We start from the raw sequence: 121,896 nt of genomic DNA, 5'->3' as shown, positions 1-121,896 counted from the left end.
CGGCAACTGCAGAACCAGAACAGGACAGGGGAAACGCAGAGCCACAGAAACCCGAAGGGAACTCACGCACAGAAGCCCCCCTTCTTCCCCGCCTCCCCCCGCCCCAATGAACAGAAATTAAACAAGGCACAGAATCTTCTGCAAATGACTTCACTAAACTAAATCCAAGCTGGACTTGGCCAAAAAAAGAAAACCCAAACAAACCGAGGTGTCGAACAGCAGAGTGTACTTTACGAGGAATATTTTTACACAGCAGATCCGGACCCTCCCAGCCTTACGACTCTCCACCCACTCGCTTTTTTTTTTTCTTTAAAAAAAAAAAAAAAAGAAGACACAAGCTGGTTGCAACTTCCAATCTCGCTGTCTCTGTAGCGTTTAAATAGGGCCAGTAGTAACCGTCCGCGGTCGGACACCTCACAGGAACCAAGGCTGCTCTAGATGAAGTACTCCTTCTTCTCCTCGGAGTTGTTCTGTCCTCCCTCTGCGTTGATGATGGCTGTGTCCGCGTCGGCCGCATCATCGGCTCCTTTGGCTTCGTGGGTGAAGTATGTACCTGCAAGGGAAGCGGGGGCTGCCGTCACTCGTCGGAGGCCTCCCCCCGGCCTTCAGAGAGCCAGCGCCGCTGCCGCGAGCAGAAAGGGAAAAAAACCCACGTAAAACAAGAAAATAGCGGGCTGGGCCACGAAGGAATACCGGCAGCGCCAAGGCAGGCTGGCCTCCCTGCTCGCCCATCCCTTCGGGAGACACCCTTCCAGCGCAACACGGCGGGCAAGGGGAAACGCGCGCCAGGCCCCCGCGCTGTCCAGCCGCGGTCGTCGTCTTACCTTTATGTCTGGCGAAATATCGCCCTAGAATGATGAGCAGGCAAAGCATCGCGAACACGACCACGGCCACCACACCGCCGACCACCGCGTGGTCCACGCTCCGTATCGCCCCTTCCTCACCTGCGCGAGAATCTGTTGAGATCAGAAGAGGAATGAGAATTCGGGAGTGATTAGGACGCGCTCAGGGGTGCGGCTGCAGCTGCGCTCAGGACTGGGAAAGCCCCCCTTGCGCTCCCAAAAGGAAAGGGGGGAAGCTCGGAGCTATCTACGCAGATGAGTTCGGCCAGAGGAACCCCGCCCGAAGCCGAACTGATCTGGCGGCTGGACTTGCGAGGCGGTTTCCGCTATAAGCAGCAGCACTACCACTACGCACACGGAGGACAGCTGGGAGAGGGGGAGGAGAGATGGAGTGGGTGGTGGGCATGGATTTTGGGACATTTCCCTAGAACGCTCCCCAAACGTCAGCCTCCCCGGGGGATGCGGGCACGGGGACCGGCAGCGCAACACGGGAACGGTAACCGCCAGCTCTGGAGAAACGTCATTAACAAGCGCTCCGCTGCAAACGTGTCAGCTGCGCCCCAAAGCCTTGACCAAAGCCAACCAAGCCGGGGTGGTAAACGCGTTTACAACCATCCTCCCCCCCGCTCGACAAGATCTCGTCACGAGACACCGCCTCGGCCACGCGACGCAGGCCGCGGGGTGCGACCACGCGAAAGCCCCACCCCAAGCTAGAAAACCCTCTTCCCAAGCCGCGAGCAGTAATGGTGCAGTGCCTCCAACCCCTTCCTTTCATTTATTTAACTCCTCGCCACGCAATTAGTTTTCTTTTAGAAGCGTCTCTCCCTCCGGACGCCGTCACCCCAGAGAGGAATGACTTATGTGGTGGAGGAACGGCTCCGAGATGAACCCAGAATGAGCTATGGCCATGTAAAACGGATGTATAGCAGTGTAAACAATTTTAATTTAAGAACGCGGCTACATCAACCCTCGCCGCAATCCTAATGGCAAGCCAGATTTATAACGCAGTAAGAAACAATTATTCTCCCGTTGATTAATACATTAACATTTTGGAATAGAAGCTAAACCATTGTGTCTCTTTTTTTTATTGAGTCAAGTGCGACACCTCCATTACGATGATTTACTGGCCATACCTCACAATTTAAGCACAGCAGCAACAGAAACGGTGAAAATCTTTTAACTTTACATGATTTGTGAAGTCATATGTGAAGGATTTACCATTTAAGTCTCTCACTACAAGCAGCACGCGGCCTATAAATCTGTCCGGCGTGCTGCTGCCCCGGCACCTAGGAGAAATGCGTTTTGCCAGGAAGACTGAGAGCGCAAACGCAAGTCAATTTTTAAGAAAGATTTATCTCCGTCTCCCTCCAAAGGCCAGAGCAAACCTCCGAAGCCTCCACCTCTGATAATATTTGAAGTTTATCGATCAAGCGTACAGCTCCGTGACAGCTACAGGTAACGGCGCTCTGCGGAGCTGAGACCCTACAAAAGCCCTCGGGCGGCAGCCCGGGATTTACGCTGGCTATCGGTATCTCCAATTCCGCTCCCAGGGTAAGGACTGAGGGGCCTAAGTAAATAACTAGCGACCGGGAGCACCAGAAAGCGCCTTTTAGTTAAAACAATTCCAGAAAAAAAGCCCCTTTGAGTGTTTCTTCCAGTCACTTCTACTAGGAGCGCTGGGGATTCCTGGGCTGTACTGGGACAGGGCGAGGCGGGCTTAAGGGAAGCTACTGCTCCGCTAATCCGGGCCTTCAAAGACTTAACTCTCCGCCAAGCAACCGAGCCCGGCCGGGGCTACTCGAAGCCGAAGCCTCGCGCCCAACCTCCGTCAGGGCTGCTCTTCAGTCCGCAGTCACGGCGAGAGCGGGCAGACCGCGCTTCCCCGAGAAGGGGCTTCCGTGCAAAATGCGGCGATGGCTCTGGCCAGAGCGGTTTACGAAGCGTGATTTCATCTCCTGAGACACGCAGGGCCATTTCTCTTAATTATTTCTGTTAAAAAAGACCTCTGCGAAGCGCCGGCTGCCAGTTTATTTTATTACGTGCGTGGCTAACCAGTTCATCTTCAAGCTCGCACGCTTTGTAAATATCAAATGTCTTCCGAGGCTGCCTAGGGGCTGCGAAGCGCCTACGGCCGAGCCTGCGCGGCAGCTGCCGGCGCGCTCCTACCTCCCACGGGGCCGCCGCTCTCTTTTGGCTAGGTGAGCCCGGGCAGGGCACGGCTCTCGTGCCTCCCTGCTCCTGGGACTCACGGCGACGGCCCGAACCGGTCTCCGCTGGCGAAACAGGCGGAAGGGCTCTCTAAAGAAAACAGCCCGCGTTCAGAGGCACTAAAACACCCACGCTTGCCAAAATCCACCTCGGATCTTTTCCACGTTGCATCGATTTGCTCTCTCAAGATAAACCACCTGCAGCTTTTAGGAGCCTGTCTCCCGGCACTCGGGACATCCCACCAGCCGGGATCTGCACGCCACCAGCGTGAGAGCGGCCACTTCGCTCTCTGTCGCTCCTTATTGCTCTGGTCGTTAAAAAAAATGGAGCAAGGAGCAATTCCCCAAATTTGTGCCAAGAAAGACTCGACCTCAAGAAGCGGAATCTGTTCTAAGAGGCCGTCTCCGATTCACAGGAGCTCTTCCCGCTTCCGATGAAAAAAGGAATCACCGCTGCGTTACTGAGGAGGGGACAGAGGGGATGGCAGGACCTGACAAAACGCCACGCTCTTTGCTAGTCCCGATACGTTATTCTTCCTGCAGATTTGCCTTTCTCAGTTCAATTACAGACGCTACAAATCCTTCTGACGTTTAATTCCCTCTCGTCAGGGAGCAGCGAACGTACGCAGGCGGAGCGCTCCGGTTAGGATGTTAACGTACACCGGAGCGCGCTGGCCTTCACCTCGCACCCTCGGAATTTTGCTATTTGGGTTTCCGGTGGGGTTTTCTGTGGGTGGGAGCGGAAGGAGGGAGGGAAGGACAAGGAGGGGGGTGCAGACATGGCCGCATGTTGTGAACAACATGCGTGACGCGGCTGCTCCGCTCGGGCAGGGCGGTGCTTTGCGCCCTCCCAAAGCACCTTAAAGGAAAACTGCGGCACCGCCGGTACAATCCCCTTGCCGTGACTGCACGTACGCAGGAAAAAAAAAGAATCAATTTTTCTCTTCAGCCGCTGCAATGCCTCTCCCGAGAGCAGCGCGGCCGTGCCCCGCGTTAGAGGGACGCCATGATTTTATCTGACGTGGCACTGAACTCGCTGCAGCTCAACGCACAGCAGCGGAGAGCGCTGCGGACCCACTTCAGCCGCTGGCCAGAAGGAGAATTTGGGAGCTCTGCCCGAGGTTTGGCGTATTACCGTCGCCAGCGGCTCACGTCCCACCAACAGAGATTGTACCAGCCGGCCGCCGGCCCCGAAGTTTTCCTTTAACAGAGACCAGCGCTTGCTGGGACGGCAGGCAGAGCGGAAAGGCACCGTGGCCGGCCCCTCCGCGTCCAACGCCGCGCTAACGGGCGCATCCCGAGTCGGGAGCGACACGCGGCAGGCGCCAGCCGCTTACCTTCCGGGGACGCGCCGTCAGCTAACGGCCGTGCTGCGAACCAGCCGGCTCCCGGGCACGGGGCTTTTTACGCAACGGGGGGCGCTTTTTAAAATACAAACCTAGCCACCACCTCAAGCTTTCCAGCACTTTTGCAGATGTACCGGTTTAAAGACAGCTGTCTGTGGCCCGTCTCATGGAAAAATGTGGGCAGCTGTTAACAGCAGTACCCGAACAACGTCGGTCAGGCGCCCACGGCAAGGTCTAGCAGATGGGAGACTTTCCTCCCAACTACTCTATAAAAAGGTTCGATTCTCTTTTTAATGAGGCTTTAAAAAAAAAAAGTTACATATCTCTGCATATTCTAGCTTCCAGTCCTTTAGTAAGCGGCAGTCACTGATGCGGGACAGCGCAGGCGGAATTTGCGTGTGGGCATGTGTAAGTGCACACACACGCTCGCGCGATGGCTACCGCGCTTCCCAGGCGTCAGCGTAACGTCTGCATCGCGGCCAGGAAAAGAAAACCTAAAGCAATTTTTTTAAGCATTCCTAACTTTAACTCTTGTTAAAGTTTAGTTCATTAAGCAATTAGCACGCCAACGTGACTTAAACCCTCACTTTTCGCTGCTGGCCATGATTTAGGTGCCCAAGGCCTGAAGTCACTTGCGTGCTTCTGAAAAACCGGGAAGCCAAGCGCTCCTGTGCACTAAGAGACAGGAATCGCAAAGCTAGCGCTAACTTTTCAAAGTTTTTAACTTTTTTTCCCCACCGAACTCCCGCTCATCCTTTTCTGGAGCTGAGTTTTTGAAGCGGTGGAGCTGGGGCTGCGGTTAGCTCCGAGCCGCCGCGCGACAGCTGTCCGTCTGTATTTGACGGGAGGAGCGATAACGCTATCCGTTACGGCAGCGCGGCACTGGGCGCGCACCCACGCCAATTTATCGATGGGCTGTTAGAGAGCGGCGGTAACCTGCTTGTCGTGTCGTAATTGAATTGGGCCTAATTAAAGCCAGAGGAACTCGGGGAGTTCATCCTTCTCCGATCAATAAGCTCCCCTTCCGTGACCCATTTCAGGATCGCTTCGTGAAAAATAACGCGCCTTGTTTTAATAAACCCAGTCACGGTGACAGGCGCTCAATGGTTATGGGCTGCTTCTTCGGACTCCTCGCTGCTGCAAAACGGAGCCCCGCTCCCGATCGATGGCAACCGATCCATCAGCATCCCCGCCAACAAAGGCGCTCAATCAGGTTTTGATTAGTTCATCAAACCCGCTGCGTCCCTCGGGACGGTTCCCTGTTTGACAACGCTCCCCAGCAAAGCGGGGGGGATGGGGATACGGGAGCGCTGAACCGGGATAACCGGGCCAGCACAGAGCACGGAGCAGGAACCCCACCTGCGAGACAGGGCTGAACGAACGCTGCGGTCGACCGAGACACCCCGGGCTGCGGGAGCACAGGGCCGACCCCTCCGCGTCGGCCCGACCGCCTTCCCGCGCTAGGCACGCGAGGTTTGCGGAGTACGGACACGCAGCTCGACCAGGAAAAGCGCGCGCGGCTCTGGAAACTAGCTACCTGGCGGGAAGGCAAGGGACACATTACTTAATTGCACAGTTGGCAGAGCCTCCGTTGAAGCGTTTGGCGAGCCAGGAGCACCTGGAAGGAACAGCACACTGAGCAAACACCGCAGCAACGCGCTCGGCACACCGCGAGCCGCCCGGGCCGAGCCGAGGCACCAGCCGCTCCCCGGGGCTCCCGGCGCCCGCTCCCGCCGGAGCGCTCGGCTCCAGCGCTCACCCGGAGCGCCCGTCCGACAGCCCCAACCTGCCGAGCCCGGTCCGCAAACGGGATCTTATTTCAGTTTCCCGGGAGCCTGGGCAGGGGAGATGGGATGGGGCAGGGCTCTGTTCTGCTCCTCTAGTGACACTGGCGTGTTTGCCGTGGTACGATTCCCCTTTGGGCGTACGTAAACAACCGCGATCAAAACAAGCAGCATTTTGAAATGCTTAGGGAAAAAACCCAACCAGCAGCCAAAGCGGATGCTCCAAAATGGGTGTACGTCAGCGCACGATGGGCGCTCGCGCTGCTCTCTGGCAAGTTCTGGGGGAATCTGGACTCAGGTTTAAGATTCAGAAAACTGGAAGTGCCGAGCTACGCCATGAGGAAAACGCGCCAGCCGTTCAACGCGGCCACGGCTTCTCCGCGGCGAGCTGCACGCGCCACGCGGAGACAGCGGCACTCAAGGGAAAGGCAGGGCCGCTAGCAGACACCCATTTTGAGGAATTCCGTTCTGGAACTGGGTCCTGTTCTTCTCTTCAGTTCACCAAAAGGTGTTGTTTTTCTTTAAGACATACAAATCAACAAGATAATGAAGCTTATCAGAGCAAAACAGTTCACAGCGATATTTAACAGACACCTAGTGCTCCTTACCTACGAGCCCGGGCCCAGGCCTGCAATAACAATTATTAGCATCGCTCAGGTGTTAGCAAACAAACTGCATCAATCATTTCTAGCCTCTTGGCCAAAGCGCACCTATAGTGGCTTTCAGGGAGAGATGCCTCCGATCCCACTGGATAAAAACAACGCATTTTATGGGACGAGCCGAGGGCTCGGGGATCTGCTGTTTTGGCGTTAGCGTTTGCTCCACGCTCAGACCCCGAAGGGGAAGAGCGTTGGGGTACAACCCTCTGGGCAGGGCTCTTCCCCGGAGGAGCAGGGGGCCGGGGCCCCGTTCCCCCGCGATCCGGCCGGCACTCGGCCTCGCAGCCCGCCGCAGAGCGCAGCGGGTGAAAGGCGCCTGCAGAGATGCTCGGAGAAGCAGGAGCCAAAAAATGGGGGGAATTTCAAAAAACGCTTGGGAAGACTGGCAAAACATGGAGAGCAGGGGTTCGTCCCCCTGTTCTGAACGTACCAGCTGCATCTGGTGGAGAGGCTTTGATTTATCTGGATCAGTGCTAACTGGCAAGGACCGACGACAAGGCTGTATTTATGTAACTGTCAGTCCAGCGCGGATAGCGGGCTTCAAACCGTTTCCTCGGTTTTGCCTCCGCTGACAAAGCAATCACCTGCTTTTTAGCCCCACTCTGATCCTCATGTGTTACGAGAAATCACCGAGCAGCTGAGCTTTAGTGCTGGCTGCATTTTTCAAAGATGGTTTCACACAACACGGCCGAGTTGAGTGTTTTACAAACATAAAGTTTCAACCCGACTAGTCTCCAGGTTAGCGTTCCAAAAATCACGGCCGGCCGCCGAAGGCGCGGCAGCCGGGAGGCAACCCGAAACATTCCGTCTCCCTTGCCCGTTTCCAAGGGTGCTGCATGGAAATGGGAGCCAATATAAAAAAAAAAAAAGGGAAACCCCAACAGCGCACAGGTAGGCTGCCAGACGTGCGCGGGAGGAAGGGCTACACCACAGCAACTATACCGTGCGACGTGGCCAAGAGGCAGAAACGGGAGTGGAACCGGTATCTAGCGCAGAAACGCCGCGGTTGACCTACGGGCTAGCCCTTACCTGAGAGGTCCCCAGAGTCCAGCTCCTCTGCGGAATTGGGCAACTGAGTAAAGCCTTACAAGTAAAAACAAACTCATTTTTCTCTGCGTTTCTCCAGCGACAAAAAAACAACACACTTAAGAACTGAGGGTGAATTTCTTGGGAGGGGGGAAATAAGGCGTCAGTCACTTGCCCTCTTCTGCGGTTTGGGCACAGTGACTTTTGTGGCAGAACTGCGACAATTCCCTTTATTACGGACAGAAACACTCCCCAGCCTACACCGCTGGCACACGAAACACGGACTCAGCATCACTCATTCACAACAGCATGCAAAGACCCCCCGGCTCCATCTTTTGGTCATCAGCGGGGGGCAACTTCCCGATTTGGTCCAGTTCGATTTTGGTTCTGCATTCGCAGAGCAACGGCAATTTTTCTTCCCATTGCCCACAAAATCCAATCTTTTTTTGGTAATATTGACAAGCCCAGCAATTTAGCAGTTAGTGAAGATTGTGGATCCCGTTTCGAAACCGTAAGGCATCTGTACGTGCAGACTGCAGCCTGTATCTTCTGCAAAAAAAATTCTGATAAAACCCATTTCTTTTAATTTCCCAAATTTGATGCGTTTACGGAAAAAGCCTCTATCCTCAAAGCTGATAAAGCAGCTAGGCAGGCCACGCTCTCGTGCCCACAGAAGGCAGCTAACGCTGTCCGTAAAGCTCTTATTTTCTAACTTGTTTGGGCAAATGTTGGGGGTCTGGGGGAGGACAGAGCATCCGATGGAGTGAACTTCTCAGGGCAAAGCGGTGCCTGGAGGTCTCAGAGACCTCGTCCAAGGCGGGCCGGTACGGCGTTACTATGGGAGGCAGAAGAAAAAAAGAAATAAAAATCCTTCCCATGAAGAGACACCGCCATCACGGGTCGTTTCCCGGGTTCCGGGAGCCCTCCTGTTCTGCTCGAACACAACGCGCAAACACGAGCCCAGCTGGCTCGCGGGAGCGCCGGACACGCAAACCCGGGCTCAGAACAGGAGCCGTTCAGCTTTTACCTCGCCAAAACCGCTCCCCTAGAGCCTTCCCTCGCACGCAGAAGGAACCACATTTTCTCCATAATGAAAAAGGGCAACGCTGCATTTTTTATGAGGCAAAAAAAGCCTTTCTCAAAAGAAAACGTAACAATTCAACAATTGGGTTCCTACCTGCACCTGGCACGCTTAGAAATGCCACCGAACGGTATCGGAGCCCGTTGTGAGGCATTGTAAATGGGCGGTAAATTACTTCTTGATTTTTCTCTTTAAACTTTCATATCAGCCGATAAAGCCCCTTCTTTTCACTCCTGATCGGAGGAATGCCAGGCCTGCCGCGGCTCCCGTTAAATAAAGGGAGGCCAACTTTCCCCTCGGCTGCCGAGCGCGAGCCCACGGGACGGCACGCCCGGCCGCGACCCCTCCAGCCCCCGCCGGCTCTTTGGAGCGGGACACGGGCGCAGCGGGCGCTCAGAGCTGGCGGCCGGCAGAGCCAGGCGCCGCTGCTTCCTCCGCTACCTCCCGTTTTCCAGGAGAAGACAATTCCTCTTTTGTTTCAAGCTGTAAATAACCAATTAGGGATTCCGTTTTATGCTGCGATTTCGGCAGCACTGCACACAAATCCTGAGCCCTGTGATGTTTTATTCAGCCACCCCAAGGACCGGATCGGTAAAATATATTTAGGGATGTATTTACAATTAGTTGCACTTTTAAGTAGGGCGTTTCCAAACGGGAAAAAGGCGCTTGGACGGGCAGAACCGCTTGATAACGGTAATGCAGAAAGCACCGAGGCTCTTTCCTCGTGCGCCGCCGCGTTTGGTGAGGTTTGTGAGCCGGCGAGCGCTCTGGCAGGGCTGAGCTTTTGCCTTCAGACAAGAAAAACTCATTTTCGGAGAGCGAGCGCTATTTGGGAAAAGCAACGAGAGCTTAGCACGGTAGCGGTGAATGTTCTCGTATAAAACCCTGCTTTGGCTGTAATTAAAAATTCATACGGCCCTTTGGGGAAGAATTTGCGGCTTATAAAGCAATTTACCTGCTGCATTACGGGCAAGGTATTTTCTTGTCGCTCTTCGTTCCCGACTGGGATGCTTTCATTATTTTAACCTTGGCTCCAGGCTTCCTGCTTTGCCAGCTTCGGAAGAGATTTTTTTCACCCTACCTTGCCATCAGGAGGAGCAGAAGTTCTGCCCGGGCTGGGGCCGCAGCGCCGAGCAGACGCATGCGCGTACGGGGCCGCCCGAAGACAGCGGCCCGGCAAGCGCGACTCGCTGCGACGGGCGCAGAGAAATCCATCGGGAGCTGGCAGAGCTCTTTGCTTACAGCGGGGCGGGGTGACAATTTGGGGAAAAAAGCGGCGAAATTAAGTCGTCGCTGTTGCAAAAGACTGCCTTGTGTAAGGCCGCGGCTGCTCGTGCGCCTCCTGCTTGTGCAAAACGTGGGGTGGGCGTCTCAACAGGCCGCAGCCCCGCAAAGGCCGGGCTGCCCGGCCGGCCGAGGAGCCGCGGCGGCTGCCAAACGGAACTCTCACGTTCATTTTGAGGCAGAACGAGCGCTTTCGTTCCGGATTCAGCGGTGGCGGGCTCCCAGAGACGCTACTCTCCCGGCTCCACCGCGGCCTGCCCGCGTTTCGGCTGCGAACGGGCGGGGAGCTGCGCGCCCTGACACCACGGAGGGCAAAGGGAGAGGGAAGGAGAGCGGGCGCAAGCCGGGCAAGCCCGGCTCCGCGCGGTGCAGGGAGCACGGGCCTTCCTGCCGGCCGTGACCATGCTGTTACTGGAGTTCTGGCAATGAACAGTGCAGAGAAAGGAGAGAGGGCATCAGAAAATTCACAGTTAAGCTCTCATTTTTCAACAAAAGAGTTAACAACGTTCGTGCGTTAGGTCACTCATGCATCGCTGCCGTCGGCTCCGTTCCGGAGGGCAAGGGAACGGCAGGGGCTGCGCTACCGCTTTGACATGCACACACATACAGGACTCCTTCCCCCCAGTCCTCTAGGATACACTCCAAAAAATTAAATTACTCAAAAATCCTTTCCCAGATTGACGTATTGTGCTGGTTCCACACTAGCCTCTCGTTAATTTTCTGTGCTAGCAATCTCTTTTTTGGGTTTTTTTTTTTTTGTATTTTTTCCCCTTTGTTTAATTTTTTTCTTCCCCCAATTCATTTAAAACGCTTTTTGGAGAAAATCCATTTGGCTGCAGTTCATGCCCATGCATTTTCTAGTCATTCCCAGACATGCTCACTCCCACCGGACACCGGTAAGAACAAACGGCCAACATACAGAAACACCTGCTGTACTCCATACACGCTCCAGCAACACAAGCTTGGAAAGAAACCCCCCAGTCTCCACGGGAAAAGCATCCCCCCCAACCCGGGCGAGCGCGGGGGGCTCAGCGCAAAGCGGCTGGGGTTAAGGCAGGAAAGTCTGCGGCAGCTCATTCACCGGCATCGCTCGTCGTTTCAGCGTCGGCACCCTGGCAGCAGCGGTCTGCCCCACCGAGGGGGAAATATTCCCAGGGCCTCCCTGAGCTAAAATCCTGCTTTTTGGGCTCTCCTGAGCCAAAGGAAAAGGCAAACGCCATCAGGAACCAGGGACCAGCATCCGTACCTCCGCACTTCTAGGGCTGCCAGAGAAAAACAGCAAAAAGGGTACGTTCTCCGAGATGGCAGGCCACTTTGCTCTTTGACTGAGGGCATCTACCTTCTCTCAGCAAATTCCAGCACGGAAGGGCGAGCGTCTCGTCTCAGCCAAGCTGGAGCAGCGCTGCGGCCCCTGTTCCTCTGAGCAGGCTGCCCTGCAACCACGCTGCGTGGCACCACGCGCTTGCTCCGACCAGAGGACGAGGGGGACGGAGCCTTCCTCGTCTCCCAGACACTTCTAAGGCAGCGACGCGCCAGGCTGGGACTTCAAAGGAGCAGCCGCACCCCGACCACCTGAGCGAGCGCGACTCGGCGGACGCGCAGGGAATTAAACTGCGCCGCCATCTTCAGAGTCAGCTCTTACAGGCCTTATCCGTCGCTTAACGGTTGGGACATTAACGTTTTGCCTTCACCTGACTTCCACGAGTGGTAGCACAGGGCGGGACAAGATGTCACCGGGACTTTCATTGCCTTGCCATGCCTTGCCGATTTATCGGGGTTAAAAGAAACTAAAATAGCAAACTGAAATGTGGATTAGCCTCCATTAAAACTGTCAGAGGTTTCGGCTCTGTAGCTGAAAAGCGAGCTGGTGCCAAAACACGGTCTGCTCCGCGTCCAGGCAGGAGGGAGCGTTGAGGGTCCCTGAAAAACATCGGGAGTGAGGAGGCTGCCAAGCTGTTCGCCAGGCTGCCTCGAGCAGACGAGGAGGGTCGTTTTGCTAGCCTGCTAGGCTGATAGGGAAGTGTTGCCCTCTGTTTTCCAAATCTCCTTCTGCAGCGTAACGCAAACTGCACTGCTGACCCGCGAGGCGAGCGCTCCGCTGTGGAGCAACCCCCGAACACCACCCCGTGCCGGCGGACCCGCCGGACGCGCTGCCTGCCGAACTCAAAATGCAGGAAAACCCCTCAAGCACCTCTGACTTGGATTCCTATTCTCAAAAGCTGGGTTCCTTTTTCACGCGTGAAGCGATGACCCCAGTAATCAAGATGAGCGGAGAATCGCTCGCGCCCTCGGCGCGGCTCCTGCGCCGACGCCGTTTCCGCGGGGCTGGGGGGAACCGCTGCTTGCCTGGCGCTGGGACAACCAACCGGCTGCGAAGCTCACAACAGAAAATGACAAGAGCAGACAGACTTTCCAGCCCTAAAAACCATGTTAAGTTTATGAGATCGGTCCACCTGAAAGACGGTTTTCCCTTGAAGACTGCGTTTCCCCTTTTTGCCTCCCCTTCCCAGGCTTGTCTTGCCACTCAGCAGCGCTGAGAAATAAGAGAAACAGGAATGTGATACCAACCGTGAACTGCCGGTTCTGTCGTCGCCGTTGTGTCTACACACGGGAACAGAGGATTGGAGGAAGGGAAGAAACAGGAGGAACGGCATGCAAAAAAAGGGAAAATGGAAAAAATGGAACAGATAATATATGAGCAAGCTTTCAAAGAACATTGCGTGACAAGCAATAATAAAATGAAAGGCAAAAAGCATTTGAAGTGAGTTGCACTGTTTAGAAGACATGCCTCCAGTTCAAAAGCTATGAGCCTGAGGAAAACAGTAAATTTTTCTTTTTCCAGGACCTTGCCAGAACATGTACTGCTGGTTGCAAAGTCAGGGGAACAGGGACGGGGGAGCACACCGACACCAACGCTTTAGTTGGCAAGGACCAAAACGGAAGCTCAAGACCGGGACAAAGCGCCGAGACTCCGAAAACGGCTTTTACGCACTCAAACATTGCCTTCACCAAAGCGCGCGGGGCCGGGGGCTGATCCGCTCCCAGTGCTCTCCTCCATCGTCCCGTGCAGGGCACCTGCAAGCCCGTCAGTCCAGGGCACAGCCTCGGAACCCGGACCCTTTCGGGGGTGGCAAGCAAACGCTAAAAATGAGGGGGCTCCCAGAAACCAGGCATCGAGTTCTGAAGGTGCGAGCGGCCCTCTGCCTCGGCCACGCCGAACCACGCCCTGTCAGATGCTGGATTTTCTCAGTGTGAAAACCTGACCCAGTTAACTGGTTACCAGTTATCGGTAATTGAAATATACTGGAGTTTTTTGGTCTGAAGCTGACTCCACCGCTGGAAACTCCCGGGGGCTGCTGCCCTGCTGACTGAGGGATGCTTGGTCTCTTCACAGCCATGTGCAACAGCCAATTTTAAAGACTGACCCAAATCTGAAGGCTTTTGCTGACCGCCCTACGTTATTTCTTCTATGCTAACAGGTCCAACTGATACCTACGCACGTTACCCAAGGTACCGGCCTACGCAGCTATGGAAACTCCCTTGGTTTTCATCTGGTCCTGCGTACCCTGTGGTGCTGGTTGCTCGCTGTAGCGGGCTGGCCTCTCACCACACGACCACACCTCTGTGAACCCCTGCCCACGCGCTGACGGCAGAGCCCAGGCTCCGCACGGCTCTCCCCGCTTCGGCGCAGGCAATGTTTGAATGAATAAAATCCTCGGAGTAAGCGTAGAGAAGCGCTCTACCGCGCGTCTCTGCCACGCAGCCCGGAGCTGGCGTTTTGCGGCCACAGCAGACAATTCAGGGCGGCGGTTCCCCCCGCTCATGTGCCGGCCGGAGCACCCTGCGACGGGCAGGCCTCCGCACGTCCCGGGGCAGCAGCGGAAAAAGGAGGACCTGCTCCTGTGCAATTTAGCGGAGGGCAGCCCAGGCCTGAATTTCTGCAGCACCAGCGAAGACAGGAGTCATACGAGGAGTACACAATACTTACAGGTACGAGGTCTACATGCTTTAATTACGGAAGCAAAACAAATAAACCCTGCACAATCGAACAAACTGCAGCGAGATTTGCATCACAGATGACCGAGCCGTCATCAGCCTGCTTCCACTGCCAGCATCTCCTGCGCTCGTCCTGGCAATCGAGTCTAACGCAGCGTAAGTACGCCAGCGCTCGCTCCGCTGCCGGAGCTCTGGCAGGGCTGCACGGGACGCCTTCCAGAGCGAAAGGGAGAACACGAGAGGGGCTTCTCCTTGCTTTCGGGGGGCAATCCCCAAACGCTGCCTCCTTCTAACCCAGCAAATGGCCAAGGGGACAACGGTGGTGAAGGCGGGGGGGCGTTGGTGTTTAGGAGGGGCTGTAAAACTGAGGATTAACTCCTGAGATAGCATCCTGGCACCTACCAACAGGCTCAATTTACTGTCTTCCTGAAAGAAAAAGGTTACGTCAGCTTTTACGCTAAATAGAGGATCTGCGGAAGGCAAACTTGGCTTCGCGGGCTGGAAGAGATATTAGTCAAGGAACAGTGCAAACTGGACAGTGCATCTCGCTTCCCCGCCCGGGGACGGAGACCGACAGGTTACAGAAAACAAAGTTCTCAAGCGGTTTTAAGTGCGAACAAAGATCCGAGTCACACAACACGCTGGCTGCGGCTGGAATGACAAAGTTATGATTAGCAAATGGCTTGGATGGGTGCAGTAGGGAACACAGACCAGTTAAAGCTCAGCATGAGTTTCTGGAAGGCCGGTTCAATCCCAGAGTCGTCTTTGAGCAGAAGGACTGCACGCACACGGTGCTCCGAAGAGGAACGGTCTCACGTTGAAGGAAAGCAAAGAACCCGCCCCGACACGGGCACGCTGCTGCAGCGCTCGCACGGCAGAGGAGAGAAAAGTTGTCACCGCTGCTTTGGTACGAAATTCGTCAACACAGGTGAAACCGTGCCTGCAGCAAACCCCACCGCTGCTCTGCCATAGGCAGGAAGGAACGGCCCCGGCCCAGCAATGCTGCTGCTAAGCCAACCCAGAATTTTAGGAAGGACTGGCTAACTTTAAACGCGCTTTCCCAAATTCCAGGTACGCACTGTTGACTTCTACGCCACGTTTCTATGCCCGACCAGACTCACAGCTCCCCAGAGATGAGGCTTCTGCCCCACGTCCTAAAAGAAAAACCATCTCTTCCCCTTAAACCTGGACCAAGAAGCAAGTCCTGGATATGTTTCTCACCCAGCTTAGGTTGAACGAAGCCAACGCAAGGCTTTGCCGTCGCCAGAAAGCACCGTTCTGGCCCTGAGCCAGGGGTGTGGAGAGCGGCCACGCAATCGCGCAGAGCTGGCGCTCATCGTGAGAGGTCAGCTGGTGCTGAACAAAGGGCTGCTCTACACCGGGCGGCAAAGCAGGGGGCGCGGGGAGCGCGTAAACACAGCTCGACGTGCTCCTGTCCATCCTAGGGCAACGGCTTCTCTTCCCGATTCTGATCGGTACGACAACAAAACTGGCCGTGTGGGGAGACGTAAAACAACGCAACGGTCTGTCAAAACCCACGTGCACGTAAATTCAGCAGAGGACTGGTTCATAATTAAAGAAAGGAACCACTGGCCTCTAGAAAGCCGCACGTTTCACTTAACCGCGATTTCCTTTTAGCCTTGGCCGTAAGAACGGAGTTCAGCGCGGCCAGCTCTGAATGAAGAGGCTAACGCCTCGTCTCGCGGTACAGACGGCGTTACGCGCCAGCTAAGCAAACCCGCACGACGCCCAGGTCGTAGGCGCTCGCCGCCTCATTAGGGAGCTACCCGAGCGTGCACGCAGACACCGACAGACGCACATATTTACACAATTGCTGCAGGGAGGCATCTGGGCAGCACGGAATTGAGTTACGAGCTCCGTCACGATGCCTCCGCGTCTTTTCAAATGGATCCTCTCCAACTTCAAACTGTCTGCGGAGCGTGGCAGACTGGGCCCTTTAAACTCGCCCGTAATTAGTCCGCAGCCTCCAAGGGAAGGCGTACGATGGAGGAATATTAAAACCCCAGCAGCAACGTTAAATTTGCCGGCTGAACACTGGAGCTGCGGTGCTGCAGCCTCGGAGAGGCAGCCGGCACGCCGCTATTGTGAAGGGAATGACAACAGCACAGCGCCAAAACTACGGCAAAACCCACTTCTGCTTCTGTAACTGAAAGAGCTATCAATAACTACAGACACCCATTCCATACATCGCTTCTTAAATGGCTTTCTGAACGGAAAAGAACAGCCAGTCCGGTCAGTGACTCGACCGGGGTGAGCACGGATTCCCTCATGGCAGCCTCAGGGACCGGCGCGCGGTATCACAAAGAGGGTTTCCGTTCCGCTCCAATCCTTAAGCCGGTAAAAAGCCCTACAGCATCCCCCTCGTTCCCAGGGAACCCGCTGGACGTCAGCAGGGACGTCACACTTCAGTGACGTTGCGAGAGCGCGGTCCGAGGGGCACAGGAGGCTGAGGACCCCTCAGGTGCTACAGCCCTTGCTCCCGGAAGGACGAAACGCGCGCTGCGTGACGATACCCTGCCCGATCCTCCGCAAACCGCTCCCAGCCCGCGCGGGAAGCTGCGTGCGCCGGCATGCTGCAACGCACCGCAGGGATGCTTTGATTTGCAGAGCAGGTGTTTCACAGAAATGATCACAATCTGCACGGCAGTTGCGTGTGACAAGAAGAAAAATATCCCAAAATCACTGCTGAGTTTTATTTGACTCTCTTTCCTGTAACAGGCCTGTCAGCTATTCTCTCTCCCTTTTTTCCCTGTAACGCAGTCACATCCTGGATGAAAATGTCAGAAGAGCGCAATATCGTCTTTAAATTAACTTGACATTTTACCAGGGACGTTGAGAAGCTCCAACGGAAAGCAGAAGTTAAATAAGAAATAATTTGGGGGAACAAATCACAAGGTCGAGCCCCTGCACGCTGACATCAAGCACCTGGGCGGGCCCTGCTCCGGACGCGGTATCCAGCCTCAGCATCCATCAACAGCTCCCGCTTTGGAGCTCGCTGACTTCTGAACGCCTTCAAGTCACACAGCTTGCTGGCTCCTCCTTATCAAAAAAAAACCCCACAAAACCAAAAAAAACAGCCACAGCACAGGCTTGGTGCTACCCAACCAAACTTCTGGGCGAGGCTCGAGCACCCTTGGGAATTCTCAAGCCAAAACCGGCATCCTGCTGCTAGGACGAACGTTCCTCTCCCAGGAAACCACCGCTGTCCAAAGCCGGTATTCCAAGAGCGACTCCGGGGTGATTCAAACGGTGCAGCTCGCTCCGCTCTATCCGTCGTACGTCTTAACGAACCAAGCCACAAGGACGAGCTGAGCTGACAAAGGGAGCTTGCCAGCGATAAGAGCTGAACGCCCAAGGACGGTCAGCACACCAGTGCGGGCGGAGGACACACGGAAAAGACCAGGCTCCGGCGCAGGAAAGCTTTCCAAGCACCTGCCCCGCGGCAGAGCAACGACGACAGAGGAAAGGCTGTAAAGGCCGTGCAGTTTGGGAAACTCAGCTCAGCTTCTTCTCCTCCTCCTGGAAAAAGCAGCAGGTTAGCTTTTCGGAGACCGTCGCCCAGACCTTCCTGCTGTAAATCCACTTCATCGGCTCAGCGGGCCGCTGGAGGCCAAGCCGACAGGCGCAGCCGTACAGGACCTGGATGCCAAGCGAGGGGGGCCGATGGAGGGACCCTTCGCTCTAGGCGTGCGCTCGGTGGGTCTGCGGAGGGAGCGTGGGCACGTGGGGAGCACCCGACACAACACAAGCCTTGGACAGAGAAACTCTTCAGTGCAGGGGTCTCTTCCCTCTTTTTTCTTTTTTCAATTAAAACCAGACAGTTGTTTTTCAGAACTACCCTGTGGTTTCAGGGGACGTGAACCAGGCCAGTATTATACAAGAAATGTGGGGGAAGGCAAAATAAACCAGATTCCGATCCCCCTCACCCCAAGGAACGGCTTGGCCGGCCGACGCCTGGCACCCAGCCTGCCAGCGCCGACAAGAACGCCTCGCCTGCGACCAAAGTGCTTCTGTCACGCCAGGAGACCATTCCAGCGTCTGGTGACGATGGGAATTAAGGTACCAACTGTCTCTGGAGGCTTTAAAAACTATTTCAACGTGACGATGCTATGTAATTCTAGAGATTATGTTAATCTGACCTGATTTTTTCCAGCCACAAAGTCTCCTAGCTATGGAAGAGGAGAAGCTTCTGCAGCTTCCCGCTGCCGCGTCGCTGGCTGGAAAACACACACGCGCACGTTCCTGCGCTGAGACGGGAGGTGAAGCTGTAGCTCTTTGTGGGAAAAGCACGCTGACCTTGTGAGCAGGAGACGTGAAGACACACGTCAAGAAGATGCAGCCTTGGATCAGTATCAGGGAAGAACACCAAAATTTCTCCTATCAGCATTAACCAATCTTCTTCCTGCACATCGTGAGCGGTAACTGCTGCAGTCTGTGAACAACATGACATTTTCGCTACGCTTCCAGCCTCCTCAGCAGGTCAAAGCCAACAGAAAGGCACCAAGGAGCCGAGGGAGACCCGCTCGGGTGTTGCCAACGGGACGTCAGCAAGCCTGAAGTTTGTGATCCTCCATCGTTGGGAAAAAAAGTGTGTGAAAAACGTAGGGCACCCCACGCTCCTGACCCCAAGAGACCTCTGCTAGGCTGACAGAAGAGCAACCCACGATTCTGCTGTAAAGGAAATAAAGAGCTGCCAGCCAACGCACCTTTGCGTGCCTAACCGATTTCCAACGCAGTCGTACCTCCCCATGGAGCAGCGTCCTCACAAAGGGCAGCGTGGATCCTCAGGGCCGCGGTGTGCTCCGATGGGAAGCTACTGAGGAGAAATGGCTGGGAAAATGTCGCGCCGGAAGGTCCTCCCTCCTGGAAGACCATCATCCCCTCGCCTCCGCGCTCAAAGCAAAGCTGTAGGACTTCAAGAGTGGTTTCTTACCCCTGGAGACAGGGACTGGAGGAGCACCACCCGGCTGCACCGCGAGGGTGCTGAGCACCTTCCGGGTATCACGCAAACCCTGCCAGGGCTGCCGCCAAACCTGGACCACCCAACAGCAGCAGCAGCCAGACCACAGCCACACCTGAAACCAGCTCGGACGGGGGTCCTGGTGACGGCCGCCTTCGGCCTCAAGAACCGCCCACCTCCCTTCTGGTTTTTAACACGAAAAAGCTCGGAAAGTAGCGTGGAGGAGAGCTGGGAAGCCTAGAGGCCACCGAAAATTCACAAACAGCTTGCAACGCTTGCAGCGGAAGAGCAAACAACAAAACCGCTCTTTATTAGGAACAACCTCCACCGGGGAGCCCGAAACGGCTTCGGAAGCCGGTCCTGGGGTGATCCCTAAACCCACAGGCTGGTGACAGCCCAGCTCCCGGGAAAAGGACGGTCATCAGCGTCTGCAGGCACCGACAGAAACATCACGGGGTCAACCAAGCAGCCAGGCAAATTCCTTCCAGCCTTCCAAAAATCCCTGCAAGCATTAACAGATTGCCGCGAAACACAACAAAACCGTACGCACGATCATTTGCGCGGAGAGACACGGGCCCGAGCTTCTCTGCAAGCAGCTCTTAAGGAGACCTGAGCGAAGTCCGAAACCTCCTCTGAAATGAAAGCTGGTTAGGGTAGGAAACGAGGAGCAGAACTGAAACAAAGGCACCAAATCGCAGAACGGGGAAGCGGTCGCCGCAGCGTCGCAAGCATCCGACCTGGGTGCCCGCGGTTCGGCGTTACTGACAGCCACCTGCAAAGAGGAGGACAGAGAGCGGCACGGTGGGGACGGCACGGTGGCGGGCCGTGCGCCGTAAGGCACGCTGGAAGGAAGGCTTCGACCGCTTGTCCGTGCCAGCGGAGTCTGACTGGGTTGCAAAAACCTCAGGAGGAAAGAAGCTACAGAACGCCCGCAGCGGGCCAGTTAGAGTCAGCGCAGCAACGTCGTCACAGCAAATAAAACGTGAAGGCGTTTACACAGGGGGTGGTCTACAGCAACCACAAACGTCACGCCATCAGCTATTCAATGGCCCATCCTCACCTGCACTTTGTCACCTCCACCTCAAAAAAAAAAAAAAAAAAAGGCAAAAAAAAAAAAAGCAAGCAAAAGCAAAAACAGCAGTTGAAAAGAAAGGATCAGAAAAATGACAATGCAAGTGATTACAAATAAATCGGGAAGGCCTTCCTCATGAGCGAGAGAGTCGGTCTAGCCAGCAAACGCGACGGACGCGTGGCAGAGGTGTCTCGCCATCAGCTGGCTGGTTTTACTCCTCTGTTCTCGCAAGACAGGGAAAAACCAGGGAAAACCCTCAAAAAGGGCCCTACAGACGGCGTTTGACCCAAAAACCGACTGGTGGCACTCGAGAGGGCTTATCAGAGCCAGACCAGCACCCCGGCGTGAGAACAAGCATCCCGATTCCCGTGAGGTGAGGTAAATGGTGACAGACCCAACTTGCTGCTTCCAAGTACGCGTGGCTCAGACACGGCTACTGACGGGGCGGAGGCTGCAACAACCGCCCGTGCCGAGCGAGCTCGCGGGCCGCGTGCCTCCTTCCTTCGAAGGAGCCCGGCACCGGCCACCAGTAACGGCGTTAACAGCCGTCCCTGCCCCGGCAATTCCCGCCTTTCCCGAACACCCGCAGCGAGGACGGCCCGACCTGTCGAACCCCCGGGACTAGAGCTCGCGCGGTGCGGTGGGTGTATTTCAGGGGAGAAAGAAAGAAAAAGAAGTGATTTGTTTGCTGTTTTTCCCCAGGCTTCATGCTCGGCTAGTACACAGAAAAGACAATAAACATTCATTCAGGACATTCCCAATGGTTATGAAGGTACCGTACCTGCGATGGTGGTAGGGATGGTGGTGGTGGTGGTGGTGGTTGTTGTGGGAGGAGGGATAGTTGTGGGGGGATCTGGATAAAATATAAAAAGGAAAATAACAAAAAAAGCAAATTAAGAAAAAAACAAGCAGAACACAACAGCGATCAATTGCGATCAGAGAAAAACAAGGAGGCTAAGAAGCAGCACGGCTGTGGGCGCCTTCCCTCCTCTAAAACCAGGCGGCGAGGGCCCCGCTGGCTTTAGGGGCAGCGGCCAGATCCCCGCGGCCGGACGCGGCCTCGCGCTCAGCCCGCATCTTGCCAGCCGCGCGCGGGCCGCGCCAGCTGGGGAATCTGGCCCTGGAACTCCCCCCCCCGCCCTCTACCATGCTAAAAAACTAAAAAAAACCAAAACAAAACAAATAAAACCCAGCATAAATTAGTCAATGAGAGATGGAATGGGAGAGGCATAAGAAAAATAAACCGCAGGCTTTCCACGACAAAAGGAACAGCGCACACGCACAGAGACACAGTGGGGCTTTGCGGGCGCTCCACGCGGACTTCGGAAACCCAGCGGGGGTTTGTGCGGGGCGCGCTGCGCGGTACGGGCCACGTGTCGACCGCGCCAGCGCCGGGACGCGGCTCACCTCCTTCCCGCGGCCGGCAGCGTCACCGTGCTTCCTCTACGAACACGCGCCAGCGGGGTGTTAAAACTACGTCAGAGGCGGCCACAACACAGAGCCATGAGAGCGTCACCGCTAAATATCCACTTCCAGGTTTGAGGAATTTCACCAGGATTGTGCAATAAGAAAAATCAGCGTTTTCCTGCCAATTTCAGCTGAAGGCCCCTGGTTTTGCGACTAGCCCTGCGGGGCCGCTGCTCCCTGCGGCCGATGACCGCTTCCCAGACCCGCGGTGACCCAAACGCGGCCGCCCTTCGCAGCGCTGCCGCCTCGTACGGGGGCGCGTCCGCGTCCAAACCGTCGGGCAGGAGAAGGGAGACGTGAGGATGGAGAAGGAAAAGTCCCCGTGCCCAGATGATCAAACTGCATGCGCTAAGCAGCCGGGAAGACTTTGAACTACGGATTCACTCGGCAGTCGTGGAGCATGAAACGCTTCATGGGCTTTTGATTTCAGGTTTCCTCTCTAGCACGTCAACGTCTCATCCCTAACACATCTGCTGCTCTTTTTATCTCCGAGCGAGCTTCCTCAGATTGCCTAATTAATGCATCTGAACTTTAATTATATGCTGCACCTTTCTAATATTCCATACAACTTCTTGAGGGCTGAGGAACGTTGCCTCGGAGCCCGCTTTGCCGGGGAGCGCGTACCTGCGGGCGTGCTCTGAGCGGTGAGCGTCCTTTCCCCACGCGGGGAGCACCCCAGCCCCTGCGCTCGCGATGGGGAACCTCCCACTTGCCCCTAAATACCTGTGGCTCCCTGGGAGCACGCTGGGAGACCCAAATGGCTGGTAGCGCAGCAGAACCAGGGGAAGAAAACCCCGGCCTCTCGCCAGGACCAGCAAGGGCCGACAGACCCCGCTCGTCTCGCCAGCGGCACGGGGATGATGCTCCGCAGCAGACTCTTCCTCCACAACAGCAAAAAAACCCGATTCTGTGCTAATTGCGCTGGAAGTTTCTAGCAAATGCGTCTGCCCGCTCCCACGGGGAGGAAAAGAGTGAAACAAGTGTCTGCACCACGTCCGCAATTCCCCGCTTCCCAGGCGAACGCGGGTTGGGGGAGCCCTGCAGCGACACGCGGCGAGAGCCGGCCCCGGTAGAGGGGCAGAGGGCAAGCAGCGCGGCACGTCCTCCCGCCAGCTTCCACACCGGAGATGTGTCTGCAGGGGCAGGGATTCCAGGGCTGATGCAATATTTACTGGCTTTCACGGGAGCAAGCTGCCCAGGGCTGGTGAAGGCCTTCCACCGACGAGTGGGGCACGACTGGCACGCTCCATGCAAGCAGCAGAAGTTTCCTTCGGTGACAACCTGAGCTCAGCTCCATACCAGAAGGCTTCAGATGATGGCTGCAACCCAACTGCTTCCTCTGCACCAGCGCCTCCGGATCCCTCCCTTTTAAACTCAGGGTTAAAAGGATTCTTTATGCTGCCCAGAGCGCCGGATTCTAGCGGAACACTCCCAAATGTGCGGAAACTGGACGTGGTGGGATGCCAAACTGTTACCTGACCACGAGCTCCTGACAAGCCACAGAAAGCCCTCCCTCACATGGCCGAAACACCTGCCAGGTGCCCGGACTCCACAGGTTTACGTCCCCTGGGAACCCGCATCTCCTTTAAACAACGCCGTCTGGGGTCTCCTGCGGATTTAACCCCAAGGGAAGCTGCACTGAGGAGTCCAGCGCGGTCCGGTTCTCACCCACACCCAGGACCAGAAGAGTTACCGAGTGCGAGAGCCACTACGAGCCCTGAATCCCAGCTCAGTAAAGCTGCTGAGGGCTGATCTACCCAAGGAGGAACACGAACTCTGCGAGGAATGACACCACCGCGTCTGCAGCCGCTGTATGGCAGCAGCTTTCCCTGGCTTTAATGTCCTGGGGAACTGCCCGTGTCCCATTTCAACTCCTTCACTGCTTCTCCACAACAGCAGCTGTTGCTTTCAACGCCAGTCTAAACAAGGTAGGCTTTTTTATCCCAGCACACAAATTACTCCATCATAAAAGCGTCTCTGACTTCGTTCTGTACACCGGAGTCTTTTGGGGCTCCAGGCACCAGGAAACTCCCCATACGACGTGGCAGATGAGCTCAGTTTCAGCTCAAAGCTGTAGCTCTGCTATTCTCTTCAGCCTCTGGGCAAGTCTCTAGGACCGGGCTTAAAATGGCTCCTGGGCAAGCGGCACTGGACGGGCGATGCCGCTGTTTATCTGGGTCAGAGAATTTGTGCAGCCGAGCTCCATGGCTGGTGCGTGGAATGAACCTCAAACCAAGGCGGGGAACGGCCCACCCGAGGCACGGGCCGTACCCGCCACGAGCCGAGCCCAGCCGCACCAGAACCGCTCGCGATGGTTCAACACGCAGCCCAGGGGAATTGCTCGCGGTTAAACCGGGGGATCGCTCCTCAAGCGCCTGCTGAATCTCGATTACATGGGGCGCCTCGTGACAGGAGCACAGGGCTGGCAGCAACGGCAAAGTAACGCAGAGGAGGGGAAGAATTAAAGCAGGGACTTCACAGCGCTTTGAAAAGATGCTGAGCCGTGTTCTTAGTGTGTGCTCAGCAGCCACGGACAGGCTGAAGACATCTCATTCCTCCAGTTTATTTACTGGTTTGTAATTATCTGGGGATGCTGGCTGACTCTCTGGTAATTTAACCTGCTAACGAAAGACCTGGAAATCCCCCCGGACCACGGCTGAGGACACTGGAGGAGGCATGACAGAAAGGAAAAGGCATTATCAGCGAAGTCCCGGGAGAACTCAGGCCAGAGAACTTTGCGGCTCTCCCCGCGCCCCTGCTCTGGCTTTGCCTTGCGCCGCGCCCGGCAGCGGAGGGGTGCCGCGGCCCCGAGCACGGCTCCGGACACGGCTCTGCACCCCGTGCACCGCTCCGGGGCGTGCAGAAGCACAAGAAAGGGTTTTCCAGCCCCTGCTCCCGCCCAGCAGAAGGCAGACGTGTCGGGAGCTCCCTGTAAATCTTGCACCAAGCCAAACGTTAAGTTCTGTCACAGCTTTCAGAGCGCGGCATGTCGCAATTAGGCGTAAAGGAGTCTAGAAGAACGGTGGGTTTTCTCACGTACCGTATACAAAGAGCATGTAATCCGCATGTGATTTCCCCACCGCGTTGGAAGCCTCACAGCGGTATGTACCATTATCTGTTTTGTTTAGGTTACTAATGAGAAGGTTTGAACCAGACACTACAACGTGTTGAGGCATCTCATCATCTACTCTTAACCACCTCATGTCCGTAGGCCTACAGAGGAGGGAGAAAAAGAAACAAGCACATTACTATTTTCCTACGGTAACGATGGCATCTTCAACAGTTCATCCACAGACAGAAAGCCCAAACCAAGAAAAACTGCAAAGAAACAACAGACACACTTTTTTGCGCTACTGCAGCCCAGATGCTGTTGGGCTTACCCAATTTACATTTACTTTAACCCCACAGGAAACTGTATCCAGACCTTAAATTTTCTGAAAGCACTGATGCAAGCAGGAAGAAAGTTCATTAGTGGTTAATCATTCGCTTATCAGCAACCTGCAGCCTCTGGGGCTAGGGACTGAGCACGCATAGGGACTGAGCGAGCGTCCGCAGGGTGCTCTGTGTGCAGGCCTGGAGCGCGCGTGGCAGAACGAGCACGTTTCTGTCAGGTTTGAGCCCTTCCAGGAGGCGATGCGATGGGCCCCTGGGCTCGGCGCTGGCCGTGCCGCTCACCAGCAGCGTTTCGGCTGCTGGAGGAGAGGAACGCCCTTCTCCTCTCCCCTCCCGCCTGGCCAGCCCGCAGCCTCTCCTGCACCCCCTGGCTAAGGGACCCACCCTGAGCATCGCGTCTGCAGCATTCAGGGAACAAAATCAGTGTCTTTTGCTAGAGCTAGTTGAGAAAGCGGGTGCTGGGGGGCTTGGGATGGGGTCATTTTTTTTTAAAAAAGATCTCTATTATTATAGTCCTTCGGCAGCAGGCAGGACAGATCAGCTACGCCTGAGACAGCCTCCCCAGCAAGAAAAACAAGGGTCGTTCACCAGCGAGCTCTTAAAAGGGGACGTTTCCACTTTTCCTAGCGTCCGAATGGCAGCCACTGTCATGACGCAGAAGCTCCCGAAGCTTCAGCATCCCAGTCAGATGGCTGGGACAGACATAATGCCGAGCAAAACCAGTTGGGTATCGGCCGCCTGCTACACAGCTGACATCTGGTTTGGGACGAGGGCTTGGCGCTCTCCCCTCGCATCCACGCCGTCGGCACGCGAGCCGCAGCGCGGGCAGCAGAACCGCTCGCGAGAGCAGAACTGCACTTCGACCTCAATACGGGTGGAAAGGGTTTCGATGCTCCTGGGGACGGTTTTAAACGGCTACCTGTGATTTTGGCGTCCCAGGCTTCACAGGCTGTGTGCAGCCTGTTTCTCAGAGACGCGTCTCACCCCGGATGCCCTCAGAGTGACTGCAGCAGCATCTTCCCGCTTCTGTCACAGTCCCGGGGTTTGGGGTCTAGTCTAACAAACAGCTGTGGTAACACCAAACCAGAAATTTCTGCTCTCTGGTCTTCGGTGTTCCGCCGAGTTCCCTCCTCCATGTTTGCGCTGACAAATGATTTTGTTTAACTGGAAAAACATCCCTGCTCACCTTAAAGGATTTTCTGAAATCTGTCTGCCGTAAAAACACAGAGCTGAACGCAGCCCGTGATTTCAGTGTCCATTTGCCTGGGCTTGGGGAGAGACAGGTGGAGCAACCTACGTGAGTGAATTCCTAGCGCACTACTGCATCACCGTAACGTTAAGCGGCATGCTGCCGGGGAGATGCGTCTCTCTTATTTAACATCTGTTTGTGTTATTCGTAGCCTGCAAGGAAAAAACGTAAAGCAGCCTATTCAGGCTGGGAGCGGCGGCAGGCTGCCGCGGAGGAGGGCAGCACCCGTGCCTCGGCAGCGCTGAGCGCCTGCGGCCGGCCCGCCGCTGCCCGTGGCAGCAGAACTGTCAAACCAGACGGCTTCCAGTTCCACCACAGCCGCAGGAGCTCCGCAGCTCTGGGCACGCTACCAGGGAGACGCTGGCACACCTCAGGGATGTTTGCAGAAATCTTACGAACGTGACAAAAATAAAACAGGTAGTCAATATTTGACAGCCATAAATCTGAGTGGAAGAGGAAGTATTTCAAAAAACAAAAGTCGACACAACTTAAATTAGAACAATGAAAGCGTGGAAGAAAATCTACCCTCCCTCGCCAGGATTCTCCTGATCCATAAATTCCTTCAACTACACAGGAAAGCCTCAAGGGCATGGCAAGAAGGGGAGAAAGAATAAAACCTGCATTGCATAAAAACCACACAGGGCACCGAATGGGAGGAGAATCACCACACAGTCACCACGAGCAGGACAGGCTGCCTTACCTTGGGGACCCAACTCCATTTGAACAAGCGCTCAGCGCTTTGGTGCCACTCGTACACCCGCGTACTGGGCCTCACTGGGACTCGGTACGCAGGGCCCCGGCCTGGCTTTTGCAGATTAACTGCCAGCGACTGCCGCCCCGGCCATTCCCTGCGGGAAGAGGCGTGCCGTTGCGGGGCAGCCACGCCGCCGTGCTTCCCCTCTGCGCCCGAGGCCTTGCTGCGCGGTGGCCGTGACGCGCTCTCCTCGGAGCTCGTCGAGGGGAAACCCCCCAGCCACGAGCTACGCAGGAATAAATGCAAATCAAAATAGATATCTTAAATGCGCAGCAGGCGCTCAGGCGCGGAAAGCATCTCTCTCTCACACTGCTACGGCATCTTCGCAGCAGAGAATGGCACGCTGAGCGTCTGCAACAGCAACAGAGGCCCAACAACGTCTGCGCGCCTCTCCAGCGTGACCCCGTCGCTGCCGGACAGCCTGGGCCATCCCGGGGAAGTGTCCAACTTACTGTGGTTTTCCGAAAGCCGTGCAGGTCAGTTCAAGCGGCTCCCCTTCTCTCGTCAGGCCTTGCACCGGGTAGTTCTGAGAAACCCGCACTTGAGGCTTATCTGCGGGAGAAAAGCGGCGTTCGGTGAGCTGTGGTGTCAAAGCGGCTCCGCCGCGCGTGCCTGAGCAAGGGGCAGCCCCCACCGCGCTGTCCCCTCGGCCCGCTCCGTGCCGCTCGCCATGGGGAGCTCAGCACGGCAGCAAGAAAGCGTGGACGAACACCGCGCCTCCTCGGGAAACACACTTGCTGCGCCGGGGTTTCTCGCTGAAGCTAAAAGGAACTCGTTTGCCTTCACGCCAAGGTGAAACCAGAGATGTTTGCGGAGCTCAGAACGGATGGGTTTTGTTGCGGATCATATATCACTGCGCGACAACGCCTGGCATCCACGCGCGTTAACACACCAGGCATTACAAGAGAGGCTTGCTGGGAACACAAAAAGAAGTCACAGCCGCCGCTGCCTTTGTTTAAAGAGCAGAAGGTTCTGTTTTGTCCAAACGAAGCTCTTCCAAATCCTAAAGTAAACACGGGGAATTAAAGCGTTCGTAGTTAGGGCGCCAGCTCGCAAACAGCTCGTAAGACCCTGCAGGGAAAGAAAAAGCCAAAGCACAAACCCAGAGTCCGCAATTAAGAAATTCATTACCTCCTACACCCGAAACACAGATTACAAACGCAACCTAAGCTGCAGCTGAAACGTCAGCGGCGCAAGAAATCAGTTCAAGGCTACCAACGCCATTAAGCCGTATATATTCTTCAGGAATTAACTGGAGTGTAAGGAACAAAGGCAGGCAGAAATATCAGCATGCACGAAGGCTGAAACCATTTACACGTTGCTGTTTCCTTTGGGAGTAGCTGCGACCAAAAATATTGGCTGGCTGCATTTTATTAACTGTGTTTAACTCATTAACGTGCCTCCTATGGAATACTGGAGATTAGAAAAAAAAAAACCCGTGTCAGGATTTAACCAATTTAAACTCTCATAATTTTCAGTAATGAAATAAGCTACACGAGTAAATCCTCTCCTGAGATGACTACACCGCAAACATTTTATAAACTAATCCCCAGCACAGATGCTTCTCGCAGCGATGAAACGGGGACGTCTCCGCAGGCCGGAACCGCGGCAGCCGCGCAGGGGCCGTCGCGCGCCCGGGCTGCGGGGTCCCAACACCCCGGGAAACGCGGGCGACTGGAAACGGGAGCTGGCCCCCTCCCAGCGACGGCGCTGAGCGCTTTCAGCCTGCGATGTAACGACGTGGAAGCGGCTGGTGGGGAAAAGAGGGAAAAGAGGTCTGTCACGGGCAGGCAAAAAGCAGCGTGGAAATACCGCTCCAAGCTCCGTCCGCGACGCTTGGGCCCGCGCCGCGAGCACTTACACAGCGCGTAAACACGGGAAGAGCGGTGAAACCAAGTATTGTGCAGAGAGTAAATCACAGGCAGCATCTTAAACGCTGCGCGTGGGCTCCTCGCTCCCAGTCACAATTCCCACCCCCCAGCCATCTGCTCACTGCTTATCATTTGCTTTGCGGCAGCACCTCGCAGCCCGTGCCAGAAACACGGATGCTATCATACCCCGCGCTGTAGCAAGAGCAGAAAACCTTTTCAGCCCCATTTCCACAGGAACGCGACGACGACGGCACCCTGTGCTGAGAAAGCTCTGCGCAACGTCTTCCTTTCCTGTTGCTCCCATCTTGTTTTCATCAATAAATAAAACCATAGTAAATGAATGACAAATAAATAATAAATTTAGTATTTCTAATGAGCTCCTTACCAGCTGGCAATTACTCACGGAAATCAAGAGGAAGGCACTGAAGGCTCACCGCACTGAGGACAAAGCGCGAGCGGAGCGAGCTCTCCCGGAATTCCAGGAGACGAGCCCTTCCCTCCCAGTTTTCCAGCCCCACAGCCCCCACTCAACGAACGGAAGCAGCAAGGGGAACCCGGACCATTTCCATCCGGACACCGCAGAGACGTCACCTGCGATGTAAATCCGGGCTTTATGAGCACAGGTGCACATGCTCGTGATGACAAGAGCATTCCCAACGGGAATCACCGTGGAGGTCTCTCCTACGCAGGACTCGCCAGCACACCAGTAACTTCAGTGGGCACTTAGGAAAACAGGAACGGCTCCACAGGGCTGAAGGATTCAGGAGGATGGCTGGCACTGAGGAGAACCGATGTTTGAATTAGGCTCACGGTATTTGAAAAAAAATTCCACTTGCTTAAACAAAGAATTTGGAGGTGGTGTCTTTTTCTTCCTTTTTTTAAGGACGCGCTGAAGTCCCACTTCTGTTGCCAAGCGTCCCGGCTCAGACAAAGCCAACATCATTTTCTTCAGATCACGGACTCTCGGTGAAGCTTTGCGAAGCGCCGAGCTCAGCTCCCGCACAGCACCGCGACGCGGCGCAGCCCGCGCTGCAAAGCCGTGACGGCTCTCAGGGCCCGGACTTTGTCACCCATTCACCATCTTTTGGAAAAGACCGCGTTCGAGAGGCGACGTCTGTGCTGTACGACCTGGGCCATGACAACCTCGAGCACGGGGCGAGGAGCAGCAGGGGTTTCACCACCAAGGGCACTCCAGCAGCCCGAAATCCCCGCCTCGGAGCTCCCCACCCTACTGCCGGACCACTACGGAACCCTCACCGCCACTACATGCTCCGCTGGCAGCCAATTAGATCCAACAACCCCAAGCTATTTCCTACCGCGCCTCTTTCCAGCGGCTTAAAAAAACAGCCTGGTAATTTAATAAGGCGCTTTTATTAAGCGAAATTCATTCAAAAGCTACGAGTGATACACAAGGTTAAATACCAGCAGTCGAAAGGTTACGCCGCAGCAGCAACCAATTTGAAAAACTTATTACAAACCCGTTCGGCGTTTGATGAGATTTCTTTTACGACAGGCGCTCCGTGTGCCTGCGAGCGCGCGAACCGCGGCCTTCGCGGCGAGGCCGGCACGCTCTGCTCCTCGCCCCGCCGGGCGTCGTGGCGCGCGCCAGCCCAAAGTTACCAGAACACTCCAGTTATTCTGCGTTTGTCCCAGTTCTTCCTCCTGTCAGCTGCTCGCCCAGTTTGGCTCCGAGGCCAGCACATCCACTCCAGAAACACCCTTGTTTGCCGATTGCTCCCTAATGACCGTCCAGTTAATGATTTCTGAATCCATTTAAACGCGCGCTCCGCCGCCGATGCTCAGACCTCAGGACCTGATCCTGCTCCGACGCAGGACCACCTCCCCAACCGAAAGGCCGGTTTTCTTGGGAAAGGCAAGAAGGCAGGTGGAAGGCGGTTACCTTCTCGCCCTGAAGCTTCTCCCCCGGAAAACAACCACAATATGCACAACGAGGAAACTACGCGCATGCCGTAGTTCAGCCTGCACTGCTGCTTTTCAGCCAAAACACCGAAATCTATTAAATGAACGGACCTTGTGTTCAAAATAACGATTAGGCGTACGGCTGGCAGCTCACACTTTGTCGCGAAGAGCCTTCCGACCCCAAACGCGACTGCAAAATTTGCCCTCGACCGAAGGAATGCAAACCCGCGGCAGGAAAAGGGAAGCCGGTGCCAGGCAGGTGGGCTGGGTGCGAACGCTTGCCTTCCGGCGTTCGAGCTGCTCCACGCCGGCGAAACGCGGTGTCGGGCTGCACCCTGCGCTCCCGGCTCCCAACAACGCTCCTCCAAGAAAACCTTATTAACGAGCTTGCAAACGAGCACCCAACTGGGAAATGTCACAAACAAGAGTGGCTAATGCCCCAGAAAATCAAATAACTGCACACTCGGCTGATTGTGCTGCTTCTCATATTTACTAAAAGGAAAAAAAATAAAGAAAAAGCTTTAAATCAAAAGTTTCTGAAGAGGTCAACACCTCGCCGAACAAAACAACTCATTTATTCCTTTTTAGAAACCTCCAGATGATAAATTACGCTGATGTTAATCACTTCACTGCGTACTCTGCAATTAATATTTGTACGCGATGGAAGGCGAAGGATTGCTGGAGATGCGACGGCGTCCGCACGGGGCTGAGCGTTAACGCATCTGGGAGCAAAAACCTCTCCCGCCGCGACTGGAAGGGGCTCCGCTCTTTGCCTGTGCGCGTACAGGTGTAGGTATCATAAAAACGAATCTGCAATTAATCATCACTTCAGGAAAGCAAAAAAAAACAACCCCAGCAAGCCGGAGAAAGCCAGAGGTCGATGCTCTGCCTGCCAGCCCCGCGTCAGGAGATAAGGAACAGCAGGACAAAGGCTGAACCGAAGCGTCTCCCAGAATATCCACCTCCATTCCGCTCCTTAATGGTATTTTAATGCCTTTTGTTGCTTCATTTCCTTTCTAAAATTACACTTGACGCACTCGCCTTCCACCCCTCACTGAGGGATGTGAACGACAAAAGCCAGGGCCCGCAGCCAGAACCCGGGACGCTCCCTCACCGACGCCGCGCAGCGCGCCGCGGCCGCCCACGGCACGGGTTACGCGCACCGGCGTGGCCGCTGATCAAGCACGAAGGCGCTATCGCAACCGCGCGTACGCGGCACCATTTGTCAAACCCTGTTTGCTCTGGAGAACAGAGCAACGAGGAGCAGCAGCGGCACACCCCCCCTTCGTGGCCAGCGGCTGGACAGCGAGGGAGGGCAGCCTGGGGAAACGCCCGCGGCCGTCTCCAGACCCCGGGTTGGTTCCCTTTTGCCGGTTGCGTTTTGAACGGTTTCCTGCCATGACAAGTGTCTTGCCTCTCCCTTCCTCGCTTTCCAAACGTTGCGGCTTGTCTGCTTGTTTTTTTCTTTAAAAAAAAGAACCAAAACCTTTCCAGTTGCATCTCACAAAAAAATCTCTCCATACTCTGAAATCTAGTCAGAGAAAAAATGCCTCATTATCCGAGAAGGCTCCATCCATCATCCTCCCGCCCTTCCCCACCGCATTTCATGCTCGAGCTGGATACATTAGGTGCTGAGAAACACAACGTCTGCTGAGGAAAACATTTCCCCGTGCCCGGCTGGCGTTCCGGAGAGGCGGATCCGCTGCGCCCTTGGTGGGAACGGGCAGGACTTACGGGGAGAGAATGTAAGGGCGGGCACTGGAGCAAGCACACAGCTAAGCCATCGGGAGCGGCACTGCTCTGGCTGCCGGAAGAGCAGCGGCAGCCACACGCGCGAGCACGGGACGAGCAACTCACGGCGACGGGCGCCGCTTTGCCGAGTCAGCAGCTGGTGGGCCTGCAAGGGAACAGCACGGTCAGCGGAAGCGCACGAACGGCAGTCGGGAGCCGTCCTTCGCTCTGGAAATCCTGCAACTAAAAAGCAAGTGAGAAGTGTCAATTAGGTGTGATTGCAGGAGTCCACCTTCCCCAGGAGGCCAAGCCCATGTCCATGGGAGCTCTGGTCGGGATGCCTGTCTGTGAAGACAAGAGGGCCTTCCCCCTGCTCGCACTCTCCATCAGCCAACGACGACCATCAGCAGAAGCTCAAGGGTCAAAGTTTGCTGTGTTTCGGCGTTTTCCACCCTGAGCAGGTACTAAATGCAAAGGTCTGGACGCGCTCCACCACATGAAGCCCCAAAGCTGCTCATTGCTGGGAGCCGCAAGGTTATGATGCACGACACGTTCTTCTGCCGGTACGCGTCCCTCCAGCCATCTGCCGCTGCCCACCGAACGCGCGGACCAGGTCCCCGCATACAGGCGCAACTGCTTTTAGCAAGCTGAGAGCTCAGCCCAGACCAGGAGACAAAAGCAAACTGGTCGAAAAGCCCTGTTCCTACCCATCCCCGTTCCCGTCCGAGGGGGCTCAGCCGCAGAACCAGCCACGGGGCCGCTCAGAGCCGTGCCACGGGCCGGAACCCGCGCCGCGGCCGCAGCGGAGCCTCCAGCGCCCCGGCTGAGGATGGTGCGTGTCCCGTCGGACAGTCAGGCGACCGCTGTCTGCTCTGCGCGCTGGGGAGCCCTCGAAAGGCTGCCAACGGGAGAGTCGAAATGGGATTTATCCGAGGAAGAATGGAAAAAAAGGGTGTTAGGTTTTTGGCAGAAACAGTGCCCCTCTCCCACCCCATCAAACGATGGGGATTTCAGATTCCGCTATCTCCACACGACCGGGGAGAGAGGACTTTTTTTTCCCCGTTAAGTATTTGATCAGGCCTCACAAAGGTGCTAATGTATTATTAAAGCTAATGGAGCTCCACAAGAAATGCTAATGGACATTAAGTTTGCATAAATGAATTACACATTAGCACAGTCGCACGAAATCCCGTGTCTGCCGATTGAAGCGGTATCTGATCACTTCTGTTTTCCTCATTACGGGAACATTGCTTCCCGCTAGTTCCAGAGATATGAGAATTGTAACCAAGATGTTCATCACGAAACTACATAATGAAGCAGATGAAATAAATTAATACCAAACTTCCTCTTCCCTTTTTAATGGGATGCTGCAGCTGAAGTGACCCTACAAAAATAGCACCTTGCGTCATCTCAGCACCCCCGTCTCCGAGGCACCTCCAGACACGCCAGCCGTGCCATCAGGCCCTCTGACTTGGCTTTTGGGAGCCGCTTTCTGGGTGGGGGCGTGCGCGTGCAGCATCTCCGTCATCCCCCTCAGCTGAGGGTGGGGCACGGCTGCCCTTGGGGCCACAGCTGTTTTCAGGGACCTGCTCGTAAACCTTCTGACCATCACATGCGGCAGAGCGGCTCCTAAGCGAAGCGAGCCGCGTTATTAACACCGACCGCGTTAGGAGCACTGCAGACGAGAGCCTGGCCTTAATCCGTGCTGTTACTCAGACTCCACACAACTCACGTCACACCGCTCCAGAAAACCAGTTGGTGCTGTACGGGCACTGCACAGTAGCAAGGTTTTGCCAGTAAACTCACACTGGTGGCCAGCGGCTTTGATGTGGCAGCAGAGACGCACTTCTCAAAGAGGTAAGTAGGCTGCTGGAGGAAAAACACTCAGATCTGATCTGTTCTGACAATTACAAAGCCCAGCCAGGAACCTTTGATGGCACAAGTTCTGCGTAGAGAAAGTTATTCCTTCAGAGAAGAAAAGTACGTATTTATGGTACCGCGGAAGGGCTGGGAAAAGCCGTGCCTTAACCCGTGAAGTGGTACCCAATGTTTTCACTCCAATTTTTACATAACAGAATAACATAAACCCCAGCTACGCTATGATTTTATCATGCAGTGAATGGTTCCTGAACTCTTCAGTGCCCAATTTTTACACATTAAGAGAAATAAAAGCTGTGCTACTCACACATGACTTCCAGGTAATGCTGAGCCTGCAAGTCCTTGACGGCAGGGTGATCCACCAAGCAGATGACGGGGACGCCGTCGTCCTCCCGCCCCACCTTCAGCACCAGCTGGCTGGTCACCGTGTACATGTCGGACCACTGCTCCACCTCTGACTTGCCTGCCGGGGAGAGGACAGAGAGAGCAGAGAGCGATCACGGAGGGAGCGCTGCCGCCCCGGGCCACCTCCCTCCATCCCGTGCCCAGGTGACCCGTCCCCTTGGTACAACCCTCTGCAGCCACCCAGGATTAGGGGAGGGGGCACGCCTGCATGGAGTCACACACCTTTCCGCGAGGGTGCCGCCAGCTGAAGTCCACCCTACATTACTGCAGCGATTAAGAATCTCCTGACACCATCCCCAAACTCCCGAATCAATGCAGCCACAAATCCCCTCCCACTCCTGAACCAACAATTAGCCGGAGAGGCGATTAAGCAGATTAAGTTAATGAAGAGCAGTATCGATAGGCTGGAGCGTTTCAGCAGCGCTCCGGCTGAAGGAGAGAGCGGCAGCAGTGGTGGAGCAAGGCGCCGGTCGGGACCGGCCGCCCGCAGGACGCCACAGCGCACAGCACGGGAACGCGGAGGAAGACAAGACAGGACGGGAGAAAAAGGATTGTTCCCTAACTCAGCAAGCGCTGGCTGACAACGCACCCCCACCTCGTTCCCAAATACCCTTATCTGTGGCTTTTCATTTAAGAATTCACAGTCAGAATGTTAGGAGGAATTTGGTAGCAGAGGTCTCCAAACCCAAAATTATCCCTGCGTAATACATTAATGTGAAACAGGACAGCACAGAAAGCCACAGCCTTGACATCCAGAGAAAAGGCTTTCTGACGGGAGAAGCTGCGCTCGCCCGCTACTCAACCTGCAACCAACTATTTCAGTTTCTCTACTTCTGCTTGAAAAAAATAAAACATCCAAAGAATCAGCAGGGTGAGCTGGTGCTGCCAGGAGCTGCTCCTCAGCTCAGTGCTCTTCTGAGAGAAAGGAAAGCTGGGGTTCAGCTGCCAGCGCAAGAAAAATCAACCAAGGAGTCTTCAACTCAAAACTCAACCAGATCAACAGGTGGAGCACAAAGAGTCAGACACTCCTGCAGTTCCGGGGAAGGAGCCCCGGAAAGGGATCGCTGGGAGACCTGCGCGCCACTGCGACGAGCCCCGGAGCTGGGAACCAGCTCTGCGCAGCAGCAGGTCTGCGCTCCACCTCCACCAGCGCCCTCCGCACGTGTCCTGCTAGGACGCTGTGCTCAAAAGAGAGGATTTTATCCTGCCCTTGGAGGAGGGCTGAAGTGATGCGTCTGGACTTGTGCAGAGAGCCCGTCAGCGTCTCAGGCGGGGTCAGGCACCAAGGCGTTGTCAGCCGAGCTCACGTCGATGCGCAGGCTGAAACTAACAGCACGTCACACGCAATCAGAGTCGGTGACGTGGATGTGCAAACACGGCGAGCAACCAGGCTCCGGGGAAACTCATCTCGCATGAATATTCCACCGAACGCAGAGAGAATGCTCTGCAAACAAGAGAGCCAGACGTGAAGGTGAACTGAAAATCTCTACAGCCCCAGCGCAGGTGATCCTACGGGTACCCAAAACAGGGCAGAAAGCTACACAAACCACGGCAGAAACGACCTCAGCGCACAGCTCGGGGCTGCCCAAGGTCGCCTGCCGTTACGGAGACTCCAGCACCTCGCGCTTGACGCTGGCAGGCAGAGGACAAAACGGAGCTCAGCCCTCTGCGTTCGGGAATAATCTGTCGGCCCACATATTCCTTTGTTCCTCAGCCAGCTCTGCTTTTTCTTTCCTTTTTTTTTCCCCCCTTAAACTGGCAACATAGAACAAACACCCAGCGTTACAGCAAGCAGCGAGCGACTGAGGCTACGGCTACCGGTGAGCTCCTTGTTTCCCTTGAACCATCTGATGGTGGTGGCCGGTCTGCTGGCCATGGCGGTGCAGTTCAGCTCGACCTCTTCTCCCTCCACGGCCACTTCCTTCTGTATGTCAATGACCAAGTTGCGCGGCGGGACTGCAACGAGAAAACAGCACAACACGTGCTTGATGAACGACACGTTTTTTGTCACTAACACGAGACAAAACGGTCAGGAAAACCCGTAAAATCTGCCAGAGGAAACCGGCCACCAGCGTTTATTTGATCTTTCAATCGATCAAATCCTTTGATAGGCGGTTTCACAGTCATCAGGGAAAGCACTTTCCCTCCCCACCTGACAATCACCGCCGTTTCGCCAATTATGACTTATCAAACGTGTAACTTTGCTCTCTCTCCCAGGCAGGCGCCGGTCCAGGGAAGAGCTGCAGGCTTTTGCGCGGTGCGGGTGTGTGTGTTGCTATTTAAAAACACGGCTTGACTCTGAGCAGATTCCTTGACTCCTTCTGACAAGGAGAGAAAACACAAGGGCTGACATTTGGAAGTGCATTACTTACCATGCCTCCAACCTCGCACGGCAATTTTTCTCTCCTGCTGTTCAGCTCCAAGCCTCAGCCGTGCGGAGTGGAAGCAGGCCAGCAAACATCAAGCTCACGTGAGACGCTCAAAAAGCCCGAAGGGGAACGCCATCCCCTCTGAACAGCAGCCTGTGCCCCGTCAAACCACTGCAAACCATCCCCAAGAGAGCAGAGCGCCCGCTCCGCATCCCCTGACAGACATCATCGCAAGGTGAGTCCTTCGGGTGGGAACCTGCTGCTCTCCGGACGCGGCTCTTCTCACAAAACACAAAGCTGGATGACTGTACTCAATGAAAAATTGTCCAGCCGCGTCCAGAAACGGGCTGCAGCTCCAGGGGGAATGCCACCACTGCAGCACGACCCAGAGACGCGACAAACGGGCTCAAAAATTATGACCCAGAAGTGAGGAATCTCTTCCCACAAAAGCACCGGTAGCCAGCGAGGCAAAAAAACCCCGAAAAAACTGAACGTCAAAAGTTGGTGCAGCACGGAGCCGCGGCTCCAGAAAAAAAACCCAGAACTTCCAACGGCAACCCAACTTTGATCAACATGATTAAGCAACTGCACGCTTCAAATGCGACTAACACGCTGCTGGGCTAATGAAGAACAAATACGGATAAATACCATCCCGACGATCAAACGGACTAATTAGTCACTCGTGGCTTTTCTCCGAAAAGAGCAGAACGGGCTGCACCTTGCAGATTTTCACACGTTCCAATTAAGCAGGAATACATCTACATATCGTGGCACAGAAGACATGAAAGCACACGGCAGCGCGGGAGGAAGCGCGCGGCTCACGAAATAAAAAGAAAGCGCCTTCTGACAACGAACATCCACCTCCACCGCCTGCTCCCGCAGGCCAAGGCTGGGCCCGAGCGCGCGACAACGGCGAGGAGAAACCACGCGCTGCCCTGCGGAGGCCAGGGAAAGGCAGGCACGCGCCGGCCGCGCCGCCAATCCTTCTCAAAAAGAACCGAGGCAAGAAAATAGACTTTTCCCTGAAGTCTGTAGCGAGATTAATGTTAAAAAAACCCCAAAAAGCAAAAAAAAAACCTCACAACAACAACAGCCACCTGCATTTCGTCTCCCCCTTGAGAGACACGTGGTGCTGGCTTGGAGGTGAAGAAAGTGAGCACGAGGATTTCAAACCCCTCCTTCGCATCGTTAGCGGTGACACAAAATCCAACGACATATTTTTGCGTGTGTGTGGCCAGAGAGAAGAGCCGGAGGAGAGCGTCCTGCTCCTACCAACTCTGGAAAGCGCGCTAAGACTTCGAACACGTCGATGGACGTAATAGCTCTGGTAGAGCCGCTTACAAACGTTATTTGAACAACATAAAACCTACGCAGCAAATCTCATTAGAGAAAAGCAGGAAGGTTTAAACTGATCAGCGAGCGAGACCTTGCACAAAGTCACGGACGGAGGGAGGGGGCAGGAGTCACTTCAGCTCTGCAAAACCTGCCACTCCCACGCGAACGAGCAAACTGCGGGTGTCCAACCAGAGCGCTCACGGCCGCTTACAGGTGACATAAATTTGGGCTAAAATTAAAGGAAGCTCTCGGTTTCCGTTAGCGGAACTCAGGGTTTCACTGAATTTATAAACAAACTGACAAACACGCAAAACCGTGCGCCTCTGCGCAACGGCAGGAGCTCACGGGCGGTGCTGCTCGCGATCCCTGCCCTTAAGGAGTGACACAGATGCTGTCATTCACCATTAAAATGCAATCTCTCAAATTTGGTTTGTGATCAGAGTCGTCTGACCACTGAAAACACAAAATTCACAAACTGAGCAGCCCCACCACGCTACGAAGCATTCCCGCGGATTTGTTTTCCCCCTGCCTATCGGATAATTACCACAAGACATTTTCCACAGCTTTCGCGTCCTGGCTGACTCCTTTCTCACGTCACCGAGCGAGCCGCACCCGCCGCAGCTTCTGGTCCCTTCCTCCTCGCGCCCGAGGGCACGCGAACACGGGACGGAGGAGGGCCGGGCCTGCATGGCTGCGGCCGTTCTGCCAGCACCTCGGCAGGTCCAACTGGCTGGAACAGCCAACCGATCCGCCCGGACACTCTTGCGGGGCAGCGACAGCCGCTCTGAGCTACCCAAGAGCCAAGCTGGCCTCCGGCGGGAGAGCTCAGAGCCGGCCTCTGGCGCTGGGTTTTATCAGTGGAGAGCCGCAGCTGGAGCTCTCCGAACGCCGCGTGGAGCCCCGTCCCGCTGACCCGCGCACCCAGGGATCATCGAGTTCACCGCCAGCACGCGTCCGGTCCTCACCGAGCACTGTAATGGTGGTGTAGATCTCCTGGGGGGGATCGGTGTAGAGCTGGCAGAAGTACCTTCCCTCGTCAGAAATGGAGACGTTGGTCAGGGACACCCGGAGCTCGCTGTTGGAGAAGTTCACCAGCTGGAACCTGCTGTCCTTCAGCGCTGCGGAGCAAGCACACCCTCAGTGAGCGCCGGGGCAGGGGGAGCGTCCCCTCTCCCCGCATTCGGCAGCGGCACGGAGACAAGCGCCCCGCGGGGTCCTGACTGCAGCTCCCATCCCGCTTCTCCCCTTTCTGTCCCTACACAATATTTCTGTTCTCAGAGCACTGCAAATCAGCACAAGCAAATCGACGAGTTTCGCACAGTATCACATCTTTGGGCACCGTCGTGTTATCAGACGGCTCAGGGACACACAGGTAAATCCCTTACTGTGAAAATCCACTTCTGCGTGCACCCACTCCTGCCTCTACGCACTCAGTGGGCTAGGACAGCACGAAAGATAAAAGAATTGGGAAAAGCACAGCTTAAATCTTGTTTCCTGACCTGTAACGGCTGCCCAAGGTGGGCAAGGGGAGCCAGCCAGCCCCTGCATGCGTACAGCGTTCGATCACGCAACGCCTCGGAGCAGAACGTGGTTTGCTGCACATTCCCGCAGCGCCGGGCACCACGGCGTTCCATTTGTTGGAACCGCCCTGTTCCATTTGTCGGTGTCACCTAAACATTGGGCACTCCGTCGCAATTCACCCTGAATTCCCATAATCCATCCGCACTGGAACGTAAGATGGCCTGACCATCAAGGGAGACCGTCAAGGTTCCCACGAAGGAGAAAGACCACGATTGCCCGTCTCCTCTGCCCTCTGAAGAACTGACTCAACTTTGAAGCGTCCAGCAGCACGTTAAAAGAAGGGATCTCTGCAAACGCTTTTCCCCAAGCGCAAGCGAGGGGCGGGAAAAGTTGCGATCAAACAAGGAAAGACAGAACTCACGTCTGAAATCTCTGAAGTAAATGGTCTGTCTGTTGGGATTCAGGAGCTGAATCACCGAGTCGTCGCTGTTCTTGACGCGGCAGCTGATGGTGGCGACGTCCCCCTCCACCACCGTCACGTCTTCGGTGACCAGATTCTGACCATCCCCTGCAGACGAGAGCAAAGACACAACAGCCAAATCAGAGGCGTCAGCAACTCTCATTTGGGAACGAAACGCCCCACCACCACCGCGGCTCAGCGCCCCGATCATTACACCGCACGCACGCCGAGAAGCTTGCTTCACACGTTAAAGAACGCAGGGGAGGGGGATTTGGAAACAGCTTTGCATTGCGATTTTTCCCTAACGAGCGAGCGTCCGAGCCGGCGGAGCGTGGGGCCGCGGGACCCCAGCCTGTGGAACGCTAATCCGGGAACGACCACGGTCCACTTCAACCTGGGCCTCACGGGCACGGAGGCAAGGCCCAGTGGGAGAAATTTTGAAACTTTTTCTCGCCAGCATCCAAAATGAAGCAGCGCTGCAGGGGCACAGGCCAAGGAAAGAGCGGGACTGAAACGGCGTTCACATCTCGAAAGCCGTGCAAGCGAAAATACTCAACGTTACGAACGGCTTCTGGGGAATAATTTTATCAAACCCATTCAAAACAAGGTTCTTGCAAAAGGATCAGCTGGATACGTTCTCATAAATGCAATGTTCACTACAAATCATTAACAAAGCTATTAACAGTCGATTTCCATCTAAGCAATTACTGCTAGCATTTTTTTTTTTGCATTTACTTTAAAAGACTCAATCCTATTTTCAATTCATTAAACCGTTCCTTGCGTTCACCGCGTTTCACATCAGCTTGGAAGCCGATTGGAATTAATAAGAACTACAGTAGAAGTAATTTAGAAATAAATTATTTGAAGTTCAAGCCGCTGAAGCTTTTCAAGCCGGGATGCTGCTGCGTTCAGCCCGCTGAGCAATGGCCTCAGAAGCCCGGCGCCTCGGCCCGGGCCGGCCCCAGGACCGCTCTCCGGACGGGATTTGCTCTCCCCCGGCGCGCGGGGGAGACACGCCGAATCCACGGTCCGAAGCAGCCGGCACCTTGCGGGCTTTGCGCGTGCGTTGTGGATCGGGGGGCTCCTCATCCGGCCGTTCCCCGCGCAGCCCCTCTTGCTCCGCGGCCCAGAGGTACCGGAGCATACAGGGAAGGCTTCGGCTGCCTGTGCTCGTCTCTGCTCCGCTTACCAAGGCAAGGAAGTTATTTCCCTGAGCAGCATCGATTACAAACTCCAGATTAAATAAAAACGCAACGCCAAGCGAGAACTCTTTAAACCCATCTTCACGTCAACGTTCCAGGAAGTTTCTCGGTAAATATTTACTGGCAGTAAGTATTTTGAGGAGCATTAAAGCAGACACATTTCCAGCACTGGAGGATGTGGTAACAGAAAAGGAGAGACTGGGGGAGAAACGAGAGCACCGCAGCCTTCGCTTTTAGGACTGCAAAGGCGCAGGCGAATAAACGGTGCTTCAAACAATCTCCTCTCAGCTGGACGCAGCCCGGGGACCTTGGCTTGCACGCAGCGGTCACATTTAAAATCAATTCCTCTCCACTCGCAGCAGACTGGGACAGAGCGAGGCGCCAGGCAGAAAAGAGGGAAAGATTAAAAATACGTGCTTGTGAGCACGATTCCCCGGTTTCTAACAAAACACGAGCCGCGGGTACTCCATCGCGAGCAGCAGCACCGCCGATTCGGTACACGGGGTACCGACAGAAACGCTTTCCAAGAAAGAGGAATTTTCACGATGCCTGGGCTACCTGAGCCCATGAACGTAAACAAAATTCCTCGTAATACAGGGAGCCAAAGGAGACGGCCCACACAGACACGCTGCTTGCTCACGCGCTGCAGAAAAAAGCGCCAGCATGCTCGATCCGCAGAATTAGTGTAATCTGAACGTCAAAACTCCTCTCCCCATCTCGGCCGTGTGAAAGGAAGGCGGTGGTTAAACACCCGGCCGACGCTGCGGTGAGCATCGCGGGTTTACCGACACCCAGCCATCCACCTCCTCGTTACATCTGCGCCGAGCCGCTCCGACGCTCTCCATCCCTTTAAAATAACAGCACAAACCGCCTCTTCGGGACCCAGAGGGACCCTTCGCGGCCATCGGATACAGGAGCCTTCCAGAGGAGGAAAAAAGGAAGTCAAATCGCCGTTTAATTTCTCTGCAGCTTTGCCTCGGGGAGGGAGGGAGGAGAGAACGGGCAAGGCAGCGCTGGAAGAAGCTGCTGGAGCTCAGTGCATCTGGTCTCGAGGTCTTGCGAGACTGGTGTCAACAGTGACACGCGTCACGCTTGGACTTTGGAGAAGAACGGACAATCCACGCTAATTGTGCTCGCACCAAAAAGCAATTGCTCTCTACGGAGTTAATTTTGCAACAGCTCTTCACAGGAGAAAGAACGGTAACGGTTTTAGATCAGGCCGCCTACAGAACGAACGTACGCAGCGCACGACACAGCTTGCACCGGACCCGGCACCGGCTACCACGAGGCGTCTGCTCCGGGCAGCCAGCGCCGGCGAGCTCCCCGACAGCGCCCGCAGGACAGACCCCCGCTGCCACGCGGCATCCTGCGCCGCGGCTGCTTCAGCTCCCTGTCACGCGCTTGACTCAGCCCATCACGGCAGGGCCCCGTCCCCGTTCTCAGTACATATTTTAGCAGGCGCACACGCGTGCGAACGCTTTCAGCACCTTTCGGCAGCGACGCACCCGGCCAGGCAGCCGACTGCTCTCCCCGCTCGCACCTCCCCGCCGAATCCCTCTCCTCCTTCCAGAGGGTACGCGCAAGATTGTGCTAAAAATTACTGATTGTGCGAGCACGTTTACGTTACGGAACGCAACGCTTCGGAAAAATACACCGCAGATCCCAGCGAGCTGCGCACAGCTAGTAAATTCATGGCGAACAACACGCCGCAGTCACCTTGACGGCTTCGCCGGCCTGAAGAGCAAGAATGAGATATGGCAATCGCTCCGCATCGACATCGGAGGCTGTATTTACTTTAAACAGTCGTGAGTTTCTGCAGGATGAAATAGCACCCGGGAATTCTTCCTACCATTTTGGTTACACACTGGCAGAGAGAGAGAAAACTGATGTGCGAGGCTGCTGCAGCATCGCTGCCGGCTACGCGCGGCCATCCGCAGGGCAGCGGCTCCTCTGCTGCATCACGCTCCCCAAACCACGGGAATGCTCGCCGTTCCGGACTCCGGAGGCTGCCAGGAGCTGGGAACATCCCACCTCCAACGGACTGTGCCGGAGAAGCCGCCCGGAAGGCAGGCGTCTTCCCAAGCGCTGCGTGAAGAGAGCGGTGACGCGGGCTGCGCGTGCAGCGGTACCTCCCCTGGCAAGAACAACCCGGTTACCCCGCAGCCCACCCAACGGCTGAATTAAAATATTTCTTCTGATCTCAAGAATGAAAGCCTTACGCACTTCGGGCCAAAAGGTTTTCCAGCCTAGAGCGTTTCCTGGCTTCCCGGTGTCCGTTCTCCCCCTCCCTGCCACCACCGGTAACCACGTCGGCGCAGATTTACGATCTGCCACCCGCGCTGGGATTAGATGTCACGCTTGTCTTTCTATTACCAGAGATGGATAGACAAAACCCCACGGCCACCCATCGCCCGTCCCCTCACAGGGTACCGCCAGCGGCCGCTGGGGATCAGTCCCCGCCTCACCTGTCACTCACCTGGGCGGCACAGGAGCCGTGTGCCTCGCAGCATTCACACCGGGCTTTACTGTCCTGCACATCTCCGTTGTTCACTCCACGTTCCTAACCAAGTCTGGGGGCAGAAAGCTGTTGGTAACAACTGCCGGAAATTCAGCCCTCCAGAAGCCGACGGCATCTCAGGTTGATGGGTTTGGAGTGTCGGAAGGGAGAGCCCCAGGAGTCGCGCTCGCCACAACGCATCTCCTCACGTCCCCAAGCACAATGTATGTGTCTTGCTGCCGCGGCTAAGTTGGAAAGCTGTGCGCTACGCTTTCCCTGTTTCAGAACTGATTTCTTAACCCATTTGACAATTCCTAAATAAAAGATGTTGCTACCGCAGCTTTTTCTATTTTCATACAGATATACACGTAGGGATGCTCAAACAGTTTAACAAACTCCCCAGAACAACAGCTTTTGAGAAACCGGTCTCTTGCTGTTACTCTGGAAGGTGATGGTCCATCACCCAGACACCAAAGGTCGCCTCTTGCTTTCCTAAGGTCAGAGGTTTTCGGGAGCACCATCCAGAGGACATCTGCGTCCCAGGAGCCTCAGATGATCTTTTCCGGAAGGATTTGAGAGGCTGAGGCAGGACGAGGAGGTCAGCCCTTCTGCTCCTCTTCCTCCCTGCATCGGCCGTCACCACGAGCCGTCACCCAAGGACGGCACCTCAGCTCCAGCGCTTCGGTCCCCCCGCCCGGGAGAGCTGCTGGTAGGCGGCATCGGCGAGGGAGAAGCGCCTGACAACGCGCGAGGGTCCCAGCAGACCGCTGCCTGCGCTCCGTGTGTTTAAATAACACTGAGCCAGGATCAACACTCATTTATTATTAACATCGCCCTGGCACAGGACTCCCTGTCTGCATCCTGTCTCCCAGCTTCGTGGCTACCAAGGATGCGCACGGCCTCGATCCAGGGAAGCAGAGCGCGATCAATCCGGAGCGTAAGACACTCGTGGAATTCCTCCCTGTCACGACCTGTGCCATCAGGAGTCTGATGTACAGGGGGTCGCTGCAGGTAAGAGGAGACGACGAGTGCGTTCGGGACGTCTCCACTATCAGCCCCCGCTGCCTTACCATCGCTCCGGTCTCTGCTGCGGGGTGCCGAAACCGTGGTGGCCTCGCTGAAACCCTGCGCACGGGAGGAGAGAAGGTTTGTCACCAAAACCACTGACACAGCTTAGTCAGAACGTTGCCAACAGCAGGAAAGACGTTTTCAGTCAGATGACGGGCTTCACTTGACTCTAACGAGCGGACACGCCTTACATCCATACCTGCAACCCATTTCTTCTACATTTTTTAACATCCTTTCTTTTTTTTTTTGATGTCAGCAGCATCTATCACAATACGCAGCTTAACAACCTCTTTTAAACCCAGGAAATCCGTATTTCTGTCAAGCACCCGAGGTGAATTTTGATCCGCACCAGCCGGATCTCTCTCCTGAGGAAAGGATCTCCCGCAACCGCCCGCACGCGCAAGCTAAAGCTGTTCGGAAACCTGTAGTCCCACCGCTGCAGCGGGCAAGGAGTAAACAGCAAAATTAACGACAAACGTGCAAAGCTGTAGAAAACACCCCGGAGCACAACGGGATAACGGATCAGAATTGGAATACGATAATTTTCTTGGGGTATTCTGGCCAACTCTTAGACGGGTTTCTAAGCGAAGCTATCGATTTCAGCTTCTGGGGGCTCCACCGAAACGACAAATACAACCAGGAGGGACAACAGAAAACCAAAGCCGCCGCCGCAAGATGGAAACAGCATCGCGCAAAAAGCGGAATACAAAAGATCCTCGGCCTCAGCAAGCTGCTCGAGCGGCGCCGGTGGTGTTTGCCTGTCCTCAACGCCGCACATTTTAATAAAAGGGCTGGGAAAGTTCCCATTTCCTGTCTCAGCGGAAGTTGTTGCGCTGCCATTGGAGATTCGGGCTGCTGGATCCAGCCAGGCCCAGGAAATATCCACGCGTCGTCCGTGCACGCACCGCTCGATGAGGAAGGGGCACCGTCTTTTGGGTTTTTTTCCTCTCCTTCCTCTTTTTAGAGACCACAGACAAAATCTTTGGTCAAAGGGAGAATGACAGAGAGCATCATTGAGGGTTACGCGCTCCCCCCCAGAAAATAAGGGTTGGGGGTGGAACCTTGGCAGCAGCGTTGCGACCAAGGTGAGAACTCCTTCCCGTTTACGCCCCCGGAAAGGATAAAGGGACGTCGCAGCAGCTTTTGCCGAGATCCCGGAGCAGACACCATGAAGAATGCCGGCCTAAAGGGCAGCGTATCTGCGAGTTTTACATCTCCTGCAACAGCAGCTGTCCTGATTCATCCGGCGACAGAGGCAGCTCCCAGCGCTGTTTTTCCATATTTATTATTTTACCGAGGAGGAAGAAAAAATGTGGCACCAGCCCTCAATCTGCCAGCCGTCACATTTACAAACGTTAGCAGGAGACCGACGCTAAGGTCCCAAACGTTAATCCGCCCGCTGCAGATTCTGCACGGCCTCCCCCCGGCCCCCGCCCAGCACTTCTCGCAGGCTGGGAAACAAAATGCTTGTTTGTGCCAGAAGGCACAAAGCTCTGATCCCGAGTTTATTTTTTTTTTTGGCTGGATGCACGCTCACGTGCCTGGGAGAGGGGCCGGGGGCTCGGACCCCTGCTCGCCCAGCACCTCCGCGCTCCTCTCGTCACGCGCTTTGTGAACTCCATCACCTAGGTTTTAAAGGCCCTTTTAAGGAGGGATGGCATTGAGTTTTTAATTAAGTCTTCAACTTTGCACGAAAAGCCACAGGCCTGGAGGTTTGGAGTGTCATGTGAAGCAAAAGGAAAGCGGTAAATGCCTTTTGCGCGCAGCACCATTAGATATAATTAAGCAATGGGTACGGCGTACGTCATGCTATAAATGTCGTTTAGTTTTACAGTTAAACCCATCAACATTTATCAAAACACTGCCTCCAGAAACAGCGAGACAGCTACAGCTAGTGACTGTGATTCGCCGCTGTCTTGCTTGCGAACGCCGAATGCTTCCGCAAGTATTTATTAATTCTCCCCTTCCGCGGTTGTTTTGAGGTGGGTGAGGTTCTCCTCCTCCTCCTCCCGCTGCCCTGATCCGCCCGGCGTCACGGCTCTGCCGCCGCAGCAGCGCCGGCTCTGCTCCGACGTCTCCTTGCACGGCGTTGGCAAGGCAACAGGCATCGCTGGGCTCCGGGAACTCGGAGATGGGAAGGGCCGCGGCCGGCCAGCGACGCCTGCAATGCCCGAGCATCGCCTCGCTCCCCGTTCGCACCTTCTCCGAAGGAGCAGGAAACGTTGGGAACCGCAAACACGAGTGTTGCAAAACCAGGGTTTTGCCAGGACTTGAGCAATCGTGGTCCCAGCCACCCTGCACATGCGTTTCCCGCGCTGCCTGTCCTTCGACCGTCATTTCCGACGGGACCGCACACCGCGGACTGCAGCGGCCGTGAGGCAAGAGCGTTTTTTGGGAACAGTACCCTGGATGAGACATCCTCAAGGACAGGGCAGGGGGGGACAGCAGGAGGACATGCTTTCCCTGCCGCTCGCGTGCCACATTTCCCAGCTCCAGACCAGGCTTCCAAGAAGCACCCGCTCCCGACGACCCTCCTCTTCCCACCCGGCAGCGGGAAAGCGACCAGCAGATCAAACCCCGTTTTCCAGCCCGCTGAATCGCCCTCGCCGAGGGAGGGACCCATCTACAGCCAGGGCGGCCAGAAGCACAGCCGGGATCTGGGAAACGGACGCCACGTCCTCCACCGCGCCTGCGGGTCACCTTGTTTGAAAACCGCGTGCAAAGACAGAGAGAGCACGCCGCGAAAAATCCATCTTCCGAACTGCCTGAAACGGAATTTCAAACGCCGGCGCGCGGTGCTCCTGTCTGTTCGCCGTGCTGAGCTTCTCCTTCAGCCTCATGACAAAAGAGCGCAGGAAACGATACCCAGCCTTCCCCCAGCCCGGAAAAGGGAGTCAATTACCGCCAGCACAGAGTCAGCGCTACCCCAATAACCCAGCGCAACCCGTTCGAGCGCTGAACAGCGCCGGAAACATCCCGGAGGCTGGACACCTCGCTCGCCATTCGCATCATGTTCCGACGGGGATATCGCGGAACGGCTGTGCCCGGGACCAGCACAAAGCCGGCATTATCTCTGCCGCTATTAGAATTAAACACGGCCTCTCCTGCCACGCGCGCAGCACCGGCGCGGCTGGGATTACAGAGCAGCCTCACAAAACCGGCAGCGTCTCGCTGCGCCCGGCGCCACGGCAGGCTTTGCTTCTCGTAGGCAGGATTAGACGATGGCAGCGATTAGCGACGACGTTCCTCGACGCGACAAGACACAACTACACGCTCGGTGCCGCGGGTCAGCCCTCAGAAACTCTTTTTATTCGTAAACGCAGGAATTGTACTTCAAAGTACTGCTAATAACTCACCCAGACCGGGCGTGAGCATCCTCTGCGGAACAAGTGCGAGGCGCGAGCCCAGCTCCGCATGGCCGTTCGCCACCTCGGGCTGCCGCGTGAAATTCCTTACCGTGGAATAACCACGCACGGAGTCCTTTAAGCTCGGTCGAGGAGATAAAACACTCGGGTTTTGTGGAAAAACACTGACACAGACACCGCATGCTTGGCACTGAAAATAAGCCAGGTTACTTCGCACAGGAAAATTCCGTTTTCCTACCGCCTGTATTTAATTTGGGGGCAGCTCGCCTTCCTGTCGCCGCCCCAAACACGGAAACCTAACCAGGGCGCCTGGAAATGGATCCGCCAGTGATCCAGAGGATAATTCATCTGGCCGGGGATGAATTATCCTCCGCCTGCTACCCCGAGTCGGCCGCGGCCGGCTGACGGATGGCGTTTTGGTTTGGGTTGTGTTAAGAGAGCAAACCAAACCACCGTGGATCATCAGGTTTTACGGGTATGCCAGTTCGTATCGCTTCCTAAAAAAACGAATTACACTCTGCTCATTAGCAGACCCTGCTGCAGAGAGCGAAGGATTTTGAGCGCATGCAGAAGCCGATTACACGGCGGCAGCGCGAGGGACAGCAGATAACGAGCGAAGTCAAATTCTATTTTAATACGCCCAAAGAAACAATAGCGTAATCAAATGGGGGCAGGGAATTAGCAAGGAAGGAAATCCAGCTGCCACGCTCTCTGTTTCAATCTGAAATGCGATCTAAGGAACTAAACTCCTCGCTCTCCTCGCGCAGGCGGTCTGGCGACCCGCGGGCTGGGACGGCCGATTTGCGCGAGTCGCCTCCGGCCCGACAGCGACGAGCCCGCGGGTCCTTCCCTGCCGCCGGCTCAGACGCCAGGGTGGCGACCGGGACGTTCGTGAGCACTGGCTGGCAGGATGGCACACACTGGTCCCCCCAAACCAGACGTTTTCCCTGTGAAATCGCAACTTTGCATTCGTTTACCCCAAACGCGCAGCGGCCTGCGGCGCTACAAGGACGCACAAGCAGCGCCCATCGCCTGTGCTCATTATCCCGACCGCGGCTCCCAGAGCCCTGCCGGGGCGGGGGCGTCAGGGCCGGGGCAGCCCCTCCGTCTCCCAGCACGTCACGGCTAACGAGGACGGGGCTGGAGGCAGCCAAGGCCACCTTCCAAAGCGCCCTGTCATCTTTTCGCTATGACGAGACTTGTCCAGTTGAGAAAATGTCTCGGAACATTGTTCTGGTCTGAAAAGCGCTCGCTCATGCCTCGTCGCCAAAACCCATTAACGGTGAAATCCGAAAGAGCCGCAGCTTCTCAGCCGTTCTTCCCTTGCCGACAGCCGCCTCCCCCGGGCCGGAGCCTGGGAGGCACGACCGGAGCCAGAGGGAACGCTTCCAACGGCGACCCCAATTAACGAGCCCACCACTATTCACGGCGAAAGGCTCCGCAGCTTTCACTGCACGTCCCGCTTTTGTCCTCCCGCCGTCCCTTCCCAAAGCAGGGGCTCATTACCGACGCAGCCCCGTCCCGTAATTGGTTGGGAACGCGGTTCTCGGCACAAAGCCCCGGAGAAGCCGCTTTATGAGGTCTCCAACGCCGCGAAACCCCCAAACCCAGCTGTCTGGCTGGACCCCAGGGACCTCGGCCGCCCCCGAGATCTCCGTCGCGCTGCGGCAGCCCTGCCAGAGCGTCGTGCTTGCGCGAGGGCGGCATTCACCAGCGCACACTGCGAAACACAGAGCGGCCCCACCGCCAGCTCTCCGCGCAGGAACAAGCAGCTCGCCCTTCGCCAACAGCCTCTCGCCCGCACCGCGCTGCGGCTTTCTGAGGCGAGGCCGCGCCGTCCCGCCACGGGACGGTGGCCGCTCTTCTCACGGAAAGGCTGGGAGAACATCTTCCTACGAGACAGAAACTGCGGATCGGGCTGCTGAAAGCATCAGCCTGCTCATCCATCTAAGAGCAGCATCTTTAAAAGGTCACAAGCAGGGAAAAAATCAGAGGCTCATTCTAATTCCTCACAAACAGGAGCTCGTTTTTCAGAAATCCACCCCGCCATGCTCAGTAACGTGACCTTTCCCTTACCAAGAGAACCGCGGATTTCTGTCTCTCATGTGTTAACCTCCCTTCTCCATAAATTAAACGGAGTCCTGACACCATCACAGCGCGCTTGCCTCTCCGGCAGTCCCCCCGAAGCTTCCACGAGCCAGTTTATTGCTGGAGCCGCTCAGGGTCGCCGAGAGGTCTGGAACCCATGCAACCGTGGGCAAGCGGAAAAAAGGCAAACCTCGATGCAAAAACGCAGAGGCACAAAGTTTGTGGGCAGAACCCCGACCATTACCGGCCTGAGGCGTCACACAGCACGGGTGAAGAGGAAGGTACGTTGGCATAAACAGCTTGTGCTTCGCCGTGCCAGCCACAGGAGTCCTGGGTGCCAATCCCATCGCCACTCAGTACGTTATCGGGATGCTACGGGTCTCTCAGAACAGGCGGATCGAACGGCACCTGGTGTACGTGAAGGCAACGCAAAGCGAGGAAACCCGACAAAGAGAACAAGGCCTGTCCTCCCGAAACCTTCGAACTGCTCCAGCCGGGAAAACCCAAACCAGAAGCACCCCAAAAAGCCAGGGCTGGGGTGGGGATGCCAACCTGCGCTCCCATCCACGGAGGCAAAGAACAGAGTAGCCAGGTCTGCGGGTGTGATGCCCACAAACAGGCCTGAAGTGGTTTTGTTTGGAAAGCCGCGCATTCAACGCAACCGTTGCGCGCTGCCAGCTGGAAAGGCTGGCCATAGAGGCTGATCTCACGCTCCTCTATGCACTCATAGTGATCTTTACGGGTTGCGTGGTCTTTGCCTACTTGTTTGCACCGCTTCCTCTCTTCGCCAGCTGGGTCCTGGGGGCTGAGCGGGACCCTTCCCACCCCGGGAGCCTGCAGAAGTGCTCCCTCAGCTCACATTTTTTAACAAAAACCTTTCACAAACTCACAGGGACACGCTGGAGCCAGCTGACGGCGCTTCTGCCGGGTCCCCACCACGCAAACGCCGCAGGAATGAGAGTAAAAAGCTCCCAAGTTCCCAAGCATCCCAACAAACACAGAGTCGCAATAAAGGGATGCGCTTCTGCCAACAAGCGGATTCTTGAAAACCTCCCGCGCCCCTCCTATTCCCAAAAGCAGGAAGCTAGCAGCAGCCTTCCCTCGACGGTCCTCGCTCTCAGGACCAGCGCTACCCGAGTGCGTGCGAGCGATGCGACTGAAGCTGACGGCAGCGTGGAGGGGGCTGCGGAGGGGAACCGCCAGCGTTCCCGTCCCGTTTTACTCCCGAAAGAGACCCGGCAGGTGACCGCGCCTCCCTCCTCTCCCCGTCTGTGGGAGGCTGGGCTGAGACGGACCCGCAGCAGCATCTCTCCCGACTCAAGAAGCCACCTCGTCTCCAGAGCCAGCTCCGCTCCGTGCGCTCGTGAATTATTGATCTCTGCCGCCGCCGTATCAATAGCGGGCAGGCACAGCACATCACAAGCAATCCGTGCCTCGCGGAAAGGAGAAAGCAACGCCGCAAAACTCGGCACAAGAAGAGAAAACATCTGCTTGTACAAATTTCGCTGTAGTTGCGTATTCCCAGCAACTCCCTCCATCCATACCGTTATCACCGTTATTTTACACCCGCTCCGTGCTTTTAATCCTAAGTTTGTCTGGAAAACATTTCTGAGAGCAGCCTTTGTTCGCCACCCACCACCGCAGGGCTGCTGCCAGCTCGCAGACTGCGCGCCAGCCGAAGAGAATGGCGTGTACCTGTCAGTCTCCGTCAGCGCAGCTATTTCTGGCTGCGATTCACACGCGCATCCTCCCGCGCGCCGCTCGCCATCTCCATTTTGTGGAGAAGCTGCTGGTACCCGAACGCCGCGGGTCAGGCGGCACCGGGCCTCCGCGGCGTGGGTTGGAGGGGGCTCAGGACAGCGCGCAGCTCGCGGCTCATTTCTGCAGAGACTGAGTTACCTCAGACGGCTTTCGTCTCTGCACTTGCAAAAAAGTATTTTCCATCTTAAACTAGGGAGAAGGGTGGCAGAGCTAAACCTCCAGTCAATCTGGAGATGCCGCAATGCTTAGGGAGAACCGAAGGGAAAGCAAACAAAAATGCTCCCCACAATGATTCTCTTCTGAAGGTGGAGACAGGCTCCTGTCCTGAATTAGCAATGTTGAAAGAAAAGGCGAAAGAAAAACACGTGCAAAGCAGAAGGAATGTAAGGTGGCAAAAAACAAAGCAGTTTAAAGTCACCTGCGCACAGAAGTGGTCCAAACTCCTTTCTGATGGAAAACGTGGTTTTGGATCAGCTACTTTAAGGGTACAGGAGATGCAAATATAACAAACAGCTTTATTTTTATCCCCGCTAAATTGGGTTATAAAAAGGGAAACGAACATCTCCGCTGCTCCAGGGAGAAAAGCATCACTTTCACATCAAGTGAGCATTTCCGAAATAAGCCATCGCAGGAAGCCGTGCTGGACTCCGAACATAAACACAAGCACTCACAATACTGCTCTGCCCTGCCTGAACATATTTTTTCCACACAGAAAAATATGGCTCACGGACGCTTGGAAAGACCGAAGCGGCAGGCAGAGCCGCGGCGCGGTGCTGGGATTCGCCCCGCGGCAGCGCAGGGCACAAATGCGGCTCAGCCCCGGCGGGAGTCGCGCCGACGGCTCGGGAAGCGAGAGCAGACGGTGTTGTTTCACACGGAGCTATCACTTGAAGCCCGTCCGACGCTCAGGAAAACACTCCTCAGCCCCCAAAGCAAATGTTAAAAGCAACAGGTAACAGAAGGCGACCTCCTCCTCGCGCACCATCCCCACCCTCAGCTACGTTCAGCAGAACGCACCGACGCACGGAGCTGGTGGTGCCGCAGCTCACCGTGGATCCCAACGTCCAGCTCGCTCCCCAGCAGCCAAACCCGCCCCGCAGCACCATCCCCGCTTTATCCACCCAGCAGGACCCCAGGTGGGATGGAGCGGCCCCTGGGCGATTGGGGTAACCTGTCCCAGCTGTGGCCCCCTCCCCAGGGCCACCAGCTCCAGCTCCTCTCCCAGCTCAGGAGAGAATTAACTCTGTCCTAGCTGGAACCAGGACAACGGTACTGCTAAACAGTAGTAAAAATATAGCCTTCAGAAGGCTCTGATCTCTAAGTTACACAACTAGGAAAAACTTATCCCAGAAGAGAGATTCCCACTTTACGGAGCCATCCCAACTTTGCGTCCACCGAGGCTTAGTCCCTGCAGCTCACGACATCGACTCCTCATTTGAGAAGGGCTCCTGCACACGCGTGTGTCACATTCACACCCCGTTCCTGCCACGGCGCTCCTCGGCGCAGGTCCGGGGACAGCCGGAGCGAGGCACCCCCAGGACAAGGGGAGAGAGATCTGGGAGATCACAGCCTTCTGGGTGGGATTCAAACGACTTCGCTTTTTATCACCTCGAGTGAGACCGAGTAGCAATAGAAAAACCTTTCCAATGCAGTAAAAAAAGTTCAGCGCGACATTCCAGATGAGTTTTAGTGCTCTTCATCGGAGTCAGATGTTCTGGTACCAGGGCTGGAACATCCGCACAGGAAAGGCAGCAAGGTCTCCCTCCCTTGTTAAAGAGAAGGTGGAAGGGATGCAGTCATTAACTGAACGAGGGTTGGTGTTAACGAGAGAGCAATTCACTTTCCCCGTCTTTCTAAAACTCAACTACAAAAACAACAGCCGTGTCCACCCGTGCTGTGCCCGCTGTCACCGCACGTCCGGTTACGGCAGGGGAAGGAGCGCAGCCGGGCGACGCTGGCCCGGCCCCAGCGCCTCCCTCTCCCGCCGCCGCCGGCACCAGTACGACACTGGTGTTACCGCTCCCGCAGAACTGGCTGGCACCTTCCCAGAAAGGCCCAGAGAACGCCCCTTCCCGCAGGCCACGAAGAGCCGGCGGGGCGGCCGGGCAGGGGACGCACGCAGAACAAACCCGGAGCTTTGAGCCTTCCTTCCCCCACGGGAGCCAAAAAACGGGATTCTGGGGTAAGAAAACAGGAGTACGGGCAACGCTGGGGCGCGGGAGCCATCCTCGGCGCAGCCCCCCGTGCTGCGTGGCGGCGGGGAGGCTTCCGCAAGGGATGCGCGGGGTAACACCTCTGCTTTCTGCGGAGACCGACCCGGCCTACGGGGACGCTGCGTGCAAACCGTCGGGTCGGAATAACGAGCCGCGGGTTCGCTTCGTCACGTTGGACGCGCGTGACGCGCTCGTTTGTGATCCAAGCCTCCCATTTACAGCGGGAAGAAAGGATCCTCGCCTGCCTGGAGATAAACTTAAGTAAATAATGTTTGCCATCAACTCCAAATGAAGAATGACAGTTAAATTTTATAATCATCTTCACAGCTCCAGGACTTACTTTATATTTTCTCAGGCTCGTGACCCAGGGGTTGTCATGGCAACGAGGAAATCCTACCTTATCAGCCTCTTACATTTACATTCCTTACGGCTGCTTCCCTTTATGAATTAAATCCATCACGGTCTTCTATTCTCCAAATAAGAAGTTCTTAGGATTATCTCGCAGAAACAAGGATCAAATGCTTTGATTGAAACACTATGCAAAAGCTAATTCACTGGCGGTTTTCTTCGGGGGAAGATTGACTGTGCTACAAATAAATGGCTCCCGTCCAAGCCCGCGCTCGGCAGCTCCTCACCAGAAAGAAGCTGGGTGAGCAGACGCGGGTTTGGCAGTGCGCTCACGTTGGTCACCAACGTCCCCGCATCTCCGGACGGCAAGAGGAGCGTCAGCCCGGCCGGGAGGCCCGCAGGGACACAGCTTCCTGGGACCGACCGCTCGCCGTCAGCACGGGTTTCGCTGCGACCCTCACCGCATCGCTACGCCTACAGTACGACACGGCTCCGCGAGCCCTCCCTGCCGTGCAGGGCGACGACGGGGCGGAGCGGGCGCCGGGTGCGGGCCAGCGTCCCCGCGAGGCCGGCAGGACCGGAGGGAATAACAAATCTACGTCCGTCGAGCACAGGATGCGCTTCGGACGTTACCAGAGCTGCGTGCTCAAATAAACGTTACACCCCAGAACGTTTCTGCAGCAGCGTTCTGATTTACAGAGCTCTTCCAAACTGTAATGAATTTCATAAAGGCAACTCTGCGGTTACAGGCCTACCGGCACCCCGAGTTTAATTTAGTTAATGCACTTTTTATTCATTACCGGTCCTGCGCAAGCAGCCGATCACCGACTCGCGGAGTGCATTGCTTAATTATCCGTGCCGCACTCCTCCATCGAGAGCGGTTCAAACTGTCTGTCAACACGGCTGGCAGGGCCGCGGCCGCCATTGATCGGCGCAGCGAGGCCGCGCGGCCGGAATGCCAACGACGGCAGGGGCCCCGCGCTGCTGCGCCCGAAGACCTCTGGGGTCTGCGCTAGGCAAAACAATCAAACTCATCTCAGAGGCTTAGAGGCGAGGGTTAGAACGGCACGCCTTCGCACCGGTATCGCCTCAAAGTCAGCGACTCCCTGAACGCCGATTGTGGTTCCTCTGACAGGGAGAACGCAGGTAAAAGCTGCGTTTACAAGGAGAAAAAGCCCCGGGAAGCTCCAGGGCTGACCTAGGATGCCATGTCGGCATCTCTCCCTCTCCGGATGGAAATCCCGCCCGCAGAGGCCTTCATCAGCCGCAGGGTCTGACTGCCTTGTCTTCCCTCCTCCGTGTCGGAGGCGATGCTGTATTCCACGGCAAACACGGGCAGAGCAGGCGAGAGATCTGCCAGCGCCAGCCCTCGTCAGCGCGCCTCTATTAAATATTCAAAATCAGCGGATCAATAATTCAGTCCATATTATGATAAAAGGTAATCCACTGTTTGAAGTCAAACCTTAAACAAACTCCACCTCAGACGCAGCTCGGCGAGGTCTCGCAGACGTCAAGACGCTCTGTACGATGGTGAACGGCAGGAAGGGACAAACGCATCCCTGCCCCGAAACTTCCCAGCCCCTCTTGGAACGGAAACTATTCGCAGCCCCGGCTGGAGCTGGAAGGCCTCTGCGAAGAGACGCTAACTCAATATTCAGCAACGCAAGTCAATATTCCCGTTTCCCCTCTCATCCTGTCAGCCAACATAAACCAACAGGGACGATAACGACACGCCACCCGCGACCTCGGACACGCTCCTCGTGTTAGCAGTCTGATATTTATTCCCCGCTTCAAGCAGACGACTCCAGCTGAGTGAACACTTACTCTGGGCAAAGGAAAACCTAAACCACCGTGACCGTCCCGACACCCCAAAACCAGCAGAAGCAGGTTCTAACGCCCCGTTTTAAGATGAAAGGTTGGGATTTTCCGTAGAAGCGGAACGCTTTGCTTCACCAGCCCAGGCCGTAACTCAGGCACGTGGAGCGGGAGCGCGGAAAGCCAATTTCAGCGGGACGGGATCGGCGCTGCTGCCGTTTCCGGGCTGTGTGCCGAAGGCGCGTCGGGGCCGGAAACACCAAGGGCGCCGCAGCAACCGGACACCGCGAGAGGCAACCATAGCCTGCGCCTTGCTGGACTCCTCGTCTGCCTACAGCCGTCCAGGAGAGCTTCAAAGGATAAGTATCCGCACAGAAAACGTATCCACGGCCACAAACACCTCCCTGGCACCCCGGCGAGAGGCACGAGGAAGGGAAAACGAAGCATCCCCACCTTCGCCGACACCCACCGGCTATCGCGAATCCTTCCGCAAAGCCCGCAGCCACAATCGCAGCTTGTTCTTCGCACAAAAGGCCGCAACGGCGCACAAGGAACCCCGCTGATACTTAAAAGGCACGGATCCAAGGTCAGCCAGGCTGAGAGCCAAGGCTCCAGCAATAAACCATCAGATCTGTTCCGAAGTGGGGAAACTAAAAGACCTTTTAATTGCAGAGCTCCAGAACTCTTTCATATTAATTTAGCGTTCACCTTGAAACGCGAGCTTTCTTCAGAGCCTCGGCGGAGCGCGGCGGTGGGGGAGAGCACCTTCAGAGAGGTGGGACGCTCTTCCCCACGCTGAACTGCAGGACAACCAAGGCTACAACAGAAAGGCGACAAAATCGGCGTCCCAAGGCCAGCCATTGCTCGCTCCGGCAGCCCACTCGAAGCGCCCACCAACCCGCCCGCGGCGTCAAACCCTGCCCCGTCCTTCGCAACGAGCGCCAACACCGCCCCGACAATCCACAGGCGCTCCCCAAACGGCCGCCGTGGGAGAGGCTTTGTTGGGAAACGGAGTGAGAAAGTTCATCACATGATAAAAATTCCAGCCGTGCCACCAGGATGCAAATCGCGTTCGCACCCGGAGCTGACATCCCCAACAGTTTAATTTAGGCACCGCTCTTAGCGGCGCTGGGCGGCCGCAGCAGAAACAGATGCCCTGAGTCGTTTCAAAGCGCGCTCCTGTCAGAAGCGTCCGTTCTGACACCAGAATCCATTTCCTGCTCCCTCACTAACCACTCCTCCAAAAATAGAACGGGAAAAGTTGCCTCAGTTTTCTCTTTTGTAGGCGGCACAAACGGCTTTCAGGAAGACGACAGCGGCGCGTGAGAGGAGCGGCTGCGGTAATTAGTGCTGTTTTGATGGAGCAACCGGCAACGAGAAGGAACCTGATCCATCTTCATTACGGAGATCCATAAACCTCTGACAAGCCGCGTACGCAAGGCAGGCTGGCTGCTTCCTCGATTTTATGCCGGCGTTCCACACAGGACGGCGCGAACCACGGCGACGCAGAAACGCACCCCATCCGCTCCGGCGCGTCCCCCTCTCCCCACGCGCTGCATGGAGCTCTGTTCGAGCAACCCGAGCGTGCGGGGCCCGGATTATTTCACGCTGATGGCCAAACGAACACCTCAGCGGTTCCAAAGACCTGGCTGCGCGTGTGTGAGCAGGCCTTGGAAATCATGCCCTCCCAATTAAAACACAAGGCGCTGCCACACAGCGATGCCGCCAGTAAAAAAACTCGGCAGTGCTTAGCAACTTCGAGGATCAGGGCTAGCACTCGGCAGAGCAACAAGAACACCTCCTCGCTCTGCGAAGGGACTCCTTTCGAGGCGGCAGCCCCCTCCCGCCCAGTGAAAGGCAATGATCCCGGCCTCCGGAGCCGTCCGTAAAGCAGCATGGCCCGGGAATTCGGCTTTCTTGGCGCTCACCTGGCACCCAAACATCGGAAGAGCGACCTGGTACCTGGAGCTCTGGGGAGAGCCGCCTCTGTTTTAGGGACAACGGGATCCCCAGTCCTGACCCTCCAGGGCTGAAGAAGGAATCAGCTGGCGAAGGGCACCTGCACCTCACATCCACGCGGTGGGGGAAAAAGGGGCCACCACATTTTAAGTTTATTTTTCCTTGTCTGACCAGTTCTCCCAGGGCAGCAGGCTAACGACGGCGCCCCATCACCCGCAGCGCCGGGCGTCCGCACCCATCCCGCCAGCGCCTCAGCCGTGGCACCGCGTCCCCAGCTGTCCCCACCGCCGGCTGCGGAGCCGCAGGACGGGGTGCCCCGCAGTCATTATTCACCCAGCGCTCTCATTAACAAACTGCCCTTAATTACAGCGCTAATTGCAAGATTATTTCATCGCAGCAATTACTCTCCTCAGCCCCATCCAGGCTATTTACGCGGAACGTCGTCTCCGAAAACGGCACAACGCCAGCTTCCCTCCAACCAAGACTTTGCTGTAATTGCGTCGCACCGTTCCAAAATGGTGCACCCACACCCATGCCCATGCAAACAAAACGAAACACCTCGTTAAACAGGCGGAAGGGTGGCGAAGGGACAAAGGCCCTTTGGAACCCACACTTCAGGCTTTCCTGCGTAACCGCTGGTTTCCAGAGTTCATGGCTTCTGATCCCAAATCTCCCCATAACGGCAGGAGATGGAGACAAACGGGTGATTCTCCCCGAAAAGGCTACGGCCGTGCTAAAAACTGCTCGTACATCATCCCTATAACAACTTTACAGCCAGTAAGTGAATCCATTTCATTGTGATCATTTCAAATACTCCATTAATGAGAAAAATTGAGGCATATTAGTCAGCGACCTAAAATACGGTGCAAGTGCAAGTTCAGCGCCGGGTTGCAAGCAATTCACATCTCCGACGGTGCCGGGGGCGAGGGACGGGGAAGGTGGCGACACGCCGGCGGGAGCGACCGCAGCTCCAGCTCGCCGCCCGGCCTCCTGCTCCTGGCAGCCGCAGACCGGCCAGATCCGCTCCATCAATTCCACGCTCTTCCTTGCTTCTGCTGCTTTGTCATGGCCTCTGGAGTAAATACGGCAGCTGCGAGCGTGCAGAGAAACATCTAGCACAGAGGATTTCATGCAAAGTTCTCACGTGGTTGGGGAAAAAAAAAAAATAAGTCAAGCAGCAAATCAACCTGCCGTGAATTCAGGTCTTTTTGTTTCCCAAGGCCTCCACACCAGCCATATTGCAATGCACCTTTAACGCCTGGCCCCGTTTATGTATGGAAATACTGGGACAACACAACCTCTGCCGCGCCGGGCGCACCTGATCCGCAGAGACAGGCGCGGGCTGCAGAACTTCCCGGTTACCGGTTTTGATGGCTCCCCGGCCTCTCCTTGCTGCGCTGGTAAGAAGCCATCTCGGCCGGCTGGGAACTCCTATGGAATCTGGATCGTTTTGGAAATTCTAGGGTAATTCAATTTTTTTTAGAAGAACGCATCCAAGACTCGCCTCCGCTCAGGGCACTTAATAAAGCGAGACTATTTCTCCGCAGAATCCGGCACGGAAGCATTGCGGGTGAACGTGAGGGGGAAGCGGACGACTGCTCTCGCGCACGGGCAGCTGGGCTGCACGAGGCGGCGGTTTGCCCACCACCACCCAAGCACCTTGGCCAACGAGGACTGAAAACACCGGCACCCGCTTCCCGAAGCGCTGTGGAAAGCGAGAGGCGTGGACACCCGGCTGACGGCACAGCCCACGACGGATACCTACGGACACGCATCCTTGAGATCTCGGATATCTCAAACGACAATACGCTCACGGACGCGGTGTTACTGCACTTCTCAGTCAAACCAGAGACGTTCCATAATCGCCCAGAGAAGCGCCATCTGTTATGCCTTATTACTTAATTAAAGTAAAATACAGAACTCCTTAATTCTCACAGCTCATAAAGATAAAGGTCACCGCGCCGCTCTGCTGTCAGGTAGCCTGGATAGAAAACGCGGAGGCTGGAATTTCTTCCGCCCAGGCATCACTCAAACATCGCACCCTCCTCCCGACACACAGGAACGCAATTCCAGCAGCCTGACACCGGATCGATGGGGTAGCTTCCGGACTGACAGCCGCAGCGGATGGACTGCCAAGCCTCAGAATTCATTTGCTCCGTTGGCACGCGCGTGCCGGCAGTGCGGCCATGGTGGGCACCCGCTCCGTGCCGTCCAGACCCCTCCTTGTCCTGGCTCTGAGCATCCACAGGCCGGGAACACCGAAAGCAAGGACCGTGCCCTCCCACAGTGTCCCAATATCCAGGCCACCCCGCTGTCTGTTTTCACACCCATTTGCGCACAAGCACTACGCCGATATCTGAAAGTCTCCAAGCACTTCAGCGTGCTCCACCCTGGGCGTCCGCAGAGGGACAGCCCAGCGAGAAACCTGTTCTACCGAAAACCTGTCCCGACCCTCGCATCGAAACGACCTACGTGCGCCCAAAGCGGAGCGACTGCTCGGACACAGCGATGCAGGCGAGTGGAAACCGAGCCGAGCTGCTCACGATTTCGGGAACCCAACAGGAACCAGAAGGTTCCCCACAGAGCGGCCGCGGAGGAGTCGTCTGCGCTTCCTTTTTCTTCTGCGTTCGCATGCAGAGAAAAGGGAAGCAAAACCATAAATACGGAATGTGACTCAAACGCCGTGGCTTAACCCAAGCCACGTCTCACCGCAGGCCCCGCCAGCGCAACCCTCTGGCCCCGCCGCCGTCCCGCAGCCCAGCCCCCCTTCCTTCAGAGCTGCCGCCCAGCCTGGCCGGTGCGATGGATGTGAGCGACTGACCCCGGTCCTCTTCTCCTGCGCACGGGCAGCAGATCGAGCCAGCTCCCGCGCCGCTCGCCTGCCAACCGCTCCAGCCGGACCGCGCTCAACGCTTCCCCAAGCTGCTGTTTCCCAGCACCTCCCAGCACCACCCTGCTCTGTCTTTCAGCCACGAACCCCAGCGGAAGCCTCGCTAACGCCCACCAAAACCCAATTACTAGCTTGTCAGCTTCTGCGCGTTCCCTTTTCGAGGCAGGGGTTCCGAGAAGAGGTGAACACCTGCCTAACGGGTGAGACGCCTTCAGACCGCCACGGCACCTTTCGGAGCAGGTCCGAGTGGTCTACACAGCCACGGAGACGGCTGAGATGCCTTGCGGGCTCCTCTGAAAGACAAGGACTGAGACAGCATCCTGTCATTACGGTTTTTTCTCGCTTTCTGCTTCCTGTAGGTGGAGGCAGACTCCTTGCTGAAAAGCGGAGGACGTGCAGCAAGCAGAGCTGAGGCACCTGCAGCAGCTGCCAGCGAAGCGCCAGCGCGTCCCTCCTGCGCCAAGGGCTTCTCCTGCCCAAGAGCATCCTCGCGGTGCCGCCGCAGCTGGTTCCCAGCGCAGCCCCGCTCGTGACGCTCAGGCCCCAGCCGGGCAGTCACCCTGAAGCCCTCGTTGCAGACATTAAATGGCGGTTTTGCCCCACGAGCCCGCGGACCATCTCGTCATCTGGGCAGACGCCGCTTGCTGACGTGCGTACCCCAGCCCAGTAACGATACTTCGCCTCCCTGAGATCTTCAGGAGATGGATCCTAAATATCTGCCAGCAGGACGCTGACGATGAGGCGACTGGGTACAAACCTACGGCACGCAGCACCAAACAGGCCGTGCCAGGCCCGATGAGCACCGCTGGGCTTGGCCAGGGGCGTCCTGCCCTCGCTCCCGGGGTCCCCGGTGCGGACGGGCGTGCGGCACAGATGTCCCATCCACGAGCCTCATCCGGCATTTGGGGACAAAGGTCCAAGGCCCGACAGCCGCGGCTCGGACCCAGGGCTGTTCCCAAAGCCCCACTGCCGAAGGCTTTCGCCCCGCAGAGCTGTTGGGCTGGTGGCGAGCACTGGCACAGCACTCTAACGAGCGGCCTAACCTTGCCCCTCTTCTCCACCCAAGGCTGTAAAATTTCAAGCTCCAGCTAGCTCAACGTGAACAGACGAGCAGGAACATCACGCTGCTCCGGGTGTCGGCGCAGCGCTTTAGATCTTCATTAATATTTCACTTGCTCCCACCTCCTCCTCCTCCTGCCCCGGTTTTATTTATATCTGCAGGACACCGCTCTGACTTTTTCCGAGCCCTTGTTTGCTTGGGGGAGCGCTGCCCGCCACGGGACCGGGACCGTGCACTCCCAGGGAAGGCGGCCCTCCCCCGGACATTCGGGGGCGAGAACACCACGGCGACACGGCAGAGGGCTGGGTGTCCCCGTCAGCGTTCAGCACGCCGCGGCGTCTCGGACGGGCCGCGCGGCTGAGCGTTCCCAGCCCCGTGGTCAGTCACTGCTTTTCCGACTTGATTACGAAGAAAATCAAATTACACAAATATTTCACTAAATATCTTTTTAAGCCTATTAATATTAATACCAATTCCGCCTCTTATGTGCCTGGCATTTAAAAACCCATTTCAAAATCTCAAGCTAATTTACGATGCACGTGGAGAATACAGATCAGCAAGCAGCCGCCCCGCTCCCTGTCCTGCCCGGCCCCATCGCTGCCTGGTGAGGCTGAGACGCCACTCGGTGACACTTAAAGGAGATGAATATTAAAAGCGCGCTCTCGCCTGAAAATGTTTTACAGCTTTCTGGCCACTGGATTTGTTCAAAGCCGCAATTATACCGAGCAAACAGTCCCTAGAAGACCAAAGCGTTCTGTTCGTTCGCACGTTGCCATACAACTGGCACGCTGACGTGGTTCCAAATTAACATGCAGAGCTCGGTGCCGAGGAAAACAAACGGTGCTATGCCCACGCGCACGGGTGTGGAGGGTTTGCTTTTCTGCGTGTACGAGAGAGACAGCGCAAGAGAGGCAAACCGCCTGGTCTGCGTGCGATAGCCCTTCCCCGCCTCCCGCTGCCACCCAGCCCTCTCAGATTTACACGCCTCGGTGTGATTTATTCCGAGAGCTGCTTCTCCTGCACCCGCCTCACAAGGCACGCAGCTTGTTTTTCTGACGTAGCCCTCCAGAAGGACAGGGGAAATGAAAAAACTCTCTTTTCTGAACCAGCTGTCCAGCAAGCCGAAGATGAACCGTACCTCAGCACCATTTAAAATCCAGTACACCCAGACTCAGGACCGGAGGAGACACCTGTGGCGATGACGGAGGGGACCGCGGGGAGGTCATTCGCTTGCCCCTCAGAGAGAACATGTCGCGTCTTGATCGCGCCTTTGCGCAGGAAGGGAGCCCGTCCGGGGCACGACGGAGACGCTCGGGATGGATGCCGACAGTCCACGGCTGCAGCCCCGCTCATGGAAAGCGGCCAAGGAACTATGTACGTGGCACCGCACCTCCCCAGGCCGGGGGCACCGGCGCTGCTGAACCGACCGAGCCGCTCCGAGGGGCTCCTCAGCCCCGTCGTGCCGGACTTCAGACTCAGCCTCCTCCTCTGCTGCCGGGGAAACCACAGGCAGCTCTAGAGCTCAGGCTGCTTCCCTTCCATCTGCGACGACTCGTATCAAAATATTTGCTTTATAGCTGGCAAAATCCGGAGCCAAATATTCCTTCTCTCTTACAAACGAAAGCCGAGGCACCGCCGATGCCGCCGGGGAGCCACAAGAGCCAGCTCTCCATTTCAGCGGAGCCACTTTCTCACCCACCTCGCGAGCTCAAAGGAGCGCACGACGCATTGTGAAGGGCGATACCCAATTAACAGCGTGCTAAATAAAACTTCGTTTCACGAGGAAAAAAATCGCTCATCAGCAAACCTCACGGACCTTGCGCTGATATTGCCTGGCTCACATCAAGCCAGGAGGAGGCAAACAGCAACACCCTGGAAGAGGCCGGATCCGTGCCCTCCGCTGCGCGCTGACCGCATCCACCGGCACCTTGGCCGCGCTCCCGCGGCCCCTCGGGCAGATCAGCCCATCCCTACGCCCGCTGGATCCCGCGCTTTACGGCACCAACAACAAAACAGTCCTCCATCTTCTTGTCAAGTTAAACGTTTCGACACCCAACTCAACGTTCCCAGTCTAAAAATGTGTGAATTCGGCGCGAAGCCCGGGTAATACCTGCGCGTTACACCCACCTGCTAAGGGAAGGAATCACCCTGGCCGTTTGCCACGGCCGGCACGCCAAAGACAAGGAACGCCTGCAACAACTTCAACCCAGCTCCAGCACCCACAAACACCAGCTGGAGGCGCGGGTCCTACCGGGCTGTGGTAGAAGATGACTTTAATCGGATTGCTCGGGAACAGCGTTAACAGAGGGCCTCGAACCAGTGCCCGTTTATCACAGGGCAAAGCCGCTGCTGGGCTTTGCTCAGCGCAGGAGCTGAAAACCGTACCGATTGTGCAGAGAATCTACAGAAGCCATACCTTTCTCCTCAGCGGTAACGAGGACACGAGATGTGGGTTGGGGACATTGAAGTTTCACCCCTAATCTGAAACACTACCATCCGGCCTTGCCGCTGCCCAGCGCCGAATTCCAGCGACGCTATTTACACAGGTGGGTTCCACTCCAAGACGGACGCGTGCAAGTTCAGCCGGCTACAGAGGGAGACAACAGGCCAGCGACCGTTTTTTAGCTGCATATTTCAGCCTAATAATAGACACGGGCAGTTGCCATCTAAGCAGCATCCTAGCACGCAAGAGGGCTTAATTTCACAAGGATGGGGCTATTTAATCCTGAGATGTCACCAGTTTCTCCTCATCAGAGATGCAAACCAACTGGTGCCAGACGAAAGGCTGGAGAACAATGAACAATCAAGTGACAGCGGCAGAGACGGGAGGGCCGAGGAGCCGAGACAGCGGCTATTCACTGGTGAGACCAGCCCGCGCTGGGCAGCTGCGAGAACAAGTCACCAGGGTCTCTCTGAACCCACCAGCCAGCTGCGGACAGGCTCTTCCACGGCAAGGCTGTGACCAAACTCCCACACATCATCTCGAGATGCTTGTTTCCCTTTTCAGCGGTACGAGGTGGAGTTCGGGCATCCCACTCTGCACACCTCACCGAAGCGGCTGTCATCTCCTTTATTTGGAGCAGAGCTCGCAGCTACCAGGGGTCAATTAATTTGCTCGTCCAAATGCAAAGACAAGAGTTCAAATTAAATCTTGAGGCTCAACTGCCTTAAAAAATTCCCTCCCCTGAGGGCTCAGGTTTGAACAGCCATCGCAACGCAGCCAAATAATTAATCTCTGCTCAACCAGCCGACCGTGGGACTACGTTAGCTGGGGAACATCTGAGGAGCGGGACCAGCAGGCGCGCGGTCGGTCAATACAGCAACGGAGAGCCTGATGCTCGCCATTGCTACTTATGGAAGTTTCTGCGCCGGGACGGACAGAAAACCCCCCACCTCTGCACAGACACCCCGCTAATGAAGATAGCCAGAAATCGTTAACTCACACGGCTGAAAACCCAGCGTAGGCCGTAACCTCTCACCCGCGCTGCGGCGAGCCGTCGGTGCGGGCTGCGGGCGCAGCGCCTGCCCAAGCTGGGACGGGACAGCGGCGCTGCAGCCACGCTAAGGGCGCGACTCACCAAAAAATCAGGCTGCTTCTCAGCATCGCTTTGCAAAACTTCACATCTGAAGCAGCAACCAAGGGCAAAACTCATCAAAAGGACAGAGACGCTACGGCTGGAACGGGCGCGGGGGGAAGGAGGAAGAGGGGGCTTCGCGCGCTGCTAAATTTAGTCTGATTTTCATCTGCCTTGGAAGCATCAGCGCCCAGCGAGGAATCAAACGAGGTTAAAGAACGTGAAGTTGAAAGCGGATGTCTTGGTGTTTATCTACAAAAGCAGCGCAACTTTTAGCAGCATCATCCCAAGCGAGCGGAGGCAACTCTAAACTGCAGATCTGCATAACAAATCTGCACGCTCTCCCCGCCGCTCAGAGCCCGCCTCTGCCCAGCGCCAGCACCCGCAGCCTCGCCGCCCTTCCCAAATACCACCGGCAAGCCTTTCCTCGGCGAAACCCTCCCGCCACCCGCGACGCACCCCTGCCCGACCAAATGGACTAACTGTCGGCTGAGGGTGCACGCCGTGACCGCCCCGCACGCTCCGCAGGCACGCCGGCGAGGAACCACGCCGCTCCCGGCGCCACGCAGCTCCGGGGAAACTCAGTCCCCGTGAGCAGCTCGCGGCCAGCACATCAGCACTGCGGATCCCAGTAAACGTCAACGAGACTTCGGAAAGCTTGGATCTATCCATGGCTACTATTTTCTGCGCAGCATGTTTCATCCTGACAGAAACCCCCAAATCCCACATAAAATCTGCGGACGGCTTGAAGTCGCGGTTAACCACCAAGTGTCATCTCCGCCAGAAATCCCGGGGGCTTTGGCAAGGCACATGGAGAACCACCAGGAATCCAAACAGGCGCCTGACTCATCCGTGGCAGACAACCGGAGAGAGGCAGCGCCTGGACGCGGAGCGGAGCCCGGCGCCCTAACGAGCTTCGCTCCACATAGGAATGCCAGCACTTCTGGAAAAAAACCGACACCAGCTGCAGTGAAGGTGCCCAAATAAAGAGGCTGCCAGTGTTATCGATAAGTTTGACGAGTTTGTTAATAAAAGCTGCAAATTAGCAGGCCGAAACCTCCTGTTTACCAATCAGAGTTAATACTCACTCTCTTCCCACGGACACAAGAGGAACGATCAGTTCCTGGACACCATCCCTAGTCCAGAAGCGGTCTCCAACACCGCAGAAGATCGGATCTGCGGAGCTTCCCGTCAGCAGCTCTCCTGGGGCCTGTCACAGCGGTGGAACCTTTGGGCACCGGGAGTCCCAAACCACAGGCCACGGCACCAAGGGGTCTGCAACGCTGATTTTAACCGTACAGCTTGATCCGCAGCAAAGAGCCGATGCAGATACCAGGCGTCGAGAGGAAACGCCTCCGCCCGCGTATCGAAACCGCGCTGGACAGCTTAGAGGTTGCCAGGCTTTGGCGGCGGCTTCATTCCAAGAAGAAAGAAAGTCATCAGATTCCGAAGCCGGGCAAAGCCCGGACGACGGCGTCGGCGTTTGTTTTCAGCGCACGAGCCAATAAGGGCCACGCCAACGTGACATTTTACTATCACGAAGAAAATCCAGTGCTAAAATTAGAACACAAATCAGGCACAAATATTCTCCCAGACACGCAATCAACTTTGCTTTCCACTCACCCTCCGTTCTGCACGAGGGGCTACGTTAAATCCTGCTCCGGATTTGTTAACCGTCGGCGCGGCTCCTCTGTAACGTCAGCAGAGGTGCTGAGGCAGTTCCCGCACCGCAAAACACGTCAGGCTCGCTGCACTCGCAGCAGGGTGATTGGAGCGCTGGGGAATATTCGCTTAAAAGCAAGATTGAAAGATAAATCTTCTAGAGCCTGGGATATTTATCTTGCCACGTGCCAACCGCAAGGCACCACGGGGAAAGAAGAAGGACTGGAAATGCAGCATCAGCTCATCGCAGTGCTTGCACCGAAACAACACTGCGAGCCAAACGGCCGTTTGGTACGCAGCGCGCGGCTGTAAGTATAGATGGCACGTACATAAACTCTTAATTAATACAGGCAGCTTGAGCGAAGCTCTACGAGACGTTCCCCGACACACACCAGCACTGCCAGACCACCACGCACCACCAGCGTCTCCCCTTCCCAGCGCGGGAGGATGCTGAAGGAGCCAGGAGCCGCTCGCCGGGTCGGCCTCGGGTCTCCCAGCAGCGGGAAAAGCCCCGAAACCCGCCGGAACCTCGAGGCCACCGGGAAAGACACCGAACCTCAGGCAGATACAAACGCGCGATCAACAGGCGACGAAATGTAACCGGGCCACAACGGGCTCTGCATTCCACGGCGCGTCAGAACTCAGCGCGATAATAACGAGCATTTCCTTTGTTTCGAATTCAATCAATTCGTATCATCCTTCAACACCGTTTAGCCAGAGCAAATGAAAAACAAGAAAATCACATTACTTCCTCCCATCCGCACAGAACGATCTGGATATGCACGTTCAAACTCGCTGCCATGGATTAGCTAAAGGCAATTACTTGACTTGCTGAATTCTTTCACAATAATTCAAGAAGAGAACTCAAGTCTGTTCTAATAAGAAAAATGAAATCCCATTAGCCGCGTCTCCAATGTATATTAACATTTCTTTTGTTTAGAAAGGTTAATATCCCCCAAATAAAGGAGCACAGGCTGCCTGTTAAAATAATTACATCATGACATTTCGGAAAGGTTGGCAGATAGACATGGTTTCCAGCCAAGAAACAAACAAAACAAGTCGGCTTTTTAAAAAATTACCCAGACTTCAAACCCTAAAACACCGTGACCTGAGGAATCCCAGTTTGGGAGCTCAGAGCCGGTGAAAGCATCGCGAGCTCGGCGCCGTGCACGGGGCGGGCCGAGCCCCTGGCAGCCGATGACGCACGCACCACGAAGCGGCCGGACCCCCTCCAGAAACCCCACCGCGCATCGTCCCAGCTGCCACTGGAAACCTTTCCTGGTGCTCTTCCCGCCGAGCCGAGCAAACAGACGCTCCACCCGCGCGGTGCTCATCTGCCGTCACCCACGTCTGCAGCAAACGGCAGCAACAGGGACCCCTCCCCGTCCCCCTCTCCTCTCTGTTCGGGGACCCCAACGAACTTGCTCCGGGCTGCCTCCAACACCGCGTTCTGCCGTAACGCCGTCTGCGGATTCCTGCAGAAATCAGTTCTCTTCATCGCGTGAAATATTTGCATATTTTAACGTGTTTGAAAAGCAACAAATGTTACAGTTTCCAAATGATTTTGGAACATGCACGTATAATTAGCCCTGTCTAACAAATCTGCTCCTGACTGCAGTAGTAAACAGCTGAATCTACGCCAAAACCTGCTCCGGAGACGTCAAATGTCAAGGGCTGACTCCTTCCAACGCCCCGGCTGCAGCCTGGCAGGGAATATTTTCTCGGGGTACCGGTAAAACGCACTCTTCAGTTCGCACAGGCTACTCTGGTGACCCCATTTTGGCTCGCAACGGTTCGACGGCGACACCCGGGCTGCAAAACCCGCGCCAAGCCTTCTCAGAGAGCCGCCACGAGCCTCGGGGCCTGCTCTCCTCCGGGCAGGAGGCAAGCGATTAGTAGGTGGCTGCAAGCTGATTACGCTATCAGATTTTACAAGTTACTTAAATCGTAGCAGTTAGCAACTGATTGTCATATGGTTCCCTCCTCCTCGGTAGCACCTCAAGCCGCTTCAACGCGCACCGACCTCCTGCAGGCAGAACGTTCATGGCGCCGGTCCAGAGCCAGGCGCCAGCGTCAGGAAACGACGTTAACGCGACTCTGAAACGGCAACGACCTCCAAACTGGAGACGCCCAAACAGCCTCAGTGAAGAGAAGAGGCATTCACCGCTCATAAAAAGCCAATGACGCTCAACGGCTTCCTCACTCGTTATCGTGCACGGAGAGGAGAGTCTCTCCACCAAGCTGTCCCTGACACACAGAAGCAAACCCCACCTCAAGGTTAAGCAAGGGGCTCTCGGCAGCTCCAAGCCGAGCAGAAACGCTCTGCTCGCAGGGCTGGGAAGAGGTCAGAGCCATCGCCAAAGTGAGAAAAGCTTCCCAGGGCAGAGCCAAGACCATGGCTCGAGCAGGCCTTCTTCCAGAGGGCAACGCACGCCGCGAGAGCAGCAACGCGGTCGTTGGCCGCCTTCCCTTCTGGTTTCGGAATCAGGAGGGAGAAAAGAGCACCACACCAAAATCCTAAACCGATGGTGAAAATCAATCTTCTCTCGTTGCCTCTTCCACGGGACAGGAACAAAAGCTGCCTTCATGCGAAAAAGGTCATGTTTGCGTTTCTGCTAAACACAGCACTGCGTTTGTTCCTCTCCACCCAATATGCTCAAGCGAGTCACATCTGGCTGCCTTGTCAAAAGAGAGTGAAAGTTTGCGGAAACGGCGCTGCGCAGATGTTGCTGACTAAAAATAGCCTTTCCACAAAGGATAACAATTTTCCAGCTCAGTGGCCAGGTACGCCGCCCAAAGGCACGGACTGCCAGTCGAGACTCCCTGCAGATGGCAAGTTCAGCAACTCGCTTCTTGTCCCATTAAAACTTCTCCCTCCCACCAGCTTTTGTGAGCGTGGCCAAATTAAACCATACCGGGATTTCAAATCCCACCTGAAGGCCTCCTCTAGAGCTTCGCGGGATCTCCTACTCCTCCTCAGCATCCTCCCCAGGGGTGACCCCCTCCCACCCAGGCGGGACGCTCGCTAATGGGCTCAGCCTCCCGTGGAAGAAGGCAAGGAGAGGCGCTCCGGAGATCCAAGCGGCGCTTGCAGGGGATTTAGGAGCAAGGAAGACAGAGTGCTGCGCGTCCAGCTTCGCAGCGCGGGTGTTCTGGCTCAGCCCGAAATAAACCGTGTCCATCACACGCAACGTCACTACGGTTTCACCACCCGAGACCTCTCGTGCACAAATATAAAAAATATTCAACACTCCTTCGTCTTCAGCCTCCAAAGGAACGCTTTTCAAACCAGCTACCTGTAACAAAAACAGTTCTTCTCCCACAAATTCACCAGCAGGAGAAAACTGCAGATTTTGCACCTTGGGACGGCATCTTTCAACGCCGTATCTCCAACAGGGGCACAGGAAAATAATCACATTGCAGCGCCGACCAATAAATACTGGGGAGTAAAGCACAGACAAAGCAGTTCCTGCACACTCTGCTAGGGTTGCTGCTACGGTTATTGATAACACAGCAACCGAACGCGAACAACATCACACTGGCAAAACCAGGAAAAATACCTGCCGGGAAAAATTCTGTACGTGAATACTGATATCCCATTGCCACCGAAGTGAAAACTCTGCAGAGGATGAAAACACTTCAAACCCCAATGAACTGCCTGCTGAAAATTCTTCACGTGCCGTGACTAACCCACAGCGCTGCGGCGGTATTTCAACCTGCGATTCTGCTGACGTTCACAAAGCCGGCGGCGCTGGCGTGGCTCACGCTGCCAGCGCCGCCCCTGACTGAACGCCACGTCGCTCCGGAGGGAGAGCGCCTGCGAGGCGACCCACCCGATCCGGAAAGGGAAAGAGCGATGCCCCCAGTCCCCTCAGGAACGGCGTCTCCCTAAAACGCCCGCACAGGGGATTCTGCAGGGATCCGTCATCCCGTACCTAAGGAGCCGGCCTTAGCGTCCCGCCCGCCGTGCGCTCGCCTTCAATTATCCAGCTTTTGAACCGATCCCCGTCCTCCGCACCAACTGCTCCCGCGGCGGCACGCGGCGCATACCGACGGGGCTTCGGGGGGCAGCGCCGCTCCCGGGGCTCCGCACGACCCGTGTGCTTTATTTTCTGATCGCTGCTGAAATTTGCATTTGGCAAGAAGAGATTTGTTAAATCTCTCACAAGCATCAATTTCACCGATGGAAACAAGCAGGCAGTTCTCCTCACCACTGCAGAAAGAAAACATTAAGAAAAAAAAAAATCCCAGAGCAGCTCTCTCCCTGCAGGGAAGATGGGTATTTGAGATTCTAAGTACTTCTGCAGCGAAAGCCTAGGAAAACAGCGCCGAAGGACGGAACGCCTTCACGTGGCAAAGCCGCGCTGCCTGCCAGGCACCGGCGAGAACACACAGCACGCGGCCCGACGCGCGCTGCTACCACGCGGTGAGCGTTCCCGAGGCTTTCTGGGAGGTTCTCTACGAGTCGATAGAATTCGGGAGGAAAGGAAGCGACGTTCGTAGCTCGACAGCCCCAAAAGCGCGTAGCGAAGCCGCGGCACCCCGACGAGCCCACCGCAGCAGCCGCCGAGCTGGCGGTTTGCTCATCCGCGAGAGCCGGGCAGCGGCGGGAGGCGCGGGGACGCCGAGAGCAGACCACGCCAGAAATAAACACCTCAAAGAGAAAAGTTTGGTGCCATCTACGATGCCTGTCACATCCGAAGGCTCTGCGCGGAGCCAGATGGTGCAGGCTTCTATTAGCAGTGAATAATGAGATGTGAAGTGAAAGGTGCGAGCTGCCGTTTAACCTTGCCTCCCCCCAACATCGTAAGTCCTGAACTGCGCAGCGTTTGATATTTTTGTGGTTATAAAACACCAAGAGCAATAATCGCAAGTTAGCTACGCGCCAGCTACTTCGCCGTCCTTAAAACCAAACTTGTCCCTGTTTCAGCTTTCTTCAAGACCGGCGAAAGCTGAACCATCTGCAACAAATCCATCCTCGGTTCAGCGAAGCGCAGCGCGGCGGAGCAGCAGCCTGGCGAGGGCTGCCCAAAGCGGGGGTCTCCTCAGCCGGATCGCTGCCCCGCCGGGGAGGCGGGCCCTGCGCTGAAAGACTGAGGAAGCCGGGCTTGCTCAGCACTCCAGTTCAGCCCACCAGTCACCCAGTTCTACCTCAAAGCGGAGGCCGGGAGCCGATGCCGAGCGGCCAGCGAATCCCCCAGCTTACGCCCCTTCCCGCTTCCAAACCGGCGAGCAACAACCGTCACCTGTGCGGAAAGCCAGCCGGTTTTGACACTCGGCTGCAAAACCGCTGAGCACAGCCAGGCTCCCTGGCCTCCATCCGAGCTGGAGAGCGCGCGTGTTCGCGAACGGTACTCTACTTCATTGGCTCGCACGCACACGCTATCGAGCGATACACATTCTCCAGCCTTTTTGCATATCACAGGCAAATCAGCAATTAAACGCACTGGAAAGCCGAGCGCTCCTGCGGCTCGGCTCCCAGCTCCTCTCCGGGAGCCCGACGCTAGGCGGAATTTCGGCGTCGGGGCACGCCGAGACTCCTCTCACGCCCATCCACCCTCCGCAAGAACAAGCGCCAGCACATCTGCTCGCCTGCTCCTCGTTACGTCTGAGCGGCTCGGCTTTCAGAAATAAATCATCTCAAACTATTTAAAACATTTTGTTCAAATTAATGGGCTATTTCGTACAAAAGCGCGTTCCCTAGAGCCATGTGCATTTGCAAACACGCTCGCACAACCGGTTTTAGCAATTTGTAGACCAAAATTTGGCAACACGATACGTTTCTCCAGGGAATACGCGTTATGTCTTACTTAGATAAACACACACAAGCGCTGCTCCCCGCCTCTCTCCGCGCCCCGCCGCCAGCCGAGCTGATACCCAAAGGGAGGAGTGTCCGTCCTGCCACGGGGGAAAGATGCTTCGTCTTCCAGGAGCACAGAGGCCTTCAGCGGCCTTTCTGGGATCCCCAGGCATGCGGACAAGGCTGGAAATCGTGGAAGACGCCTTGAAAATCCCCTCATAACAATGCTGCCTGCAGCACCCCCTCGGCCCTTTCTCTCTGCGTTCCCGGGACCGTAATCCGCAGGATCGCGTTTGGTTTGCCTTCTCTTCGTTAAGAAGCAGCGGTTTACAGGAGCAATTCCTGCGGCGATCCGTAGGTTTCCATAGATTGCGTTAGACCAGGGAAATCGGCAAAAAGCCGTACAGCAATCATCCTCCGAAGAGAGTGCCCGGGAAACAGACTTTCCATGGGGCAATTACCCCCTGCGAAATCGAAGTGAATCGAGAAAGAACGGTCTACCCCTGCTATAACCACGTTACCAATACCGAGATGTTTCGTTTCCTTCTCGAGTTGGCTCGGTATCGCTCTCAGGCCAACCGGAAACCTACAGCGAGGAGATCAGCAGGAGAAACCGGAATTCGCGGTGACTCCCGGTCCGGCAACCTGCACCCCAGATTCTGAGCCAGCTGAGACATAACAACGAGGAAACGCTCGCGCACACCTTCTCCAGCCGCACGGCCGAGCGTGCACGCGTGTACACATACATACACGTGTGTACATGTGCATATACACACGCACCCACCTGAGCAGCGGAGGGCCGCGCAAACCCTTTCTTCGGGGCACGCCCAACCCTCCTGCAGGAGCACGGTTTTAAATCCAATTTGCCACCACAAACAAGGGCATGAAATACACGGTCACCCTGGGACAGACAGACACTCGTTATTGTTAACGAACAAAGGGAAACACCATTTCCCCCCGGCACAGGCGGCGGAGGTCTCGCCGTCCCGGCGCGCGCGGGAAGCAGCGGAGTTCGGCACGAGGCGGCTCCGAACGCCGCAGGCAATGTTAACGGGTCCTGCAGTCTCACAGGACTGGAAGCAAAAATTAATCCAGTTTAACAAAGCCAGAGGCCACGGCGCGCTGCCATAAACTCCACGAGTTCACCCGGAGACGGTAAATAATTTAAGGAGGCACTTCCTATCTGTTGCCTATTGGAGACTAGGAGAATGCCAAACAAAATGTTGGTTTTTTTTTTCTGTAGTATCTTCACTGACGCGCTGCTGCCAAAATTCCATCTCCAAGCGGCCTGACAGAACCGGCACGGGAGCAGCAGCGGCCAAGCTCATCACGGAGCCGGGGGCCTGGACCTGCGGCCCTCTCCGACCGCCTGCTTTGGAAAGGGTCTTCGACCGCGCTCTGACCAGCAGGTTTCAAACTCAGCACACCAAATTCCAAGCCACGACTTCACGTCATGTGTTGAACTCGCTACAGCCACTCGAGCACAGAACCCGAGGCAAAACCGCGCGGGGAGGACACCCGGGCAGCCGCCGCCATTCCCCAAGCACGGAGCTGCCCGATCCGGTGCTGCCCGATCCGGAGGCTTCGGAACGGGGAGGGAAACGAGCGTCTCCCCAACACCCGAACGCCCTCGGGAGGGCTCCCGCGCGCTCATCAGCGGAAGAGAAACCCCCAAGCTGCAGGACTGGGCCGCCTCATTCTGCTAAGCCGGGGTTTGACAACAGCTTTCGTTACGAGGCGTTTGTCATTAGCAAACTTTCGACAAGGTTAATGAAAGTTCTGTCACTGAAACGTCTAGCCCGCTTTAAATTACAGATGTCATCTCCACGACTAAAGAAAGGGCACCGAGCAATAATACCATAAACCGCCATCTCCAGGGACACACAGGTAATTGCATAGCTCATTAAAAAACTGTTTTAATTATTAATTGACCGTGTCAGAGTTGTCCTTTGAAGTCAGTTTTAATTTTTTTCCCTTGCAAGCAGGATGATTCCGAGCTGACCTACACAACTTTCTCTGCCGCCTCCAGGAGCCAGAAGGGAAGGGCTGGGACCCGGCTCACGGCACGAGGACCGCGTCCCAACGGCGGAGGCGTGGGACACGCTCAGACGAACCGAAATCACCAACCAAAAAAACGTCGGAAGGCTTTTGCGAGTTCCTGCTGCTGCGACGTGAACTGACTTCCCGTCTCTCCCGAGGCTGAAAAGGTCCCTCCCGGGCTGTGGGACTGGACTTCAAGAGGCCTCTCCCAACCTCAACGACTCCGTGACTCGCAGAGTAACCATGGCCAAAAAATGGGTTGGAAAGCTGATTCCGAACAGTTTCCCGACAATGAAACGCCGTACCAGCTTTTGCTTTGGGCAGGACCAGCAAACCCACCCTCCCCGTTCTGGTTGCACTGAAGCATTTTGGAAACACAGCCCCTGAGCGAACGCTGCCGTTACCCGAGGGTTCGGTCGGGCTCCTCGCGCCCCGATTTTGTGTACCTAAGGCACGGCAAGCCAGCATCACCTTCTGGTCACCAGCTACGGCTGCTTCCTGGCTGTTGACATAACCTTGCTTTAGGAAAAGAACATTCAAAGGCAATAAAAAACACGCGGAGTTTGCTTTACCATTGTTATTTTAAGCAGAACCAAGCGCTGGAAATACCTGCCTGCAACCCAGGCTGCTTGGGGCTGCGTCCGCCAGTCGGGCCGGCGGAGCGAAGACCCGCAGGTCTCGGGCACGCCGTGAGCGGAGCCGCCGCCCTCCAACGACAAGAGCCGCGTTTCCCCAACAGAAGGGGCAACCGCGGGCACGTCACCCAGCAAGCACCAGCACTCGAGCAATCCCCAGCAAAATTGCAGTGCGATTAAAACGTAAGACAGGGACACGTGAACGCGCCCAACGGACCTAACGGCGTCGCGGCACGTAATACTAGGGGAACCATCCTCCGCTTCCCAGCTCAGAGCGTTATGCAGACCCACACCATCCCACCTTTCCAGAAAGTGGACTTTGTTTTCCATGCAAAAAAGCAAAGGAAACCGCTTGTTATTTGGAGAACGGCGACGTCTGCAGGACAAGGCCAGGCGCCCCTGCGGAGCCGGAGCAGCGGGGCTGCAGCCGCTCCCGCGGGCTCTTACCGAGCGTTTATCACGTGCTGCCTGCCGTCTGCCAGCTCCCAGGCCCACAAGACATTCCTACGATGCCTTTTCCAGCGTTTTGCTGGGAGTGGGCAGCTGTGCCAAGGAAGCGCCTACCCGTCATCCTTCACAACTCCAAGCCGCCGTTGGACCCCAGCCTAACACGGGGCGTGGACATCTGCTCGCATCCCAGCAAAGCAGCCTGTGCCGGCATCCGAGACTCGCTGGAATCCTCCTGGAAAGGCTGATTACGTCAAAATCTCAGCGGCACACGTGTTTTTTAAGACAAGCATCCAAAGCAAAGGCAGTGCCGCCCTGCTTGCGTGGTCACAGAGAAGCCACCAAGGACGACCGGGAGCGCAGAGCCGAGGGCGGCAGACACGCCATTCTCCTCTCTCATCCCCCCCACAGCTCATCCTCGCTCCCGCGGTCCAGGGAAGGAGAAATCTATGAGGTCAGTGTCTTACATCAATTCTGCAGCTTCGCCTGGTCAATGAAATAGTTAATTGTAGTTCTGGTTTAATTCAGACAGAAGAGTCCACCACTCCATTTAAGAATTTAGATGAAACACGTCCACACGAGAACACGCTGATTTCCCATTCGGTTTCCAAATGGAATCGATGTAAAGGCTGCCGATAACACAGCGGCAGAAACACAACCCCCCCTCAACGGACAGGAAACCGAAGTTGGTCGTTGACTCTTGTCTCACAGCCTGTGAAAGAAATCGATGTTCATCGCCACCTAGAAACCAGTAACCTGTCCGCGCTAGGCTGGAATAGCTGAGCACAATTAGACGTACCATTGGGAGAATTCATCAAAACGAACAAAAATAAAGACATTTTGCATTTGATCCTTGTTCCTGCTCAGCAGTACGCTGCCTTCACCGCAGCCTCGTGTTTCACCGTTCCTTTGCCGCATTCACAGTCTTGATCGGCCAAGGGATGACAAAGGGCCGCGTGCCGAAACGCGGCTCCCCACGAAACACCAAGCCTCAACGCCCTTCGCCAGGGCTTCCCTACCCCTTTTTTCTGGGAAGATTTTTACCTACAACTCATCTGTTCTAGCAGTCAAGTGACACTGAGCGAACGCGGCGTCTTGCGTCTCCTTCCCACCGCCAACTGGATTTGGCCCTGCCTCGCTGCTCCCGAGCTGCCTCGCTCCTCCCGGAGATTAGCGTGCCGGCAAGGCGGCTGACCTGGAAAGGGAGGCAGAGGAGATGGTTTGAAGATCACGTGTCGATAGCGCTCGAGCCCCGGCTGCCAGGGCCGCGACATCATTCCCGCGGCTGCGCCCAGCCCACCGCCGGAGCCTCGGGCTCAGCGACCGCCGTCACAGCGCCTTACCCCCGCGCCGCCCACCTAAACCCGCTGCTCAAAACGCATTCTCTTCAGGGGTTGTAACCGCGAATTTCCCTAAGTTTGGATTCTACCCTTAAAGGTAGTTACCTCAGCGTTTTACGGCACTGTTGCCTTTTGGACCCCAGCAGAGACAAGCGAAAAGTAAAAATCCTTGCTTCCCAGATTCTGTTTCTTTTTCTGTTCCCCCTCCATCTTCCATCGGACCGGCTCAGAAGATTACAATGCCAGGCAGAGCACAAAAGCAGCACACCTCACTGCTTTATGTAACTGCGAACCCGCGGCCTCAGGCCACCTCCCAGGAGGAGCAACTCCGAGGCACGCCCAACGTTCAAATCCCAGTCCTTCCGAACAACGCACCAGTCGGAGGGAACCGGCTAAGGGAGGGAAGACAAAGGGCACTTGCGATGCCAGCGCTCCTCTTCCCATCAATCCGCCTCCTTTCGCACCGAAGGAACTCATTGACACCGAACGCGTTTCTCGGTGCATCGGCCAAACGCAGAACCGCAGCGACCTCGGGCACGGAGCCCCCAGGAGGCAGAGGGCTGGCTGCGGAGGCGCAGGACGGCGGCGGTTACACAACAGCAGCGAAGCGACGATGCCCTACTTTCAGAGGATATTTGCCTGCTCGCTTCGTCATTTCCCGGGCAGCTGGGAAAGATTCTCAGAGCGGCACACGCTCCCGCAGCACGCGGGAAAGTTTTGCAGCGGCCAGAACCCTCCCCGGCGGCGCGGGAGGGAACAGCCAGGCCCCCGGCAGCAGGCGTTACGGCGCAGAGCCACCGCGGGCTGCGTCTGAAACAAACGCAGGCAGCACACACACGTTCTGCTGTGTCTCTTTTGAAGTCACTCATTTCTTAAGGCTAAGCGTGAGACAAGATGCTCTGATAACACCACTTCTCCTTATAGCCTCTTTTTTGAGCCTGGCTCCAGAGGGAAAACTCTTGTTTGTTCAAGCCTAACGCGTGAAAAAAGCCACAGCAAAGCAAATAAAGAAGCGAGGGTTTAAGTTGCAGGCAGGACTTCAGGCTTTCGTACTCGCTCATCTCTCCCGGTGTTGCCAGCTGCAGGAGGAAGACGACGCCCAAGCTCTTCGGGAGCGCAGGTCTGCCACGCGCATCCCTTGGCGTACTCCTGCGGCCACCAGCGCCCATTGAAGCTCAAGCTGCGCAAAGATCTTATTAGTTCTACAAAGGATTGTGTTAAAAACACATGAAACAGGCAGACAATGGCACTGTTCTGTGCGGCTGCGCTGCGTTAAGCACCTGCGAGCAGAGATAACGTTCGAGCAGCAGCAGCTCTCCGTATGCGGTTCTCTATTTCTGTCGTCTCGGCTTGCTGCGGGCTCGATGTTCAGGAAGCGGCCAAGCTCAAAGGCGGCGAAACACAAGCACGCGCTCCCAGCTCCCACAGATGGATCGCAGCGCACCTCCGTCCTCCTCAGCCCACCCGGGGCCGGGCGCGAGACCTTCCCTTCGGAGGGCTGTCCTCACCAGCTAGCGCGCCTGTTTGACAAACGCCAGATTCCCAACACCGTGCCGCCGCTGACAGCTCCGGAAAGGATCAGGCGACGCCTGTCAAACGCCCGACACCGTTTCCGTGCTCCTGACACCAGCGGCTGCACTCGCTGCGGGGGCGCGGCGAGGGGAAGGCGGTTGGAAGGCGCTTGCAAACCCTAGGGCAAGCGGCTCCCCAAAACCCAACGCCACCTTTTTCCTCCAGGAAGGGAGACAGGGGCCTGATGCAGCTCCCGTCTCACCCCACGGCAACGCTCTCCTCACCCACCCGAGTCAAGGGAAGGAAATCGGCGCTCGCAGGGGAACTCCTCGCTTTGGGAGATTTATCGCGTCACTCCGGTCAGCACAAACACGCTAATGGCACCATAAACTGCAACTTCTACTGGTCGATACCCTAGGATTCAAGAATTTTCTCTTTCATCTCGTTGCCACGAGACGTTATTCAAGCGATATCTCCGCGACAATTATCAACCCTCTTCACTGCCTTTCCTTTATTAATCCTCCCGGACATTTTAGCTGCAGCTTTTATTAACGAAAGCCCGATTTGTTAAACGCACAGCAAAGCACCATCTCGCCACCGGCTCCTCCGGATCGGCACGAACTCGCCTCCGACAGAGCCCGGGTGCTGCAGCACCGCCACCGTTACCGCCCTGTCCTCGCCGGCACGCGGCAGCGAGGAGGCTCCGGGAGCCAGAGGGAACCGCTGGGCGCTGCCAAGAGGCGAGGCGGCGCGCACCTACGCACGCCAGCGCCCGGATAACCGCGCGCAGCCCCACCTCTCTTTGCTCTGTTCTGTTCTCTCACGTCTCCCGAGGCTGGGGCTTGTTTTTCGCTTCTGATATCGCCTCTCAGCCCACGCTCCCCTCCCTTGCCATCCCGCGGTGAGGTCACGATACATCTGTGACAAGGTTGCCACGGCAACAGACTGACGACATAAACACAGGAGGAGGATTTCTCCGCAAAGCGGGAGGAGCAGGAGATGGGTTGCGAGGGAGCGGGCTGCTGCTCAAACAAATCTCCTCGGTAATAGCTCTGGGAATAGGGAGCATTACAGGCAAAGTAAATTGCTTCTTGTAAAAACGTTCGCTTTTTCTGAAGTTTGCCCCCGTGCGAAAGTCTCGAAGCCGGAGCCTTCCCATTCTTTTAATGTACTGCTCCGTATTTAATCATCTTCTGCCTCAGACACCGGTCTGTTACCATGGGAATGGCGGCCGCACAAATACGGGATTACGGCTATCAAGCAGAAGGAGAAAAGAAATTATGAATAAGCCAGTTACGTTCAATAATTAGCAACGGGATGAAAAACCTCACAATCATGAATTTAGATTGATGCAGTTATCCCGGTGTTTGAACACGGCGACGAGGGTGTCACTGCTCAGAAATGGGATTCCAGCAGATCACACGAGTGTTTCTGACCAAACGGGTCCTGCGCGGAACGGCAATTTAGCTTGTTCCCAGCCAGCCCCGTTTCTCCGGAGCAGCGTGTCCGAAAAGGGCAATCTGGGCACCGGCACCGCTGAAGAGGGCGCGGCTGTCACGGGGAGCCCTTCCTGCACGCCTGGACCAGTCTGCCCAGCTTGGACCACAAGCCCCAGTTCCCTGCGGTGAATTAAAGCTCTTAATATTTTCTTTAAAAAAAAAAAAAAAAAGGAAAAAGGTTTCTGCTTCTGTCGGAATAGGTTACAGCACCACCAATTAACGGACCTGGAATGGCACTCGCCACAAATCCTGCGTTACTGAACCGGATTCCTGGACAAGGAGACACCGAGAGCATCCGGCGCCCACTGCGAGATGCTTGTGTTTTCTCGCAACGTGCCCGAGCCTTTGGAAAAGGGGAACATTCACATATCCAGGCACCAGCTGAGGGCGGGGAAGTAGTCAAACCCAGGACAGTCCTCGGGTTTAAACGGTTTCCTGTATCACGGAGACTCTTTAATCAAAGCGGTCGGGTCCGTGGAAGCGGAGCTGCACAGCAAAGTCACTCACACAGCCACAGCCGGTACGGTCAGAAGGGGGGCTCCCTCAGAGAGCCCTGGGGACCCTACTTTGTCCCCCTGATTCGGGTGGGAGGCTCCCAGGCCGGCAGGCAGGTGCTGCGGGCCCTCCCAGCCCCAAAAGCTCAGGCAGCCGATGACTCCTCCGGCTTCCCTGCGGAACGCCAGGTTTTGGGTCTGCGCCGCAAGAAGTTGTGTTCTTTGAGCACGGAAACGATCCGTCGTCTGCAGCCTGCATTCTCTATTCACCCGAGATACTCTCCTCTTTGCATGTCTGCTGCCATTAAAATTCCCCTTCCAGCATGTAATTCCCTCCACTAGCTTTCTTGCTTATTAGATGAGACAAAAAGTATTCGGAGAATCTGATCAGAGAGATGTTATTTTCTCCAGGCACTCCTCTGAATTTAATTCTCGATTAAGCATTGTTTTAAAAAAATGAAAAAAAAAAACAAACCAAACAACCCAGCAACCTTCCTGCCTCCTACCTCATGCTCCCTTTCAACGTGAAACTGGAGAACACTCCCAAGCCACGGAATCTTAAAATTTAAAATTTTTATATTTAAATTTGTATTTAAAAATTGCTCTTTGAAGAGTAACGCTCCTAAACACACTGCAGGAAACGAGAAACAAAGCGGTAGCGTTTCAGTCCTCCTTTCCTCACCCAGCTGGGAGAATCACAGAAAACCCCAACAAGCTGCTGAAGCCTTTTTTCCGCAGCTTTTTTTTTTAAAAAGCAACGGGTCACCCGAGGTAATCAGCTCTCTGCAGGCGGGAGGAAGGGCTGCTGCCGGTCCCACCAGGCCAGGGAAACCCCGCGCCCGGGGCTGTCCCCGACGCTGGCGGCCGGTCCCTCCTTTCCGCGCTCGCCAACGAAGCGTTTCCCGGTGGACAACGGGCTTACGGTTTCCAGCGTGCGCGCTCGGCGGCTGTGCCGTGCAGAACACCGTCACTCACATCATGCGCCTGAAAGCACTCACTTACCTAAAGAAAAGGGAAAAAGATAAAGTTAGATTCAGATCAGATATTAGGAAAAAGTGTTTTACGCTGTGGAGCACTGGCCCAGGTTGCCCAGAGAGGTGGTGGATGCCCCATCCCTGGAAATGTTCCAGGCCAGGCTGGCCGGGGCTCTGAGCAACCTGATCTGGTTGGAGATGTCCCTGCTCCGTGCACGGGGGTTGGGCTGGGTGGGCTTGAAAGGTCCCTTCCCACCCAAACCTTCTGTGATTCTGCAAGCCACAGCCAGCGAGTTGTGCTTTAGCGTTACGGGTCCCGGAACGGCTCAAGCTCTGGGATGTGGAGGAGAGGCCGCAGCCCCCCGCAAAGAGCAGCCACCGGAGGAGGCCTCGCAGCCCCAGCAGCCGACAGAAAAATCCACTCAAAGCCACAAAAAAGAGGAGTTACGGTTACGGGAGCCCTTCAATACAGATACTGGGAGACAGGCAGAGATGTTTAAATCCGTGCCTCTGCCAACACGTCTCTTCATCGCTCGCGGTCACCTCCAAAGCGCCCTTCCATCACCTGTGACGTGCAAACCCTTCTCCCACCGCGGGGACGCTGACAAACAGCGATGAACCCCAGACGCTCCGGGAGCCGGGCTCCGATATCCCCAGTGTCAGAAAACACCTCGGCACCCCAGCCGTTAGAAAAGCCCACTCAAGCTTCGGCCAAGAGGACAATTCTGGCCGGTGCCTGCAGGCCAGCCTTTCCTCTTTCAAGCTTTTGTTCTGGGGGTTTTTGTATTCTTTCCGCAGACCCAGCTGAAAACGCAGCAACGCGTTGCGCAGAGGGAAAGTTCCCATCGCTTAAACGTTACGAGCCACGTGCGCAGAGAGACCAGCAGAAATTAAAACAGATATAATAAGCTGCCTGGAAAAAAAAAAAAGTTTCCTTAAATATAACACTTCAAAGGCTGCAAGCGGTTCAGCGGGCAGGAGGAGGAGTGCAAGTAGGACAACTTGGAAAGCGTCCGCCTGGACAGCGGGTTTACCCTAACTCCGCCGGATCCGCGCCCCTCCTCAGTCGCCTCTCTCGTAGAGGGAAAGCCGCAGCGGAGGGCCTTCCTCGCGCCCCTTGTCAGCACGCGTCCGGCGCGAGGAGCATCACGGCTGCAGCTGCTCCGCGCTCGCCCTTCGAGACACACGCCCCAGGCGTCCTTGTTGCCTGGCCTACACTTCAACAGAGAGGAGCCACAGCTAAATCATCCTCACAGCATCAGAGCGAAAGCGAACCGAAAGGGAAACAGCTCTCCTCCCAGGCATCCGCACGCAGCCAGCCCCGGGCCATCCTCAGGGCCAGGCACAGCCGCTTCCGCGCGTCCCGAGGACGCGGTTGCAGAGCTCGCCCGGAGTCACGGTCTTCAGCAAAGCTCCAAGTCGCAGCGGGTTCCCGAGCGGCGGCGAAAGGCTCGGTGAGCGCGCGGACCCCCAGCCGAGCCCCCGAGCGCGAAGCCTCTCCTCGCGCCCTCCGCGAAGGCCAGCGCCGCGCGAGCTACGCCGCGGGACCGCAGCCGAGAACCGAAATCCCTGGCGCACGGGCTGTTACGAGCCGTTTTTCAAGCCGTAATTACACATAGTAATTACATATTTAATTGTCGCACATTAATATCACCTCAGCCTACAATTACCGCGTATTCATGTAAACCTAATCAAGGAAAACCGGCGTATTTGCATCGAAGTTGTAATGAAAAGTATAATGATTTCCCTAACAAGATGGGGATGAGAACGCGTATCTGTGACAAACGCTTTGTGTCAAGAAGAATAGAAACCGATTTTCTCTCCTGAAGATTATTTCAGGCCCATTTAACACAATCTGTCCCGCTCCGTGGATGTGCGGTGTCTTACACACCGAGTCGTATCTGGATAACGTTCTGGCTCCCAATAAAATTTCATTACTATATTTAGTTCTAGAACGGCTGGAAACGGCTGCGTTGTTAAACTGAATAAAAAGTGGAATTTGCGAAGTATGAGGCCATCCTCGGAGCCAGCTCCTCGCCTCGCCGTTCGAGCACGGCGACGGCTCTGCCCCAGCCTCCTCGCGCCGCCGTTGTCGGTACTGCTTAATTCTCACCCATAAAACAAGCAATTAAGAATAAGTACAACTGCTACAGAGCTCCCGAGGCCAAAGATAAAAATAAATTGGCTTTTATAAATTCGCTTTTTGCAACAGTAAAACAAAAAGCCAGCTAATTATCAATAATTTGTCACCTCTAATTTAAGCAGACGCTGACGGGCCCGCGCGGCTGGACCCCCCCCCGATTCGGAAGGCCGGCACCCGCGTAGAAAGGCGGGTCCCACACGGCCAAAGCCAACCGTGCGGAAGGGCTGAGCTCCACGTGGCTCGGCCGTCCTCCTAGACTTTCCTCGGAGCCCAGGCACGCGACGGGAGGAGGAGGTTGCCGTTTCGTATTCAGGTGTGTAATCCAGAAACCTAAACTGTGCGGGCAACAGCTGTACATAACATCTGGAGAACCTCACCGTCTCCAAGCGCTTCTAGAATCAAGGGGAAGCGTGCTCGCGGTCTCCGCGCGCTCAACAGGCTGTGTTTGTCGCCTTGGCAACAGGCAGCCCAACTCAGCCATCGCGCTCCGGAACAATTCCCAGTTTCGGCTGGAGCAAGGGGCGACGAGGAGGGAGGCGCAGGCACCGCCGGCAGCTGCCCGAGAACCGCGGCCGGGCTGCGCTTCCAGCTCCCCGAGCGCGCTCTGCCGCGCAGCCGGCTCGGCTTTATTTAGCTGCGTGGGGGAGGAAAGCCGCGCCGAACCGCAGACAGCCCGTAGGAGTACATCTCTGGCGGCGAGCTCCAGTTTAACGTTATCTATTGCTCCACCTGCCACTCTGTTTAAACACCGTGGCTCAGTCAGCTCCCGAGCACGGAGTCAAACAATTAGCACGCCGCGCTTCCACGGAACAGCACAGCTCGGCAGCGCTCGGCGCTGCCACGCCGTAGGTACCAGCACAGGAAGGGCGAAGCCTTTCAGAAGTCAGCCCTCTGCCCCTTTCCTCATTAATCCCCCGGGAACGGAGCGCAATGAGGGAATACAAACCATTCCTGCTCTGCCGATCGAAACCTTGCAGGGAATACGGACCGAGCACCACCAGCGCCACGGAGCAGCACGATGCCGACAGGAAGAGTCGTCCAGAGGCCGCGACGGACGTCATCAGGGCGCGGAGGTGATCCCACGGGATGCTGGCCACGGCAACGCCGCCACGACCTGCCCCTTTCGCTGCCCCAGCACACGTGTGGAGCAGCAATTCCCAGAGAAGGGAAAAGCGTGCCCCAGTCCAGGACATCCCATGCCCTAAACCCAACGGATGGGGCAGGCGGCAGGACCGGTCGCGGCGGCCCAGAGCTCCCAAGGGCAACAACACCTCAGGCCTCAGCAGGGGAAGCGCTTTCCACCGTCCCCGCTCGGCTCATGTGTTTGCATTTTGCCCGTTATCTGTTACGAAACCGCGCAGATAATCTAGCCATTAGTTCATCACGGGAGGATTTAAACATGACACACCAGTAATTAAGCTACGGGAGAACCTGGCTAATTCACACCGATGATGAAGAGCCACTGCAGACCAGCACATTTCACAAACGAGCGCACACGCGATGAAAACCTTGCTCGTTTGTTTTGACAAGCGTCACTTCACATTACAGACGCGCTTCCCCACCAACTCCGGCCCGCGCACAGCCCCGTTCCCAACACGGCGCCCCGTACGTCCCCGGCTCAGCGAAACACCTCGCCACGCGCCCCGCTTCACCGCTTGCCGCGCCGGGCGCCGAGGCACGCGCGCCAGGCCTCCGTCGCCCGGCCTTTCGCTCCGGCTCCACCTGGGAAACGCGTTTTGCACTTCAGGCGCTGGCTAATTGCGACGGCTGCCGCAAAGAAAGAGATAATTGATCCAATCTGTTTTGTTTACAGCTCCCTAACCGAAAGACAACCGTGTTTCTGCAGAGCATAATCAATTTCCAAACAGCTAATTTTTCAGATGACGCATCCCTGCCGCTCTTTTTCCCTTCTCCCTTTGCCTCGTTAGGGTCAAAACCAGACCGGGAACTACGGAAAAATCCTTCCACGTGTGCTGCTATTTCCCAGGAAACGGCCTCAAGGACAAACCGCAAGGATTTCGCAGAAGCGGTCCGGTCGTTCTTGATTTACGAAATACGCCAGGAATGCTCTGCCTTTCACAACAGTACGTTTCTTAGCTCCGAGCTGTTTAGCTGAAATGGTTAATCCCGGCGAACAAGGCCGCTGCCTCGCTGGAGGGCTGATGTCGGAGCGGCATTTCACCAGCAACTTCAAGACGACGGCGAAGCCGCGGCCAGAAACACGCGGCCGTCAGTCCCCTTCGAGGCCCGGCAAACACGAGCTCCGCCGCCTGCGGGAAGTTCGCACGGTCCCCTCCCGGGGCGCTCGCCCGCGCGGGTCGGCGGTTCCCTGACATTTACAAATAACGGTGCGTGATTCAGTTTTTTTTTCGCTTCTGCGCTTGCCTAAAAGTCTTCCGCGCTCTTCCCCTGCCCGTGGAAGTCCCCCTCATTTGGATTCCGGGGACGGTTTCCGAGCGCGTGCGTAGGAAGTGATAATCTAACTAGTTCAATCGTTTCTGACTCAGCGGCAGCCTGTGCGGCGCTGCGTGGCGGGATGCTCCTACTCAGGCAAAACAAGCGGGGAAGCAGTAGCCAAGAAACCGGTCCGTCACGATGACAGCAGACGGGGGGCACAGACAGATTATTCCAGTTGACGGGGAAACGTTTTCAACAACAAGGCCCGCACCCTGTATTTTTGATGTCGTGCTTTCGGAAAGAGCCGCCGGTTTCCAGGACCCAGTCTGCCGCCCCACGCCGCGCCGGCGAGCACCTGCCGACGGCGGGGTGCTCGGACGCTCGCCGCGGAGCACGAGCCCAGCAGCAGCTGGCGCCTCCATCCCCGCGAGCCCTCGCGCACCAATCCGCCTCTTCAACGTGAGGAGCAGAGCTTCAAAAACCGATTCTGCTTTCTGTCTGTACAGAACACACGGTTACCTCAGAGGTATAAAAATACGCGTGGCCTGCTATTCGGCCTTGGAAGCAGCCAGGACGGGGCGCAGGCTGCGGAAAACGCGGCGGCACGTGAGCTATGGTAGGGAAACCGTAGGGTTTTACCAACGGCCATTGTGCTACAGAAGCGTTTTGACCAACGCACTGCGTTCACTGAGACAGAATCAGCTATTTTGGCTACACCAAACGCCGCTGATGGGCTTTCACAAGATATTCCTTGAGGTTTTGCACCAACTATCCGTCTCCCATAAAACTCACGATGGAAGGTTTAATGCTGCTATAATTTCTATATTCAAAGTTCACCGGTTGCCGTGCAACCCAACCTGAAATGAAGATTAATGATTTTAAAAAAAAAAAAAAAAAAAAAAGCACTCCTCCCAATAAGTTTCCAACGTCTGCATTTTGAGCTTTGCAGCCCTGCCGTACTGGTTCCCACCTCCTCGGAGCTGTTCTAACCCACTCCAGTGGAAAACAAAAGCCTTGGCAGCTCTTCCCACGCGTGAAGCTCTGGGGCAGCACCAGCCCCTTGGCTTCGCCCTCCTGTGCCAGGTATCCGGGCTCCGGAGAGTCCCTGCCCGTGGCTGGAAGCCCCAGAGCCCGACGCCGAGAAGCGCTCCGCCCAAAGGGGAAAGCAAGCGGCAGGAGGCTGGCACACGAGGGGTGAGGCCCAAAATCCTGCATGATCGTCCTAAGACAGGTTTCAATGACTTGGTCGTGGGGCAGAGGTGACACGGACACCCTTTCGTGTCACAAATCCCAGGCTGCCCTGGTTTGCCCCTCGTGTTCGTACGGTACGGGGCAGCACTGAGCCCTGCGCACAGCCCAAATGGCTTTCAAAGGGGGAAAACGAAATCAGAGGCGGTCACCAGAAGAGTTAAGCCTGAGATCTGCCAGAGAAAAATTTAAAAAAAGGGATTAGCCTTCTTCGTTGGCAATCTAAGAACACCAGTAATTCAAAAAACAAGATCGCATTGCCAGCCTTCAACCCAAGAGGAACAAAAACGTGCCGCTTTTCCCGCATTTTTGTCGCTCTGTCCACCAAACCCAGCCCGTGAGAGGAAAACTCCGCGGCTGGGATCAACAGCCGATTTTTAACGCACAAGCCAGAGTACAAGCCCCTCGGAAAGGCGGCAGGCGCAGGTACTTCCGGCAGGGTTTGCGGTGCGAGTTGCTCTCCCGCGACCCTGCCTGCCACGCGTGGAAGGCCGGCAGCGCAGGGAGGCTGCCGGGTGTGGGTGCCAGCCCCTCCGCAGCAGCCACGGCCGGGGCTCAGGAGTGCTGTCTCGCTCCAGGCTCCCCACGAATTGCAAATCCTCGGCTTGCCACAGAAAGCCTCCGGGCCGACACGCAGCCGCTGGGAAGCATCGCGGTCATCTTTTCCATCTTGTTTGCTTTGCATCAGAGCACTTTAAACTCCCCGTGGCAGCGGCGCTCCGCAGAACCATTCCCTCCGCGCGGTTATTCCCGTGCAGCGTCCGAGCCGCAGCGATTAATCATTCCTGCTTCCTCGGCTGACACGTCGAGGTGGGGAAACGACATCCTAAATGAGCAGAGCTGATTACCTGGGAAAGCAATTCTTCAAGATAGCACAGCTAACTAATGGCTCCATCTGCTACAAAAACACATTCCTGAGCCCAGCAGCAGTGTCAGGGTGCAACTAACAATTTCGTCGCATCTGCCAAATGTGAAACTCTTGGCCACGAATACGAGGGGAGCCCCTCACCGTTCCCCTGCTGCGCCTCGCACGGCCCCGTATCCAGGCAGGTTTGGCACAGCGCCGACGGAGCCTCGCTGCAAACACAGCGGGATGCCCCACGGAGCAGCGGCGTTGGCGAACCCGGCCACGCCGAACTGGAAACGGCCGCCCGCTCCCGAAAAACGCAGAGCCGCACGCGGGGACCTCCAGCACCCGCGCCGAAACCTGGGGCCGTGGGGGACGGAGACAGCTGACAGCCAGACAAACAGCCTCCCGGAATACGCCGCAGCTGGACCAACACGTCTGTTAGGCTTGTGGGCATTTAAAACCACGTTTTCACAAATCCTACCCAAGATGCAACCACTTCTTCACAGACTCAGAAAAACTCGCGCAGATATCGGAGCTGAAATCCAGCAAATACAGCTCCCAGCAGGTCCCTGTCCCGGCGAAGCCGCCCGAGCTGCTGCCAGGCCACTTCGCGTCAATTTTGTTTGTTTTTATTAACGTATGTTTACATTCCGTCTTGCAACTCTGTTGCAACTAAGGCACTTCCGCACACGGCACCACTTTCACTGGTACTGTGATACCAACAAGGTGTTTTTCAGGATTTGGTCAAACATTTCTCAAGCTTTTCCCTGGGACCATCACATGAGGGTTCCTCCTCCTCCTGTTGCCCCCACCCCCTTGCAGAACTGCAGATTTTGGTGCCTTCAAGTGAGTGAGGAGGCTGAAGCTCTAGTCAGCAGTTCCTGCGGGTCACCGTCACCACGTCAATGCCGAGCTGGTGTGAAAAATCCAGTCACGGCTTCAAGACGACGTAGTGCCCGCAGGAAACAAAGGCAGAACGCGGTGCCATCAGCGGCGCCGCCTTCCCTCACCACGCTGCTCCGTTAGTTTGGAGTTTGTTTGCCTTTTTTTCTTTGAAGATTATTAAGAGAAGACTTCTAGGGGAAAAACACCCAAAACCATTAAAGAACGGCATCAGACCTAAAGGCAACAAGCTGGTCCTGGAGCTCTAAACCCAGGTTTAGAGGCCTCGTGTAGACAAATCGCCGAGTTCTACCACGAGACAACCCTGGGTAGAACCGGCAAGTCATATTTAACGCGAAGGCTCCAGCAAAGCTGTTTCTACTGGCACGCTGTCTCACCGACTCGCACCACGGCAAACCCATCAAAACATTGCGATATTTTAACGCTCTCCTTCGCGTCGCCGCGGCGTCCTCGGCTCTCCCCGCCGCGCTCAGGCAACGCGTCAGTTTTCCCGGAAACCGTGCCACGCTTCCATCGTGTGTCAGCAAAGCTAGGAGCTCGAAACCAGGAGCGCTCGAGCGATCTGCTGGCTGCGGTTTACCTATCGCGTGTGTAAAATCCCTCAATTACCGTGGTATCCAGCTGAATGATAGAAGCTCGATCGCTGAAGAAACTAGCCCGTTAAACGGAGAACCACGAGACCACAATCCCGGATTTGCCGGGAAGCGCACTCCCAACCTGATTTAACGTCCTCGGCGCGTTCGTCGCTCGCTTTCCAATGAGAACCGAAGGGTTACACGCGTCTGTAATTAATACAAGAAAACCGCGCAAGCAAAAGCATTTTCCTAAAATTACTTTGCTTCTATCTAAACAAATCTGTCGCGCTTCCCTCCGCCTCAGAAGGAGGGAGAAAAATGCCTCGGGAGCCGAGATTTCGTAATTTCATTCAGAAGTCACCACTCATGTGTTGTGCTGTTGACAGCTAATTAAGTTCTCCCAAGGTAAAAGAAATGTCAGGTTTTAAAGTTGCTTCCTTCTTTTAAAAATCTTGATGGATATTTCACTTAGGTGTCGTTAATCAAGGAGAACCAAGCCAACGCAGCATCCGAACGCGCCCAAGCTGGAACCCAGCGCCTCCCGCATCCTGTCAGCGGGTCACCGACCACGTTTGGGGTTAATTTCCCCCAATTCTCCTTCTTGGCGCTGGCAACGATCGCCCCGGACACAAGTACTTCCTCTGCAGCTTCCGCGATCAGACAATGAACTCCATGCAGAGCAAACAAGGCAGAAACGTTCTCGGTTTCACCTCGGAGCTTCCCGCACCGCCATCACCGGCCTCGAGGCCGGCGGTAGCTAACCCAGCGCCTCCCACCCTTCAAGGATTTTTGGAGCCGTATTGAAATGGCTTTGAGAAAAAGCCACGGGAGCTGTGCTGTTACGGAGGATCACTACGGGGCCTTCCCGCAAAGTTACCGCACGGAGAGGGCGTTTCCTAGCACGGACAAGGCAGCCCTTCGGAGCCGTTTCCGGCAGCCCGCAGCGCGCGTTGCAAAGCCGTGACACAATAAAATCCGTTCCCACAAGTTCAACCTCGACAAACGTATCAATTTAAGGCAATTTGGAGAGGTTCACTTCTTCCTTCCTATTCCTGTGACCAACACCATTTCACGCTTAACGCACGGGGCGGCTACCGGAACATCCGAGACGCGTTCCCGGCCAGATCCAAGCAGATCAAACTGAAATAATGAGTCAGGCAAACAAACGTTTCAAGCCAAAATTACCAGACGCCTGGAAGCAGCCTTGCAAGCCCCATCCATCAGATAGATCTGCCTGGCTGTTTTTAAAAACGTACGCCGGGAGGAGAAAAGCTACTGAGCCACGTCTCAACACAAAACGCCCGAGCATGATCTCAACAGCGTGTCCACAACAGTTATTGCAGCAAAGTGCCTTTCCTTCATCCCCCGAAAGCCCGCGTAGATAATATTTCAACAATAACCGCGCATTTCTCCCGGTGGGACAGACACATACAGAACGCATTAGGAGCGGTGCCAGCCGCCGAAACGCTTTTCTCAGCAGCTCCGTTGCGGCGAGCGCCTCGCAGGTGCTGCCGCGCTTTCCCAACCCGGCTCCGGCGGGAGCTCCAAATCAATGCGGCTCCTCGGCCGTCATCCAGCCCAACTAAATCACTCCAAGGGCAAGCCCTGCCGAGTTACGTGGCAGTTCCTCCTCCCGCTTTGCCGGGAGCGGCGGGCCATAAAGCAATTCAATTCAAGGTAACCCAGGCTCACGGGTGAAACGGAGCACGCGCCAGCTACGGAGCGAGATGGCATGCGGTACGGATTACGCGCCACAGAAAAGAAGCGGGGTGAACGATGCCGCACCTCACGGCTGCGGCGGTGCAGGCAACCGCAGCCACCCACGCAGCCCACCCGCTCCTCGCCTGCCCGGTGACCTCGTCTCCCAAGTTTGCTGGGTCCAAGGGCAGATCCAAGCACGGAGAAGACACGGGTCACCTGCCTTTGCCACGCCGTCCCACGTAAAAGCTTCTGCAAACGAAAATAAACTTGTTTACTTTCCCAAATCAAGGGAACTTCACGTCCTCTTTGTGGTGAGTTATTCAAAGTCGGTTTTCACACCCGCCTGCCAAAGGGGGTTTGAGGGTTTGTGGGTTGCGCGGCAGGAGATTTTTTTGGCTCGCCGGTGGAAGCGATGGGGCTGGAGGTTGTTTTTGAAGTTCCCTGATTTGCTCAGCTTTCCCCTGAAGTGACCTACAAAAGCCAAGGGGAGAGGGAAGAACTTGTGCTTATTTTCTCTAGTTTACTGCTGTCAAAGACACCTTAAAAGCTTCCAGAGATATTTTTCCTCTCCTTGTCTTTCTCCGTGCTGTAAATTCAGGTCATGCCTGCATTTGAAGATTATCAAAAGGCAAACCGGAGAAGCGGTCTTCTCCAAAGCAGCAGCAGAGGCTCCGCTTTGATGTCCCGGGGGCCGCACCAGCAGCATCACCGCGGGCGAGTCCGTTGTCCCCGCTCCGCCGAGACAACACGAACCCAAGAACCCATCTGCTCTCCGATGGGGAAAACCGCAGGCAGCGGGGGCCGCTGCCACCCATTCAAAACCAAAACGCCCGCGGGGATTGGAAGGGAAAAGCCCTTTGCTGGGGGCTCAGCAGCCCCCCATTGGCACTACCTGTGCAAGGCTGGCCTGGGAGCCTCGCCGACACCCTGGGAGAAGCAGGTCCGGTCAGGCTCGACATTCCTTGCATTCCAGGCACAAAGCCCGGCGGATATCAGCAGTCTCCCGTCCTCATTGAGATGCACTAGCCCAATTCAAGCAGCAAGGACAAAACCCACTCGCTTCCACAAGAACGGCGACTGCTCCGAACCAGCCCTCCATCACAATCCTGCCGCCTCTCCGACACGCCGCGGCCGGCCCCGTCCCGCTGCCGGGAACCCCATGGCATGGCAGCCGGGCCGGCTCAAGGATGAGCAGAGGACGCGCCAGCCCGCCTTTCATGTTTGCTCCCGCGAGGGAATTCTTTGCCCTGAAAACACCCAATTACTTTAATAGGATTACAGTGAAGACTGACAACGTTTAGGACAGTCCTCCGGATTTATCCGCCTGCTAGCACTCCAGATCTCTCAAGATTAAGTATCTAACTGGCAAGGAGTCAATTCCTACCCCCCAGAGTTTTAGGCTCAGGACTAAGTTTTGGAAAGGGGTTCCTGGACTCAGCACTAAAATCCCTAACACAGCCTTGCACATCTAACCTCTCCCAGATATTTCTCCCGACGATGTTTTCGCCTGTTCTAGACACACACACACAAGGGCAGAGGAGCCTAAAGCGGCAGATTACCCCTCCCCTCTTTAAACATCCCACCTCAAGAGCAAACCAAGTCGTAAATTAAGGGAACACGGCGTCCGAAACGACACGGCCCAACGCAGCTCTTCTGTAGGCTACGGCCCGTGCATTCCGATGTCTCTGGCGGGGCGGCTGCATTCCCACTCCACGGCTCATGGTGGGAGCCACCGCCGGCACCGCGCCGGTCAGGGACGCCGGGGAGGGCAGGAGCGGGGCTGGAGCAGGTGGGACACCATCCCAACAGCCGGCTCCGCCACCTTCCCCGCAACCAGCGCGGCTCGCAGCAGCCATCCGCGGCGCAGGTTGCTCGCTTTGGCAGGGGGAATTAATAAAAAAAGTCATCACTGGTATTTACATAAAGCTCGACACGCTCAAAGCCCTGTGCAAACAGTAATCCCTAACAGCCCTGGGAGGGAGGGCAGAGTTATCCTCTCTCCACGTCACGGAAATCCCCGGCAGCCGCGCGAGGCTGGCGGCTTCCCCAGCCCCCGACACCCTGCCCCACCTCACCAGCCCCAGCTCCATCCCGAACTCCCCTCCACCGCCCCCGTTTCACCGACAGCCGCTACAGCCGAGAAAAACAAACCCAAACCGTCCAACAGCCGCGAGGCTGGCTCCCTGCAAACGCAGCCAGAACCCCTGCCAAAACCCCCGACGGGCCGAGGCGCTCGGCACTTGGCTCAGGCTGAGCCGGGGAGGAGCCGCTGCCTCCTCCTCCGGCAGGAAGGAGTCGGCGGAGGGGAATCCATGCGTGCGGATTTCCAGCAAACCCCCTTGGCTTCCCTCAGAGCCAGAAGCAGCCGCCGCATCCTCGCCGGAGGAGCGTTGCCATCAGCTCCAGCCCCAAGCTTCTCAAGCAACTGCACTTGGCAGAGACGCCGGGGAGAAAGGGGGGGAGCAGGGGGGAGCCTGGCACCTTCCTGACAGCCAGTTTTTGAGGTGAACGCCTTCTGTGAGACGGGCCAGGCCTCTCGCCTGCGTGACAGGCTCCCCACAACCTCCGCGGCCACGGCTCCACGCAATTCATCCCGAAGAGGAGCCAGGACAGCAAGCGCGAGGAGCCACAGGTCCAACTGCTGCTCCAGGAGCAGGGGCTGACACCAAAAAGGCAACAGGATAGGAAATGAGAGAGCCCGGGGTCCGCGCAGGACCCCATGGGCCAATGATCCATGCCGGGATGTATGCACTTCGGGGGTCAGACTCCGCATTTCCGAGCTTTTAGACCAGGAGCCTGCGTCCCAAGATCACGGCAGCACCAGCAGGGACTTCTGGTCCCCACCGGTGGCAAGGAAACGCCTTTCCCAAGCCACCCTGAAGCCTTTTTTCTGAGCTTCTTCCCTTGAAATTCAGCTTCCTGGCACCCCAGGCTGCGAGATACAACCCAGATACAGGAAAAGCACGCTGCCCCTTCCAAAGGCGGCCGCGCTTCCGAAAAGGCAATTTAATGCTCGCTTTGTGTTCAAGCTGGGGGAACCAAACAGAGGAAAAGGAACACGTACAGGCATTATCGCGCTGGCCAGCAACCAAAAAGGTAATTAAAAACCTCCCCCTGAGCAGGTGGTCAACAAAAACCACCGTCAATGCCTTGGATTGCCAAGGAAATGTCTTGTAGCACACGAGCTGCCGCAGCGAGGCCCTGGGACTGAAAGCATATTTCCGTGCTCCGACACCTGGCCCGTAACAAAACTACCATCCATCGGCCGCCAGCCTCCAGCGCAGGGCCGGGGCACGGGCGGCACGGTTCCGCGGGCGGCAGAGGACCCGACCGGCCTCCCTGGGCCCGTGGGACTGCCGCGGAGCGCAAGCGTAAGGCCTGCGTTACCGCCCGGTCCGTAAACCGCCGCTGTAGGAATTGCTTTCAGCAGGCTGCGTGCTGTGCTCAAAGGAAATAACGAAACAAACGAGATGAGCAGCGTCAAACCGCTCGCCAAGACAAAGGGAGCGGCAGCCTGGCAGACCCCGTGGTTACAGAGCCGTAAGCCGTCTGATTTACCGTGAAGCCGGTGTCATCGCAACACTTGAGCTTTAAGAGAGGTCTATTAAAAGACTGCTTGACTCCGAAATTTCACCAGAAATCCATTTCCTCCTGTCGGCGGTGGCAAATTGTCCGCATCGCTCTAGGCCTCTGCAGCAAACATCCTAAAAATACACACCTTTTCAGCAAATCGCGTTATCCCGAACGACGTCTGCCCAACTCCTTTCCCTCTCCGGCCGAGGCTGGTGAAAGGAGAAGCCTCGCAGCCAGCTCCCTGCGCTCCAGCCCGCAGCAATCCGCTGCACGTGTCCTCAAATCCCATGGAGCAATTTCACAGCAGCACCTCTTCCGCGAGGAAGATTTCAACCTAACAGCTGGAAACCTTACCAATACAGGAACCGGGAGGACGGCTAAGCGCGCGCACAGGAACACCGTGGGACCCTGGGAAGCGCAGGATTTTCAAAACTTTCTGCCGCCGGAGCTGAGCCGCCCCAACCTCCCACGAACACGCGCCTGCCTCGCGCTCCGGAGCATCCGCACCTTCTGCGTGGCGGTGCCAACGGGCACCTCTTGTTCACAGCGGTGACTAACACGCGCTAAGTGAGATCCAACGCACCGACATCCGTCTCTGACAGGCCTTTATTGAAAAGTGCGTACATTTTAATAATCCCCCGGCAACTTCATGCCAGGGCTTTCTCTTAAATAGCAATTTTCGCAGCTTCGGGAGCTGGAGATATCATTATCCTGAACCTGGGACTGCAAAGAAATTCAGAATAGGAAACAGAATTAGGTGTGAATTTCTCCACTGCAAAAAATTTAAATAACGCAGCCTGCAAATAGATGTCGTTTCCCATTCATTCCAGTTCCATTACACTCAGAAATAACTTTCAAAAAGGACATCAAGTGCCTTCTTCACGTGAAACTTTATATTTAAATACTCGCTTGACAACGGCAATTGAAACCTGACATCAGGAACGCCTCTGTTTCGCAAAGCACGGCTCAAACCATGCCGAAGCACAGCCGGCAGCGGTGCGTTACACCTGGGCGAGCCGGGTCGCTGGCCCAGGCAGACGCGTGCAACGGGAGCCGTTCCATTTACAGCAGAGATCGCACGCTAAGAACACCCACCCTGCTTTAAAGAACAAGTTTGTCAAAAAAAAAACCCCTTCGGAAACAAAACGTAACGTGTGCTACCACCCACTGCGTCCTCTGAAGGAATCGCCTTCATCAACTGAAGCACCTTCATCACGTCAACAGCAGCAAGGAGCGCGTGCCCGACCCGCCCAGCACGCACCCAGCACTGCGGCGGCGAGGCAGCTTTCGGGCTGGTTTGTGTTTATACGCGTAGACACCTACCCATCTGCTAAGGAAACAGGTAAACGTGTAGGCTGCTCCCGCAACTTACTGAGGTCATAAAATAAATATACGTACAAGCCACCGAAGAGCAGCGGACCGAGCGCAAGGCTTAAGTCACTCACAGTAAAAATGCCCGCACTCCCTTCCTAAAACGTCTGATGAATGGTCTGAGGAGAAGAGGCAGATGCCAGGAGCCCCGGATCACAGCCCTCACAACTCACGCGCTTTTACGGCGACGCGCAGCTTGGGGAGAAAACGGACCACACCTGCACGAGGGCAGATTTCCTGGCGAAGGGCCAGGGCCCCTTTCCACGGCGTCACGCAGCAGCCTCGCGCGACAGCAAAGCCCACCCCGAGAACAGACTTTGCCAATGTCGCCTAAGGTACCGTGCTTCCCTCAAATGACCTTTCAAATGTCAAATCACTGGCAACGCACCGCAACGTTTTTTCTAGAAATTAAGCCAACAGCCTGGAAATCCTACATGATCCGATGATGCAGGACTTCTGTCCCCGTAAAGAGGGGGCAAGAACGCTCGTAACTGAACGCTGAATCCAGTACAGAGCAACCCAAAGCGATGGTCTTTGTTGCTTTCTACGGAAAATACGAAGAGCAACTGGCAAAGCCTGATGATGCTTAAGCCTCTGGACGGTACATTAACGCTTCCGAAGAAACCCGGGTTCTCCAGCCTTTAAGTTACAGCTGTGTGGCAGAAACCACCGCACTGCCCAAAAGTGGAAAGCACAAACCAGTCTGCCCAGCCCTAAACTGGTAATCAAAACAAGCAGAGTAACGCAGTGCCGCTTCCCTTCAACGCTGATGGTTCAGAGAAGATTCTGCCACCAATTGACCCGCAAAGTCCAGGAACACCAGCACAGAACCATCGCTTGCTCCGCATGTACGAGCCTGGCTCAAGATTTACTTAACGCTTGCCTCTTCCGTAAGTGAAGTCAACATTCCAGGCCAGGTTGGCCGGGGCTCTGAGCAACCTGATCCGGTTGGAGATGTCCCTGCTCCTTGCAGGGGGGTTGGACTGGATGACCTTTGAAGGTCTCTTCCAACCCAACCCATTCTATGATTCTATAAGCAAAGCGTCCAAGAGTCCTCTTGCAGGAGCCTTATGAAAACCACCTGTCCAGAAGCGCACGTATTACGGCTGCAGACCACTGGGCAGCTGCCAAAAATGACGGAGTACAGCGTAGTTTGCTTATTTCTTTTTAATGGTTCCAACAGTCCACCTGAAAAATGGGTCCTGGAGCCACATAACTGGGGATACAAATTAGGCGAGGGTTGCCATTTGTCACCACGGCAGCGGATCACACGCGTGGCCCATAACATCACGCAGCGCACGGCTGACCTCTGAGCTCCCCGTCCGAAAAGAGAGCGAGGAGGCACTGCAGGACAAACATCTTAATTGTAAGTATGACGAAGTACAAGACCATTTCATTATACACCGCTGCGGACGTGTTTGTTCAACCAAGTACGAGGGAGCCTCATGTTCCGCGTCCCGCTCCCAACACGACTGTGACGCGGTTCAGCCGCAGGTCCTGCCCGACCCTTCGCCTTTTCCAAAGAGTTTCTCAAATTTCACGTAATTTCATGGTTTCGCTGTGTCACACCCTTCACCCCTCTTTTCTTGTGGTCAGCGGGGAAAATTCCATTCTAAGAACAGAAGCAGCTTCGCCAGACACCACAGTTACACCAACGCCAGCAGGAACCTCAAACCCGCAGGGGCCGGCTTCACCAAGCACGCCGCAGCGGAAAGGCCCCCCACTTAACGGCTGTCCCCACGCCCAGCACGGGCTGCGGGAAGCTTGCCCCGTACCTTCCTTCCCTGACCCCGCAGCAGTGCCTGAAAATACAAGGAGTCTTCTTCCTTCTCCTGCCAGATGAATTTCCAGAGACACTGACGGGGCCAGCCTCGGCACCCAACGAAGTGATTTACGGCTTTCATCCCCATCCCCTGCGCCCGTGTCTAAATAAGTCCCGCCACCAAAGAAGGCAGCTCAGCACCGCTTAATCCCGAACAAACGGAGCGGAAGAAAGCAGCCAGGGTTTATTTACAGGTTTCCATTTCATTCCCCTACAAACGCGCCAGCAACAGCTCTCCACTGGGAAGTCACACCTTCATCTTTCCATTCGCTTCTGTTTGCGCTCTCAAAGGACAGAAGGAAGCACGTTCAATACTTACTTTTTTTTTTCCCGTCACAAAGCATTCCAAAATAAACACGCAAAGGCTCTGAACCACAAAATATTCTTAAGCACTTGACACCGCGTTCCCCCTAAGAACCACACAGATCGCACATCCACTGTAATTCTTCACACATTTCCAGGCCACATTTCCCGGAGGTTGCATCGCTTATTCCAAAATATTCCGCAACATATCGCAGCACCGAAATAATCAACTGCTTGGCTGGACACAGAAGATTTGCTCATTTTCTCTTTGCAGTCCAAGTTTCAGGTGATGTTTCTACACAGGTTTTCCAGCCAAACCAACAATAAAATAATTTCCTAAATCCCTGTAGGAGTCTGAACTGTTATCCATTGCACGCTGAGCATCAACGCTAGAAAACGTGTTCTAGGAGAGTCTAGGTTCCAGGAAGCAACTCTGTTGAAAGTCAACTTATTTTTCCAAGCTCAACTACAAGAGATTCCATCCTCTCTAGGGGAAAAAAAAAAACCAAACAACAACAAACCCCAACCCTAGAGATCTCCTCAGGCTGCTCCTGTTTCAACGGAGGTCTCTCTTCAATCCGGAAGGACCCCGGGAAGCGCTTCAGCAGAAGCCGTCCCTCGCGATCCATAGACGATGGCCAACGTGTAAGACCACAGAGCGACGTTTACGTGGTCATGAAGCCTGCAGGCTCACTGGCCAGGCTCAAGCCAGAAAGCTCTCCGGCAGAGACAGAAAGTTCAAAGGCGTTACCAAGACCGGTAACGGAGGAATCGGGCAGGAGCTCCCGGTTTGAAGGCTGCAGCATCAGCACGTCCAGCAGGCACTGAAGAACCCATGGAGGAGCAGTGTGCTGCAGATGTACCAAGTGATGGAGCTACGGGATTCAGTGTGGAAAACCCACTCGTGAGACCAAAACCCAAGAAACCCAGCTTTGGTAGCCGCGCTGCTCACCTAACAGCTTGTTCCGGCCCTGCACCAGAGCCCAGAGCAGCAACCCCAAGGCCAGAAGACATCGTTACGCCGTCGCGGCAAGCTCTGGGCCCAGAGCAAGAGCACTTTACCGAAACCAGAGCCCGCTCAGAGGGCACCGAATGGCTGACGCAGGTGGCAAGCGCTGTCAGACACGCGGCGTCGGCAGCTCGTCTGTGTGCAGCCACGGCCACGGGGCTATTTTGTTTTTATGTACAGAGGTTTACTGCCACCTTATAAAAGAAGGATTTCCAGAAGGCAAATGGACCGACGTCTCAAAATAGAGTGTTTACATTAACGCTTGGCAAGCAGAGCCCTGCAAACATAGATGAATAGAGATAAGCTATAAAAACACCGCGGACATTTACTTGCTGGAATCGTAGCTTGTAATCCAATTTCAAGTCCTTCTGCCAAGTGTTACACACAGCATCTTTGTGTCTGACGCCTCCAGCCCTCATCCCCAACGCCCCTCAGCGAAGATTAGCCAACAAGAACAGCAATTCAGAAGGAACGCTCCATTTAAAAAGCCATTTCAATGGAAGTTATGGTCTGGGCACGTCGGAACCCGCTGCCCTTCCATTTGCGGAGGCATTAAAAGATCAGGCACGGACAATAAACACGGCCTCAGCAGCAAACGGGGACGCTGGAACAAGGGCGGAAAAACAAACCTTTCCACACCTTTCTGCCGTTCACGGAGAACAAACAGGCTCTCCCTGCCTTGGAAGGGCTCGCTAGGGTCTTGCCGGTGGAATTACTGCTCTGTAATTAAACTCGTCCGCTCGCTTCACACGCCGTACACAAAGAGTGAAGTGGCACAAAGGGAGACAATTTCTGAGAGCTCACCCGACCTGGAAGGGAGGAGGCACCTCGCACAGCAGAGTCTCCAGCAATGCAGCCATCGAAGCCGGAGAAACAGACGCAGGCTCCGCTGAGAACTAATTCTCGCTACGAACACAAACCAGCAGTACTGAGACGGGTCAAATCTCGATGGAGCTTTAGGCAGGAGAGGGAGAGGAAGACAACGCAAACGGCGCCGCAAACCGGTGTGCCGACCAGCCGCAGGCAGAGATGGAAACCTCCGGAGGCGTTGAACTGCAGCTGGAGGAAGGGCGAGCACCCAGCCCCTTCCCACGCCAGCTCTGAACGCCAAGCTTAACAGAGACGTTCACAGCCACGTCGCCGAGAACACAACCTGCACGGTGCGGTCCACACGCTGGAGGGAAGGGATGGCCCCTGGGTTCGGTGTTTTTAACGTACAGAGTTGTGTTTCTAAAGCTTCTATCTAATTTCATCTGATGCATGGGAAGAACTCTTCTTCCCTTTGATTTTAGCTTGACACAACGTAGGAAAGATCCATAATTCAGTTAATCACTCATCGCATAAACAAAGAAGCCTCTCGAGAGCCAGAGAGCAACACGTACGTGTATTTGCAATGCATAAGAGGATATTTTTTTTAAACGGTAACAATGCAATCTATTCAGTGTGAAGAGTCTGCGAGGCCAATTAAATACTTTGGGTTCCATAATTATAATTGCCGTAATGAATGGAACGGAGCATTACAGCTCGCACAATGCAGCTCCCATGCAAGGAGACGGTTGGGTTCTTGTCTGCTTTCAGCCAACCTTTTGTGTCTCTTGATATCAGATCTTGCCGATTACTTGCGGAGTACAATAAGAATATCCCCAAATATCCCAGGTAATGGAACACATTAAGCCTCCTTTGATTCTGCCTACGTGCCATCTACCGAAGGGATTATGCACTAAACATTAGCATTTATTCCTTTGAGACATTAATGACAATTCAGAGGGGCTCAGGCCACCATCCGAACACCCTGGCAAGCCCAGGATGACGGGGGAAAGCCGAAACCCGGTCTCCCGGGGTTCTTTGACGTTTTTCTCGCCCTCCAAAAAGGCTCTTTGTGATCGCCCCTCGCCTGGGCAAGCGGCTGTGCCGAGGGCCTCCTCTGCCTCACTCACCTCCCGGCAGCTTTTATCCCCGTGTCTGCAGAGATCAGCCTTGGAAAATGGAAGAGCCACTCCCAGAGAAGCGAACGCAGAACTGCTCCATCTCTAGGTAGAACAAGTAACCCAAGTTTGGGGTTTTTTGTTTGTTTGGGTTTTTTGTCCAATATTCTTACGGTTCCCCTAATATCGAATGCAGCGAAGGACAGACATCATCATGATATCTGGAGAACGAATCGCCGGGCAGGAATCTCTCACCTTTTGAGTACTTCCGAATACACCACAGCTGAGGTAATTCTTTTCCCCCGAGAGAGTTCTCCTCTTTGGTAAACCTTCCCCACGAGCTCTCACAGCCAAGACGCAGGATTTGGCACACAAGTGTATTTTTACACCCTCCGGCACCCCCCCAACATTCATCCCACCTTATCTCGGCCGTGAACAGGACGCTCCTTACGCGGGTGGCTGCGACTCAGAGAATCAAGGGCGGAGAAGCGCAACAATGCTGGAAGGGATACTTAAGTTTCTGGGTGTTCTTTAAAAATACATTCACCCAGCCACAATCTCCGGAAAAGGATTGCCTCCTCGCTCCCCCCAGTGCCACGAATCTCTTTAGAGAGAACATTCCATTGCACCCATACTGGGTTTACGCAGCACAGCGTGCGTTTGGTACGGTAGCCGTGTCTCCAGAGCGTTCCTTCCCTCATTCCCCGAGCTCCAGAGGAGCTAATTTTCCCTGAAAAAGGGTTAACGCTGGGCCAGGGCTGCACAGGCACTCATTTCCCCATTTGTCTTGAGGACACGAAAACAAGGATATTTAGGCAAATCCAGTTTTATGAATTCAAAACTTCAGATGCTGCTTGCAAGACAGCAAAGCAGCATCCTTCATAGATTCACAGGGAGAGGGAAAAGTTAATTTTCTTGATGGAAGGCCCCAGAAAGGCAGATCCTAATCTGGGCGAGTAAAAAATCTCTCCCCATCTGTAACAAATGGGACCTGCAGAGCGGTGGCACCGCAGTGATTTATTACAAACCCGAGGAGACAACAAAATCCACCTCCTCCCTTAGGAGTAAAACCAAGAGGCTTTTGGACTGTCACCGCCCATCAGAGCCTCCTCTGAAGAACTGATCGCCTTTGCCAACAGCAGCCCTGCGCACCGAGGCAAAATGAAGACGCCAGCCGGCCCTCTGACAGGACTTCTGCCGGCTCTCCTCCCCGCTACAGAGAAATATTCGGCGGGCAAAGCAGCACGCTCAGCTCCGGCAGCAGCTCGGGACGCGGAGCTTCATCCCCAGCGCAGCCAGCTTGCGTCTCCACTCATGTAAGATCACGGAAAAACAGCTTTTGGAAAACCCTTCGAAATCACCGCCTGCCTCCAGAACTCCAAGAAACTCAACCGGGCGTCGTACCAACCCCAGCACGCCTTCCAGTCACCCACGTTTACCACTGGTTTTATTCGTCTTCCATATTGTTCAGAGCCATCCTCTACCCACGCCTGGCCGAGGGTGGCTCATCAAAGGCCAGAAGGAACTCTGCGAGATCACTAATTACTCAGCTTTCACACTTACCGCCTCCTAACGAAGGCAACTCATCGGATTTGTCATCCGGAATGTAACGAGACTTATCCACAGCCACACGTAGCGGTGCGTCTGCCTGCAATTAATACGGACCTGTAAAGACTCCAACGCTGCCACGATCCGGGCGGAGCGCGCGCACGGACGCAGCGTTTGACATTTCCTGTGGACTGAATTAGAGCGTCTTCTAATGAGGCTCGCTTCAAAATCATTTTAAATCCATTTGCTCATGTCAACATCAATGTACTCAGCATTATCTACCAATTAGTAAAGCGGAAAGTATTCTTTAGATAATCTAAAATCTCCGTAAAATATTCAACGTGTCATTCATTTACCACAAACTGCCCTATAAAAACAAATTACTGCAGCCAGCTGTCACAAGGCAACAAGTGTCTAAGGACGGAGCGTTTTTTAAACCTAGCCCTTTCCACAACGCGTCTACGGCGTTCGCGTTCATACCGATGCCACGTCTTCATCTCCTGCCCACCTCGCTCATCCCGAATGCTGTCCACGTCCCAGCGCAGCGGGACAAGCAGTTACAGGCGTCTGCACCATCAGGAGGACGCCGATCGCCCTGCCGCGGAGCACAGGAGGACGTCCCGCCAGCCAGAGGCCGGCGCTGGGGAGGGTTCGCCCTTCTGAAGGATCCAAGGTCTGGGCTTTCGCCTTCGGGCTCCTCTGGAGCACCCTCGTGCTGAAGACGCGATACTGAGGAGAAGCTCATGACCCAGATCAGGCACCTTCTCAGGTGTCCGCTTCGGGAAGCCTCGCTGGCCCTTCCAGGCTCGTTCGAGATTGCCAGATGAAGCGATGGGAAGGTATTTCCCACTAGATCAGGTTGGCAGGGACCTGGAACGGCGCTGTGCTTCCACGCCAACTCCAGCGAAGCGGTGCCAGGGCTGCAGCTCAGGTAGGGCACGCCGCCAGCCCCGCCAAGGACTGCTGCTCTAGAAGGGTTCCCAATCCACCCCATCCCAGCCGCCAGCGCTCTTCGGGCCGCCGACCGCAGCGTCGTCCACCGGAACCGGCCCCGAACGCTCCAGCCTCACCAATCCCCTGCCGGGAGCGGGGCCGTAAGCGTTAGGAAAAGGAGGACTCTGCCCGCCTTTGCAAAAACACTGCAAACCCTTTTTTTTTTTTTTTTTTTTTACTCACAAGAAGGAAAAAAAACACCTTGTTTTTCCCCCAGGTTTTGCAAGCGAAGGAAGGGTGGTTCGGAGGGCGGTTGGTTGGGTTTTTTAATCTCTGGAGCGCGGCAGAGCAGTAAATCTTGCATTATGCTCTGAGCAGCATCAGTTTGGGGCTGCGTTTTGGTCTCAGATTAGACTCCTGAAGCAATGAATCTTCCCTCACGGAGGCCATTACCAACACGCTTTTCCTTCGTTCTGGACTGCTTTATCCCTGATGGCGCCACCAGAGTTATCTCCAGCCTTCCCTCGGCCGCAGAGGGCTCAGCAGACCCACCGCCGTTTCAAACGTTCATCGCCCAGAGGAGCCAAAGGCCCAAAAAGCAGGAGCCGCCACGGCAGGGCACGCTGTCCCACGCAACCCTCGATGCCGATACGGCGATTTTCAGGTGTTAGCGTCGTTTGTCCCTTCCGCAACCCATGTGACAAAATTCCCCAACTTAAATAACGCCGTATGTTGATAGTTCTTTCACCGAAGACCCCCGAATCCCTCAAGAATCCCACCCCTGGGCTTGACAGGAGCACCCTGAGGAGGACACGGCACCAGGGCTGCGCGTCAGCCGTGACGGACTTGCAGGAACTCGAACGACGCCCCAGAGCCTGCATCCCTCCCGCCCCACGCAGCACTCCGACATCCGGTACCGGAGGAGAATCGGCAGGAAGGCTGAACTGATTCCGACACGGGATGAACCGTGCCACAAGGGCCGTACCTCCAAAGAAATTAAGTATTTGCCGCGGATCCAGGCCGATTAAGCCAGCCACAGCACAGGGATGCTACGACAGCCCACGAATGACCTGGAAACCGGACACAGGCTTGAAACGCGTTGCAGCCGACGGAGAGGAAACCAACCCTTCGGATCGTATTAAAATCCCATGATCTGTTAGGATTTCAAATTACGGCATGCAAATTGTGCTAATGTAAAGGCATTTGTAAAATTCAAGTAAAACAGCCCATGAATATTGAAAACTGCTTAAGCACGAAGTTAAACGACAGTTTTCAAAACACACCAAGGAGATCCGATCGCAACAAACCGGTCCCATGGAATACCGTATCTATCATCAACTTTTTAATTACCAATTGATCAACATGTAGACAGCGTAATAGCTTTCAGCTTTTAATTACTGAACTATCAAAATTCCAACCAAAAAAGGAACCTCCAGAGATGGAACTCGAACGCTTGATTATTCACTGCTACATAATGAATGATTTGTTTTTAAACAAGATGTCAAGTTCCTCATGTAATCCATCTGGATGTGCGACTCTGCGGAGCTCGCCCTGCCCATGCTAACTACTCCGGGCTCCGTTCTCCCTCTTCTCCCGACCCCACAAGTTAAGATTTTCCATTTCCCCCCCACTCAGGCAAAACATTGCAGAAGCCAGGGGCTGAGCGGCGCGCAGGCTGCCAAACCGTGCTTCACATCCAGCCAAGCCGCTCCACCTCCCTCCAACGGGACAGCTTTTGCCTGGGAGGGGAGAGGCTCCTTCCAACTTGTCTGTACCCCAGCGAAGCCGCCGCAAACCGAGAAACGCATCCACCCAGCAGCAGCCGCGGAAGCACCGCTTCTCATCTCACACGTGCTTTTACAGAGGAACCTGTGCCGAAACAACCGGGGCACAATTCCCAGGTTTTTTCCGCATAGTCTGATCCGTAGCAAGATTTTACAAGATTTTAAATGTCAGTATTACACAGAAAAGTACGCCGGGGCAGGGAGAGACGTTTTACCTGTGCCCTAAACACAGCACGGAGCGCGGTGTAAGTAGCTGGCGAAGCCACGGCGTCTCCAACCCGCGCCGCGCCCAACCGCCACGAGGCAGCTTACCGACCTCCGAGCGTTCAGGAGCCCGCGCGTGTCAAGCCACCGCGCGCGGGTCCAGGGCTCCCATCACTGCCCGGAATCCAGTCCCTGCTTCCCGGGGGTCTGTGGCCCTGCAAAGCCAGTCCCATCCGTGCTCTTTCAACGTGATAACCATTACTGCCCTAAATGACCGCAGAACCTCAAATCGCACCCCCAAATTTTCATTTCCAGTGCTCCAAAGCACCAGTACGGCAGATCCTGAGCGACGCGCGGATGCCTCTGAAAGCTGCGGAGAGCCCTCTACGATCCACTCCCCCTGGAGAGGGGATTGTGCCAAATCCGGGCTTTTTGCATTCAGAGAGGCATTTCCTAGAAATATTCTCTTGCAAACGCACGGGATCCGGGTAGGTACGTAAGGCACTCAGGATGCCATACCATTAAACGCCGGCGGTTCAAGCAGAGCGCGTTAGTCAATTAAAAAGAAACAATTAGCAAAGAATGCATTTGTTCCTCCAGCCCCACTGGCAACGATCAACCTCCCTCATCCCGAGCCCCTCGTGTTGTACAACCCTACCGATGCTTCCTGTGCGCATCACCCCCAAAGTGATTCCATCCCATCCATCGCAGCATCTGTTCCCACAAAATAAGGGAACGAGACCCTTTGGTTTCTCCTTCCCGACAGCCTGGGAAGCCCCACTGTCGCCAGACAACGCTCCCCCCCCATTCACCCACCCCAGCCGCGCCCGGGGTCCGCCCCGCGCAGGGAATCCACGGGCTCACCTCACGCACTTCCCCCAGGAAGCTGCCGTACAGGTGGCTCAGAGATTTCCACGTAAGAAATTCAGCCATCAGTCCGGTAGCTGTAAGCACTTCTGACAACAGTATCTATCAACGCTTACCGTATTTACAACTAAATCATGTAAATACGCGCCAGCTCTCCTCCGCGTGCTGATAATCCGGACAAACGAAGGCTGAGAAGAAGCCACTCCAGGAGACTAAACACACACCACCACGCAGGGCGAGAAACAAATCCCGAGAGCGCTCCAGAACGGCTGTCGGCAAGGAGAAAGCGGGAGCTCGGGGAAGCACCGGGGGCTGCCCCGCCCTGGTCTGCGCGGAGCGAGCGGTAATTCACGCACAAGGCTTTCCCGGAGCTTGCCTTCTCTTCCACAGCATCCATGTATTTTTCCAGAAAAACAGGGACAAGTTGCTCCAATACCTACCCGGAGCTCTTCACGCTCAACCTGCCTTTGAGTTCCTTACGAATCCTAGGAACCAATTTAAAACGAAGATACCCCTTTTGGAGGCGCTTTTTCCCCCTAAGATTTCCCGGTTTATTACGCTTATCCAACCGACAAAAATTCCTCTTCAGCTGGCTCATTCAAACGCAACTTCTACAGAGGTGTAGACAAACCATCTCCTAGATGTTTATAAATCAGCTGGGCAAGGAAAAGTTACTCTGTAGGTTACCTGATTTTTGGCACAACAAAAATACCAAGTTATTAGAACTTTCTCATCGTTTTGGATCGCATCTTTAACGGACGCCAGTTTCATCGACTGCTGCGACGACATTTTATCTAAAGCAAAGCAAAGCGGCCTTTCCCAGAGTTTCCCCGTGTGTTTGGTGCCAGTTTGCAGCACGACACTCATTCCTCAGGCACTGAAATGCAGCAGAAGCGGGGAACAAACCACCCCGGTTTTCACCATCATCCCCCCCCATCTGTGCACACCCAACGTCTCTGCTAATTCCGGTGCAAAATCCTTTCATCCCTACGAGCGGGCCAGATGAGCAGGCTTAAAATAGCTTACTAATCCTTATGTATTTACCGCAGGACAACTTAAGCTCCTCCTTGCTTCAGGACGGGATTTATACGTCACAGCGGGGAGAGGATGGGAGCACGAGGTGCCTCTTGGTACCACCAGCAGCTACCGGCACCGCGATGCTTCGTACCGAAAATCTCCACGGCGTAACGACACCCAGAAGATTGCGCTCCATCTCAAGGCTTGTTAGTCCACAAGATATTTGTTCTTGCAAGGAATTAAAAAAAAAAGTCATTCTATAGGAAACAGCGGAATCATATTTAAGGGGAGCCCTCACTAAAGCCAACCTCCCCCTTCTCCAACAGGAATGGGAGGTATCCAACCCCAACAGAAAACGGAAGTACCACCCAAAAAAGACAGCTTTATCCAGCATATGGCATGCACCTTCCAGAGCTGCGTTCCACCTACGTCACGTCGTGTGAAGACGCTTGAAAACTTGAGATCCAATTTACCAAAGAGAGCCTGGAGGAGAGAGGCATCGTATAATCGTGCATCTGGCATTCTCCCGGGGTGATTTAGAAGCTGCGTCAGTGGTTTTGCTATAAACCCCCTGTTGACAAGGCTCGCTCTCTATTCCTATACAGCAATAAATGATTTGCCTCCAAGTATTTTCTTTATTTCTCATCTACAAGCCTCTCCCCTTGCCCTGAAGACATCTGAAGGGAGCAGTGTTAAACTCCCATCCCTCCCGCTTTCATCTTCGCTCTTACCGAGAAAAGACGCGACCGCGCTTCAAACGCTGAAGCAGCAACACTGGGCAGCCACGGACTCCGGGAGAGTCGATTAAACGCGTACAATCTGCTAAAGATTATACGGCACGAGTGAGAGCGTAAGACCTTTACATCGAAGGAGACGCTGTTGACGTGGACAAAACCCTCGGCGTGGGAGCCCCTTTCAGTTCTGTCTGCTGGGTTAATGAGTGACCTCTCTTTCGGAGCAGCTTTCGGAGCGGAAGCGGGGCAAGAGGAGGAAAACGGGTCCTTAGCTGCGGTACGGCAGAGAACGGCAGCCGTGTCCCGTCACCCTGCAGACAGGCTCTCCTAAAGACACAGCACAAGGCTTCATTTCGAGCGGTCGGTAAGCTGCCAGAAAACGAAGGTCAGAAGTGAAAAGTGAAGCGACCAACGAGAAATTACGCTCTGTTTTTACGCACTGAGAAGAATCTTCCTGCGCATCCACGCTTCAACGGTGACTGCGGACAAGACGCAGGAGTGACGGGCGCTGCCTCATCCCCACCACGCGTTGCCGCAAGCGTCTACATGGGAGAGCGATTCGGAGCATGCTGCGCGGACACGGGCAGGGCCGGCGCGCTGCCTGGCAAACCACGGCGCCGGGCGGGGGGCTCCGCTTCCCCCAAGCCCAGCAGCAGGCTCCGAGCACGGGCATCCTCGGCTGCACCGCCCGCGTCCCGGAGAAGCGACGCGCAGCGGATGGGGTTTGCGGAAGAGCTGGGGAAACACCGGCTGGCTCAGCAGGGAGCCCTGTTCCGGCCGAACTACACCCCCTGCTCAACTGCAAATCAAAACGCTCCGGCGCACGGGTTTGAGGGTTTAATTGGAGCCCCCTCGGCCCACAGGCACCAAGGAGCCACGCGCAGTTCCTCTGCACAGCGCGGTAAAAAAGGAGGGTGGCACAAACCTTAATCTGCCTGGAGAAGGGGAGCCGCTGTCAGGCCGACCTAGATTCTGCCCGGCACCGCGAAAGTGCCGCACGTGGCAAGCGGGGGTCCCGCTGTGCCTGGTTCCTGCTGCACCCGTCCCGGAAAAGCAGGCTCGCTCCGAACAGCCCTAACGAACCCGGGCCGTCCTCCAGCAGCTCCGTTTGACAGGGCTCACTCGGCGACAAGCACTCTGGGGGGTTTGATGTTTGTCAACCGGCTTTCCAGCCAACGCCGCGAAGGCCAGTCAGGCTGTCACCAGGGAACGATAACGGAAGACGGCATCGCTCGGGATCTCGGCACCGAGCAACACGACCACGTTATCCAGGAGCCTTTCCCTGAGCCAGGCAGAAGTGATCCGAGCATGGACGCTTTACAGAGCTGCTGACGCCGAAACTACGCGGCACACTTTCTTAAGAAGAGCTCATAAAGTGCCCATCCCCAAGGCAGCTACAAAGAGCATCTGATTCTACATGGACTGGGGAAAATGGGGGGGGGGGGCAACTCCTAAGAGCTCCTCTGCTTCCAATGTTATAACCTATGTCCACATCCGCTGACGTGGCTGAAGATATCAAAGAGGCAAGTGACGGAGCACAAACAGCTGGCCCAAATCACATCTCCAAGCAAAATAGCCTAGAACGTGAACCAAGCTACAGCAACCATCCTCTAAACGCAACCTTTCAGGTCTTCATCACAAGGAAACCAGCCAGAACCAGGCGACCGACCCCATAACCCAACTCCACGGAGCGACAGAGGGTCTTCTCTGTGGTCGTCCACACGCTGTGGACGCACCAACTTGGGCTCGTCCAACGTCAACCGCACCGCACCGATGGACTGCCTGTGGCCTGACAAAACCCCTGGCCTGCAGCAGCGCTGGAAAAGACCCCATCAGCACCCTTCAGCGCGGCACGACTGAACGGAAGCCATCTCATCTGCAGTGGCCACCAAGAAGTTCAGCGTCTTTTCCTGCTCAAGGAAAGCAAAGCAGATACTTGCCATTCTTCTCCAAACCTCGACCGATGGAGCTGATCCACCCAAAAAACATACCCGTGTAACCGAAGGCATCACGGCCCTGCAACCGGCCGGGTAAGCGAATGTTTGGATGCTGCGGCGCGTCGCAGACACGCAGGGATGGGGTGGACGCCCGCGTGCTGCCAGACGGCGTGGAGACAACCCCGCGTAAAGAGGAGGAGGAGGTCTGTGCGGGCAAGCCGCGAACCAGAGCCAGCTGCGGGAAGTGAGAGCGCTCCGCAACCGGAGTGAGGGACGAGCGTTCCTCCTCTCGGCTACAAACGCAGGCCGGGAGGGTACGAGGCCGCTTGATTTGGGTCTCTCAGCCCAGCAGCTGCACGTAGCGCTCAGCCCGCGCTGAGGTTTCCTCTCCAGCCCCACTTCAGCAGAGCCCAGCTTGGCCGCAACCCCCGCTCCAAAGCTTGACATCACTAATATTTAAAGTGCTCTGCGAGGGAAGCTGCCAGGCAGCCTCATTTAGAAACAGAAACGCGGCAACAAGCAGTTTCTCATGCTTGATCCGATTACTCTGATCTCTCTTTTGATGCCGCAGACTCCGACTCGTATTTCTTTTGCTGCACGGGGGGAGCAGGGGAGGGAGGGGAATGTCACTTGGCTGCTTGATGTTTCTTTCTTCCCTGCCACACTTTGGAGAAGGGATCCGCACCGCGGAGCGCCGGAATAAAGCGGATGGCGGGTCCGGAAGTGCCACGTGGGCTGGTGGTGCCCAGGCCCCACCCGGTGCTGTCGGACCCCTCTCGCTGGAGCTGGCCGAGTCCCACACCATCCATGGAAAGTTCAGGTCTGCAAAGAGCATTACCGCTCCGACCAAGAGGTGTGTTCCCGCACCAAATTCTGAGGTCTCTCAGGTCCAAGTTTATGTTTTGGATTAGTCAAACAAAACCACGACGTTCCACCATTGTGAACAGGAGACCACCACTGCCAGAGTCCACCCCAGAGGGCTCGGGGGCTACCATCACAGCTCCATTCGGGCAGCAGACCTTTGAAGAGATGACAAATCCGATCCAAGCGCTTGCTAACGCTGCTAAAAAAGGGCACAACAAGCTCAAAGAGCTCCGTTCGCAGCTGTCACCCGAACCCAGGGCTTGACATACCCAGCACTTGTCAGGCCCCCGCGTAACCGGAGGAGGCAACGTCGGTCCCGTCGGCACCCTTGGCCCCGACCGCTCCAGCCGTCCACCACCACCGTCCCACGCAGTTCTGCCGTCCTACCGCAGAATCAACCTGGCGACGTAACTGCTCAGGGCAAACCTCACAGCTGGTCTTGGCAGAGCAAGGACGTTTCCAACGCAGCCGCTTCCCAGGGCCAAACGCACACCCGGGTTTTGGGAAGCGCCGCCGGCACGTCCAGTGACCACAAAGTGCCCGTGAAAATAAAGACTAAAGAGATTTCTTTTCCAGTTAAGCTTGAGAACCCAGCAAGGTCAGAATGGTTTTACCAGTCCGGTTTTTAAGCCACAGGAGAACATAATCAATGAAAACCAAACCGCCGGGTAAAAATAGCACGCCGGCCCAACCCTGCGAAGGGACGCCATCGATTTAAACAACCAGGCGGGCAGGCCAGCAGCAGTCCCTGGCGCAATCCAGCCGAGGTTTTGAACACAGCCGGAAAGGCACGGAGCGGGCGAGCAGGCACTAAGAGGTCGGCACCCACCAGGAGAACCACCGCTGCTCCTCGCGTGTTTTTACCGCTCGCTGGAACGGGTGAAGCGGTGAAACGGGCGAAAGCCAGGATCTCCAGACCCCACGCAGCACCCGGCAGCACGCTGCAGGGACACCCACTTCCGTCGCCAGGAGGTGAGATCCCGATGTCCAACAGAGCAGGAAAACCAACGAGTTCCACACGTAACGCGCAGCGAGGAAGGAGAAAAGCTGTGATCGGGACAAAAAAGGCTGAGGGACGCCAGGCGGATGCCGGTCACGTGTGGGCGAGGGTCCTTACGGGAGCCAGCCTGCAGCCGCAGGCCCTGCGGCCGGGCCGCGCTCTGCACTTGCAAATTAAAAACTGGCGTTTCTAAATCCAGCCCAGGGCTCAGCCACAAACGCCAGCTCGTCTCGGGGCACCGCACTGACGTGCGCCCCAGCCCGCCAGCTCCCTTCTTCCAATACCCTGCTGCAACCCCCGCCGCTCTGATTGAAGCCTCCTGGTATTTTCCTTCAAAAAACGCCTGCCACGCGTCCCAAAAACTGCCCTTTCCACCAGCAGGCTCCCCCGGAAGCCGAGCCCGCCGAAGCGCCCCAGCCCGTGCTGGACGCCCTTCAAAGCCGTCTGTGGCGAGCTCCCCGTTAACCACCGCAGCAGCTGCCGGCTGCACCAGGCAATTAAGTCCCCAGGAAAGCAACTGATTTATGGAACTGAAACAACTACATACCACTCGTAATTACAACATTCCACCCGGGGTCTCTCCCTCATTGCAGGTTTCCAAAGAGAGTCGCTTTATTTAGCGCCGGTGGGTTCGCACCGCCGGAGAACGCCACGCAGCATTCCCCGGAGAAACAAACACAACCTTTTTTTTTTTTATTTTTTTTCCACCTAGCATCCAGTTTCTCAGCAGAGACACGGATTGCGCGTCCAGCTTTGCTTGTGCCCTGAAACCACTGCGTAAGTATTTGTTTACTCGCTGGCCGAATTCCAGCTACGGCGGGCGCTGCGGGCTCGCGGCCTCGGGAGCCTGCTAAATCCCGTCTGCCCGAGCCGCAGGAGGCAACTTCACTTTCGGGACGCAGGGAGCCCCCGCGTTCAAGGCAGGAGCACTGCCGCGTGCTATCCAAAACCAGGCAAGGTACGGGTCCTCAAACCCCTCTGAAAAGTACGACGACGGCCTCCAGGGAAGCTGGCGCTGAAGAGAAGCATCCAGAAAAACCCGCCTCCGAGCAGCATCAGGCAGGGTTTTGTGAGCAAACGCGCTGTCGGGAGCGCGGAAGCGGTCGCCGCAGACAGCCGGCGCACCCGGGCTGAACCAAAGCCTTTGCTGCGACGGCCTCGGGCAGCGGCAGGGTTAAAGAGCTGACCCATTTTCAGTCCAGCAGCGGGGCAGAGACCGCGTCCGCAGGCCATCGCCCCGCCGAACGCGGCTCCAGCCCCGGCAGGGCCGGGGGGAGGCACGCCGAGCCACCCGGGGTTACGGGCTCCGAGCCGCGCGGTTACAAAGCCTCCTTTATTTACACAGGCGGGCAAGACGGGGAGAGACAAACAAAGAAAACGGCAACGCAGCGTCGGCAACGCAGCCGCCGCTAAGGCCCGGGCTGCCCGGAGGGGCGCGACTCCCCTCCAGCCTCCCGCGGAACGCAACCGTGCGTTTTCCGGGGCAAGAGCTCAGCCGAGCCCCAGCGAAGCCGCTGCTGGTCGGAAGGCTCCTCCTGCTCCTTAGAAACTCACTGCGTTCACAAAGGAGCGCGGCTCAACACGGCCTCAGCGGGAGCGCTGGCTGCGTTCGAGGGCTGTTTCTCCGGACCGCCGCCCGCGGGGCTTGTTTGGCGGCGGCAGGTATGGCGACCGCAGCTGCGCCCGCCTCGCGTCCAGCCCCTCGCACCTGCGAGCCACGGCCCGGCGCCGGCTCCCAACGCCTCCCACGGCTTGTGCCGAGAAGTTGTTCTTCCTGAACCGCCGCGCAGCGTTGCTCCGCGCCGTCAGACGGATGCTGCGCTCCACCCCAGCGCGGGCTGCCGCTCCGCGTTAGCGAAACCGCTCCTCGGCTCTCCCTGCTTCACGGGGGCGTCACGAAGTTTAATCAACTGTAAAGCACTGAGAGCAGATAAAAAGGTGCCAGAGAAACCGCAGATTCCTCTCCTTAGGTCAAACCCGGTCCAAGCGTTGCCCCTCGCCGTTCCAATCGCCCCCCGAGTGCGCTCCGGATCACGGGGTGCCCCGCGGCGGCGGCACGGCGCTCACGGCACCGAGCCTCGGCTGGCAGCCCGCGCGAGAGGCGCGGCCGCGGCGCTCTGCCGTCGCTGCCAGGCGCTACCGCCACAACGCTCCTTCCCTCTTCCAAGGCTACGGGAGCTAACAAATCGACAGTGTCGAACAGGCTGGGGGGGGAAATAAATAAACACCGAGTTCTTTAGCCTGAAGGAAATTTTGTCTGAAAGGCATTAAAGCAGGAGGTCTAGGATCACATCCTGCGATCCACAACAGAGCACCAAAACCACCAGGCAGTTATCTTCCACCACCAGCACCGCAATCTCGGCTCGTGCCGCCGGAAAAACCCCAGCCGCACAGGTCAGGCACAGCCGCTCCAGCTCAGCATCCAACCCCGCTTTTGTTTCTCTTCAGCCGCTTCGCTATTCTACACCGCGCCGCTCTGCCCGGTAGCTGGGCGGCGATTAACAGGCTTTGGCTACGCCAGCCTGCAGCTCAAACCAGCTCTTAAAAAAAAAAAAAAAAACAGGATTCGAAACGTGAGGCGAGGTATGAAGAGTCAGGCAGCAAAACAAAGAACGAAGGCGGCTGTCCTGCTCCAGGGCTTTTCTTTTTAACTCGGGCGTCTTTCAGCGACAGGGTCCGCGGGTCAAAGCGGCGAGGAATTTGCCGCGCGTGGAGCTAAACCCAAGGCGAAACCCACGAAAAGCACCTTGCGCCAAAACACGGTACAAACTAGGAGGAGAACGCGTTAACTACATCAACATCTGGGCGGCTGCTGCGGGGCGCGGGCGAGCGGTGCCGGCGCGAGGCGAGCGTTTCCCCGCGCCGCGCAGCCAAGAGCGGCCAGCGATGGCTCGTCTCCATCGCCGCCGGCCGCCCCGAGCGGGCGCTTGGGCGCGGAAGGGCTGGATCCGGAGCCCCCGCTCGCCCTCCGGGACTTGCGAAACTGGCGAAGGCGCGAGAAACGGGGGAATTCTCATCGGCGCAGCCGGCGGATCCGTGGGGACCCTCGATCCGTGGGGACCCTCGACCCTTGGGGGACGGAGAGGACAACGCCGGCGGCTTTGCCCCCGCCGCCCCACCAAAACGGCCAGCGGGGAAGGTGCGGACGAGGCGCGATGAATACGGCTCTTTGTTCGGCCGAGCCGCCCGCTCCTTGATCCCCCCCGTTCCCCCTTCCCGAAATCCCACAGATCGCTCAATGGCCCCCTTGTTCTTCCCGGAACGTCCCGGGCGAATCCCGCCGGCCCCGCAAGCCGGTAAATGGAGCCTTGTGCCCGCGGCTGACACCGCAACCGCGAAGCCACCGGCCGCGGGGCGACGCCGGCACCGGGCGGGGGGCACCGGGCGGGCCCGGCGCAGCGACCCCCGGGCCGGGCCATCGCCGGCACCGGCCGGATGCGGGGCGGGGGGGGGGGGGGAGGCACGGCGCCGCGCTCGGATTCCAACAGGTTCTCCGCTCCCGCATCGCCCCCCCCACCTCCCGCCGCCGCGGAAAAACAGCGGGGGCGCGCGCGCCAATTACTTTTTTTTTTTTCTTTTTTTTTTTCTTTTTTTTAATTGCGCGGCCGCTCGCCGAGCCCGGGGGCAGCGGGGAGAAGCCGCTTCCATGGTAACCGGCAGCCGGCGGCCCCGCGCCCGCCCCGGCACGCGCGGCCGAGCCCGCCGAGCCCCGGCCACGCCGCCCGGCCCCGGGCGAGCCCCGCACCGCGCCCCCCCCCCCCCCCCCAAACCGCGCTCCGGGGCGCCCCCCCGCGGGCGGGGCGGGCCTGCCCCCGCCGCTCCCTACCTCTGGGGATGATGGCGGCGGCGGAGAGGAGCAGCAGCAGCAGCGGGAGGAGGCCCGGGCCGGGAGGAGGCGCGGAGGAGGAGGAGGAGGAGGAAGAGGAGGGGGGGGGGGAGGCAGCGGCGGCGGCGGCGCGGCCGCGGGGCTGGGCGCGAGCCGCCATCTCCGGCACCTGCCTGCCTCTGCCCGCCGCCCCGGCGCCCGCCGCCCGCGCGCGCCGCTACTGGGGATGCGCGCGCCGCGGCGGGGCGGGGCCGCGGCCGCCGGCACCGCCCCCTCCCTCCCTCCCTCCCTCGCTCCGCCCCGCCCCCGACCCCGCCGCCAGGGGCCGGGGGCAAAGTGCCGAGCGCGGCGCGGGGCGCAGGGGCGCGGCGGGGGGGTGCGGGGGAGAAGCGGCGTGGGACCCCCCCCCTGCCGCGGCACCCCCGGGACACTCCGCGGGCGCGGGAGGGAGCGGAGCCCGCCCGCATCAGCGCTCGCAGCCGCGGCCGGCGAACCGCGCTCTAGACCAAACAAAGATTTTTTTTTTTTTTAATAAAAAAAAAAAAAAAAGAAAAAAGGGAAGACAAGGAGGAAGGGAAAAAGGGGGGGAAAGGAGGGGGGGAAAGGAGGGGGGGAAAGGAGGGGGGGAAAGGAGGGGGGGGAAAGGAGGGGGGGAGAAAAGGAGCGGGGGGGGAGTAAAGGAGCGGGGGGGGAGTAAAGGAGCGGGGGGGGAGTAAAGGAGCGGGGGGGGAGTAAAGGAGAGGGGGGGGAGTAAAGGAGAGGGGGGGGAGAAAAGGAGAGGGAGGGGAGAAAAGGAGAGGGGGGGAGAAAAGGAGAGGGGGGGGAAGAAAAAAAGAAAAGAAAAAAAGAAAAAGAAAAAGGAAAAAAAAAAAGGGGGTGGAGAGGGAAAGGAAAAAAGCCCCTACCACAACCCCACAAGAAGAAGTCTCAAATCCCACCTTTCCCGCGGCCGCCTATGGTGCCAGCACCCCCTAGCATCCACCCTGCCAACATCCTCCTTCCCTCCCCCTCGCCTCGGGTCCCGTGCACCCGCACTGCCCCCGGTGCCCCCCCACACGTCCCCGCGCCGCTGGAGGCGGTGCGGAGCCAGGCCGGAGCCCCCCGACCCCCCGCCCCAGGAGCGATGAGACCCCCCGCCACTGCCCCGCAAAACCCGTCCTTTCCCGCGGGTCTGCAGCCCCGCAGCAGCCGGACGGGGGCTAAAGGGAGGCAAGGACCCCACAAATCCCACTCCCCCCTCGCCTGCTGAGCCACGCCTTAGCGCGTGGGAGCATGGCCCGGGAGCGGTTTATCCCACCGGGGCCTGCGACGCCAGGAACGCGAGGGGGCCCGCGCAAGCCCCGCATCCCCAGCGCTATCCGTTCGGTTATTCCAGGTGAACCCGAGGCGGGTGAGCCGCCATTTCGGCTTTGTCACCCAGGACCTGAGCGCGGCGCACGAGCCTCGGGCTCGAGCCGCGCCGCCGGCCTGCGCGCCGTTAGGCGCCCGGCTCTCCCGCTTGCCTGGTTTTAATTACGCGGCTTGGACCCTTTGGCACAGTACCGTACGTCTGACCCGCTGCGGCTCCAGCGCCAAACGGAACGGCAGCCCGTATTAACTGGAAAGGTTTCTAATAGTTTAGGTACTCACAGGGCGCGGAACAATAAGTAGTAGGAAATGCAATTTGCATAATAAATATCAATATCACAACAGCTAAAACAAACCATGACAAATTATCTGCGGCTAAACGACCGGGACATCACAGGATGCAAATTGCGAAGCCTGAACTCTAGGAAATGACTTCCCTAACCTGCCGCGTCTCGCTCGGCAGACGGACAGGGCCGCGGGGCACGCCGACACTGGCTCTGTTCCTGCTGGAAGCGTCTTCCGGCGCTCCATTATGCATCAACGTTAATTTCACGAGGAAAGCCATTTCCTCTGCCCTGGAAGCTTAGCCCCGGATTATTTGTCACGGCGCGTTTAGCCGTTACGACATCCAAGCGCCAGCCCCGTTGGCGCTGATGGAAGGCTGCGCTCCATCGAGGCGCGGGCAGCCCGGGACGGCTGGGGGGCCGCCGCGACCCACAGGTACGGCCGGTACGCCGGCGGGCGCTACGTGACAAAGGTGGCTCCCCAAGCGATGCGTCCTGCTGACCCGGGACCCCGGCGGAGGCCATCCGAGGATGCAGGATGCTGGAAAACCGCTCTGCGCCAGAGCTGGGGCTGATGGGCGGCAGTGGCCCCCAGGTTTTCCCGTACCCGCAGCCCCGCAGCCGAACCCATCGGAGGGCCGGGGGGCTCCCGCGGGAAAGATCAGGTTTCCTCGGCTGCTCTGACCGGGGTTACGAGCGGCAGGAATGTCTCCCACTTGCCGAGATCCTTCAGAAGTGTCCCTCCCGCTCCGCCCCGCCGCCGCTCAGAATGTCTCCAAGACCAGGCGGCGGTTTTGCACTTTAAAACCCATAATCTGTCGCGTGTCAGTTCAAGCTTTTACATCCTGAGCGGGAATGAAGTTAAAACCGGTCGCTCGCTGGCCACTGTGGCTTCCCCCGCGCCCCAGCCGCGCCATTCCACCGCTGCGCCAGCCGCGGGAGGCAGAAAGCAGCCGACGCTTTCCGCTCCCGAAAACGGCGATAACGCGGAACGCGTCCAGCTTCTGCCGGTGCTGTGGGACTCGCCATTCTGCCGCAGCGCTTTGAGGCTGGGACTAAAGGCGCTGGAGAGACCGAGAGCAGAAAGAGTCCCCCGCAAACGGCGGTGTCTGTTCGCTCTACGCATTCTGTCAGGAGAAATAAAACAGTTGTCGATCTCGGCACGGGCGCCGGCTCTGAAGTTTTCGCGGAACCGCGCGCGCGTTTAGCCACGCTGTTCACATGAAAGCCGGCGCGGGGCTAAATCCCGTGTAACCCTTTGGAAATGGAGGAGTTCGTCAAGAGGGAGCCGCAGAAGGAACAATCGCGTTACGGCACTGCGGATTTCACGGCCGGCCTGAAGGACGTTTCGGCGCTTGCCGGGTGGGTTGTGCCTGCTCTCACCCATGCCCAGCCCGTCCCCCAGTCTCTTTAAGCGTCAGGTGAGAACGCAGAGCCGGATTTCCAGCCTTTCATGTGCTGTGACAAAGCCGGCATTTGCTGCGCTCTCCCTCTATCGACTCCGGGCTCTGGCTCCCAAGAGACCTTCTTTATCTGCCTTCCGCCGCGACGAACAACCAATTTGTCCAAATTTTTAAGAGGCGTCGACGCACCCCGCAGAACTGCCGCTCGCCACCACCGCCCAGGGCAGAGGGAACGTTCAGCGGCCCAGTCCCACCAGCGCCACGAGCTCCGCGCCCAGCGGCCGCACCCCGCTCGTACCGGGGCCCCGTTCCCATCACGCGTTTCGGGCTGACGCGCGAGGCACGGGCAGCCCAGCTGAGGACTGTCCCAGCCCCGGCTCAGCGCGGGGACAACAGACGGCTTCCCGTCCGCGCCGCACGCCCCGGCTGACAAACCGGCAATCCAGCCGCGGGAAAACTCGGAGCCCGATAACGCCTCGTTCCGCCACGAAGCTGCCCCGGCAAGCTCCTGACCGGCGGCAGCGATACCGCGGGGCTCGTGGAGCGCGTCCGCCGCGCCCCCGCTGTAAACGCAGTATCTGCCCCGACCATTTACACCGCTCTGTCCCGCGCCCGCTGGATATTGGCGTTCGCGGCGCCTTTTGCCTGCAAGCGAGGGGCCTGTTTTTAAATGTTCGGTTTTGTTTTGAGAGCCGAAAGATTAAATTTAATTATTTTTAAGCCACGACTGTGACAACAAAACAAAAGTCTTTTGATTTTGGAGCAATCCTATTGAGGATCTGAAGGGCTGTCATCAGCGCGGCATCAGTCTTCATTATCTGATCCCTTTTTCAATCGGCAGAGCCTTACAGCGAGCGCGCTCTTTCCGCAGGGTGATAAAGGGGCGTCTGAAATAAACAGAGAGGGTCCCCAGCCGGCGCGTACCTTCCATTGCGGCGGGCTGCGACTTAACGCTAGCTCCTGCGAACTCCTGCTTTTTATCTTTTAATAAAAGAGCCGCACAGATGGGATTTTTTGCTCTGCTCAAACCTTTGTTAAAAAAAAAAAAAAAAAAACAAAACAAAACCAACTGAAAAGCCCCTAAGGAACAACAGGCACTAAAAATATAAAAGTTCTCTCTGACCAAAGTCTCTTGCATGTATTTATTTGAGATTGTCCAAAAAAAAAAAACAAAAAAAACCCAGGCATTTCCATGCCGGCGATGGTAGAGCCTGGGTTTAATTTCTGCCGGCCCACGAAGGCGCCCGGCTCTCGCCAAGGGCTGGGGCGCGGAGCAGCCGCGTGTCGGCCGCCGTGACCACGCTGCGCGGTGCCTGGCAAGATGCGCGCGCAAAACGCCGGCCGGTTTGCCATCGTCTCCAGCCAGCGCGGCCGGAAAGGTGAAGCCCCCAAGTCAGCTGAAACACGATGAAATATTTTCAGCTGGTTCTAAGGAAAGCAGATCGCTCCCCAG

At 56.3% G+C, this 121,896-nt stretch overlaps 1 protein-coding gene across 5 annotated transcripts; it reads right to left on the bottom strand.

The window, feature by feature from the left end:
- Positions 1-209: 209 nt before the first annotated feature.
- Positions 210-117,637, bottom strand: CADM1 (cell adhesion molecule 1). 5 transcript variants are annotated; one of them, XM_086766209.1, is made up of 12 exons: positions 117,410-117,635; positions 40,593-40,739; positions 39,616-39,768; positions 36,765-36,902; positions 34,849-35,004; positions 27,594-27,693; positions 24,786-24,958; positions 21,060-21,131; positions 12,798-12,830; positions 7,868-7,921; positions 825-956; positions 210-553 (listed from the first exon to the last, which is right to left on the bottom strand). In XM_086766209.1, exons 1-12 carry the CDS (start codon positions 117,567-117,569, stop codon positions 435-437), a joined length of 1,437 nt encoding a protein of 478 aa, XP_086622335.1. In that variant the 5' UTR covers positions 117,570-117,635; the 3' UTR covers positions 210-434. The 5 variants fall into 5 exon arrangements, with proteins under 5 accessions (XP_086622335.1, XP_086622336.1, XP_086622337.1 ...); XM_086766210.1 differs by lacking the exon at positions 7,868-7,921 and having other exon boundaries at positions 117,410-117,634; XM_086766213.1 differs by lacking the exons at positions 210-553; positions 825-956 and adding an exon at positions 5,910-6,013 and having other exon boundaries at positions 117,410-117,637.
- Positions 117,638-121,896: the final 4,259 nt, after the last annotated feature.

The sequence above is a fragment of the Chlamydotis macqueenii genome, chromosome 24 (genome assembly GCF_036417535.1).
Source record: "Chlamydotis macqueenii isolate bChlMac1 chromosome 24, bChlMac1.mat, whole genome shotgun sequence".
NCBI classification, from domain to species: Eukaryota; Metazoa; Chordata; class Aves; order Otidiformes; family Otididae; genus Chlamydotis; species Chlamydotis macqueenii.
The sequence above is the reverse complement of the archived record's forward strand: the minus strand, read 5'-3'. Positions and strand labels throughout refer to the sequence as shown.

What these genes read in the sequence shown, in the direction of transcription:
- CADM1 (XM_086766209.1), bottom strand. Translation starts at nt 117,569, where the DNA reads ATGGCGGCTCGCGCCCAGCCCCGCGGCCGCGCCGCCGCCGCCGCTGCC. An exon ending in TTACTTCAGAGATTTCAGAC is followed by an intron (nt 39,769 to 40,592) that starts GTGAGTTCTGTC and finishes CTTGCTCCGCAG; the next exon opens with CGCTGAAGGACAGCAGGTTC. An exon ending in CATCCCTACCACCATCGCAG is followed by an intron (nt 12,831 to 21,059) that starts GTACGGTACCTT and finishes TCCCGTGTGTAG; the next exon opens with ACACAACGGCGACGACAGAA.